This window comes from Podarcis melisellensis (genome assembly GCF_964234715.1).
Source record: "Podarcis melisellensis genome assembly, chromosome: 15".
NCBI classification, from domain to species: domain Eukaryota; kingdom Metazoa; phylum Chordata; class Lepidosauria; order Squamata; family Lacertidae; genus Podarcis; species Podarcis melisellensis.
Window position 1 is genome coordinate 20,701,598 of NC_138532.1, and position 141,981 is coordinate 20,843,578.

The 141,981-nt window shown below is 48.3% G+C and overlaps 4 protein-coding genes across 14 annotated transcripts in view; all 4 read right to left on the reverse strand.

Annotated features, from left to right (window-relative positions):
• Positions 1-656: 656 nt before the first annotated feature.
• On the reverse strand, positions 657-9,750 carry C1QTNF5 (C1q and TNF related 5). Of its 3 annotated transcripts, none has more exons than XM_081890040.1 (3): positions 9,639-9,750; positions 3,879-4,109; positions 657-2,425 (listed from the first exon to the last, which is right to left on the reverse strand). In XM_081890040.1, the coding sequence occupies exons 2-3, from the start codon at positions 4,096-4,098 to the stop codon at positions 1,908-1,910; spliced, it is 738 nt and encodes a 245-aa protein (XP_081746166.1). In that variant the 5' UTR covers positions 4,099-4,109; positions 9,639-9,750; the 3' UTR covers positions 657-1,907. The 3 variants fall into 3 exon arrangements, with proteins under 3 accessions (XP_081746166.1, XP_081746167.1, XP_081746168.1); XM_081890041.1 differs by having other exon boundaries at positions 9,630-9,750; XM_081890042.1 differs by lacking the exon at positions 9,639-9,750 and adding an exon at positions 6,158-6,176.
• Positions 9,751-13,767: 4,017 nt separating this feature from the next.
• On the reverse strand, positions 13,768-39,665 carry MFRP (membrane frizzled-related protein). Of its 3 annotated transcripts, XM_081889851.1 has the most exons (14): positions 39,647-39,665; positions 38,581-38,965; positions 31,724-31,874; positions 29,630-29,761; positions 28,290-28,454; positions 27,527-27,755; positions 27,201-27,331; positions 26,439-26,564; positions 24,810-24,886; positions 23,040-23,188; positions 21,523-21,653; positions 18,530-18,664; positions 17,192-17,319; positions 13,768-15,039 (listed from the first exon to the last, which is right to left on the reverse strand). In XM_081889851.1, the coding sequence occupies exons 2-14, from the start codon at positions 38,713-38,715 to the stop codon at positions 14,815-14,817; spliced, it is 1,914 nt and encodes a 637-aa protein (XP_081745977.1). In that variant the 5' UTR covers positions 38,716-38,965; positions 39,647-39,665; the 3' UTR covers positions 13,768-14,814. The 3 variants fall into 3 exon arrangements, with proteins under 3 accessions (XP_081745977.1, XP_081745976.1, XP_081745978.1); XM_081889850.1 differs by lacking the exon at positions 39,647-39,665 and having other exon boundaries at positions 38,581-39,164; XM_081889852.1 differs by lacking the exon at positions 39,647-39,665 and having other exon boundaries at positions 13,769-15,039; positions 28,290-28,451; positions 38,581-39,162.
• Positions 39,666-41,321: 1,656 nt separating this feature from the next.
• USP2 (ubiquitin specific peptidase 2) lies at positions 41,322-119,483 on the reverse strand. Of its 7 annotated transcripts, none has more exons than XM_081889869.1 (15): positions 119,338-119,482; positions 115,966-116,037; positions 107,790-107,873; positions 91,072-91,829; positions 57,595-57,645; positions 53,191-53,314; positions 51,812-51,923; positions 50,850-50,960; positions 49,938-50,002; positions 47,696-47,799; positions 47,487-47,567; positions 46,858-46,936; positions 45,940-46,047; positions 44,373-44,493; positions 41,322-43,686 (listed from the first exon to the last, which is right to left on the reverse strand). In XM_081889869.1, the coding sequence occupies exons 4-15, from the start codon at positions 91,786-91,788 to the stop codon at positions 43,599-43,601; spliced, it is 1,761 nt and encodes a 586-aa protein (XP_081745995.1). In that variant the 5' UTR covers positions 91,789-91,829; positions 107,790-107,873; positions 115,966-116,037; positions 119,338-119,482; the 3' UTR covers positions 41,322-43,598. The 7 variants fall into 7 exon arrangements, with proteins under 7 accessions (XP_081745995.1, XP_081745996.1, XP_081745994.1 ...); XM_081889870.1 differs by lacking the exon at positions 119,338-119,482 and adding an exon at positions 119,179-119,331; XM_081889868.1 differs by lacking the exon at positions 107,790-107,873 and having other exon boundaries at positions 119,338-119,483.
• Positions 119,484-136,103: 16,620 nt separating this feature from the next.
• THY1 (Thy-1 cell surface antigen) overlaps positions 136,104-141,981 on the reverse strand; it is a 12,813-nt gene continuing 6,935 nt past the window's right edge. Inside the window, exons 2-4 of the mRNA XM_081890069.1 lie at positions 139,247-139,320; positions 138,087-138,425; positions 136,104-136,247 (exon numbers count right to left, since the gene is read on the reverse strand). Coding sequence (XP_081746195.1) covers positions 136,135-136,247; positions 138,087-138,425; positions 139,247-139,283 — 489 coding nt within the window. The 5' untranslated portion in view covers positions 139,284-139,320 and the 3' untranslated portion in view covers positions 136,104-136,134. The remainder of the gene's footprint in view (positions 136,248-138,086; positions 138,426-139,246; positions 139,321-141,981) is intronic.

Genomic DNA, 141,981 nt, shown 5'->3' on the forward strand with positions numbered 1-141,981 from the left:
CCATAGCAAGAGAGGGCAGGAAGGCTTCTGTGCATGTGCTACCCTATTAAGAAGATAACGTGGGAAATGACACATTCACACTGTTACAGTGGTACCTCTGTTTACAGACTTAATTCGTTCTGGAGGTCTGTTCTTAAGCTGAAACCGTTCTTATCCTGAGGCGTGCTTTCACTAATGGGGCCTCCTGCTGTTCGTGTGCCTCTGGCGCGTGATTTCCATTCACATCCTGGGGCAAAGTTCGCAACCAGGAGCAGCTACTTCCAGGTTAACGGAGCTTGTAACCTGAAGTGTTCATAACCTGAAGCGCTCTTAACCAGAGGGACCACTGTACTTTTGTTTTTAAATAATTCCTTCTATGGCATTTTTCATTTGTGCGATTACTCTAATTTCTCTCTGCAGTGTCATTAGGGCTAGGTGATATCAATATATTGTTCAAAACCGGTTTGAAGTCCACTTTGCGACATTGGTTTCATCATTTTTGACCTGGGAATATATTGGGAATCAAAATGTGCGTGTGTATGTGTGCGCGCGCTATGCAAAAATCACAATGTGGGGGAAATCATGAAGCCAGCCAATGCTTCTCTTGATTCCTGCAGCCCCTGCTAACTCTGCCAGCTCCGCTGGTATATCATGAGGTTTAGCTGCGATTTTGAAAACCAGATACCACCCGCCCTAAATGCCATATACAAGTGAAGATTGATTTCATGGTTTAATAGGGGTTTGATCCTAGTGATCTTGCTCTGGACCCTCCTTCCCCTTTGACAGGGAGAGGAGGAGCTGCAGAAATACACCAGCCCCTACCAGTTGGACTGCTTCTGAGGAACTGTAGGGAAGGGTGGCCTGTCTCCCTATAAACAAACAAAAGGACTGGATGTCATGCTTTGCAGTTCACAGGACCGCCGACAGATGGCCACGTCAGCTGCAGCATGAGCAATGACAGGGTAGCCCAGGCAAGCTCTTGAATGGCTCCTGGCTGACCTCCGTCAAACATGCCTGCTGTGAGGTTTGACAGAGGAAAGAGAGGCGCTTCATAGAGCCGTTCAGTCAACTGTGCCTCCCTCCTCCTTTAAAAGGGTGTGGAGGTTCAGGCGAGCTGCGAGGGGAGTGTAAAGGGAGGGTGGTTGGTCAGATAATAATAACAACAATAATAATTTTATTACAGTAGTACCTCGGGTTACATACGCTTCAGGTTACAGACTCCGCTAACCCAGAAATATTACCTCAGGTAAAGAACTTTGCTTCAGGATGAGAACAGAAATCGTGCTCCAGCGGCATGGCAGCAGCAGGAGGCCCCATTAGCTAAAGTGGTGCTTCAGGTTAAGAACAGTTTCAGGTTAAGAACAGACCTCCGGAATGAATTAAGTTCTTAACCCGAGTTACCACTGTATTAACATGCCACCCTTCTGACTGGGTTTCCCCAGCCATTCTGGGCAGCTTCCAGCAAAATATAAAAACACAACAAAACATCAGACATTAAAAACTTCCCTCTACGGGGCTGCCTTCAGATGTCTTCTAAAGGTCATGTTGTCATTTGACATCTGATGTGGGGCAGGGTGGGTTACGAAAGGGGTCGGTCGGGCTGGCAAGCGAAGCAAGCAGGGCACAGCCCTAAGTATGTATGTGTATAGATATAGAAAGTAAATCTACTCCGCAAGGAGTACACTGTTTGCTAGTGCGCTACAAAGGTCACTTAACTTCTCTGCTGCACAGCTATCCTGACCCTGGGCTGAGGGTTGGTCAGACACCTTCTGGGAAGAACCTACAACCCTTTTACAGGCATTAGCTAAAGGGGCGCCGCACCCCTCGGGCTAAGAAGGGCCACAGGGATCCCCACGGACGACAGCTGTGGCAGAGCCAAGAAAGGGAGTCCTCCACAAATCGCGTGGTGGAGAGGGGTGAGTCGTCTCTCAGGCAAAGACGGGAGAGTTTTGCCAGTAGGAGTAGACCAGGAATCCTGTGAAAGTGCTATCTGTCTTGATGCTGGAGTAGAAGCCAAGGTAGTCCCCTACCCCTACCTGCACCCAGACTTCATCCTCTGGCTCCAGCCGCACCAGGGTGCCACCGGACAGCGATGTGGGCTTGGGCCAGTTGCCGTAGAACTGGAAGAAGGAGGCCACTGACTTGCCATTCTTCATAATGTCGAACTGGAGGCTCATGCGGTAGACGGTGGCATGGACGGCAAAGTAGTACAGTCCCGGAATCTCGCAGAGGAACTTCCCCGTGTTGCCGTCGTAATGTCCCTGCTCGTTGACCAGAACCACGTCGAAGACGATGGGCTGGTCGGCCAAGGGAGGGCTGCGAGACTCGGAGCGCTTGGCGCTGAAGGCTGAGCGGGGGGCCACTGCGCACTCCCCAGGCGCCCCTTTCTCTCCGGGAAACCCATTGAGGCCAGCACTGCCTCTTTCCCCTGTGGGGCCCACTGCTCCTTTATGGAATGAAAACAACAACCAAGGACAGTGTTAGGATATGTTTGAGAATGGAAGATGGATCTGATGTGTTTTCGCCACAGAGAAGCTTTAATGCGGATATGGGTGGAAGAATTTAATACCCTGCAATATAGAGTAATGGTGGCAGGAATTAGTAGAGGTGAAATTAAAAGAAACAGATGGCTAACATTTATTAATAAATATGGAACCTGTCTTGGACTTTTCGTAGGGAAAAGGAACAAATGATTCTGAGGCACCCTGACTTTAAAGAAATTGCTTAATATAAAGTGGAGAAGATGGATGTTTGCATGGACTGAAGGTTTTAAATATTATTATTTTTTGCATGGACTGAGGGTGATTTTACATACAGTGGTAGCTCAGTTTTCGAACATAATCCATTCCAGAAGACCGTTCATGTTCTGAAATGTTTGAAAACTGAAAAGTCACTATGGAAGCCTCAAAACAGAAAACTCAATATGGAAAATTCAATATGGAAGCCACATTTCCGGTTTCACTTCCAAGGCGCGTTCGAAAACCGAAGCATTTACTTCTGGGTTTACAGTGTTTGAAAACTTAAATGTTCGACAACAGAGATGTTCAAAAACAGAGGTACCACTGTATGTGTGTGTGTGTGTGTGTGTATGCACATATACACACATACACACATACATTTTCTGTTACTGGCAGATGGCAAATTGGAAGTTCTTCACTTGCATCTTTTGCTAACATTTTTTCTTTTTTTATCTTACTCTTGAAATGGAATTAGGAAATTATGTAACATTGAGCAGCGAGTAAGGAAGGGAAGAGAAACATCAAGATAGCGGGGTGGGAAGTCAACTTTCAAATTTGTATTAAATTTGAATTAATTTGATGTTAATTTGTTGATTTTTTTTGGAAAAGCAATAAAAATTAATTGACAGAAAAGAGAGAACTCAGTAGAAAGCAAGACACCAGCTATCCCCTTGTCTTGCTTGTGGCGACTACAATAGTTAGAAGTTTGGGTCTTAATTTAAATGACCTCATTTCCCTCAGAGGGGGTGAGGAACTTTCAGTCCACAGGCCTTATTACTTTCGCCCGGCCTCCCCATTTGTCTTGTGAGGCCATTTTAGCCGTGCCCAGCTGCTGATGGCTGGGGCTTGCATAGCTCTGAAAGCCAGCTGGCTGTCCACACAGACAAAAATGGGTCACCAGACAGGCTGGCCCTGCTCTATAGAGTTGATAACTCAACAGAGTGGACTCCTTCCCCCAATACACTGTGAGACAATAATGCTGGAATTACCCACTTCAGGGCTTCTGCAAAATTAGCTTGCTTAGCATGATAGAAATGGACCTGGAAATAACAGTGCTCTCACAGCCCCCCCAACCTGCCTTATCTGCATCTAAAGGCCAAACATTTTCCTTCAGGCACCAAGAAGGCCTTTGAGATCCTCCTAAGGCAGAGGTGCCCTTACCTGGTGGACCAACTTCACCCTTTTCTCCCGGCATCCCTGCCGCTCCGTCACGCCCGTCACGCCCATCTCTGCCTGGCAGGCCTTGGTTACCATGGATCCCGGGGGTGCCTGGAATTCCAGGGTGCCCAGCGCAAAGGCTGGGGATCTTATTGTCCTCAATCTGGACAGAGTCTGTGGTCAATGTAAGCAGGAAGAGGAAGAGGTAGACGGCGTGCTCCATTTCTGGGGGGTCTACAGAGAGAGGAGTTTGTCAGATTCCTCCAAAGGGTCTCAGAGAAGTGTTTTTTTGCAAATAGGTCCACAATTATTATTTTTTATAGCTTACCTAATCCAATGCGTTTATGCCTCCAAAGGACCAAGTTTAGTAAACCTTCCTTGAATGGTCACCTGCATGAAATTCCTACTCGCCCTAGGTAACTACAGGTGAAACTTGAAAAATTAGAATATTGTGGAAAAGTTCATTTATTTCAGTAATTCAGCTTAAAAGGTGAAACTAATATATGAGATAGACTCATGATATGCAAAGCGAGATATGTCAAGCCTTTATTTGTTATAATTGTGAATATTTAGAATATTAAATGAAATCAGCAAAACAAGGACTGCAAATAGAGCAATATTGGACCTCTGAGAAGTAGAAGCATGCAAATCTCTTTTCTGATGAGAGCAGCTTTTGCATCTCATTTGGAAACCAAGGACCCAGAGTCTGGGAGGAAGAATGGGGAGACACACAATGCCAGATGCTTGAAGTTCAGTGTGAAGTTTCCACAGTCTGTCTTGATTTGGGCAGCCATGTCATCAGCTGGTGTTGGTCCACAGGGCTTCATTAAGTCCAGGGTCAATCAATGCAGCCGTCTACCAGGAGATTTTGGAGCACTTCATGCTTCCTTCCGTAGACGAGCTTTATGGGGATGCTGACTTCATTTTCCAGCAGGACCTTGGCACCTGCCCACACTGCCAAAAGTACCAAAACCTGGTTCAGTGCCCATGGAATTACTGTGCTTGACTGGCCAGCAAACTCGCCTGACCTGAACCCCATAGAGAATCTATGGGGCATTGCCAAGAGAAAGATGAGAGACATGAGACTGAGCAATGCAAAAGAGCTGAAGGCTCCTTTTGAAGCATTCTGGTCTTCCATAACACCTCAGCAGTGCCACAGGCTGATAGCATCCATGCCATGCCACACTGAGGCAGTAATTGATGCAAAAGGGGCCCAAACCAAGTACTGAGTACATATGCATGCTTCTACTTCTCAGAGGTCCGATATTGCTCTACTTGCAGTCCTTGTTTTGCTGATTTCATTTAATATTCTAATTTTCTGAGATTGTTAATTTGGGGTTTTCATCAGCTGTACACCATGATCATCACAATTATAACAAATAAAGGCTTGCCATATCTCGCTTTGCATGTCATGAGTCTATCTCATATATTAGTTTCACCTTTTAAGTTGAATTACTGAAATAAATGAACTTTTCCACAATATTCTAATTTTTCGAGGTTCACCTGTAGGTCTATTAAATCTGGCCCTGGGATGCCTTAAGGACTGCTTTGCCCCATTAAACCTGCCTATCAGCTGAGACCATCTCTGCTTTCCCCAGCCTTCTGTAGTTTGCCAGCTAACATAGTTAAACTATTGTTTTTTCCCCTCTCTAGAAGAGGCAGTGATAGTTGCCAAGTGGATGGCTTTGAAAGACAAATTCAAGACTACCAGTAGCTACTAGTTGTGATGCCTATGTACTGTCTGCAGTATGACTGGTTTGGTATTCAGTAGCCTCTGAATAGCAATTCCTGGGAATCACAAGGGGGGGAGAGAGTGCTGTTCCCCTCGGGTCCTGCTTGTGGGCTTCCCACCGGCTTCTGATTAGTCTCTGTGAGGATGCTGGGCTATGTAGATGGACCTTTGGTCAGACCCAGTAGCTCGGCTCTTTTTATGTTCTCCCACACAGTTAAAACAAAAAAAATCACTGCAAATAGGAAGAAGTGCAACTGGAAAGAACTAAGCTAGAATGCTTGGCCTAGACTAGATTGAGCAGGCAAAGGGCTCCACCTTAGTGGGAGGGCACCTGCTCTGCATGCAGAAAGTCTGTGGGGTTCAATCCTTGCATTCCCAAGGTAGGGAAACCCTGGAGAACCACAGCCAATCTGTGTAGATAGTACAGAGCTTGATGGATCAAGGGTGTGACTCAGTCTAAGGCAGTTCCCTATGGTTTTATGTTGTTCCCTGGTGCATTAGATTTCCAGAGTTTTAGTCAGTCAGAGTATTTATTATATTGCTATCCCACCACCAAGAAACACAAGGTGGTGTACATGGTTCTTCTTTGTTTAATCCACACAACTTTCCGGCTGGTTTAATCTGAAAGATGGTGCCACTGAGCATGTGCAGAGTGCCTTTATCTCACCGCCCTCATCCCACAGACCTGCAGCTAAGATTCCAGGTCCAACTGGTTTTTATAAAGGTTCCACCTCTTCCCGCAGAAATTAATCGCAGGAACCATTTCGTCAAAAGTTAGAAGAACTCCAGCAAAACCAGAGCAGAATATTGCCTCTTAGACACCCACCCCCATGGTTGATCTCCCAAGGAGCCTCCACACCCTAATCCAACTGTAAGACTAGCAATTGTGCAACCTAAATCCATTAATGCATATGATTCCCTTGGAACAGTTGGGAGCTTCAGATGGCTCAGAATTCTCTGGCTTTCCTGAGCTGCATTTTGTGCATTTTGTGGTGAGCAATGGGGGCAGTGGGAAGAGAGACAGAGAGAGGAGGAAATGTCAACTGGCTCTTAAGCAACCGCCTGGGATGTCACGCTCCTTTCGCCCCCCCATGGAATCAGAGGAAATAAGCCAGAGACTCTCAAGAGGCTAGTCCTCTAGAAGCCCGACTGATGCCAGGAGCCAGCCGGGCACGCAATGCAGCCTTCAAACCACAGAATCAGCCTGTGAACTTTTATCCTGGTTTTGCCCTCCTTCTGCCTGCTAGCCAGCCTGGTCTGACAACTTGCTCGTCTATTTCTCCTTTCATTTCTCTTTTCTTCCCCTCTCCCTCCTGCCCCTGTCATCTTTTGCCACTTTTTACAAGAGTCCAGGTTGTCTTAAGAGCTCCTATAAGTTTCAGCTTGGGGATTTAGCCATAGCTAACAGGACTGGAATGCAGCGAACCCATCCAAAATCTCGATGCTTTACATTCTTTCAGCATTGCCTGAGCCTGGTGAGGATTGGGGGTGTAGTGGGGTGAGTGCTGAAGCAACGATTCTTCAGCATAAACTGGCTGAAGACTGGTCATATTGAATATTGTCTTCCAAAGCAACTACTCTATCCCGAACTTAAAAATTGAAAGCGTAATGCTGGTGGTCAACAAAAGAGGTTTAAAGGCTCTCTCAAAGCAAATCTTTAAAAATGTAGTATAAATGTAGTATAAACCCTGACAATTGGGAAACACTGGCCTGTGAGCGCTCCAATTGGAGAACAGCCTTTACCAAAGGTGCTGTGGACTTTGAACACGCTCATAATCAGGATGAAAGGGAGAAACATGTTAAGAGGAAGGCACGTTTGGCAAACCCTCACCATGACCAACTCCCATCCAGAAACCTACTCTATAAGACTCACTTTTCCCCTCCTAAAAAGTAAGGGGAAATGTTTGTGCGTCTTATGGAGGAAATGCAGGCTGCGCAGCTATCCCAGAAGCCAGAACAGAAAGAGGGATTGCTGCTTTCACTGTGCAGCAATCCCTCTAGCTGTTCTGGCTTCTGAGATTCAGAATATTTTTTTTCTTGTTTTCCTCCTCCAAAAACTTTGTGCGTCTTGTGGTCTGGTGCGTCCTATAGAGCGAAAAATACGGTATGTCCCCAGTGTGGAAGGACATCCAGAATTGGTCTCCACAGTCACTTACTGACTCACTGTTAAGACTGTGTTCATGGAAGACAATCTTACTCGGCTACAAGTGATCACCAAAGAAGAGGGATATTCTTTGGGGAGCCTAGTCCCTGTATTTCTTAAGCTCTGCTATGACTAGCCAGGGTGTGTGGGTGAAGTCAAACTGCTGCATTATCAGCACTATCAGTGACCTCCTTGGGGTGCAAGCCTGGGCAGTGTGTGCAGAGGTCTTGAACTGCCCAGACAACAAGACTCTTGGCATCGTTGGCGGGGTCCACAGGAAAGCAGAGCAAGACGTTTGGCACCAGCTTGGCTGCAGGAGTTGCCAGAAGGAGATGCACAAGGCAGCATCCAACTGGCTTAGGGTCTCCGGATTTGGGTAGGGTTCTTCTTCCAAATATATCTAGCAAGGCAGTGGAGGACCAGAGTTTTCCATCTGCTGGATGTGCTATGTTCCTGGGTTGACAAGCCCCATCTGCCCCTTCCCCCTAAAGCATGTGGAGAAACCACTTTCTTGACCATTGGTCAAGAGACTATTGGTCTTGTCTGCTCAATCTGCCAGAGCCTGTCTTTGCATGCAGGGGAAGTCCCTAACTCACAGAGGGTTTGAGACCCATCAGGTACCCTCACGTGGTTTAGCTAGCCAGCCACAGCCATTCCCAGGGTGTGGCTAATGTCGCATGCTCACAGCTTCTAGGAACCACAGGTGAGAGATGTCCCTGGAATCTCGCATAGCTCAGATTAGGGTGGCATGCAACCGTACTAATATAGGCAGAAAAATGAGCCATTGGCATATAGTTCTATCTTCACGGCTCTAGGATCTCTACTGGTCTGTCTGATCTACAACAGATTGCAAAATGGGGTTAATAAAACAGGCTAACTTAGCAGGACTGTTGCAATGATTACTGAGAATAAAGGGTACAAGACCCTTTTAAGCATTCAGCAAAAACCAAGTTTCACTACTGACTTTTAGTATTAGTCTCCTACCTGTGGATTGCAAGTAGCAATAATTTTTGCATATAATGTGCGTGAGATACAATAGTGAATATCAGTCCAGAACGGTTGACTTTCTTTCCAACCTGTGGGGCACTTGCAGCAATCAAAGCCCCTCATTCCCACACCTTCCCAAGAGTCAGAGTGACCTAGCAGATAGTGTTTGGTTAGGACCAGGAGACCCGAGTTCAAATTCTGTAATGTTCACCAGATGCTCCTCTGGGCGTATCCTGTATGTTATTTTGCAGGAAGGCTTCAAGAGCACCCCAGGAAATCTAGGTTTGCGCAATTCAAGTAGAATACAGCACTCTTTTCCCCTGGAGCAACAAATCCACTTAAAAAAAACAACCAATCCAGACTTTTGGTGGCTGAGAAAGTGATGGGAAAATGCATGGAAAAGTGTGGGATGAACGGCTAATTCACGGGAAGATGTATAAACACCCCACAAGCAAATTAGGCTCACCATTGTGGAACAAATCAGAATGAATACTCAAATTAAAAACCAGACTAACTCAAAATTGGAATCCAGAACCCCCCCCCGCCCCTTAGTGGTGTCCAGATCAGGCCATTCTTTTTTAAAAGCCACAAACATTGGCCAATTTTATTTCAATTTCCCCAAGAAAGCAGCTCTTTCTTCCAGTGCATTTTTTTGGGCAAGGCTTTTGGGTGGCTCGAATTAAAATCAATCCCAAAGAAAACTAATCTTCTCCCGCTAGGCATTTCCTTTAGAAGATCACTCCCGGGTGATCTTCTAAAGGGATCGCGTCGCTCCCAAAACAAAAGCAAGGTGGTGTCAGCAGAGTCGGGAGAAACGGCAGCTCCAAGCAGCCAAGTTGGGGACCCGTTGCCCAGCCTCCCTTGCCCACCAGCCCGCGTGGATCTGCTATACTCACGCGGCGGCGGCGGCGCTCTGGGGCTGGGCTGGCAAGCTGGCGCTCCGGACTGCTTGGGGAAGAAGGAGGACCGCTTACTCTGGCGAAGGAGGCCGCAAGCCAGCTCCGCCGGCCGGCCTTCTTTCCCCCCTCCCCACCCTCCTCTCTCCCTCCCCTCTCTCCCTCCTCCCCAACTCCGATGGAAACCGGAGAGTTGCAGAGCGGAGCCAAGAGCTACAGGCAAAGCGGGGAAGCGCGTCGGAGGCAGAGGCATCTCTGGGATGGGGCAGAGGGGAGAGGAAGGCGGGATGGGAGGGAGGAGGAAGAGTCAGGAGCCGGCAGGGCGGCGGAGAAGGGGTCAGAGTGGGGGGTGGGGTGGGGGTGAGACCGGGGGATCCTGGTTCAAATCCCCCACTCACCCCACTGGGTGAGCTTGGGCCAGTCCACGTTGCCTCTTAGCCTGGCCTACCTCGCAGGGTGGTTGTGCGGGGAGAATGAGAAGCAGGTGCGCCGCCTTGAGCTGCTTGCAGGTATGGCCAAACTTGGCCCTCCTGCTGTTTTGGGACGACAACTCCCATTATCCCTAGCTAACAGGACCAGCGGTCAGGGATGATGGGAATTGTAGTCCCAAAACAGCTGGAGGGCCAAGTTTGGCCATGCCTGCAAGGTGGGGTGTAAATAAATGTTCTCTATATTTCCAAGGAAGCACCTTCACCCTCATAAAAGCAATGACGGGATGAAAGGCAAGGAAACCCATTTCATCAAACGCGAAACAGCCAGGACTTTCACTGACGTGGGCTGTCACTTTTAAGAACTTGTGCCTGAGCTTGGTTTTTGCCTCCTCCCTCCTATTCCCATTTTCCTCTTGCGTCACATCTTTTCAGATTGTGAACCTAAGGTCAGGACCATATTATAACTGATTTTTGTAAGCTGCTCCGACACCCCTTTTGGCTAAAGGTTGAGACAGAAATGCTGTACACAATCCAAGAAGAAGTGGGTTTGTGGTTCCATTTCCACTCTGCCCATCATTTTGGTTTTTTTTTTTACCTTGAGCAGGCACTAGAGCTTATTTTCTGCCAGAGCTCACCACAGGAAAAGAAGTGTCTTTGAGCATGTACAGAGTGCCTGCTGCTCATCACTTAACAATAACTCTCTTCTCCATATGAATCTAACATTAGAGGAGAGAAGCATCCAGGTGTGGCTTTGAGCTCTGCTACTCTCCTCTTGAAGAAAAGAAGAAAGTAACATTAACAGACAGGATACGTAACATGTTTTAAAAGCTGGGAGTCAACAAAACATTACAGAATATTTTCCAACCAGGCAGAAGCATAGGAGTGAGTGTACAGTAGCTTCCCACAACCTGGTGCCAACCACATGTTCTGGACTACAACTGGTCCCAGCCAGGATATCTGCAACCCTTGGGGGGTTCCCTAAGCCTGCTCATGCAGTACTTCCTTCATGTGGGGTGTGTGGGTGTGGCTTTGGCTACCTAAAGGCTCCCCCTCCATTTGAGCTTGCTATTAGAATATAGGATAAGGATGCTGCGTGATAACGCATGTCGCTTGATCAATGTGCATTTTATACTGCTGTCTGGGTAAACCAAGCCCTTTGGGAAATGCTTATGCTGGGCACATCTTATAATCCATGTCTACCAGAGAAGGGGGACGCGGGTGGCGCTGTGGGTTAAACCACAGAGCCTAGGACTTGCCGGTCAGAAGGTCGGCAGTTTGAATCCCCGCGACGGGGTGAGCTCCCGTTGCTGGGTCCCTGCTCCTGCCAACCTAGCAGTTTGAAAGCACTCAAAGTACAAGTAGATAAATAGGTACCACTCTGGCGGGAAGGTAAACGGCGTTTCCGTGTGCTGCTCTGGTTCGCCAGAAGCAGCTTAGTCATCCTTGCCACATGACCCGGAAGCTGTATGCCGGCTCCCTCGGCCAATAAAGCGAGATGAGCGTGGCAACCCCAGAGTTGGCCACGACTGGACCTAATGGTCAGGGGTCCCTTTACCTTACCAGAGAAGGCATGCAGGAGGCACCTTGCAAACTTACTTACCCATGGCTGCATGCAAACCAGCATGGTTCAATCACTGAAATCCCCAGTCAGAGTTGGGCAAGGCTCTCTGCTTGAAACTCCAGAGAGCTGCTGCCAGTTTGCGTGATCAACACTGACCTAGATTAAACCAAGCATGGCTCCTGGTGAATCCGACCAGAGGCCCGTTTGGTCCAGCATCCTGCTCTGGCAGGATGCTTATGGGAAGCCTAAAAGCCAGGACCTGAGCACCGCAGCATCACACCACCACCCTTGTGATGCCTAGCAAACAGGTAGTTGGAGGATCACTGCCTCTGACCCTGAGAAGTCGCCATTGTGGCTATAAGCCCCCAGGTAAGCCTGAACTTCCATGAATTTGTCTCAACTTCTTTGGCTGGCCATCGCTGCCTCTTGGGATAGCAGATTCCTGTGTGACCAAATCCTTCCTCTCATCCATCTGGAACCTTGCGTTATTCAGCTTTCTTTCATTCTAGTATTATGATAGAGAGAAAGGGTGGGAACTGATTCTCTGCTCCCCATGCCCAAGTGTACATGCCCAAACACAGGCACGAATCCCACCCACAACTTGTTTGCAGAGTTTGATGGACGGGACTTGGCACCCAGATCCTGCTTAGAAGTCCCTGAGCATTTTTCTGCTTTGACAGCAGCAGCAGCAGCAGCAGCTGGATGGGCGTTGCTCCCAGATTGGTTTCACAGACGCTGCTGCCGCCAGCTCCCTTCCGTAGAAACTCCTCCCTTGTCTTGGGGTGATGCTTCCCAGATTTAAGCTGGGCTCCGATGATCTCAGAGGCTGCTGCGCAGGGATGGAATGGAAGGTGAAGTAATTCACACATGGGTGGTACAGAGCTCCTAGGACCATTTAGTTGCAGGTTGGACTTTTTAACAGGTTCAAATGCTCTTTCAAAACAATTGCACACAAGTGTGAAAAGTGAGGCTAGATCTCTTTGGCTGACGTGCCAGTTTTCTGTGGGTGGGGAATTCCTGATGACAGGAATCCAAGAACTTGTGTATCCTCTCAACTGAAGCCTGAAATGCTGCAGTACCAGGGACAGTGGTTTCTGCAGGGAGGGCTGAAGCTCAGTGGCAGGGCACCTGCTGTGCGTGTAGAAGGTCCTAAATTCAATCCCTAGCATTTCCAAGTAGGGCTGGAAGAGAATGCATGGTTCTCCCTCCTCCTCTCCATTTTTATAATCACAACAACCCTGTGAGGTAGGTTAGGCTGAGAGTCAGCAACTGACCTGAGGTCGTCCAGTGAGCTTCATGGCTGAGTGTGGATTTGAACCCTGGTCTCCCAGGTCCTTGTCTGGCATTCTCACCTCTACTCCACACTGTTGGCAGTGAGGTGGAAGAGAAATCAAGTGGTTAAATCTAACAATCCCACTTCAGAGTGCAGGTGGAGGGATAACAAATATGTAGGAAAGTCCTTGCATTATAAACTCCTTTTAACTGGAAAGCCAGCATAGGAAGACACGAAGCTCTTTCCCTTACACACTAGCTTTCTTGTGGGTTGTTTTCCACTCCTCTTTTGCTCGGGGATTATTTTTTTAAGGGGATCAGCCGCCACCTGCAGTCTGAAGTAGGGCAGTCTTTTCTACCACACTACCACTTCATTCCACCAAGATCTGTGTTGTTTCAATCACTCCTCAGCTGCTGTAATAGCTCAATCTCCAAATGAGGCAACTCTGAAGTCTTCATAATCTTTGCATAATCATTATTAAACCAGATGTATTCTGGAAAGAAATACTTTCAGCAGGGCTTTGCCGCAAGGGCTGGGCACATTTGACAATTACATGCAAGCACAGAAAACTCACAGGATGTGGTTTGGGATGGAGGGTTCAGCTTCCTGAGAATGGCAGCTTTCATTAAACAACAGCAACAAGCGCCTAGTCCTTAAGATGTATAAAAGCCCACTGAAATCTCATAAGTCACGTGGGTGGCTGAATAAGATTTGCAATGTTCCAGGAACAGGAATTCAGGGCTCTGCATGTCTCTGCCCACACCCGCTCATGATGAGCACAGACGGAATGCATTTTGCAAAATAAGGAAAAGGCTTGTTTGATTTGCATGGTTTATAGAGGATGCTAAATTCAGCTGTCTTTGACAAATAATTCTGAAGGGTTTTTTTTTTTTTAAAATGCATGCACAGTTAACTCATGAGCGCAGGGCAGAGCTGAAATGGGAGATTAATGTAAAATCACAATCCATTAAACTACTATGTATAGTGCAATCCGATGCTGCGTTAACTGGAACAAGAAGATGTCCTTCTTTGCTGGTTATAATCAAGAATTATTAGGGTTGTCACTCAGAGAAAGGAACTTTTTGTGGATGAATTGTATGACTTTTAATCAGCGAATCAATCAACTTCATTGCAGGGGGCTGGACTACATGACCCCTGGGATCCTTTCCAATCCTAAAGTTCTATGATCTGAAAGAATTTGCATTTTAACAACATAATACTGGTAGGCAAATCTTCCTTCCTTCCTTCCTTCCTTCCTTCCTTCCTTCCTTCCTTCCTTCCTTCCTTCCTTCCTTCCTTCCTTCCTAGCACATGTGCTGCTGTAGGCATAACCTCACAGGAGGCTTTTGCTCCCATGTAAGAGAGAAGAAAGAACCCCCCTTCTAAGAAAGGGCTCACAAGCCATGGACTTGTCAGTATGTACAGTAAAAACCATTTATATTAATCTTTTCTTTTTTTAAAAAAATGCCTTTTAAAACCAACCACAAAGACTTAAAAACAAACCAGCTAAATATTACAGCTCTAATTAGGATGGAAGCCCCCTGCAGCCTCTGATATATTATTATCCAAGTTATTTATATGGGCGCCATCAAGGCGCATAGAACTTTACGAAGGGTACGAGGACAGGCCTCTGACCCAAAGTGCTTACAATCTAAAAACTCAACCCCAAACTGCAAATTGTCCTCCTGTTGCTCAGATTCCACCGATTCCTTGGAGAGACGTTCATCAGTGGATGGCCTACAAAGCATTGCAGCTCAGATCGCAAGGCCTTCTGGTGGGGGATTTCGTCTGATGGGGAACTTCTGCTCGGGAACTGGCGGCCTCCAAAGGGTCTCCCGCCTAGCTGGGCAATGGGAGGAGCGTTCAGCTACACGGCATGTGAAGTAGAGGTTGCGGACGGAGCGGGGCAGCCCCTCTTATGGCAGGAAGCACTCCAAAGGGTTGTTGGAATCTAGCAGGACGTTGCAGTTCAGGGGCCATGGGAGACCCAGAAGGCTGAGGGATTGCTGGCAGCTCTGCTCGGCTGCCAGGCACACGGAGCGGCACGGCTGCAGGATACCCCCGTCTGGGGTGCACTTAGGTACGAAGAGGCTGCACAGGAGCAAGCGCAGAGATGGGTAGCAAGAGAAGTCCTTCAGCATCTGAAAAAAGAACGAGCAAGGGGCAGCAGGGAAAGGCGCTTGTTAGGTGTTCGATTAGCCCTTCTCTCACTACGCCTGGAAAAAAGTGAATGGTTTACTGCAGGCTTCCTCAACCTCGGCCCTCCAGATGTTTTGAGACTACAATTCCCATCATCCCTGACCACTGGTCCTGCTAGCTAGGGACCAGGGGAGTTGTAGGCCAGAAACATCTGGGGGGCCGAGGTTGAGGAAGCCTGGTTTACTGTATAAATACTGCATTTGATAGCCCATCCCTAGAAGTACCCCATGCAGAGATGGTGGTCTCTTGCTCTAGCTCAGTGGTTCCCAAAGGGGGCGCTGTGGGGCAGTGGAGCTGTACATGAGCACCATAACATAGAGTTATGGAATTTGAAGTGGTCCCAAGTATCATCTTGTCCAACTCCCTGCAATGCAGGAATCTCAATATCACAGGATCAAGTGGAATACTGTGTCCAGTTCTGGGCACCACTATTTAAGAAGGATGTTGGCAAGCTGGAACGTGTGCAGAGGAGGGCGGCCAAGATGATCAAGGGTCTGGAAACTAAGCCTTATGAGGGATGGTTAAAGGAGCTGGGTATGTTTAGCCTGGAAAAGAAGAGACTGAGAGGAGATCTGATAGCCACCTTTAAATATCTTAAGGGCTGTCACGTGGAGGAGGGAGCAATGGCTTCATGTTTCAAGAAAGGAGATTCCGACTAAACATTCGGTAAAACTTTCTGACAGTAAGAGCTGTTCAGCAGTGGAACAGACTCCCACGAGATGTGGTGGACTTTCTTGGAGGTTTTTAGACAGAGGTTGGAGGAGGAGGAGGAGTTTGGACTTGATATCCCACCTTTCACTCCCCTTAAGGAGTCTCAAAGCGGCTAACAATCTCCTTTCCCTTCCTCCCCCACAACAAACACTCTGTGAGGTGAGTGGGGCTAAGAGACTTCAGAGAAGTGTGACTGGCTCAAGGCAGTGGCATAGCGTGGGGGGTGCAGGGGGGGCCGGCCACACCGGGCGCAACATCTGGGGGTTAGGGTTAGGGGGCGCAAATCCATGGGTTAGGGGGCACAAATTACTTGCCTTGCCCCGGGTGCTGACAACCCACGCTACGCCACTGGCCCAAGGTCACCCAGCAGCTGCAAGTGGAGGAGTGGGGAAGTGAAACCAGTTCACCAGATTACAAGTCCACTGCTCTTAACCACTGCACCACACTGGCTGGCCATCTGTCATGGATGCTTTAGCTGAGATTCCTGCATTGCAGGGGGTTGGACTAGATAACTCTTGGGACCCCTTCCAGTGCATTAATTTTGCTGAATCAAGAAAACTGAATAGTTTTAATTGGGCTTTGAACAAATGTCTAATTAATTGCTACTGCTTTGAATTTTTATTGTGTTATCTTCCTTAGCGGATTGCGCAAACTGCTCTTCTGAACAATGTGTTATAGGGCAGGAGGCACTGAGAATGAGTTTATAGGGTGGGGGAAGTCTGGGAACTACTTGCCGTAGCTGAAAAACGTCTGCAAAGAAAAACGCCAATGACGGGCGGAAGCAGGAGGGACAAATCTGAAGATCTGTGGGACCCCTTGCCACGTGACTTGTCAGAGAGCTGCAATACAACCGCTGCTTCTCCAATAATTATTTCAGTTAGGTTTATTACTGAGACACCTCCTTGGCTAAGCACTCCTGAGGGTTGTTGTTAAGTGGGTGCATTTAGTGCATTTGCGAATTTTCTCTTTTAACACATAGAAAATGGCTGTGCACTGTGTGGATTATGGTTAAGTCAAACTTCTTTTCTAGAATTGTTGTATGATGTTGTGATGTCATTGATTTATAAATAATTTTTAAAAGAATGATCCAAGGGCAGAAAGGGAGTCATTTTCCTGGTTCTGGCTCCAGCTGACCTAGAACCAAGGATAGGCAGTGGCCAACAGGCTTGGTGGGGGGCATTTTTCAGGGCCCAGGAACCAATCTATCAATTTTTCTAAAGTGGTGGGAGGGGTGTTGTCCTGCTGGGCCAGATCTTTCTCTCCTGCTCCCCACTCCATGGCAAGGTGCTTTCTGTTGATGTTCCCTGCCTTCCTCCCAAGCCAAGGGTCCAGCCCCCCCCATCGCTCTCCCTCATCCCTTTCCCCACCTTCCTCCAGGCTCACCATATAGTCTTCGAGATGCTCTTCTGCCTCTTGCTGATCCATAATGGTCAGCCAGATGTTGGGGAATGAGGTGGTATTGTAACTGAGACCCAAACACATCTCCACCTCAATCGGCTCACAGGACGGCTCTGCAGGTAGAAGGAAAAGGTGCAGGTATATGTGTGTTTCTGTGGCAATGTTTCAGATTCAGCTCAGGAACATACAGAGCAGCTTGGCTGACCAGCTCAAAGTTACTTCTAGCCCAGCATGTGGTTACCCTCCAGGAAAATTATCGCTGGGCACCAGAGGTGAAAACCCCCCAGCAGCTCATATTTATCGTTAGATTATGCATAGTGGCGCTGTGGCTTAAACCACAGAGCCTAGGACTTGCCGATCAGAAGGTCGGCGGTTCAAATCCCTGCGACGGGGTGAGCTCCCGTAGTTCGGTCCCTGCTCCTGCCCACCTAGCAGTTTGAAAGCATGTCAAAGTGCAACTAGATAAATAGGTACCGCTCCAGCGAGAAGGTAAACGGTGTTTCCGTGCGCTGCTCTGGTTCGCCAGAAGCAGCTTAGTCATGCTGGCCACATGACCCGGAAGCTGTACACCGGCTCCCTCGGCCAATAAAGCGAGATGAGCGCCGCAACCCCAGAGTCGGTCACTACTGGACCTAATGGTCAGGGGTCCCTTTACATTTACCTTTATGTATTAAGGTAAAGGTATAGGTAAATGACCCCTGAATGGCATGACTAAACCACTTCTGGTGCAATGGAGAACCGTCACAGAAACCAGAGTCGGTCACGACTGGACCTAATGGTCAGTTAAATTCAGTTAAATGCAAAACTACCTAATTCACATTTCCCAAAACAACATGCGAACTGAAACACAGCTAATTTTGCACTTCTCTGAATTTTTTGATGCATTTTTCCAAAGAAAGAAAAAAAAGGGATTGCATACAAAAATGTGTATACTAGGGCAAAGCATGCATAAAAATGAATACATTTGTGACAAATAATGTATGGAAATGCAGCATATTAAGGGGAATTGCTTGCAAAAATGTACATATTAGACAAAATTGCATACAAAAAGAGGTATATTGGGATAAATGTGCAAGGCTATGCTAACAATTTAACGTAAGGCTGTTTGTTTGTTTTAAAATTGCAAACTAATGCAGAAATCTAAAGTGCTGAACTTTAGGTTAGGGGAAATGAGAAACCGGGGGGGGGGGGCACCACAATGGGCAAATTTGCCCATCCTTATTTATGACTCAGTCTCACGTGACCGGGCAGCCCTTTTTCAACAACTGGTGCAGGACCTCAACTTTAGGAATCTTGTTTCACGAGGAAAGAATTGCCGCTTACCAAAAGATGCATAGGTGAGGCTGGTGCAGTTGAATTCGTCGCTCCCATCCGGGCAGTTGTGCCAGCCATCGCACACCAACGCCTGAGACAGGCACTCGCCATTTCTGCAGGAGAAATCCAGGGGGCTGCATGTTTCTGGAGAGGGGTTGAGAAAGGCAAGAGAGAGGACAGCAGAAGTATTAGGTACCGTATTTTTTGCTCTATAAGACTCATTTTTTCCCTCCTAAAAAGTAAGGGGAAATGTGTGTGTGTCTTATGGAGCGAATGCAGTCTGCGCAGCTATCCCAGAAGCCAGAACAGCAAGAGGGATTGTTGCTTTCACTGCGCAGTGATCCCTCTTGCTGTTCCGGCTTCTGAGATTCAGAATATTTTTTTTTTCTTGTTTTCCTCCTCCAAAAACTAGGTGCGTCTTGTGGTCTGGTGCGTCTTATAGAGCGAAAAATACGGTAGACAACACCCTGCTAAATGGCAGCGTCAGCATTAAGGGATGGGGAACTTCTAAAGCAACATGCGACTGCTTTAACACAAACTTATTTTAATTCACCTCTGCAAGGCTTACTTTCCCCCCCTTAATCTACATGTCAACACAGATAGCATCATTATATAGTTTTGTCACAAAATGGCCACTAAATCTGGGTAGGGGAGCCTGGAATTCCCAGTTGCTTTTCTTCTTTCAGAGAAACTTGAAAATTCTTCCAAAGCGTAAAGGGAATAATTTGGCCCACGAGAAGCACTTGGATGGTACTCTGTCCTGGAACTCCTCATCATTTGATGAGGAAGCAAGGAACTTGGGGTGGGGGGTGGGATTAGATTTTGTTTGTCTCTTAATGAGAAACTACCTGATTTGCACTTCCTGAAGCAATGCACAAAATGAAACACAGCTGTCCTGTGAAATTCACCCTTCTCCAAATCTTGCGATGCAATATATTAAAGGAAAGTGTTCATAAAAGACACGCCTTTATGAAGACAATTAATTGTATTAGGAAAAATTGCTTGCAAAAAATGTGCACATTAGTCAAAACTGCATCCAAAAATGCATTTATTTGGGGAAATTTGCACTAAAATACTGATAAATTTTCATGAGCTTTTTGTTCTTTTAGTGCAAATTGCTGTGGAAATGTGTTGACCTTTGCATAAGATTATAAGAACAAGAAAGGGAGATAAAGTGAAATTGACAGATTCATCCATGCCTAGTGTGTGCAGTTGTACAGTTTAGCAGTTCACAAGTTTGGCCTGGAGTCAGATGTGAGTTTTCCTCTAATCACATGAGAACGAAAGCTTTGAGGTCAGTGGCATTCCCGCTTAGAGATTTCCCTCTCCCCTGGATGGAATTTTCGTGCTGTAAGGCTAAGTAGTAATTATGGAAAACAACAAACACACACAGAAAAACCCTAACTGCCAAAATGTATGTAATCCCAGGAGGACTAGAGTTTGAGAACAAACAAATGCAGTCCTTCCCAAGAGATGACCCCCCCCGCCCCCGCCCCCAGATCCAGCACCATCAGTGCCACCTCGAGGCTTTTATGAATGAGGCCCCTCCTCAAAGCTCCATGACTGACGTGGCAGAAAGCAGGAGTTTTTCTGCTATTAGGGAAGTAGCTTCTTATGGGTGGCAGCTGGCCCCCTTCATAACCCTCTGCCTGAATATTCCTTCTTTCATCCCCCCCCACCTTGTTTTCATTTTAAGAAAAAGCATGCTTCTAGGCAGAGGAGCATGCAGAGGCAGAAGAGAAAATGTGTGGATAGCAGTGCAGTGCAGACTGGTCCCATTAGGGCAAATGGGAGATGACCCTATCAGCCTCAATCTGACCTCAGCTAGCCCCTACCCTACGCTGGTGAGCCAGCGTGGTGTAGTGGTTCAGAGCGGTGGACTCGTAATCTGGTGAACCGGGTTCGCTTCCCCGCTCCTCCACATGCAGCTGCTGGGTGACCTTGGGCCAGTCACACTTCTCTGAAGTCTCTCAGCCCCACTCACCTCACAGAGTGATTGTTGTGGGGGAGGAAGGGAAAGGAGGATGTTAGCCGCTTTGAGACTCCTTAGGGTAGTGATAAAGCGGGATATCAAATCCAAACTCTTCTTCTTCTTCTACCTGCCTGCCTTCTTACTTATAAGCAGTCCTGTCAACCTCCTCCTCAGTCTCAGCGCTGCCCTTGTAGAACTCAGCAGAGAGGAGGATAGAGACAAGACCAGAATGAGCTGGATCTGCCTGACATGGGCTCTGTCTCTTATCCATCATTGGCTCTGGCACCACCAACTGTTGGCCTCCCGTATTGCAGCCCTACCAGTCACAGTGGAGACCAGACACTGTGACTTCTAACACTTCCTGTTAACAGAGACAGAAGGGAAGGCCAGCAGTCATTTGGGGAGCAGGGATGATGTCCCACCCTCACTTATTCAACAGCAAGGAAAACATTTCCCGACCCTCCGCATGGATTTTCTCAGAGAAAAAGCCCACCCAACATGCTGATAAGGAGAGGAAGAGCAGGAGGTTATGCCAGCATGCACATCTAAGGGTCAAGCTACCGTTCTTGATTTGAAAGATTCCAAAGTCCCTTTGCTGCAAACAACCGTAATGTTACGGAAGAGTGCGCAAGCTTCTGGGTGCACCAGAATGCTTCACCAGGCTGGATATCAAGGCTGGGACTGGTGGTGAGGTAGGGGGAAAAACATGGCCTAGTTTTAAAACCACAATGTCTTTATAGTTCAACCTCCCCCTCCCCCCCCCCAATTTAAGGAAGTTTGGCTGGAATCCCAGAGCTCTGGAAAAGTGTCTTCTCTTTATAATGGGAGGCAACAATTTTAAAAGGGGAGGGTGCCTCTGAGGATGGGCAGAGTGCTGCCCCTTTCTGAGGCCCACGTGGGGAGGGGGGAAGCTCCAGGAGCTAATGTGTAAGCAGGGGCTGGTGGTAAACAAATGTTGAAGAGAGAGCTGGCTGGCCCATTCTACCTCAGCTGGCGGTAGACAAAGGTGCCAGGAGCCACCATCACCTACTTTCCGTGGCGTTGTGGGCATGGTAAGTGGCAAAGAACCCGTTGTCAGCTATTCCTTCGTCCGCCACAAAGAGGACTGTCATGACGTGCTGTGAGGAGGTCAGGACAGGGGGCAAGTTAGAGCTGCAGAACCTGCAAAAAGAGGAAGGGGAAACTGACTTTTAACAAAACACCCAATTCTAAATATGGGGATACACACACACACACACACACACACACCTGCTGTTGTTTGGGGTTGGTTATCTGGAGGCAAAGCAAGCACTGACTGAGCAGACAGACTATGGATGCCCAGCCAGAGAGAGAAGTCTGGCTTTGCATGAGGTGATGAATCACTCTGATTAAGGACCAGATCAGGATCAGAGGCTTTACAACTGGGGTCTGTAGTAAAATGTTGCGGCGTGAAATGCTCCTGCTCAGGGTTCCAAACATAATATGTTCTAGGGTACTCTATTCCATTCCTCTTCTACCTGGTTTTCCATTCCTGTCCATATTAAGCATTCTGTTCCCACTGAGCATGCTCAGTATTCTACGGGCTTGAGTGTGTTTTATTTTGGAGGGGTTCTCCTTTAATTTCCTCTCACCCCTTTAAATAAATCACACCCTGCAAGTGCGCTGGAAAAACTGGGACATTCCCGTGAGAGCTTGGTGGCCATTTTGGATGCTGTGATATCACACAATTTCACGCACAGATATTGGCCAGAAAAAATGCTTTTATTGGGGCTATGGTCTCAATGTGGCATCTTTTAGTCTCTGTGATCTCGCACGGATCACATGACTTGGTGTGGAAGCACAGATGGGAAGATGTGCATCCCAGTTTGGGGACTCAAGATGCTGGAGGGATATATATGGCAATTCTGCACATATTGGGGTTTCCCCCGAAAGACCTGATCACCCGCTCTTGAGAGTGGATGGTGCCATTGGGACTACAAAAGGATCAACACTCAGAAAATGAGTTTGCTATTTGCATATAGGATAGAGCAAGGAAGACCTGATTGGTCCTTTTGTGTCACCTGAGTGCTGCCACACTGGTTACTGTGCTAGGGGTTTCTGGATTGCAGCATAGACCTAGGCCAGAGGCTCCCTCTTCTGGTGAAAACCTTCCATTGAAATGTGAATACAGGGAAAGGCATTGTGGGGGAAGCAGAGAGGAAAAAGGCATTTCTCCCTCAGTCAAAATGTTAGAACCTATGGAATTCTGATGAAGTCAAAGGTTGGAAGACTTAGGACAGGCAGATGGAAGGACTTCTTCACATGGTGCAGGGCTAAATCACAGAATTCACGGTGACAAGATGTAGTGATGGCCATCAATCTGGATGGCTTTAAAAGAGGACTTCTCATCTGGTTGACCATGGAAATAGGACACTGGATTGGACTGGCCCCCTTTGGCCCGATTCTGCAGTCAGGCTCTCCATATATTTTCATGAAACTTCTGGGAATTGTTGGGTTCTGACCATGGTAACAGTTTGAATTCGCTACCGTTACTGGGAGGTGAGTGGGTGGGATGAAAGACCACCATACCTGCCCATGACGCTGGTTGCTCCCATCCCAGCGCTGTCGTACACCTCCACAAAGTCATAGTTGCACTCCTCCTGGGACTCAAGGCTGAAGTTGTGGAAATGCAAGTCCACCACATGGCCCACAGGCACTGAGATATGCCAGAGGCAGAGCTGGAAGACAAAGGCAGGTCTGGGAGGTCTACTGTACATGATAGGGGAGCTCCTAGCGTGGCTCAGCCTGGCGGTATAAGAGCTGGACTATGGAGGGTTTCTTTCTACTCAGATTTCAGGTTCCTAGGAAGCCATCTTATTCTGAGTCGGACCATTGGACCATTTAGCTCAGTATTGTCTGCTCTGGCTGGCAGCAGCTCTCCTGGGACATCTCCTGCCTTCTCAGAGACATGCAGGAAACTGCCTTATCCCAAGCTCAGCGTTGTCTGCAATGATTGGAAGCTGCTCTCCAGGGTTTCAGGCAGGGAGTTCTCTCCCAGACCTTCCTGGGGATACTGGGGAGACCACCAATGGCTGGGGCTCATTGATTCTGGTGGGGCAGGTGGCAGAGTCTGTGAGAGGCACAGACAACTAGTCTCTAGTTCTGCCTCCATCCTCCCCGCTGCTGACTTTCAAAACTGAAGCCGTTGATCAGTGAGAAAGATGGGGAGCTCATCCCATCAACTTTGCCATAAGACCAGCTATATCAGGCTCCTCCTGCTGCTAAACTGTGACAGCAGGTCATTACAGAGCAACCAGAACCAGTGCTTGAGTTTTAGTTTTTCTTGTTCCTTTCTCTTGTGTGTCATGTTTTGTTTTGTTTTAAGATTGTAAGCTTGCAAGAAGACTGTCTTGCTTTAATAGGCTTTATGTAAGCCACTCTAGGTGTGCCTTTGGCTGAAGAATGGGGCACAAATGCTCTAAATAAAATAAAACAAAAAGTAAACAAACAGTGAGACCAAATAGGAGGAAGCTGATGGTCCGTGCTGTCCACTGGGCTGGAAGTAAGTAAGAAGACAGGCATATATATGGGGGTTCATAAGGAGCAGGCTGAGGTTGTTATGACAATGTCCCATTTGCCCCAATGGACAAACCTCCATTGCTGGGGGCTGAACCTACCGGGGAACTTCTACATGCAAGGCTGAAGCTCTGCTAATGAGCTACAGTCCTTTCCCCCAAGCACAAATTTAGGTTCTGGAACTTTGCTACATTTTGAACTTGTGTGCAAACGTCATTCCAGCCCAAGGGCTGGGCAGAGATTCTTTTACATGTGATTCTTCCCCTCTCAGCAATGCAATAAGCCTCTAACAATACAGAGGTGGAGAATCTTAACATTCCCATGCAAGCATTCATCCAGGAGCTACATTCTGCCACTAGGGTGGGCCAAAGCCTTTAATGTTTGATGCATTACGGTGTTTTGATATTTTGTTGGAAGTCGCCCAGAGTGGCTGGGGAAGCCCAGCCAGATGGGCGGGGTATAAATAATAAATTATTATTCTATTACTATTATAAAGCCACATTTACACATCCATCCCATTCACATGGCCACATTTATTATTAGAGGATTGCAGGGTCTGAACTACCATGTGTGCTCTACTGAAAATTTCTCAAAAGTCCCACAGTTGCAGTGGCTTTCCAAGAACTGACACTGGACTGCTTCAGATTCTGCCACTTATTAGGGCATTGCATTGCTGCAAGGTAAAAGCATCACTGCCCAGCTCTGTTGGGTGCATGCAAGGTAGTGTAGGGCAGGATGCGTCCCCCTGCTCTGGTCAACAATACATCTCAAGTCGCCACTCACCTGCAGATGTGGGTATGGCTGTGGGTAATTTGGGGAGAATAATTGCCCTTCCATGCTGGTGAGGGTACCCCCACATCCTGTAAGGAAACACAACATATTGTGGTGATGGATGGGCTTGCATTATTGGCACCAGAGAGAAGGATATCTCTCTCTCTCTCTCTCTCTCTCTCTCTCTCTCTCTCTCTCTCTCTCTCTCTCTCTCTCTCCTTTCTCTCCTTTCTCTTTTCCTATTGTACTTTCCTTCTTCTCACAATGAGAGGCAAATTCTTTGCAACTCCCATAGCTATTTCAGATGAAAAACAGGACAGCGGTCCTACACTCTTAATAGTTGTGCAGCGATACTGCTGAACTACTACTACTACTACTACTACTAATTTATTTATACCCCGCCCATCTGGCTGAGTCTCCCCAGCCACTCTGGGCGGCTCCCAATCAAATGTTAAAAACAATACAGCATTAAATATTAAAAACTTCCCTAAACAGGGCTGCCTTCAGATGTCTTTTAAAGATAGGATAGCTGCTTATTTCCTTCACATCTGAAGGGAGGGTGTTCCATAGGGTGGGCGCCACTACCGAGAAGGCCCTCTGTCTGGTTCCCTGTAACCTCACTTCTTGCAATGAGGGAACCGCCAGAAGGCCCTCGGCACTGGATCTCAGTGTCCGGGCTGAACGATGGAGGTGGAGACGCTCCTTCAGGTATACAGGACCGATGGTATACAGGGGGCTTTAAAGGTCAGCACCAACACTTTGAATTGTGCTCGGAAACGTACTGGGAGCCAATGCAGATCTCTCAGGACCGGTGTTATGTGGTCCCGGCAGCCGCTCTCAGTCACCAGTCTAGCTGCTGCATTCTGGATTAATTGCAGTTTCCAGGTCACCTTCAAAGGTAGCCCTACGTAGAGTGCATTGCAGTAGTCCAAGTGGGAGATAACTCCTCATTTCCAGCATGTTCACTCAGATTCCAGTAACAGATTTGGGAACCTGGCCAAACCACTTCACATAGAAGCCCCCTCCCCAAATCTATTTTGAAACAGACAGTGCTAAGCCCACCCCCCTCCTGTGTCTGAACTATTATTTTAGAGCAGTATCATATCACTTTAAACAGTATAGTATGGTAAGAGTGATGAGAGTTAAGCAACCACCTATTTCCCTCGCAGAGCAACAATTTCCAGAGTGGTTTAACAGTCAATCGCTTTTCTGAAGGAACTCTGGAAATGGTAGCTCTGAGAGGGTTAGAATTAGTTGGAATGCCTCCCTCTCAGCAATGTAAGTGGTGGAGTAGATAGAGCGCCACCTCTTATACTTCCGCTGCCTGAGGTGGCTGCTTCACCTTGTGTCATGGTTGGGCTGGCTCTGGTCGGAGATTAGCCCTGGGGACAATCCCATGCATTTGCCTGAGAGGTGCAAATTAGGTCAGGTCCAGTAAAAACATGGACCAGAATAAAGAGAAATTCTGGATATTCTTAACTGCTCCACCCATAGAAAGGGAAGCTCACAATTTGGTTTGGAGCTCATTTCTCCAGTATTTGCATTTGCCTCCCCTTTGCAATGCCTTCCCACCAATAATTCTTCTGCCACTGCCCCACAGCAACATTGGGGGTCAGCTGCGCTGGCTGTTGCAGACTGTACCTTTGTGCTTTGTGCTACAGTTGGCTTCATCTCTCTTGTCATGGCAGTCGTGATAACCGTCACACACGTAGGCCGAGTGGAGGCAGAGCCCCTGGTCACAGAGAAACTCATCCCAGGAACAGTTCTCTGGAAGAGACAAACACCCCTGGAGGACAAGAAGCTAAGGATTCCAACTGGCTTGAGACTTGTTTTGGAACTGGTCAAAAGCGCCATCTCATTGAAATGAATGAGCCTAACTTAGGTTAGGTTCATCACACTGAAATGAACAATCCTAATTTAGTCTTCTCCATTAGCTTCAATGGGTCTAGGTAAAGGTAAAGGGACCCCTGACCATTAGGTCCAGTTGTGGCCGACTCTGGGGTTGCGGCGCTCATCTCGCTTTACTGGCTGAGGGAGCCGGCGTACAGCTTCCGGGTCATGTGGCCAGCATGACTAGGCCACTTCTGGCGAACCAGAGCAGCGCACAGAAACGCCGTTTGCCTTCCCGCTGGAGTGGTACCTATTTATCTACTTGCATTTTGTCATGCTTTTGAACTGCTAGGAGCAGGGACCAAGCAACAGGAGCTCACCCCATCGCAGGGATTCGAACCGCCGACCTTCTGATTGGCAAGTCAATGGGTCTAGCAACCAAGTAATAATACATTCCCCAAATCACCAGCACTACCCAGGACTTGGAATAAAACATTTGGAAGGATCTCTTTCAACCCCCTAAGAGAATTGCTCTCTGCCCATGCCCCCTCCACACCACCTGGATTCACTTACTTTCACTGGGCAGAACGGCCCGATACCAGGCGGTGAAGCCTGAGGGAGCAATGTTGTCATCTGAGACAAAGATGACCTGAAGCTGGCTGGAGTTGGTGTTGATCGTTGCCGGTGCCACAGAGCCACAGTACCTGCAAAAGCCACCTGTTTAAAAAGGGAGCCAAGGGAAAAATAGCTAGTGCTTTCCCATGGCCCCCTGGGAGGGAAAAGGGGTGGGAATGGTCAGAGGATATATCCTGCCCTTCCTCCCAAAGGACAGAGCAGCAAAACAGTGCACTTAAAAATAAAGTCAATTCGAAATAAACCATAGGACGATGGCACTTTACCTGGTACTCCCATCCCACAATGAGGAAGCGTCCTGCTCCTTGAATATCTCCAGCCGGTCGTACAGGCATGAGGCAGAACTCTCAATGTCTAGCTCCTCCACCTTCAGCTGGATCGCCATCCCTGCCGTCACCCGGATGTGCCACTTGCACAAGATGTTTGGGGGGTAGGGAGCTGGGTAGTTGGGGGAGCTGAAGGTGCCCTTGGGGCCAAGCAGGATTCCTCCACATACTGTACGTGGGGAAAACAACAACAACAACAACGATAACACTGTTAAGTTGTGGGTGAACATATCAGGCGACACAGCGGTTCTTCAAACAGCTCTTGTTTATTCACAAACCCAGAACAGAACTGAACTGAAGGGTTCAGCCAACCTGCTTATATAGAGCTCCACTACAACGCAACAGTAACAACTTTCTGTATCTATCCAATCACTGAACGTCACTTTCAATTCCTTATTTGCATATGTGGACCTGAGTGAAAACTATCTACAGTATCCCCCTGTTGGCCCAGGGTGAGAACTTCAGTACACAACAGACACGTCGAGTGGATTTACAGCAGGAATGGGTAATCCTTTGCAGACTGAGGGCCACATTCCCTTCTGGGCAACTTTCCAGGGGCCACTTGTCAGGGGTGGGTAACAGAGTCTCAACTCTGTGACTGTTCATTGTACCAAATGGAAAGCAGCCCCCCCCCCACAATGGGTAGGGCTCATGCTTCTAAAGGCGGGCAGGGAAACAACTCTGACATCAGCTGTCTACTCACGAGGTGCTGGCGTTGTGGTGACAGGCGACTCTCCTCCCAGGGACAGCGTCCCTGTGGGCTGGGGGCTTGGTGAGGTCCTGGTGATGGGAGTTGAGGTAGCGGTGATGGTGTGGGCATGAGAAGCCCCGAGCGAGGGTTTGACAGGATGGTGGGACTTCAGCTCTGCTGCCATAGAAAGAGAATTTACAAGGGATGAGAAGAGCTGCAATGGGAAAGGAGGTTTGCCTCTCCACCCTCAAGCAGAGTTAGGAAGCTGCTTTATTCAGAACCAGACCTTTGGCCCATCTACAGTGGACCAAATGTACATTCAAAGCACATCCAACATGCATTTGAAGCACATTGCTTCCCCTCCAAAGAACCCAGGGAACCGTGGTTTGTTAAAGATGCTGAGAACTGCAGCTCTGTAAGGGGGGAAACTACACTTCACTGGGGGGCGGGGAGCAGTGTGAGTCATTAGATCCCTGTCCAATCACTGAGGACTTCATGAGAGCCACCATGGCCCAGCCTGTGCTATAAATTTAAAGTGGTATTATGCCACTTGGAACAACCATGGCGTCCCCTAGATAATCTTGGGAACTGTGGTTTGTTATGGGTGCTGAGAGTTGGACAAGAGACCCACAACGTGGCTCAGACACACAGCTCATATCCAATGTTGTGGGCCTACTTTTATGAACCTCCTTTCCAGCTGAGCTCAGAGAGGCCCCTCTCCCCGTTGAATCTACAGTGCTTACTGAAGACTTCCTTAAAAACCCCAGAAGGCATTTTAACTGAATTTCATAGTTGGTTTTTTTAAATTTTAAATTTTTATTGGAAATTTTACTTACAACATAACATAAACCCCCACCCCCAATACAGAAATCCACCCTCATAAAACATGAACGTAACATACAATAAACATAACATACAACAATACAAACAACCAAATAAAAGACTTCCTTTATCCTGTATCTGGCTATTTAAGTTATAATTAGTAAAATCTTAATAATTATTCATAAACAGCTTATAAGAAGTAAATAAGGAGGCCAGATACTGAATTTCATAGTTTTAACTGATTTTCATCTTGCACTGAGTCCTTGTACACGACTTTGAAACTATGGCAACTAAACAGGATGTAAATTGCCAAGACAAATGCAGTAAACAACTAAATAAATATAGAAAACATCTGGAGGGCACCATGTTGACTATCCCTGCTTCTATTAGATCTTCCAGCTCTGCCTTAAAAGGGGGGGGAGGGGGGTTGGTTGGTTGATGAGGGCAGAAAGAAGTACTTTTTGGGGAAAGCAGGAGGGGCCCACCCCCTCTGGAGGAATTCTGGACAGGTCTTGGTGCCTGGAACTTACGGGAGGCGATGATGATGCCCACTAATAAGGCCAGGAGGAGGAGAAGCACCGTGCTGAGAATGGCCACGCAGAGCCAGGAGAACTTGCAGTCTGGCTTGAACTTCCTGCTTGCCATGTCCCGGACCTGTTGGGCTGCAGGCACAGGAGTGGAGAGTCACAGTCATGGCACAGAAACCTCCCAGCATCCTCCCCTGTACCACCACCACCACCACACTACCCTGCAACAGGAACATAGGAAGTTGCCTCAGACAAGTGAAGTTATTTGGCCATCTAGCTAGCTAGCTAGCTAGCTTGCTTGCTTGTTTGTTTGTGTGTGTGTGTGTATATATATATATATATATTCATTGCATTGCATCCACCAGATGACATTGCATCCACCAGATGTCAAAGAGAAAAATAACTACCAAACTTTTAAAAGACATCTGAAGGCAGCCCTGTTTAGGGAAGCTTTTAATGTTTAATAGGTTATTGTATTTTAGTGTTTTGTTGGAAGCTGCCCAGAGTGGCTGGGGGGACCCAGCCAGATGGGCGGGGCATAAATAATAAATTATTATTATATTATTATTACTATTATATTATTATTACTATTATTAGCACCGAAGTCAGTTTGCAGTTTTAAAAAGTGGTAAGATGCTAAATGGTAGTGGTGGGTGAGGAGCAGGTAACAGTTCTGACTGGATCAGTCCCTGATGTTACCTATGACTGCATCCTGCAAATGCTTCTTCTGTAGCTTTGTGCTGCCATCTGCCTTATTGCAGGGCAGATTTGAGGCTAAACCATACGCGGAATGAGTCTGCCCCTGTGGCTTGATCGAGGTAGAAACTGTCTTCCATGCCTTGTTACGCTGCCGTTTCTATGAGGATAAACACTCGGTATATATTACCCCCGCTATGCAAAAATGTCCAAATGAATCTGAACTTCAATGACTAAAATCCCTGGTAGAGGACAAGGATCCTTAGATCGCATTACGGGTAGCCAAATTCTGTGTGTTTTCCATAAAACTTAGGGGACAAGCTGTACTATCATAATGATTAAAAATGATAATTTTAGGTTATATTTTAGTTATGAAGTTTTAATTTATATATTTTTTAACTGTTGCTATATCTGTATTGTCCCTGTTATACCGAATTGCAAATTCAAATGTATCCCTATCATGTTTTATGACATCCTTGATATTGTATGTGGGCTGGAACTGGTCTGTGACCGAAATAATAAATTCATTCTTCTGTAGCTTAGCAGCACTGCTTGCTACTCTTGGTTGGCAGTTTCTCCATCACTGACTGTCTCCTGGGAATCTCCCTTGTCCTCAGGCTACATCCTTCATTGTCCCTGCCTTGCACCCTCCTCAAGTGTTTCTGTCTGGCTGGAATGTGTCCTTGAACTCTGAAGGTGATTCTTGCTTGCTTTGATGCTGGAGGATGTAAAGGTAAAGGTAAAGGGAACCCTGACCATTAGGTCCAGTCGTGACCGACTCTGGGGTTGAGCGCTCATCTCGCTCTATAGGCCGAGGGAGCCAGCGTTCAGCTTCCGGGTCATGTGGCCAGCATGACTAAGCCGCTTCTGGCGAACCAGAGCAGCACACGGAAACGCTGTTTACCTTCCTGCCAGAGCGGTACTTATTTATCTACTTGCACATGACATGCTTTCGAACTGCTAGGTTGGCAGGAGCAGGGACCGAGCAACGGGAGCTCACCCCGCCACGGGGATTCGAACCGCTGACCTTCTGATCGGCAAGTCCTAGGCTCTGCGGTTTAACCCACAGCGCCACCCACGTCCCGTGTAGGATGTAGAGGATTGCTAATCTACAGCACAAAGGTAAAATTCACACCTGAGCCTCTAGCCCTTCCAGCTATTAGCATGTAGCCCCTGAAAGTTTGCCCAGAAGGGACTGTGCCCCCTCCCCCGGTTGAAAAAAATAATCCTCTACCCCTGGCCTATGGCTCAAAAGGCTCCCCAAACACCTTTGCCCTGAAAGGATTCCCCCACTGGACTACTTGTTCTTTTTCACTCATGCTAACACCCTCAAACACAAATCTGCCTAGTGGGGCCCTGCCAATGTCTTCACCCGGTCCCTCCTTCCCCAGTTGGTGATACCAAAGCCGTTGGCGGAAAGTTTGGTGCTGTTTCTGTTCTCAATGTCCGGCTGACTCTGGGCTGGTGCCTCGCCGTCCTCCTCAAACACGGGGTTGGAGAATTCTGTTAGCAAGAACCGCGGCAAAGGTGGAGCCAGGGGGCTGGCATTTTCCTGGGGGAAAGCAAGCACCAGTGAGATGTACATATATATTGCTGCAAGCCACACCCCAATCTGCAAGCGGAGGGAGAGAAAAGGATGACGTCCTTCCTTCTTGCCTTCTTCTAAGATCCCAATAATGATCAGATGCCCCCATCTAATTTTTAAAAAACAAACAAACACCTGCACAGTTAAAAGCAAAGACAAAGACATCATCTCCAACTTGGCCCTCAATTGCTTTTCTTCTACCTGCATTCACCTAAGACACCTCTAGTAGTGAGCGGTAGAGCAAAGAAGAACAATAAGATGATTTTGTGAGGCCTAGATTACACAGCGCCTTACTTAGGAACATAGAAAGATGCCTTTACTATTGAGTGAGACTACTGGCCCATTGAGTTCAGTCTACTGTGAGTGGCAGTGCCTCTCTGCTGTTTCATGCAGGTGTTTTTTCCAGTCCTACCTGGAGGCATTGAGGATGGCATCTAAGACCTTTTGCATGCTCTACCACTGAGCTGCCGCAGGGTATGGGGCCCCCTCATCTTCACTATGCCAGCTTCTTTAACTTGGTATAGAAGAAGAAGAGTTTGGATTTGATATCCTGCTTTATCACTACTCAAAGGAGTCTCAAAGCAGCTAACAATCTCCTTTCTCCTCCTCCCCCACAACAAACACTCTGTGAGGTGAGTGGGGCTGAGAGACTTCAGAGAAGTGTGACTGGCCCAAGGTGCATGTGGAGGAGCGGAGACGCGAACCCGGTTCACCAGATTACGAGTCCACCGCTCTTAACCACTACACCACACTGGCTCTCATAGCCCAAGGGTGAGCTGACTTATATGATCCAGGTGCTTCAAGGCTGTGTTTGTGGTGGGGCTTAATACTGTAAACCAGCCTTTCTCAACCTGTGGGTACCCAGATATTGTTGAACTACAACTCCCATCACCCCTAGTTAGCAGGGCCAGAGCTCAGGGATGATGGGAGTTGTAGTCCAACAACATCTGGGGACCCACAGGTTGAGAACCACTGCAACACAGTTCATGCAGGTATCACAAACAGGATGTTGACAACAGGTTTTTCCATTTATCAGATCTCACCCGGAGAGGGTAAATCTGGATTAAATTGGGGCCAGAATAGAGGCTGACATTTTGATGCCAAATGTGTTGTGCAGGTACTGCAAAAATAAAAATAAAATAAAAATGGCAGAGGTGAGGAGCATCTTTTCCATAATAAACACCTGTCTGAAAGGCCCTCTATACTGTTTTGGCTCTAGAATCCAGCTATATGTCTGCATACTTAAAACACACACTTCTCCCTTTCTCAATAATTTTGGGGAAAGCAGTTTTTAAGGCTATTGGGTGGCAGACAGATGAATATGCTCTGCCACTGTCATATTAGAATGCCTGTCTTAATTTCTGTTCAACCAGTTCAGATCCTCTGTTGCAACCCTCTGGTTGCATTATAAGTGGCCCCTCATTGGTAATAAAAGTCTTTGTCCTTCAACCCATCAATGTCTGTGGTGCTGGACTTCTATTCAAACCTTGTGAAGGTTATTTCCGGTGGTCCAGGATAGCTAGATTTGCATCAGCCCCTGCTTTTCTGGCTTTGGTCAAAATTATCTTAGCTATTTTGATGGCTGATTCAGCTTTCCCCTTGCTCTGGGCATAGGCAGGTGAAGATGTCAGATGATCAAATTCCTGCTGCTTTTGGAATGCCCTGAAATGTCCCAAGACAAACTGGGTTCCATTCCCAAAAATCTTTGGACTCAACACCCATAGGTCTTGGTATCATCCAGATTGCTTCTACTTTTGCTGGGTCCGCTTTCTGACCCTCTGCTGTCAACTGGTGGCCAATAAAAGGCTCTTCCTTTAGTCCTAACCTGACTTTATCAGGGTTTGGTTTCATATTTCTATCTCTGCACCTCTCCAAAAAACATGCTTAACTTTTTTGTCATGATTTTTTGTCGCCGCCTTTCCACTATCTCCTTATCCCACAATTAATATGTCATCAGCAATTATTTTCAGGCTCCTGATTCAGTCGACACAGAAAGAGTTCAGGGGCGAAGTTGATGCCCATTGGCATTCACAGCCAACGATATATGCCAAAAGGAGTTGCCAAAGTGGTCAGATAGCTTGACTCTGTGTCAAGCTCTACACGCCAGAATCCATTTTTTACATCAAACACCGATAAAACCTTGGCTCGGGATAGGTCACATACTGCAGCATCAATCGCTGGTGGCGGGTAATGGCTGTGATTTAGGGGTCTGTTCAAAGGTTTAGGATTGATACAAATGCACAGCTTTCTTGAGGGTTTCCAGATAATAACTAGGCTGCTGATCCATGCTTTATGTACATCAAATTGAGGCTGCTACTCCATGGTCACTATTTGGGTGGGGGCTATGGCTTAGGGTGGGTGGGGAAGCCAGGGTCTACTGAGGCTGGGTCCTGGGTGCAGCTGGCATTTACAGCCAGGGAATAGGCTAGAGGGAATAAGTTTTCCCTCTGGTCCACTCCACCATACCGTGCCCCCGGACTCACCTACGATTGGCTGCAACCGGGGGCGAGCCCCAGAAGCCAACACAGCCAGTGGAGGAGGAAATGATGTCCTCTCCTGGCCACGCTGAAGTCAGAAAAGACCACCAGACACTGACACGGCTGTGCTGGACTGCAGCCACTGCTCCTCTCCAGCTGTCATTAAGTGGTCCTTATGCTTGTCTTTCTCTCTCTCCAAGGCAAGATCCCGATAGAATTCAAACTGTTCCCTCCAGCACCTCCATGCCTGGGCTAGATTAAATGCAATGAAATTCAGTGGTGCTGGAGGTTTCAGGCTTCTCCCCATGATCTAAAAATCCTTCCTTTTTTCTGTTTAATTTCTTTGCTGCTTCAACTGGGTTCTGTTTCTAAACCGCTGCCATCATGTTTCAATTGGCGTTGATTATTGTTAAGGATCAGGCAGGAGTATTACAAAACAAAGAACTTTATTTAAATAAGCTTTCTTTAATTCCAAACTCTCTCTGAGCCTCCTGCTCAATGCTGAATCACTGTCTCACCGAGTTTCTCGCCCGACTGCTGTCCTAATCCTCTTAATTAGTTCCACGTACATTGATAATGACAGCAGTAGAAGACCCTGGTTGGATCACACCAAAGCCCAGCTAGTCCAAGGTCTTTGGTGAGAATCCTGGCATTAGGCAGTCATTGGCCACTGTCTGACTTCAGATGATGTAGTAGACAGAATGTCAAACTCAGATCAGGGCAGACCTGGGTTCGAATTCTTACTCAGCTATGTATCGTACTGGCAGCAGATCCTTGTTTATGTGTCCTTGGGGTTCAGGCCCACTGAGTTCAATGGGACTTACTCCCAGGAAATTTGCACTTGTACTTAGGCTTGCAACCTGGGTGACTTCGGGATGGTTATTCCTACTTCATAGAGTTGTTGTGCTGCTAAAACAGGGCAAAGGGAGAAACTAGACACCCTTGATCTCTATGGAGGAAGGGCAGAGCAATTTTGTTTTAAAAAAATTGTAACTAAGAGTAAAGCAGCTGTAAATACTTAAACAAAAATGCGGCTCTGAGCATTTTTCTGTGTCTGATGCAAAACCAAAGTATAGCTCAGAATTTCCCTCCCAAAGTTTGGAATCTCTGGTTACAAAGCAAGCCAGTCTGGCCTTGTGAATAGAATACAGTGGTACCTCGGGTTACATACGCTTCAGGTTACAGACTTTGCTAACCCAGAAATAGTACCTCGGGTTAAGAACTTTGCATCAGGATTAGAAATCGTGCTCCGGCGGCACGGCAGCAGCAGGAGGCCCCATTAGCTAAAGTGGTGCTTCAGTTAAGAACAGTTTCAAGTTAAGAACGGACCTCTGGAACGAATTAAGTACTTAACCTGAGGTACCACTGTACAGTTGGAGTGTGTTGATCATAAACTACACCTCCATCTCACTTGCTCTTCTTTGCTGGCAGATGTTCTTCAAACCGAGGGATTGTGGCTTTCATCAGGGAAGGAACGCACTGGATCCCTTCCTGCATACTTTCACAATGTGATAATTGGGTTTATTTTGGGGAATCGGAATGAGAGCAAGCGCTTTTACATAAGCCTAGCCCATAAGGAATAATAATGATGCTATATCAGCTATATCCACAGGCACAATCCCCTCCAACCAGTAACAGCACTTGTACGTCAGATTTCTGAGTTGTTCAAAGAACTAAGCCTCCATGATCTCAGTGGTCCTTACAACCGCTTTGCAAGGAGGGTCAGTATTGGCACAATCATGTCACAGGTCGGGGGGGGGGGACTGAGGCTGCGAAACCATGAACGGAGGTATAAACTAGGCTCTTTCCAGTCCACTTTTAGGAGCTATGCTAGTCTGGCATATGCTAGTGGGTACACCAGCCTACTTGTGTGCATAATAGGAATGGGTGAGTCTGTCAATTTAATCTTATCTTGGTTTCTCATTTATCCAATCTTAAATTCAGCTCTTCACATTTCCACATCAGTTGGCAATCTATCTATCTATCTATCTATCTATCTATCTATCTATCTATCTATCTTACACACACCGTATATATAGAAAAGACCTTATTAAAGTTAATCAGCATTTCAGTGCAATTTTCTTCTAATATATAAATTTTTGCATGCAATTTTGCTTAATATACACATTTATGCAGAACAATCTTAACACAATGCATTTTTGTATGTTAATTTCATAAATATATGCATTTCTATGCACACTTTACTCCAATATATGTCTTTTTGTATGCATTACTTGGCTGGAGAACTGCACTGCAAAATTCGGAGAAGTACAAATTTCAAAGGATGACTGTGTTTCAGTTGTGCATTAGGCAGGTTTGTTTTAAATGCAAACTGAATCAAATTTATCCCTATCCCTAAGTATAATGCAATGAGTAATGTCCTCGCTCCAATAAATTGTTATGATCCCACTGAATTCCAAAAGGCTTTAAACTCCCTTTAAATTGCCTACCCCGCAACTCCTGAGAATGCATAATTAGGAAATTTATTTGTTAATTAGTTCACAATATCTATATACTGCTTGATTGTAACCAATCCTCAAAACAGTTTATAAAAATACACTAAAATTATCAGAGAAAAGAAGTCAAAAACAACTACTTAAAATATCCAAACAATAATTAAAATCAAGTTATGAGCTACAAACCAGATTAAAGCATGTGCCAACATTCTATGCATCTGGACAGACTTGCTTAAACAAAAAATGGTTTTAGTAGGTTCCCAAAGGCATACAGTGAAGGCGCCTGCCTGATGTCAATAGGGAGGGAGTTCCAAAGTGTGGGCGCTGCCCCAATAGAAGACTGATTTCTTAACCAATGCAGAATGAGCATTACAAGGCACCTGTAACAGAACCAGTTATGCAGATCGAAGTGTTCAAGTAAACTGATTCCAAGCTGTTAAGGTGAGTCATATGAGCATAGGAGTCCCTGTTGGACCAGACCAACGGCCTGTCTAGTCCAAAATCCTGTTTTCTGGAGTGTCCAACCAGATATTTCTGGGAAGCCCAGTGTGGGAAGGCTGAGTGGGAAACCAGAGCCCGCTTCCTACTATTATTTCCCAGCAACTGGTGCACAGTCTTCCAAATATCTTTAACCTATTTCCTCTAATATTTCACAGACCTAAATAGGGATGTACTTGTTAACTTCCCAATTCACTTGCAGCTAGACCATTTTGTACCCTGGACTTACTGGTTTCATGCCCCTCACCCTTTAGATCAGAGTTCCCCAAACTTGGGTCTCCAGCTGTTTTTGGACTACAATTCCCATCATCCCCTGGTCACTGGTCCTGCTAGCTAGGGATGATGGGAGTTGTAGTCCAAAAACAGCTGGAGAACCAGGTTTGGGAAACCCTGCTTTAGATGGTCAGGTGTGTTACTTCAGTTGGAAAATACACATTTAACATGTATCTTTTCCCGCCACTTCCCACATTCATGTTTCACATCTGCAGGGTTAGCCAACGTGGTGCCCTCCAGATATTGTTGGACCTCCATTTACATCCGTACAGCCAGCAGGGCCATTGATCGGGGTAATGGGAGATGTCACGCAACAGTATCTGCAGCCATCGTGTTGGTTATCCCTGTGTTAGAGAAACACACACACCCCCTCCAACAAGCATGAGTTTGCCAACCCTGATACTGATAATTAAAAATACACTTGATTCATCTACATCTTGCACAGATTCAAAAGCACAAAGGGGATTTGCTTTTGATCTAAAGATCTAGAAAATAACAAGAACAAGTGAGAACAAGAACACAGAAAAATATAGTGGGTTTTTTTACTAGGCACAGAGACCAACTCTGTATACCTGAGGGAGCGTCTCTACCCCCATCATTCAGCCTGGACACTGAGATCCAGCTCCGAGGGCCTTTTGGTAGTTCCCATGTTGCGAAAAGTGAAGTTACAGGGAACCAGGTAGAGGGCCTTCTCGGTAGTGGCACCCACCCTGTGGAATGCCCTTGCATCAGATGTCAAGGAGATAAAGAACTATACAACTTTTAGAAGACCTCTAAAAGGGAGGTTTTTAATGTTTGAGAGTTTTTGTGTTTTAATATATTGCTGCCCAGAGCAGCTGGGGCACCCTAGTCGGCCACCCTAGTGGCAAAAAATTATATATATATGGGTGATGTCCTTGGTAAATAAGACCTATTGGTGTCATTGGCAGTTCCCATAACAGTGATGCCCTGACCTCCCTTTGTACATACCTTGCTCTGATCCAGAGCTTCCGGCTGGAAGATGGCCTCTGTGTAGTCCTTCATGGTTGTGGGAGAAGGCGTGGGGAACGTGGACAGGATCCCTGCCCGTCCTAGGCTGCTGCATCCCCCGACCTCTTGCGGCATCCGGTTCGTGGCTGCACACCAGCTCCCCTTATTTTGGCCTTCTGATATTCACCACATTGGCAAGGAGAAGACAGCAGTGAGGGCTCCCTTCCAGGACCACAGTGGGGACTGTCCCGAAGCCTTTATTTTTTCTAACACAGAGAGCCTGACTGGGCACTTGAACCAACGGCGCTTGTCGTAGCCTCCACCACCAGCAAAGACCATTGGCTTCCTGGCAGGCAGGCTCATGGGACAAGAGGCCTGCCAGCTCCTGGGAAGTGAAAGAATTTACAAGCATTAAAGTCACCAACCTCCCCCCCCCCGCCCCCCCACTTCTTAATCCAACTCAGCTGAGGAGGACGAGGTCAGAGGCCCTGGCATGGACAACTGCAGTTTTAAAGGCACAGGATTGCCAAACTCTTTCTCTCTGTCCAAGGCAGCCTGGAACTGAACAGCGAGAGTCTGAAAGGGTCACTACCCAAAAGCAGACTCTCTCGCTTTCCAAAACAGCAGCTGTGTTAAAAGTGGCAGCGGTTGTGCTCCGTTCCAGAAGCAGTTGCATCTTGCCATGTACGTTACGGGTGCAAGACACAAGCACAGTTATTGAAGCAGCTGTCTGCTGAGTGCCAGCAGAAAGGACTGAGCACTGGCATCTTTCTCCTGCTGTTCAGAGGTCTCCACTTTTATTTCCCCCACCGTCTTACGCCTTGGCATCCTGCCTTGCAGTGACCTCTGCAAAGTCTTTTCCAAAACAGCAAAGCCAGAGAGCAACCACTCTGAGCATGCAGTGCTCATTCCCAGCACACTTCCCCCTGGAGATGTCTATCCTCTATCACAGGAATAGACAGAAGATCAGGATCTGCTGGAAGATCTTTGGGTGACTTGTAGAAGATGGACTTCCAGTTCTTTAACAGCAATGACAACTTGATTTTTGCCACCTAAATTTGTCTACCGGAAGCAAGGAAGACGAAGAGTGGACTTGCAGATATCTCTCTCGCCTCTCCTATACTCTCCCCAATAACGGCATTACAGCCGGCTTTTGTGGAGTCTCTAGGCCCATTGCTAAGTCGTGTACATTCCAGGACACTCTTAGCGCAAAATCTCTTTACCCTGTTACTAAAGCAGAGGAGAAAGGGGGCATTGTTTGAGCGCCGGGTTGCTGGGGAGGCAAGGAGGGACTTGGGCCTCTCGTAGGCATTGGCAGCCAGAGAAGTGTGTTTTTTGAGGGATTACTCGGCAGCTTTTGTGGCACATTCCCCCCGCGGCCTTAAAAGCAGCCTTAGGGATCTTTCATAACATGGAAAGCGGCACAGTGCGCCACTGAAAGAGATCAGCTGCGCTGCAGGAAAGAGAAGCAGCTCATGGTGGCTTGTGGAAGTGAGCCAAGCTACATTTAGCAAACACTATACAATAGGGTGTCACCAATGTGGTGACTGTGGAGCCTGTGGCGCCCTCAACGTCTTCCCTTGGCACCCACACACCCTGCCCTCTGAGGTGTTGAGGGTAGTTAACTTTTTTCTCCACTAAAAAGGAGGAAGCTGGAAGCTCTTTCCCACTTGCCAATCTATGAGCTCTTCAAGGCTCAAGACTTATTTTGCTGGATCCAAGTTTTACCCAGACCCCCTGAAAAATCAAAATGTGTACATGCACATTTTCTCTTTTTGTCTGTTAGGAGAACAGGGACCTGACCAGGGGGAGGGAGAAGTGACCAGACGAGGGTGGCACCTAGGGCACTGCGTCTATGGGCCTTAAAATGTTGGCAGCCGCTTCAATACAGCCTCCAGCTGGGTCATTGCCACTAGGTCTGGCTCAAGGAAAGGCAAGACAGCCCACGTCGGAGGTCAGATTTCAGGCTAAACTTGGACCTCATTTATTTATTTTTGGCCTTTTCTGTGTGCAATAAACATGAGAGCCCAGGACCCTGTGGATGATTGTGCTAGCTCTGCACTCCAGAGTAGCATCCACATCTCCTTACACAAGTTCGATAGAGGCTCCCCTCGCACTGCCCCCCCCCACGTGTTTACCTTATAGTTAGGTGACATGTTTAGAGAGCTATTATAGTATTACAGTCACCTTACTATATTTTTTATCAACACTGGGGGTGGGTTGCAATTTAGATTCTCTGTCTCAGGCTTCCAAATGTCTTTTAGCCATGCGTTCTACCGTCCTTACTTGGAAAATGAGCCAAATTTGCTTGCGTATGAATTCCAAACCGCATTTAAAAATATATATACTGTGGTACCTCGGGTTACACACGCTTCAGGTTACAGACTCCGCCAACCCAGAAATAGTACCTCGGGTTAATAACTTTGCTTCAGGATAAGAACAGAAATCGTGCTCCAGCGGCACGGCAGCAGCAGGAGGCCCCATTAGCTAAAGTGGTGCTTCAGGTTAAGAACAGTTTCAGGTTAAGTACGGACCTCCGGAACGAATTAAGTACTTAACCCGAGGTACCACTGTATATGGAGAAATGTGCGCTTAAATGCTGATGGAGCTACATGTGGATTTCTTTTTAAAAAATCTGATGAAATGTAAAGAACTGAAGCTAAGGCAGAAAGAACAAGTATGCAAGATTCGTCCACCCCGAGTCACCCACGCGAACACAAACATAAAGAATCCACGGAAGCGTTCATCAAGCTACAATTTTTATTTCTGTACAAGTCTCCCTTATGAGTCACAGGAAGTCCCTCCCCTATCATTGCTTACACAGTAAACAAGCCATTAAGTCAAACTGGGGGGGAAAAAGCACACACAAAACAACAAGAAAGTCATCCTCACACGAACCATTTACATCTTGCATTGCCCATCCAGCCCCCTCTCCACTTTGGGGCCTTAGCGTCAGCCATCTTGAAATGGAGTGAAAATTGCTACAAGGTTGTTTTTTAAAGAAAAAAAATTAAAAAAGGAGCTTCCCTTTGAATGTTATGTGGGGTGTGACTGTGTGCGATCCTGAGGGAGGACTTCATAGGAAAAAGGAAGGGTAAAGGGATTTTCAATGCTACAAGCCATTTGTGGTTTGGCATGGCCAATAATTTCATTCGGTATGCCTGGTAAGGCATCTAATAGTCTGCCTGATTCAATATTGTGGGGTGGGGTGTTAGGTTTCCTCCTTACTTCCCTGACCAAGATTTGTTGCCTTTAAAGGCTCCATGATAGGAGAAACTAAAAATAAAGTGCAGGTCCAACACTCAGACACAACGAAGAGCACACCCCACTGGATTTCCGCCTGTCGTGAAGCTGTTAAAAAAGCCCCTTTGGGTTCCTCTCATGTACATCATATGGGTTGAAACACCTGTGCATGTGTGTGTGCATGTTAGAGAAAGAGTGTGTGAGGAGATAATAAATAAAAGTTTAAATAAGGTTATTGACATCTGTCGGCTGACCAAAGGCTGTTATCCAGTCCTTTGCCTCCTTGTGAGAAACACATTGCTGGCAGAAGCCACTGCCCTCACGCAGCCTGTGCCGGGGGCTTGTTACCTCAGAAAACCAAAAAAACTTAAGCAACCGCGTTCCTGGAAACTCTGCACTAACTTCCCAAAGCATTTCTGAACAGGCCTCACTCTGACCCAGGACAGGAGAGAGGAGAGGGATACGCGTGTGTGTTTGCACGTGGGCGTTTTGTGGAGGGGAACTGCAAAGAAAGCATTACACCTCACGCTCCTTCGAAAAGGGCGTTTGTTTGTTTTTTGTCCACATAAAAACACCTCACGTTTCACCCGGAAGGTTTTAAGGCACTGTTGTGAGAACAGATAGGTAGGAATCTACCACCCATCGCCCTTTGCTGGAGGCCGTCAAATCCAGCTGGAAGTGCCCCTGGGTTTTATTAGGAAGAAAAGAAAGCTCGTTTCAAAATAAAACAAAAAACCGAACCAAGAAGCATCCCTCCAAACGAGAGCCGGGAGTGAAGGAAAAGTCACTTGAGGTCCTTGGTTACAGCAGGAAACCAACTCCCGTGCTCTGTGTGGGCTTGCGATGAGCTGCAGAGCTGCCCTCTGTGGTGAGCTTGCGTGGCATGAGCGCACAGTCCTAGGCAGCAGGCATCTCAAGTGGTTAGCCAGTCATTTTGTTCACAGCTTTGGAAGAACGGCCTCCTTTGCCTCACACCTCCAACAGGGTAGACAATACGATGCCAGGAGGTGGGCGGGTGCAGAAACGCCAAGGCTGGGTTCCATAACCGTAGTGCAATTAAACAGTTCCCCGAGGTGCAATGCCCGTCTCCGGGTGGCGCCGTTCCACGGGGAGGAGAGGAAACAGGGCCGCCTCATTCCGTTGCCCAAGTCCAGAGCTCGAGATCCCTTCTCACCACACTTTTGAACCCGGCGAAGGAGGTGCAAGCCGTGGGGGTTGTGTGGATAAAACGGGACAGACAGATTCCTGCCCCATCAAGAGCTGCTGTTCACGGTTTATTATTAAAGCGGGGAAAGGTGGAAATGAAAGAGAGAATCACACACACGGGAAAGGGAGATAGAGAGGCAGGAAGAGAGGGGGAAAAGGAAAACGTTAAAAACCACCCCTGACAACACTAGGGGAGTGATGGAGCTGTGGGGTGCCCCTGGCCCTCCATTTCCGGCGTTCTCTCCCCGGCGTCCGTGAGGCTGAAGGGCACGCTACTCTTCGATGACAGCCCCGGAGCAGGAGAAAGGCCTTTCCGTAAAAGTCGGCAGCTTTAGTCAATGCTTTATTAGGACTTTCTTTCTCCCCCTTTTTGTTTGGTTTTGGGTTTTTTTTTTAAGAAAAAAACAACAAAAAAACACCCCGGCTTAAAAAAATCCCTGGAGTCACCATTGTCCTGGGTTCTGTCCCTCCCTCCTTTTTTCCTTTTCTTTTTTTGCATCAGAGAGCTGGTGCTCGGCTCTCTTCCTTTTTTCCTCAAGGGTTTGTGGTGGGGGGAGGGCATGTGGAAGCTACATGCGCGAAGACGGGCTGGCCAGCTCGTAGAAAAGCAGGTAGGCGTCGCTGCTCCGGACGTGGCTTGAGGAGAGCGGTGTCACGCTGCAGGGGGAAAGAGGAGAAAGCAGTTAGGGGGCTGAGGTCCGGCACTGGGGTGGGACCCCAGGGAATGTATATAATATAAGAACGTAAAGTAGGGATCTGCTAGACCAAGGAACATCGAGTCCAGCACCCTGCTTTCCAGTACGGGCAACTCCCCGTTTATGCGGGGATTACGTTCCGAGGCACCACACGCTTAAGCGAAATTGCAAAAATTGGAAACACCATTGAGAAAGCCTGCAAATGCCCTCTAAACCTCTGGAGACCCTTGGGAAACCCTTTTAAAAACAAAAACATCTGCCCACCAAACAATCTCATCTCCAGAGGCCTCAAAGGTTGGTGCAAAGACTCCTGGGATTGCGCTTGCAAAGGTTTGTAGGATTGCTAGATGCTACTTTTGCACCTTTTTTTGCCATTTTTGTGCCCCTTTTTATGCGACTTCTGGGTTTCTGGAGATTGTGCATGCGTGCATAAGAAGCATATGCTCTACCACTAAGCATGAATGTCCACTGGTGGTGGGAGCAAGGGAACCATAATGCTCTGATTCCCAGTTTTCATTTTTTTTTAAAAAAAGAGAATGTTTCTAGCATTTGTAGAACCTAAGATTTGAGATACAGGCGCTGCTAATCTCCTGTGGGCCCCCATGTGAAAGCTGCAGCCCCCTCCCAATATAGAAGTCCTAGATATACCGTGAGTCATTGAAGGCATGCCACTCTCCGGACACAGGGTTTTTGCAGTAGGCTGTGTAGTGACCTCCCATTGTGGTCCCACTGTGATTGGAGACGGCGTACAGGTTGTAAATAGCATGATCTGCAAGGTGAGAACAAAACAGGCACACACAGCGTCACTTTCATGTTCTGTGCTCTACTTATCAATGTGTAAAAAGGGGAAGAAACACAGGCATCAGGACTTCATGAATCACATAGGCAAACCCTGGTGAAATTTTACTATAGTCTTATTCAATCACCTCTTTTTTGCTACTCTCAAAATTCTTTTGGTGCTGGCTCGAAATTTCACTTTTGCAGAAGTTTGGTAGGGGGTTAGCTCTTCGCCACCCCTGCATTTTCAATTGGACATCCAGAACAGATGAGAGGTGGCTGCGGGGAGCCTACAGCATTGCTTGACAAACTAGCTGTGTTTGTGTTTCTGTGTGTTTGCATGAGATGTTGCCATTCTTATTGAAACCAGCGGCAAACCCGTTCAATCCTCGTGGCTTCAAGGGATTCTAGGCAGGGTTGTGGCACTGGGGCAGCTGAGCAAAATTTAAAAAAGGTCAACAGCATAATGGATTTATAATGCCCAGATGCTTTTGCGTGGCAGCAGGGAGCAGAAGTGGATGGTGTTATGGGGTGATGGCAATGACCTGACCTCCCTACAGGTGAGCTACTGCTGTTATTGGGAGGGAGAGGGGTCAGGTGGCAGGGAGGCCAGAGAATTGCAAATGCACCGGCAGGAGTACTGGACTGGCTCTTCCGAAGCATTTGCACCACGATGATCTTTCTGTTATCGTGCCCTTTATCCTCCCAATAAGCAACAACGGCCCAGCTGTCAGGAGGTTAAATGTTCACTGTCGGCCCATCATTTCATCTGCTGCCAGTGGGGAGCCAAGACTGTTAAACCAGTTTCAAACTAGCTTCATTTTACAGTGGTACCTCGGGTTAAGTACTTAATTCGTTCCGGAGGTCCGTTCTTAACCTGAAACTGTTCTTAACCTGAAGCACCACTTTAACTAATGGGGCCTCCTGCTGCCGCTGGAGCACAATTTCTCTTCTCATCCTGAAGCAAAGTTCTTAACCTGAAGCACTATTTCTGGGTTAGCGGAGTCTGTAACCTGAAGCGTATGTAACCTGAAGCGTATGTAACCTGTGGTACCACTGTATAGTGTACATAAAATGCTACTCACTTAGCGCAACAATAAAGATTTGATTTGTAGTGTATACAAGAGGACTAAGAACTGCTCTGCTAGAATGGACCAAAGTCTATCTAGTCCACACTTCTGCTTTGAACAGCTGCTGCCAAGCCTTTGGATGCTTTCACACAGGGCATGTTGGTGATGCCTATCTTGTTTGTTTGTCTCCAGCATCTGGCACTCGGAGATGGACTGCCCTTGTATATGGAGGTTCCATTTAGCTGCACTTGATAATGTGAAGTCCTATTGTTGACGCAACCTTCCCACCTGCAGTGCCCACCTTGCCCCTCTCAGGCTCCTCCCACCCATTCTGGTTCCTGCAAGGAAAAAAAACAAAAACCACTCACTGCAGTTTTGGGATGCAAATTCCCTCAGGTCCAAGTCCTTGAGTGGGAAATTAACGAACGTGGTGAGCTTGCTGGATCGCATCCTTGCTTCAGAGAAACGCTTCAGGTCTGGGATAGGAAGTTAAGGAAGAAGAGCAGACGGACTAACAGGACAAATATATTATGGGAAAGAAAGGAGGCTATTGGGCAACTTGTCTGACCTGTTTCTCATTGTTGGAGGGAAGGGTCTGGGCTCCCTGGAAGCTCTCTTCTGGAAGCAACCTGCTACCCGTGGAAAATTGGCTACTCTATCAAGCATAATCAGGGCTGTGTGTGTGCCTTACTGTATTTTAAATCAAAGTTCTAACAAAGCTAGATTCCGTGACCTATACGGCCTATTCCAACCAAGTGCATTTGCTTAGTTTTGAATTTATTCCAGTCCTGTTATTCTGAATGCTTAAAAACTTAATGACACATTTTTATCCTGCCCTTGTTCCAAGTTGCTCAGGGTGGTGTACAAGGTTCGCTTCCTCTCACAACAACCCTGAGAGGTAGGTTAAGGGGCTGGAGAGAGACTTGCAAAGGTCACACAAGAAGCCTCCCAGCCAACTGGACATTCGAACCCGGGTGCCCTCATTTGACACATCCAACAAACTGGATTTCGAGATACAGGAAGCAGCGCTGGAATGCCATCCCCCTTCACCACCCCAGCTCAAACTTCCTTGCTCATGGTTTGTGGCTAGCATGAGGGCTAGAATCTTGAACATTTAAAATCAAAACATTAAAAGCTGAGATCTTGAGATGCTGAATTCTATGCCCAATTCAAAACCCCTGTGTGATGTTATTGCAGAACAGCTGCCCCCACCCCTATCTGTGATTCAATTGCTGTCTATATGCTCTCTAGAATAAGGACACAGCCACAGGGAAGGCAAAGGATACGCAACACTAAAATCTTTGGGAACCTCTGGATGCTGAATTTTTTCATGCATTTTGTCCTGGCTTTGCAGCGGCAGCAGGTCTGGAAAATAAAGGGAATCCTGATTAGTGGGAAGATATCATTAAAGTGCTGTGTCACAGGGATAAGGCTGGGCTAGCTCCTCTTCCTCTCCCTTCTGGTGGCCAGGGCTCCTACCCCTTGAGGTGGCAGCTGCCTGCATTCCAGTCCACCTATGCCTATATGCGCACAGGAGTGCAGTAGCACCGCTAGGAAACATGATCAACAACTCTGGGGGCACCAACAGCCACCAAGAACTAGGGAGAAAGGGAGAGATAAAGAGCAGCAAATGCTGGCTGGATTTGCTTGGAGTAGGAAGTGGGTGGCAGGATTCATTCAGTTTGCCTTTTAAAGAAAACCTACCAAATTTGCACTTCCTTAGCCAGTAAATTAAAAACACAACCCCCCCCCAAAGTTGCTGCTCAAAATTCACCCCTCTGAATTTTTGTGATGCAGTTCTCCAACCAAAAATTGTGTACAAAGGTGCATATCATGTACAAACCCACGTAAACTGCTTGCGCAAATGCATATATTGGGAGAAATGCCAACAAAAAAGCACATGAATATCCCTTACTGGTTTCTCATCTCCGTCTAGGATGTCCTCCTTGGTGAAGAGATACATGCAGTCAATCAAGTTCACCTCCCCGTAGCTCTTCTGCAAAAAGAGGGAAGACACACCAAAGAGGTGGGAGTTAAGAGCGTTCCACCAGAGCTGGCATGGAAGGGTGTGGGAGACAAAACAGGACCAAGGTGGCCAGGAAGTAATGGAGAGCACATGGTTACCTTAGCAATGGGTAGTGACAGGTCCCAGAAGGGATCGAAGGCTGTTGAGCAGTAGCCACACTCACTGCACGTCAGAGAACTCTTGAGCTGCCCAACAAAGAGATCTGAAGAGGCAAAAAGTTGGGGAAAATGAAGAGCGGGGACATGCAAGGGAGGGATGGTTCACTGTTGTTGGCTGGACGAATCAGTGAAGGCTATCCAAACACTCAACCTCTTCCCCAAACAAGACTGGGCAACTGGGAGCCTGAATACTACACTTGTCCCAGAATCCCATTCTGCGTGGCACTTGGCATCTCTACCAACCCATCCGCCTTACTCACAGCAGAGGACTGGTATTCTGTGTTGGCCTCTGGGTTAGGGTTAGGGTTGCTAGTCATGTGACAGAGTGAGGCCATTGCCTCAGGTGGCAGATGCTAAGGGGTAGGGAGAGCTGTGTGTGTCACAGGGCCTGTTCTGCCCACCTGCCTGCCAAGCTAACCTGCTGCCTTCTGGGAGCGGTAGAGGTCCACGTCCTGTTGCCAGTTCCAAAGTAAGATTTAACTGCTAGCCTGGCAGAAGTACTATCTAGTCCTTCACCTCAGGCAGAAACATATCTTGGATCCACCTGGCAGCTAATCTGTGGCTTTCTAGGCAGGTGGAATCCAAATTTATGGGGTTCCATTTTGCACTTCAGATGCCATCCTGGGGAGAGGCTTCTCCCACCTGCCTCTTAATGGCTGAGGTTTTGATCCAGCCTCCCCAATTAGCTTTAATGACTCAGAAAGCCTTCTGGGCTCTATGATGGACCATCAAAGCCTTCTCAACTCCTGGGCCTGAATCAGGTCACCTTATCTTTCTATACAAGCTTTGAAATCCAAGGCCTTCTCAAGCTGCTCTGATAAAACAGCCCCACTAAGCCAAATCACTACGGATCAAGATGAAACCGTAAGCCAGCCTTTGTTCTCTGTGTGCAAATTTTAAATAACCACATCAAGGCACAATTTTGCGCAAAACTGTACTTGAAAGGGCCTCTTAAGGGACAAACTAGATGCTGAGTACAGTTAACCTATCTCACTTTTAGCATTTAAATAGCAAATGTGTGTGTGAGAGAGCAAGTGAGGGTGATAGTTGTGAGATCATTTTTTAAAAAATTGGCACAAATGAAGCTTTCCTCTTAGGCTAAGATCAGCTTCATTGGAATGGAAGAAGGGCAGGTAAATTTATCAACTGCAGTGAAGGTGAAAGGGTTAACTCCCCACCCCCTGCTACTTACATGCCATCTCCTATGGCCTGCTATCTAAGGCCACATCTGCACCAGACATTTAAAGCAGCACCATTCGTTAATGGTACCAAGAGTTGTTAGGAGACCAATTTCTGCCCCAGAGAGCTACAATTCCCAGAATTGTTTAACCATCGACCTCTCCCCCTGGGCAACTCTGAAATTATAGCTCTGCAAGCGGATTAGCAGCCTCCTAACAATGCTCAGAGGGACGTGGGTGGCGCTGTGGGTTAAACCACAGAGCCTAGGACTTGCCGATCAGAAGGTCGGCGGTTCAAATCCCCGCGACGGGGTGAGCTCCTGTTGCTCGGTCCCTGCTCCTGCCAACCTAGCAGTTCAAAAGCACGTGCAAGTAGATAAATAGGTACCGCTCTGGCGGGAAGGTAAACGGTGTTTCCGTGCGCTACTCTGGTTCACCAGAAGCGGCTTAGTCATGCTGGCCACATGACCCGGAAGCTGTACGCCGGCTCCCTCGGCCAATAAAGCAAGATGAGCGCCGCAACTCCAGAGTCGGTCATGACTGGACCTAATGGTCAGGGGTCCCTTTGCCTTTAACAATGCTCAGAACCCTAAAAAAACTACGGTTCCCAGGATTCTCTGGGGAAGCCAAGACTGCTTAAAGTGGTAGGATGCTGCTTTGAACACATGGTGCAGAGATGTGGCGTAAGATCTAAAAATAATTAAAAATGTTAACTGAAATCACACAGTTAGTGCAATGCTTGATGCTGTGGGGAATGTGCCGAGTCAGGAAATGCCAGGACAAGGCACCTGTCTCATTCAGAATTCTGAGCTGAAATCACCACCACCCATACCTGGGCTCCTGATGCCTTCTCCTAACTCCCAGTTCATCCTGTAATGGTTCTGGAGTCTCATGGGCTGCACTTTAAGTCACAGGTGGGGAAACTTTTGGCCCTTCAGATGCTGGGAGCTGCTGCTGGAGGGCCACAGGTTCCCCCCTGCCCTGCTCTCCTGGCAAAGACTTACCCCCAATCCGGCTGTCTTCTCTTGCCAGGTATTTCATCCACATCTGTCTGCCCTTTTCATCATCGCTGCAAAAAAGGAGACAGAAAAAGTCTATCCAAGGCTCTTCCAGGGTCAAAGGGAACTCACATGAGAGACTGCAGGGGTGTGTGGAGTGCTGGATTACAACTGGGCAAGCTTAAATCCCTAAAGCTCATGGGGCAACCTTGGGCTAGTCACTCTCACCCTACGCTACAGGACTGGTGTAAATATACATTTAGGAGGTGTGGGGGCAACTGTGTACAGTGGTACCTCTGGTTAAGAACTTAATTTGTTCCGGAGGTCTGTTCTTAACATGAAACTGTTCTTAACCTAAGGTACCACTTAATGGGGCCTCCTGCTGCCGCTGGAGCACAATTTCTGTTCTCATCCTGAAGCAAAGTTCTTAAGCCGAGGTACTATTTCTGGGTTAGTGGAGTCTGTAACCTGATGCGTCTGTAACCCGAGGTACCACCATATCTTAAAGTATAATTTTATCCTGCTCTTTGGCAAAAACAAACAAACAGCCAACTGCTCCCAGAGCACTTCACAAGTGTCCATCATAAGACATTCCCTGCCTTCAAGCTTACTATCTAAGAGACACGACACAAAATGAAAAAAGGGATTGCAATGGAGAAAAAGCAAAGCAAAGCCAGGTACCATATCCTAGTTACAATTTCTCATTTTTCCAATCTGAAGCCACATTTTCCACATCAGTTGGCAGCTTTTATTTTCTTTTAAAAGCCCCTTTCCATGCAGTTCTGATCAATATATACATTTCTGCAAGCAACTTTCCCTAATAATATAATTCATTTTAGGAGCCAGCGCCACCCGCAATCCAATGCCCACCCCCCTTCTCTGCCTGCTCTTCCCAGTTCACACTCTACTGCGACTCACGTGAGATGGTCTAGGTTGTCTTGGTTGCCTTTGGGCCGCACCAGCACTCGGTTCACCTCACTGTGGAGCCCATCAAGGAGAAACCGCAGGAACTCCTGTGCGTCTTGCTGGCTGCAAAGAAGAGAAAGGTAAGCGTTAACTAATCCCCATCAGAGCTGCCGGTAAGGTCTTCCAGATAGGATCATGAGAGCTGGAAGTCCCACTTGGCTAGTCAGCTTCCTAGCCAGCTTCTGAGACCAAATTCAGGGCAAACAGAGGCCTTTTGCAGGAAGAACTGGATGGTGCAGGCAGGGTTAAATGGCATGGTTCCTAAGCTTGTGATCCTACCTTGCAAACATCCACACACTGCCTTTCACATCAGCTGACACTGGCTATGCCTGCATTGAAGCAATTCCTACTACGGTAAATGAATCTCGCTCTAACTCTGCACCAGGTTATTTTGGGTGGGTGGGTATAAAGGAGCCCAAAGCTCGGTGCAAGCTAAAAGCATATTTGAGGCTGGGTTTTTTTTGCAGGTGTATTCTGCAACATGCCATTGACACATTAATACTGCATTAGCCGTCAATTTATACTGGAACGTCTGCACATCATTCCGCTTTATTATTTAATGGTTTCCCCAATGCTTGTGCGTTACTGCCACTTGAAAGGGCGGTCCTGCTCTACAGCACAATAAAAAGGAGGAACATTGGTGGTAGGTCCCAGGATTTCAGCCAGAAGTAACAGGACACGCACCAATTGGACATGTACCAGGATAGCCGCTCGAAAACCTTTTGCAGGGGCAGACAGTACTGAAAGTGGGATTACGTATAACTACCCTGATACCATCTCATGCACAAAGCATCACAAATGCACAACAAAAGGGACCGGAGGGGCTACATCTGGAGACCACTAATTAATCCACCCCCTGCAACCCAACAAATAATTTTGTCCATTGGAAAATTGCAGGTGGTAACATTTCTTACTTGTAACCAACAAAGCGGGGCGCGTATCTTTGAATCTGGGTCTTGAATTCAGAAGGACTCACGGATTCATTGGGGGATGACGTCCACAATGCCTGGATGAGCTTGGCAAACTCTGGACAGTGGAAGGGAGAAGGTGATTGGGGAGGTGGGGGGGGCAGAAAGAGAGAAAATACTTGAAGGTTAGGTTTGTCAGGGAAAGGCAATGGCTTTGCCATGGAATCTATTTCACAAAATGTATCTGAAAGACCCTAAAGTCTAGTCAGGGTTCAAATTCCCACTTGACCATGAACTTGATTGGGTGACCTTGGGCTGCCTCTCTCAGCCCAGCCTACCTCGCAGGATGGTTGTGGGGATTAAATGGAGAGCGAGGGAGCTCTTTGGAGAAAAGGCTGGGATATAAATGCAATATATTATAAATATTTAGGCTGCCTCCGGTCTATTTTGTGGAAGAGAATCACATGCATGCTGGAAATTTAGGTTTGCACAATTAAAGTGGATTAAAATGGCCTCTCTCTCTCTCTTGCTCAAGTATAACGAGTTCACTTTGCAAAAAAAGGATCAGACTGCTGTTTGGAAGGTGAGAGGGGAAAGTGTGAGATGAACAAATGACTCATGGGAAGATGTATAAAACCCTACAAACAAATCAGGATGGATGTGGGACAAAGGCTCATTGCAATATACTGCCCGCAATCCCGCAAACAAATTAGAGTGAATGCGTAATACATCAGGATATAGTCTAACCTCTGTGTAAGCTTTGTGCAAGCAAATCAAGATGACTGGCCAGTGAACAGGTTATCTGGGAGGAGCCCATAGATAAATAGAGGTCCAACTATTGGTCTACTGAGCTCACTACTGTCTACTCTGGTTGGCAGCAGCTCTCCTGGGTCTCAGATGGAGATCTCACATTAGCGAGAGATGCCCCCCCCCCCCGTCAGATGCCTGGCTGTCCACCCCCATTTTGGCACTCCTGGGAAGGCAGGAAATGCATTCAGGAGACTCATCAAGTCCACCACACATGACTGGAGTTTATCTCCTGCTGCAGAGGAGACAGAACAACAAAGAGGGTAAAACTGAAACCCAGAAAAGCCATTTAGTGTTTCATCAGAGTTCCTTATTGTTGTATTTCTGTATCGTTTCGAGGCTCGCTTCTCGTTTTGCTCAGCTGTGGAGGAAGCACTGAATTTCCTTCTGCCTCAAAAACCAACCTACCCTTCTCGGAGGGGCCTTAAAGTCATATCTGCCCCTGGCAAAGACCCTGGTCTGAAACCTCTGGGGAGAGAGCAGCTGCCAGTCAGTGTTGACAATATGGAGCCGAGCGGACCAAGGGCCTAATTGGTATAAGGCTGCTTGCCCTGTGTGTGAAATGTCACGGTCCTTACCAGCCATGAGGGCCATCTGCATGCGGCTTTTGTTGTTCAGGTCGTGGACGTACTGGTTCTGCAAGCAGTAATCTCGGAGCTCTTTGGTGTTGCTCAGACACTGCAGGATTGAGTTCATAAAACACTACAGGAGGCAAACAAATGAACATGCATGAAGTGTAAGGACAGACAAAATAGGTCAACTTCCTTTTCCTTTCCCCTTTTTCTAATTTCAAATTCAGCTGGCCACAGTTCTGCAACAGATCGTGACCCCCCATCCAAATATCATAAATATCTGTTCGCGTTTTAGTGCCCATTCGTCCTAATGTGCGCATTCTGGTATGCAATTTTGCCTACTATACACATATTTGCAAGCGATTTTTGGCACTAAGAACTTTATTTAGGTATGTAAAACATTTATACATCTTGCCGTTCATCACCAAGAGCTCTGTTAGGTGGCTAACAGAAACGAAACCATAAATTAAACCTTTTTAACGTATCGCTTGCAATTTTACAAGCCAAAGCACCAAAACAGAAGGCAGGAACTGGCATAATCCAGCAGCAGTAAGAACCGTAAGAAAATACAAGAGAATGTTAGAATCAGGTCAGTAAAGGAACCCCAGCCATTTGCAGTCTAAATGCCTTCCGAAAAGGGAAAGGATTCTTTTTAAAATATATATATATAAATATACAAAAAAGGCCATTAAAGAGATGGTGGGAGCGATGAGCTTGCTTCCCTCAAGAGAGAGTTCCCAAGCATAGACAATGTATGTTTTATTATTGCTAAAGCTCCCTTAGGGCCAGAGTCCTTTAATGGCTGAAAAGTATACTACAAATAATTTCATATAATTCTCTGGAGTCTTTTTTTTTTGCAATGTGTGTGTCTTTCAACCAAGATTCCTCCTTCTGGGGAAAGGCGATACAAATCTGCATTGCTTTTAAATGCAAATAGTGGGTGAAGCTGAGCTGGTCGTTAACTTAATTCTTCCTCCCTTCACCTGCTGTGATCCTGGCTAATAAAAACCCTCTTCTGCAGGTGCTGGGAAAGAACGCTATCATCTGTCCTAGTGGGTGGATTCTCTCTCCTGCTCCCAGTTTAGCAAACAGCAGCTTCAGAGGAGGTGTCCCCCTCCCCCAGGACTGCAGCAGGGGGGAAAGGGTTAAAACTCCCCTCCATGTCGGCTGTGATTCTGTTAGCAGTCAGCCTTGCCCCTCTGCCCCTGTCCTCTACCACCACCACCCTCCCTGAGTTTGAGGCCAGCACCAAAATCTGTATAAGTCCACCTGTACTAAGATATCTGTGATCACATCCACACCATACTGTACATTAAAAGCACATGGCTTCCCCCAAAGACTTCTGGGAACAATAGTTTCTTAAGGGTGCTATAACCTTCAGAGGGGTAAACTACAGATCCCAGCATTCTCTGTTCAAGTGTCATAAATGTTCTGTGTGCATAGGGTGTGGGTGTCTGAGATGGCGAGGCTGTGGAATAAAAAAAAATCCATGTAAGACAGACCCTTATATTTCCAAATGGGACTTAACAGTTATCACTTTACCTAAATGTGACTAGGGATCTGATAGTGAGACGGCTGCATTTTTAATGCCTTCCTCTTAGTTTTATCAACGGGGAACATTTTCAAAAACGCATTTATTGTCATTTGACGTTGCGCTTTCATACATCATGTGAACTGCCTTGAGAAAAGAATGTTCTTCCTGAAAGGCTCAGGTGTGGAAACCTACTGGATGGGCAAACCTCAGCTGTTCGGGCCCAAATTAGGCCTTGTGAGGTTAAATGCTCCTCCGAATTCAACATGTAGGTGTTTGCGCCTGCACTTAAAAACAACTCTAAACAAGCACTGCATGTTAAACCTAAAAGAGCATTAAATTTCATGAGTTTGGGCCTGAGCGGTTGAGGCTTGGTGGGGTGGGAGGGTGACAAACTTCCTGAGACGGTTGCAAAAAGGCCCTTCAGAAGGGCAGGGGATTCCCACCACAGCAAAGGGGAACTGAGGGACAAACAGCGGTGGAAAGAGCTGTCGAAATTTCCTGCGTTGGCGGGGTACCCACCCACCGGGCACAGAGAAGTGCCACACCACTAATTCAGCCGTGACTGGCTCAGCTGGCGTTGTGTGTGCACGACTTTCCCACATACTATGTTCTCATTACAGTGCCAGAGGCAATGTGGCCTCTGAACGCCCGTTGCTGGGGCTCACGTGTTGGGAACAGCGCTATTGCGCTCAGACGCTGCTTACAATATGATAATCTTTATTGTCATTATCCCATACAGAACAACGAAATTGGAAAAATCTACATCAGACATTCAAAAAACAACAAGCCTGCTATCCCAGCTATCCCAGCCTGGTTAGCCCCCTAAAAACTCTGATAAAAAGGTAAAGGGACCCCTGAACATTAGGTCCAGTCATGGCCCACTCTGGGGTTGCGGCGCTCATCTCGCTTTATTGGCCGAGGGAGCCGGCATACAGCTTCCGGGTCATGTGGCCAGCATGACCAAGCCACTTCTGGCGAACCAGAGCAGCGCACGGAAACACCGTTTACCTTCCTGCCGGAGTGGTACCTATTTATCTACTTGCACTTGACGTGCTTTCGAACTGCTAGGTTGGCAGGAGCTGAGACCGAGCAACGGGGGCTCACCCCGTTGCGGGGATTCGAACTGCCAACCTTTTGATCGGCAAGTCCTAGGGTCTGTGGTTTAACCCACAGCGAATCCCCGCGATGAGGTGAGCTCCTGTTGCTCGGTCCCTGCTCCTGCCAACCTAGCAGTTTGAAAGCACGTCAAAGCGCAAGTAGATAAATAGGTACCGTTCCGGCGGGAAGGTAAATGGCATTTCTGTGCGCTGCTCTGGTTCGCCAGAAGTGGCTTAGCCATGCTGGCCACATGACCTGGAAGTTGTACGCCATAAAGCGAGATGAGCACCACAACCCCAGAGTGGTCATGACTGGACCTAATGGTCAGGGGTCCCTTTACCCTTTATACACAAGGAAGCGGCATGCAAATCACAATGGCGGTAATTATGCCATACAAACTAGCGCATGCATGCTATCACCCTGGGGCTCCAGGAGCCTGATGTGCGAGGATCTGAGAGGTAGCTGCATGGTGGTGCGGTCATGCCACGCTCTCCCTGCAAGGCGAGCCAAGCAGTGTGAATTTGGCAAGGAGGTAGCAGCAGCAGCAGTGCCCAGCAATGAGACCACGGTGATCTCTGTGCTTGACCAGCCCAGAGACTGGGTTTAACCTTGCGCTGCTTTTTAAATTGTTCATTTCAGAGAGCTTTGGTTCGGACTTGCGATTCAGAGGCTCAGCTATATGAATCGGAGAGTTCTCCCTTTGAATCTTGCTTCCGCCACGATCTCACTACGAGGTGGGCTTCAACAAGCCACTCTAGCTCTGCCTCAGTCCTGCCATCTGCATTATGGGGCAATAGCTGAAATAAAGTGAGGAGGAAGAGGAGGAACAACAAAGTTTTCCCTTTGCTCTGCTCCTTTTCCAGCGTAAACCCGCTCTTTAGTGATAGATCAGAACAAATGGCAATCCGGGGAAGACCCAGATTATCATTTGCTCCAACTGAGCATTAAATAGCAGAGTTCCCAGGTGGGGGTAAGGAAGTGTGGGCAAACTAAAGGGGTGGTCTGGATCTATCACTGCAAGTGCAATGCAAACAATCCATATATCTGGTTTTTATTATGCTGAAATGCCACACAGCTCGCCAATAGGAACCAAGGGCAAACGAGTGACCTAACTGGGTATACATAAACTAAGAATTAAGGAACAGGGTGTGCCGCAAAGTGTAGGCTCAGCCCAGGAGTGTGTGATCGGCGCCACTATCAAAACTCACAAATCCTTTCATGTGAAAACCCACTTCTGGTTCACCCCATCCCAAGAGTCTTCCCCCCCCCCAGCAATTTGTAGTTTAAGCTTTCAGCATCTTGCTGTTCTTAGACACTAGGTGTCAGAAGCCCCTTTCTGGTCTACTCAAATCACCCAGAGGCCTAGCAGCAGATCTCAGGCTGCAATCATACCATACCCTTAGAGCAGAATCATACCACTTTAAACAGGTCCATGGCATTCCCCAAATAATTATTGGGAGCTGCAGTTTGTTACGGGTGTTGTGAATTGTTAGGAGACCTCCCTGTCCCACCCCCCACCCCCCGACAGAGCTACAATTACTAGTGTGGTTTAACAATCAGTTCCTGTTCCCAGGGAACTCAGGGAATTGTAGCTCTGTGAGGAGAATCTCAGGGCCCTTAACAAACTACAGCTCCCATAATTCTTTGCGGGGAACGCCACGGGACTTTTTGAACTGGTACCATTCACAGTGTGAATGTGGGCTCAGTTTTCCCGCCCCAGTGCAGATATACCCAAGTGGAGGGGGGACAGGGATGGAAAGAGAGAGGAGTGGACTCACAGTGTTGCCGAGGTTCCGGAGGCCGGTCAGGCCCTGCACAGTTTTGGAATTCTGTCAAAAGAGAAGAACATGCATTGGTTGTGAGAATGTGGTAACTCCGGGTCGGGTGGATATGCAAACACAGCCAAATCCAAGGGTGGGGTGGGGGAACAAACAAAGGCAAAAGAGAAAGGGGGTTCAAACTCCCCAAGATTTGGGATCACGGGCATAAAGATTTCAGGCCATTAAACCCACAGCTTGCAGGGAACTTCAAACCCCTGACACATCCCTTGTCAATACTTGCTGAGCAGGAGCAAGGCTTAAGGGGAAGGTTCCTTACTGGGGGGAAAGTGGTGGTGGTGGTGTGAATCAAGAAACAGCCTACAAAGCAAAGCCAGTGCCCTGCTTTTTCCTACTCTGAGAGCCAGAAATGAGTGCCAACTCTAGCAGTAGCTGACAAAGCCTGTGGGAAATTTCTGCTATCACAGAATCAAAGGCTCTGTAGCAGATGTGGGTATTAATATCTTGGGCTCCGCCAAGAGATTTCAAGCGTTCAGGCTCAGTCCTAGAATATGGAAGTAATGGTGAAAGGAGTGGGGAAGAGGCAGAGAAGGCGCTTCTGTGCATGTGCAAAGAGCTTTCCCTTTCCAAAAGTAAGTTCAGGCAATCAGACTCTGTCTCATCTAGAACAGAGGGCCCCTGGACTTCCAGCATGGCCCTGAGTTCCCCCTCACCTATTAAATGAATCCAAAAGGCTGAATGAATGAATGCAAACTTACTGTATTTATTTATTACCAGTGCTTTTTTTTCTAAAAAAAATTGTTTAGGGGTACTCTCATTTTGACTAGATAAAATCACCATTTTATAGTTCAAATCGGAAAAATAAATATAGTAAATGGACAAAAGTACAAAGATTCACAAAATGTTTAGGGGTATGTGTACCGCTGTGTACCCCCAGAAAAAAGCATTGCTTATTACTGCATATGTACCCCAACCTTTCTCCAATTATCTTAAAGTGGCATAATATGTTTCTCTCCCACACCCACATTTTATCCTCACAGCAACCCTGTGAGGTAGGTCAGGCTGAGAGGCAGTGACTGGCCGAAGGTCACCCAGTGAGTTTCATGGCTGAGTGTGGGATTGGAGCCCTGGTCCCCCAGGTCCTAGTCTGACACTCTAACCATTATACTACACCGGCTCTCCTACTTGGGAGAAAGGTGCGGCAGACAAATTAAATATTAAATAAGCAGGCAAACAAACAAATAAATTCAGGACTCTCTGATGGTGCGTATATGATCATAATGTCGTTTGTAAGAAGTACGGATGAGAGAACCTGTCAATCACAGTTTCTCACTTCTCTCGTCTTAAATTCAGTTCTCCACAGTAGTTTGCAAAAAATCCTCATAAAAATCCATGAGGCATTTTAGTGCAGATTTGTTAATTACATTTTTTCTGAGCATTTGCATCGCGCTATTCAGCCAAAAAATGGCTCCCAGAATGGCTTATGTACAATCCTAAAAAACAACAACAGCACACAAGGGGAAAAGCTAAGGAGAGAAGAAGGGAATGAATGAATGAATGAATAAAACTGTGTCACCAATTTACTCAAATACACACACAAACACACACACATTTCGGCATGAAACTTTGTCTAATACATGTACTGTATACATATTTTTTCAAAGCAATTTCCCCTAATATAAAGCATTTTTTTATGAATATATGCATCCTCGTGTGCATTTTACCTTAGCAGGTGGGTTTTTGTACACATTTGTTGGCTGGAGAACCGCTTTGCAAAAACCGCTTTAAGCAAACGGTAAGACAGGGAAGGCAAAGGGAGGCCTTTGGAAGAAGAAAAACAGGAGAGGAACATACAGCAGAGAGAGCCACCCAAAGTGTTGCATCAACTCCTTTCCCTCCCATGGAGGTGTCTGCAAAGCACTCAGTTGACCTTGTGTTCAGGAGGGCAAAATCCCGGGAAGCCAAAGTCCCATTTCCTGTACACGTGGTGCCCCACACATGGCAATGTAGCAGCCAGGGGAGTAACCGAGCTTGGCAAGTCCCCAGCAGAAGCAGCAGCAGCACCTTGGCAGTCTGTTGGGCCTGGAACACAGAATCCTGCCCAGAGGGCCTGGAATGGATCCAGCTGGCACCCAGCAGAGGGACAGAGGTCATGTGGGCATTGCTCAGGGGGTGGGGAAAGAGAGAATGGAAAAGCAGGGAGGACAAACTTCATCCCTGCATTTTGCACCTCTGACATAGGTAATGCAAGGAGTATCTGCTCTTCAATTTCCAGGTGGGCTGGGAATACATTCTAACCCCCAGCTGAAACCCTAGGAGAGCCACTGTCCATCAGTGCAGGCAATATTGAGCTAAATAGACCAGTGGTCAGACTCAATATAAGGCAATTTCCCATGCTCCCAACTTGGGAAAAGCAGAACTTGGTTGTTCTGGATAAAGGCTGCCTGCTGAAACTGCAGACAACCACTAAGAGCTCTCTGCTTGCTGCGTGGCTTCAGAGACCTGCCTGTAAGGAGGCGAGGCACAGGGAGAAAAGGTGGCTTGGAAGCATTGCGCTTGATGACAGCCTTCATTCCGCGCTCCTGGTAGAGCATGTGCTGTGGGTGCAGAAGGTCCAGGGTTCAATCTCAAGGATCAGGACATAGCATCTGAAGCATTTATCGCCTGCTCTCCGGCCAAGAAGGCTCTCAGAGTGGGCACAACACATGAGGAAAGAGGGATGGGGAGGGAGGAGGGGAAGATCAAGGTCGGGCGCCAGTTCTTATAGTTACAGGTTTAATAATGCGGCTATATAGTTCTATCGACGTACAGTGGAACTTCGAGTTGCGGACATAATCCGTGACGGAGGCACGTCCGCAACCCGCAGCGTTCGCATCCTGAAGCGGCGCGTCTGCGCAGGCACAATTTGGTTCTTCTGCGCATGTGCAAAGCGCGATTTAGTGCTTCTGCGTATGTGTGAGTGGCAAAACCCGGAAGCAACCTGTTCCGGTACTTCCGGGTTTCCCGCAGTCCGCAACCTGAAAACACGTAACCTGAAGCGTCCGTAACATGAGGTATGACTGTAGATTATGCCTGTCTTGGAAAGCAACTCTGCTCCAGAAAACTCCCCTCCCCACACCAGATCAGGCACAGAGGAGAGTGGCGGGAGGCCAGAAGACCCAGAATCGTATATCTAGTTCTATTCTCATATAGCTGACTAGAATCCTCACCAGAGGGAGCTTGTTGAAACTGCCCAGCAATGTCTGTGTCAGTTTTGGTTGTCTTGGATTGGACAAAGTCTTGGAGGCTGCCGCCTATTAATGGCTGTTGACCGTGATGGCAGAATAGAGGCTGCATGGGCAGAGGCAGCATAGCCCTGCGTAACAGAAATTAAGGCAAAAGAAGCAGGGCGATGAGGCCGTCTTCCTTCTAGTTCTACTGCAAACCTCTCCGATCGGATCGGTGCCCCTGTGGGGCATCCCTGCTGCAGACAGAGAGCGCTGGACTTGAAAGAACTTAAAGAGCTGGTGCCTGATCTTGCCTTTTCCCCTCTGCCCTCCGCTTCCTTCTTTCCTTTTGTCCCTTGTCTTTTAGAACATAGGCGTGAGAGGGGGCAGAGACTGCCTTGTTTCAACTGATTGTATGCAAGCTGTTCTGGGAGCCTTTTTTGGGCGAAGAGTTGGTGTGTGTTTGTGTGTTATAATGCACTACAGTGGTACCTCTGTCTGCAAACGGGATCCGTTCCGGAGCCCCGTTCACAACCTGATAGGAACGCAACCCACGTCTGCGCATGCGCGGGTTGCGATTCACCGTTCTGCGCATGTGCGTGACATCATTTTGCGCATCTGCGCATGCAGCGAAACCCGGAAGTAACCCTTTCCGATACTTCTGGGTTGCCACCTGAAAAGACATAACCTGAACCCAACGTAACAAGAGGTATGACTGTATATAAATTCATAAATTGGTTTAGGGCTGCAGGCTGAATGGAGGGATGCCCCTGTTCCCCACCCCACCCCCCAGGCTGGACTGGGTTTGGGGTTCAGTGGGTTAAAGCGTCAGCCCTTCTTCTTACCTCCTTACATTTCTGGCACCCCAGAAACTGAAGAGGAGGAGGAGGAGGAGGAGGTCCCTGCTGTTTCGCCAGCTCCAAAATAGCAGCACTTGGCATGTGTTTGTAGGAGGGAAAGCAGCCTCCTCTCCTGTTCCTGACAACAGCCCAAAATAGACCGGCTCAAACAGCACACGTTTCTGCTCTGGCAACACAGCCTCATGTCACATCGGGGGGGTGGGATGGGGACAAGTGGACCCCTATTCTCCATCTCTGAGGGTAGACAGAATGGCAGAGGAGGGGAGAGAGAAGGAAGGGGTTTGGGGTTCCTTAATGAAATAACAAGCCCTGATTAAGGATGGTGGGGAAATTCAATTCGGTTTGCATTGAAAGGCGATTCAGCCCAATTCGTGCATGAGAACCGAAACAAACATCCATCCTTTTGAAATTTGCACTTCTCTGAATTTTGCAGTGCAGTCCTCCGGTCAAGTAATGTGTACAAAAATGCATGAGCTAAGGTAAATACTGCATTTAAAAATGCATATACTGGTGAAAATAACAGGAAAAAACTCATTATCTCAGGGAAAATACAAATACAGTGGTATACTGGTTCTCGAACGTAATCCATTCTGGAAGTCCGTTTGAGTTAAACGTTAAAAAACCAAGGTGCAGGCGTCCTGGAAACAATAGCATTGGATGTTGGGCTTCCGAAAAATGTTCAAAAACTGGAACACTTACTTCCGGGTTTTCGGCGTTTGGAAGCCGAAATGTTCGAGTACTAGGGCGTTCGAGAACCAAGGTTCCATTATATTAGGAAAAATATACATTGCTAAAATGTGTTATTACACAAAATATATTTACATAGAATGGGAGCTGATGTGTTGTGGAGCAGTGGTTAAGGTGCTGGGTTCAAATCCCCACTTAGCTGTAAAGCTCATTGGGTGGCCTTGGGCAGTGACAGTCTCTTAGCCTAACCTACCTCACAGGGTTGTTGTGAGAACAAAATGGGGAGGGGGAGAATCACGTACACCACCTTGAGCTCCTTGGAGAAAAGGTGGGATATAGATGTAATAATAATAATAATAATAATAATAATAATAATAATAATAATAATACATAAAATTGTAAAAAAAAATACGTAGGAGTAATGTGCACTATATTGCTGCTGAATTTTCACGAGGACTTAAAAAAATCAAAAACTGATGAAAAAGCATGGAAAACTGAGCTTAAAATTGGGATTTTTTTTAAAAAAAGAGAAATTGAAATAGACAGATGCCTACATCCCTAGCCCTGATTCCCTAATTTCACAAATATTAGCTGAATCCCACCCACCTAATCTCTTATTATCATTATTATCAACAACATTTTTATTATTAACCATGCTATTAAAAATCGCTGACACAGCCAGTTTGGGTGCTGTAGTTGGAGCATTTGACTCAGCTGGGAGAAACCTAGGTTCAAACTCCTCCACTTGAAACATTCTGGGTGATCAAAGGTCAGTATATATTTCTCTTAGTCTAACTCAGCAGTTCTCAACCTGTGGGTCCCCAGATGTTGTTGGATTACAACTGCCATCATTCCTGAGCTCTGGCCTTGCTAGCTAGGGGTGATGGGAGTTGTAGTTCAACAACATCTGGGGACCCACGGTTGTTGTAAGGACAAAATGTGTGCAGAAAACACACACACTCACACATACCCAATGACCCAGCCCTTCGACTTTGAGGACAAGGTGGAATAAAGAGAAATTAAGATAGTAATTGAAGTCACTACATTTGCTTTGATGCAGAGGATTTTGGGTTTCTGTGGTGGAAAAGTAGCCACCTCACTATCCTTCTTCAGCTGTGATGCTTACCTGTGAGACAGGCGAAGAGTAGAAGTGATGGTAGGAACAGAACAGTCTCAAATTTAACCCCTCCAGCTAGTCTAGCACCCTGGTAGAGGAGAACATCTCCCTCCTCTCTACTTGTCAGATCAATGTGAGAGCGATGTTGTCCTCCAGAATGTTGCTGGACTCCAGTTCCCATCAGCCACAGGCAGCATGGCCTGTGGTCAGGAATGATGGGATCTGTAGTCCAAAATACCTATTGAGATAAAACATCTGAAGAACTGAGAGCAGGCAGTAACCCTCTCTCCTGATCTGGTCTGCCTTGATCAGCTATGGTTGTGGTATGTGTTGAACAGCCACACGCAACAGTGTAGTGTCCCTTCATGATCCAGCCACACCCTTTATAAGATTGTGCAGCTTTCCAAGTTTATACAGTAATCTTATAATTATGCAACAATAATAATTAGGGATGCATTGCATCGCTCAGTGCAGATCTCCATGTGTTCCACTTGAGCTAGATCTATTTTCTGTGCACGTACATTGGCAAATAATTTGGAATGCTCCAGTATCTTATTCTGGAGTGGCTTAGGCTGCACATTTCATTGTACACAACAGAACTTGTGCACCATTCCCTTGAAGCTGAAGCACCGGGAGTTTTCAGTGCTCCTAAACGCTTAGCTTTGGAGCAGATAGTGGCTAAAAAACCTTCTCTTTCATGCTGACTGGGTGGTTTTAGGTCGCTGGAGACAGGGACCTTGCTGCAGAAAGAGTAATGGGTCTTTGACACCGACCCACCCACCCTGCTATCTTGGACCACTAGATCACTGGTGAGATCCACTGCAAGCATGTAGCCAGAGGGTTGGCGGAAGCTGAATAATGGTTAGCCAACTCTACCCTGGTTGAATAACTAAACCTGAAGGCATATGCTAGCTGACAGGTGGTCAGAGAAAGAATACTAGCTTTGAGAACTGAGCTGTTCCCCCTTACCCATCCTTGCATCTTTTTTGTGCTGATACAGTGGGATGCATCCTGGCACCATAAACACAGTTTTGCAATGACCACATCTAGATCCTGAATGGCAAACAAGCCACTAAGCACCACTCAATTATTACACTGAAAGCAAGCTCTGAGTGAAGGATCCTGATAGCATCACCTTAGGGTTTGCATCCTAAAGGCATTTCCTTGGAAGTGTGTTTGGTGGCAACCTAAACAAATTTAGCTGGATCTGGCAATCACAGAAGGTCCAGAAGAACCATGTTCTCTTCTGAGCAGTGACAAGGACACGAGAGGTGCCTACGATGTGTGTCAAAGGGCAAGGAGGTTTGGAGAGGCTGTGACGGAGGTGACCTGATGCTCTGAGGTCTCTGGGGGTGGCCCAGCCCTGCTTAATCTACGTACATCCTTCCCGAAACACTTCCCAGCCCAAGGGAGTAGACAGAAAAATATCGGAGGAGAGAACAAGGAACCGAGAGTGTGCTGGGGAATGGCGCATCGCCAAAGCATGCGGGACCAGCCAGCCGGCATTCCTCCGCTATGGAGAGGAAGAGGCCGGCCCCAGATGAACAGCCAGCCCACGCGAATCCAGAGGAAGGAGGAGAGAGAGGGAAAGAGAGAGAGAGAGATGGGGAAAGCCACTGCTTGCCCTTGAGCACCAGAACCTTGTTCCAGGAAATTCCTCACAAGCAGCGCTCCCAGTCTGAAACAGGCACAGAAGGAACAGGTGTGCGTTATCTGGGACCTATCCGGATGCCTCCCATTCTGACCCAGAAACCCAGGTCTCCATGGGAGCACAGGCAGAATAAGCTTTATACAGAGTTAGGCCACTGGGTCCATCTAGGTCAGTGGTGTCTACACGGCAGTGCTCCTGGGAAAGGCGCTCTGTACATGTTCATCAAGCGGAACTCTCTTGTTTCAAAGGCCCCAGGATATGCCGGGGCATTGAAAACCGGTTTGGAAGCGAACAAAGCTTGGACAAATTAAACCCTGCAGCTACCCTTCCTGCAGCGCCACTGGGCTGGGAAAGGACTCATGATGCCCCAACTCCCTGCCCAAGTATGTAGGCAGTTCCTTGTATTGGGAATGGTTTTGATGCAGACTGCGGACCCCATAATCAAGATTTATAAAACTGTAGGATGCAGGGCAAGGGGCGCGGGTGGCGCTGTGGGTTAAACCACAGAGCCTAGGACTTGCCAATCAGAAGGTTGGCGGTTCGAATCCCTACGACGGGGTGAGCTCCCATTGCTCGGTCCCTGCTCCTGCCAACCTAGCAGTTCAAAAGCACGTCAAAGTGCAAGTAGATAAATAGGTACCGCTCCGGCGGGAAGGTAAACGGCGTTTCCGTGCGCTGCTCTGGTTCGCCAGAAGCGGCTTAGTCATGCTGGCCACATGGCCCGGAAGCTGTACGCCGGCTCCCTTGGCCTATAAAGGGAGATGAGCGCCGCAAACCCAGAGTCGGCCATGACTGGACCTAATGGTCAGGGATCCCTTTACCCCTTTACCTTTAGGATGCAGGGCATAATGTAAAACCAGCTTGAGTTACACTGTTAGGGGCTGGACAAGATGACCGCTTGTGTCCTCCTTCTGATTCCACTGTTCTATGATTCTATGACTATGGGGTAGCTCTGCAACTCGTGTTTTAAAAACCAAACACTGATTAATAATAATAGTAATAATAATAATAATAATAATAATAATAGTAGTAGTAGACATTCCCTAGCAAAACGAAACCCACTATGGCATCATCGAGGAGAGAAAAACTCTCTCTCCACACATGCCGCCAGCAGCAGCCACCTGGTTAGAAATGGCTCAGCCTCCGTCTCCCTCCCCTCCCCTGTCCTGACAACTGAACTCTCCTTTCCCTTCCCCGGCCAGCTTGGATCACAGCTCTCTAGCTGGCCTCAGCTGCTGGAGCTCAGCAAGCGGCGCCAAGGAGGTTTCAAGCTGCCTGTGGGGAGAGAGGCATGGACAACTCTTACATAACATGCCCAGCTCCATTCATTGACCGAACAAAGGGGCTGACCTGCCCTGAGCCACAGGTGCCACGGCGGAAGGGAGTCTGTTACGTAACGGCATGGAACAAAGGCGCTCCCCGAAGGGCACTGGCCCAACGAGGTCAAAACGGTCCAGGCTTTGCGGAGGGAGGAAAGGACACCCCAAACAGCCACGTGGAGAGGGAGAAAGACCCAGATGTCCTGGCGCCTGTCCGTCCCTCCCCCCAAACATCCCCTGAGATCCTTCCTGCATGCTCTGCTTTTATTCACTCTGAATAACTACCAACACTCTCCCAGCATTCGGAATGCACATTCTCTCTTTCTCGCTCACACACACTTTCACCCATAAATAAGCACTGAAAGGGTTTGAGCTTGGGAGGAAAGGTCAAAAGGTGAAAGGTTAACTGCTCAGTTATCTTGAGAGCATGCCCTTTAATTTACTGGGGCTTTCTGCCCGGGGGTGGGGGTGAGATGGGGGGCAAAAAAAAGAACGCTGTGATTTCCAGTCTCCTCTCTAACTGTGCCCCTCCTTAGAAATGAGCAACACCCAAAAGGTTGGTCTCGCAGTAGAAACTCTGGGGACCTAAGTACCAGGAGTTAACAGCTTATTGCTTCATATTGCAGGCTGCTCTTGCAAACTCCATCTTCTGTAGGAAAGCGGGGAGGGTCTCCTTGTCGCCTCTAGTTCTTGCAGACCTCCTGCTTTTTGACAGCGAGCGTCTGCACCCACACAACCGTCCTCTGCTCTAGCAGATAGTTAACTACCTCCCTACTTTTAGCTTCTCCCACCCACCCATCTTTAGAGGTGTGATAAGAACAGGAATGAGGCGATTTCTGGCTTTGCTATGGCAGCACCCACACTTTAACCCCCTCCCAGGCTGAAAGCAGGGTTCAGCCTCCACCCTGAGTCCACACAGTGAAGTCAGGAGCAGAGCAGAGACAAGGACCCAGGGCTCCTGCCAGGCAGCAACAGAGCAGACTGTTAAGATTGCTAAACTCATGCCCACCTAACACATACGGTGCAAGACCCACCTACCCACCCCGCAATTTGTGGCCGACCCACCTGGCAAGGCAGGGGAAACCCCTAGCCAAACCCAGCTTAGAAAATGCCATGAGGATGGTGTGTGTGTGTGTGGTGAAGCCGAGCTGTACCTTAGTTTTATTGAGCACCAGACCCACAAAGGCAGAGACCAGCAGCGATCCTGGCATGGGCGTCTTGGTCCGCAGCTCCTTTGGCATGCCAGAGAAAGGCGAGACGGGGGGCTCTTCGGGGAGGGTGACCGTGTAGGAATTCCGCATGCTGCGAGGAGGCACCCCTCGCCTCTCTCCCCCCACAGGCTTCCTTCAGTAGGAGATCCAGGTGTGGAGAAAGGTGAGACTCAGACAGGTCTGCTCCTCTCAACCCCTTGCTCCTCCTGCTCAGACAGCAAGGCAGCGTTCCTCTAAAGCAGAGATGGACCCAGTGGAATAAAAGAGGGAGAGGAGCTGCTGAGTTTGGCGTGCCTTCTGCCCCAAGCGGAACCACAAGTGCTTCTTCTCCAGCAGGGAGGAAAAGTTTGGCAGCTTCTTCTGGCTGGACGTGGAAGTGTGGCAGAGCGCGGGCGACCCTCCACACTGCGGCTCCGGCTCGCGTCTTTAAAATCCAGGGTCCGCCTCAAAGCTGTCACTCCAGGCAAAGCCGCTGCCGCTGCTGCTTTCGCCTTCCCCGCTGCTGACGGCACCTGAATCACTCTGACATCAAGCAGGGGAGGTGGAACAGACGCCCAGGCAAGGCTGCACAGAAGAGGGCTCCCTCCAGGGAGGTACCGACGGCCAAGGCTGTAGGCAACTTTCTGCGCCGGGTGGGGAAGCCAAGGGGAAGTGTGACGGGTGGCTCTGCCTGGTCCTGCTGGGCGCTCGAGCGTCGTAGCAACCTGGCTATGCAGGCCCAGCGATTTAAGGCACACACATACTCAGAGCAGGCACTGGGGGCGTGTAGAAGCCGATGAACTTTTCTTCCGGGTGGAACTATGACTCTCATCTCAGCCAGACAGAAATACTGTACTCGGTGCTATCCGTGATCTGTCTGTCTGTCTTTTTATTGGAGTCAGGGCAGGGAAAGGATGTCGGAAGAGCCCCACATTTAAACACGTTTTTTCCACACACCCCACAGCGAGGCGAAGTGACTCCTCTGAGTCCACATGGTGAGGCAATGATGAAGCTCAGAAGGAAAGTTGGTTGCCCTGCACAGAGTTGCTGCCAAAATGAGCCAACCGAGACCACGCAGTGCCTTTTCCCTGAAGTAATGCCCGCAGGTGGCATAGCTTCTCTCAGTGGCCCTCTCTTCCCCAGGCAGCATATGAAACTACCCACATCCCAGTAGCGGGGCAGAGAAAGAAGGGAGCTCTCTTGGTGCAATCTGGTTGTGCATTCTGCCGGTAGCTGAACTCCAATCCTGCCAAGGTGTCTAGTCTTTGAAGGGCAGAACAGTGGCACTGAGAAGGAGGACTCAAGACCACCCAGTCGAAACCATCTTGGACCCAAAGGCGTTCATTCACCAAGCCTGCCACAGATTAACTATCCGCACCACAGCACGAATACTGCAGACAAGAGCGCCGAGGCGGCTGCTTTGAGACTCTTTGGTGGCTAGTTCCTCCGAACTTGTGTTCCCCACCCACAACCCCCAAACCACTTTACTGATGTGGGTGGGAAAAGGGGGAGCAGAAAACTAAGGGGAAGAAAGTATAAGGTTGTATGTGGGGAAACTGGAAGGAGAGAGCCCTGCAAGCTCAAGGGAGAACCAGCGCCTTTGTGACATCGGCAGCCGGCATGCCAATCCCCACCCGCCTCTCAGACCTATTTGCATGCACAGCAACCAACGCACCTCACTTTTTTTCCATTGAAACTTTTCAATAAAATATCAACATCGAAAATAAAAGGAAAGGAGTGATAGCCACTGAAGTACAAAAGGACAAGAAGGAATGCAGGGTATCCCAAGGCAAGCTATGTATGGCCATTGGGTGGCATTTTACCTACTTTGTGTAACACTGGCTGACCTCCAGACAATTTGCTGGTGTCAGCACTCTGCAAGGGGCTTGAGGTCTGATGCCGAATCCAGCACTGGCTTGGATTTCAATGACAAATATCTCCTCTGCAATGAAGCACCCTTAATGGAGTATCCACTGCCTGACAAGCATCCTTCTTTACACACAGAGAGAAACTGAGGCACAGAAATAAAAGGGGAAGCTCTGTGCAGGAGCAGCAACTACGTTGCCCAGGATCCCAGACTCTCCTGCAAAACCACATATTCCCCACAGCCATCGCAAGAGACCCATTGTCTGGTGACCTCTTAAAATTTCCAGACGGGACTGACCAAGCGCCCAACACAAATCTATAAATCCCCCGGCGAACGGTCAGATTGTCCCGCGGTAACTTTCCATTGTTTACGCCAGATGCTTTCAAGAGTCAGGATGAAGTTTTGGAAAGTTGCACTCGAGGTTGTTATTGCCATGTATCTATGCAGCCATAAAACCAAAGCATACGACCATAAGAAGAGTCTGCGGGATGAGGCCAGTGGCCCGCCCAGTCTAGCATCCTGTTCTCACAGTGGCTGACCAGACGCTTGTGCGAAACCCGCAAGCAGGATCTGAGCACAAAAGGACTCTCCCCTCCTGAGGTTTCCAGCAACTGGTATTCAGAAGTGCTGCTGCCTCCAACCGTGAAGAAAAGAAAAGAATGAACAGCTTTCCTTTCCTCTTTAATAAATCCAGCACCGCTTGTTCCTTTTTGCACTGTTTCCAACCTTCTTCCACCCTCCAACCAGATCTCTTTGTGCAGACGCTGCAAGGGGACTAACTTTAGCTTGGATGAGGTAGGGCTATTTTTGGTAGCGTTAAAAATAAACCCAGGGAGACATACATACATACATATATTGCAGCATTATTTATCTACAAGATTTGTAAGCCTTTCATCAGCATGACACTGTCACTCCAGGGAACGCAATCTGCAAACGCAGAGATAAAAGCACACGGGAATAGTAAGGAATTGGAATTGCTGACGCACGAGGATGGGCAAACGCTCCCATGCGTGCCCGGGACAGAGGTGATAGGAACGGCGCATTGTTACACCGCACACAGACCCAGGCGACAGCAGAAAACGTAATTACGGTTCTATAACTGTACCCAAATTGCTCTGCGCTCAGCGTGTTTTTGCAATCATGAACACAGTTGGAACGCAGGCAGGCTGCACACCCACACAGAGTTGAGAGTCCAGAAGTACACGGTGCCAACCCAGCATTCAGATATCAGGAGACTGCGCAGGAAGACAGACAGAGGCAGCGGCATTGAAATAACAGGGTCCAATCACCTACGGAAGCCCTTTTCATATGCAAGAGTGAGCAGCGTTCAGCTAGAGCACCTTGGTTAGAGAGTTGACTTCACCTCTCGCAATCACAGACACAGAGAAGACGCTTGTAGGGAAGAAAAGAAGAAAGTTGTTTCCTATAGGAAACATCTAACGGGGGCGTCTAGGGGGGCCGTGGATGGCCCTGGGCGCACAATTTTTGAGGAGGTGCAAACCAGGAGCCCCCAGTGGGCTGGGGCTCTTCTCCACTCGACAAGGGCTGTATCAGCCACCCAGGCTCCCCCCTTCGTGAGCAGGCAGGCAGTCCAGCTTGGCCCCACTTTGGTGCTGCAGGGGTGGTGTTGCTCCGGTGGGAGGGGCTGGGCTGGCACCCCTGCCTGGCACCCACCTGCCCTTGGCTCCAGCAACTGGCACGATGCCACTGTGTCTAACGTGAATAGAACCGTTTCTCGCTCTGGTCTGATCAACTAGTCTAGAGGACAGCATGGCAGCCATGCTTGCTCCTTTCCTTTCTCAGAGGATAGCTACAGATGACCTCTCACCTTGAGGTCTGAGAGAGAAGAGTGAGGAGGAGGAAATGGCAAGCAGGATGCAGCCTAAGACTTATCAGTCCAATCAACAAGGTGATGGAGAAGTAAGGCACTAGGTTAAAGGTACAGAGAGAATCTGGGGACCTGCCTTAACCCTATGCAAACCCCTCTTCCGCAAGCTGAGTTGCACCCAAACTTCCAGCAGGAGGTTTCCAGGTTGTCACTGTTTCCAGATGGGATTCTGAGCTCTCCTGCAATTCCTCTTGTCCTGGGCCCTAGAGATCGCAGATCCAAGTGTATTTTGTTCTCCCCCTGCTTTCTGGGCATGGCTCTGAGTGGTTTTGCCTTTGCTCCCTGGAAAACCCGCTCCTTAGCGCTCCATGAGAACTAACAGCTGCAATCTGCAGAAAACCAGATTGTTGTTTCGTTCCGGATTCGGTCCAAACTGTGGGTTTTCCCAGGGTGGGGGAAAGAGGTGAGGCAAATAGAGGTGTGGATAAGCCCTCAGTCCTATATTGGGCAAACCCTGCTTCTGAAATTTTAGATGACTGGGAGGTTTTGCGCAACAAACTCGCTTTCCTCGGGAGATTGGGCTTCTTGCAATAAGGGAAGTGACGTGGAAATATACTGGAAGGCACAGGTAACACTTGCTTTGACGTAATGCCATCTAATTTCTCACCACCGACAAATCAACAAAGAATGTTCATTAAATAGTCAACATCATCTCATTTCTCATCTCATCTCCCTCTCATCAGAATGAGTTCCCTGGGAAGAGGGACTGCTTGTTAAATCATGCTGGAAACTTTAGATGGGAATAGGCCCCTTCAAACAACTCTCAGCACCCTTTACAAACTACAGTTCCCAGGATTCTTTTTTTCTTGGGGGGGGGGGAATAATCTATGACTGTTTAAAGCGGTATAATACCACTTTAAATGTATAGTGCAGATGCGGCCTGAACTGATTTTATAAATGTGCCACTGTTGCAGCTTTACTCATTCATGAGAAAGGCTTCGGGTATAAACCACAAGGTAAAATCCATACCTGCTGCCTTGCAGGAACATCTTCGGGAGAAGAAAAGGCTAAGGAGTAAACCCTACACAAATCAGAACAGACCCATGGAAGTCAATAGGCACGACTAACTTAGGTACATTCATTTCAATGGGTCTACTCTGTGCAGAACTCAGTTTAATGCAACCCATTGCTTATATATATGTAAATGTTTCATTAGTGTTTTCAAAATGAACACAATTATTTTGTGTGTGTTTTTTCTGTACTGTAAATTGCTTCCATGAAGCCTCATGGGAAACCTATCCAATCAATCAATCAATCAATCAATCAATTGTTGCATTTATGCCCACTAAGAGTATACCCACTGAAATGAAGAGACCTAAGTTAGCCATGTCTATTAATTTCAGTGAGTCTGACAAGCACCGGAAAAAACCCCGGTGTCAAAAGACTCTTCTCTATCCGTTTGTCTGATTTTTCTTTTCTTTTTAAAAGGGCATTGAAGAGTCCTGTGTGATATGAAAGCTGCCACAGTTGGAGCTATGGGGGAAGGGGAGAGGGAAATATTTACTTTACTGGGTTTGTGGCTTCTTTAAGCAGCTGCTGGGAAGCTCTCTGACCACCAGGGAAGGAGGAGGAGGAGGCCTCCTTCAAGTGTCGGATAGCCAAGAATTCCTAGAAGCCAGTTATGGATGGAGCACGAGGACAGCTGAATGCCTCCCTGCGGGCAGCAGCGGCCAAGGCAAGCGAGGGTTAGCGCAGACCTCAAATGGCCCCAGAGAGCCTGCGTGGCACGCTGCATGCCAAAGGTGCAGCCCCAGTTGTGCAGAAGAGGGAGTTTCAGCAGGGAGAGAAGTTCCAGCTGCTCTCAAATGACAGTTCCGAGGTTAGATTGCTGCAATATGCTCGGTGTGGAGGTACCCTTGGTGGTAATTTGGAAACTGCAATGGGTTTGGAATGCAGTGGCCAGGGCGACCGAGTGGAGCCAGCAGTTCGGATCACATTGTCCTGAACTTGAGCTGGGTTGTAGGTCAGCGGCAGAGCATCTGCTAGGCAAGCAGAAGGTCCCAGGTTCAGTTCCTGGCATCGTTCAGCCCGGACACGGAGATCCAGTGCCAAGGGCCTTCTGGTGGTTCCCTCATTGCGAGAAGTGAGGTTACAGGGAACCAGACAGAGGGCCTTCTCAGTAGTGGCACCCACCCAGTGGAACAATAACAGCTAAACTGATGGTCTCCAGGGGGTAAGAAGACCAAGAACACTCCAAGGTCAACTGGTGGGATTTTATTTCTCATGCTTTTGACTTGGTTGACCAACATTCACTGTCCATGCCAGAACAGGAAATAGAGATATTTTGAGTTATATTGGTGTGTTACCATTCCTCCTCCTCCTCAGTATGATGGATGCTACTGTTCTTTTGGATTGTTAGTAATGGTCATTATGCCTCAATTTAATCATCATCATCATCATCATCATCATCATCACATTCTCCAATATCAGCACATTGTGCACTGATTATCTATTTTCTTGTTACCAGGTCTGTGGCTGTATAATAGCATTGGCTCTTCTGGCTTGTTTGTTTAATTATTTTCTGACATTCCTGCCTTTTTTCTACAGTGGTACCTCAGGTTAAGTACTTAATTCATTCTGGAGATCCGTTCTTAACCTGAAACTGTTCTTAATCTGAAGTACCACTTTAGGTAATGGGGCCTCCTGCTGCCGCCGTGCTGCCGGAGCACAATTTCTGTTCTCATCCTGAAGCAAAGTTCTTAACCCGAGGTAATATTTCTGGGTTAGCGGAGTCTGTAACCTGAAGCGTCTGTAACCTGAAGCGTATATAACCCAAGGTACCACTGTACGATGGTTCCCAAAGGGTCACCTATCCAGGCACTGAGCAAGCCCCAGGCTGATACACAGCTGCAGGCGAGCACGACACATACAAAGCCCTCTTGGTGGTGGCTCCCAGAATTTGGTGTGGTCCCCCAAGAGAGGGTCTGCCCAACTGCACTGCTACAATGAGAAGACGGCTTTATTTCAGTAATGCATTTTTTTTGGAGGGGGGGACTGGCGGAGGAAGAGGAGTGTGGGGGGAGCGCACCGCCCCCAGCAGCGTGATCCTGGTGGGGTGCCATCACGGCTGCCCCCACCCACACTGGGCGCCATGCCCCCGCAGGCGATGTGCCACGGCCCCAGGATGCACGCCAGCCCCGCCCCCACCTACTCTCCGCACCCGGTGCCAGAGCATGAAGCTCCGCCACTGGGGGGGGGGGTAACCATTTTAAATACGCTGTTGCAGCTGCCCTCATAAGCACTGTTGTAATTTTCTTGCTGTTTGCTGGATGACTTCTCTTGTTATTTGTTGGTAAGGATAGGGATGGGAATCCAATCGAAACAAATTTATATCTACGTGCGAAAATCAAACGGAACAAAAATTGCTTATATTATGCGCATGAAAGAATCAAGTCCTGCGCATTCTTGCATTTCTACAGCATAACTGAATATGCATTTTTCATACAACTACATGCATCTCTTTATGTGCTGTTTACTTGAGGAAACCTGGAGTGCATGTATGTACAATAATGTACATTTATTTACATATATTATTTCTTAACTGTTCTTCACCATACTGTCCCAGGACACAGTACAACAATATAAAACAGTGGTACCTCGGGTTAAGAACTTAATTCATTCTGAAGGTCCGTTCTCAACCTGAAACTGTTCTTAACCTGAGGTATCACTTTAGCTAATGGGGCCTCCCACTGCCGCCGCCACACGATTTCTGTTCTCATCTTGAAGCCAAGTTCTTAACCTCAGGTACTATTTCTGGGTTAGCGGAGCCTGTAACCTGAAGCATCTGTAACCCGAGGTACCACTGTACACAGATACAAATACTATCTCTGTTCCAACTAGAGCAGAATATTATAATGCATACAATCATGCGAGAATTATTTGCATTTTTAGCAGAACCCACCAAAACCAAAACAAAACATCAAAACCACCCAGCCTTGATCCTTGTTGAGATCAAGATGGGAATGAGAAAAGAGGCAGTGCAGTCAAGCTCAACACAGAGGTTTTCAGAAAATTCTATCCTGACTTCCAATTATTTTATTGAAGCTGCCTTGGTCATTTTATAGAACGAGAGGGTGGAAAATGTTAAAATTAAAAGTAAATGATTAATCAATGCAAGCTGGCCGCCATACAACTCCTGGGCAGCCCCAGTGCGGAAACTCTCAAAGCAGGGGGCTTTGTGGTGGGGCACACCCCTCGAGTGGTGGTGGGGCGGATGCAGCAGTGACCAGCTGGCCTTAGGTTGCCCCAAAGAACAGGCTGTGATCTTCCTACTTGGCAACGGCCACCGGGTTCACCATCCTGGGACGATGCAGATGGGTGATTAATGGGGCGAGAAATTTCCGGAAATTCTGCCGCAGACGTCAGGAGGCAACGTGTGGAGAATTACAAACATGGGCAGTGAGGTGAAGAGCTATTGGTGGATCCCAATGGGGGCTTGGCCCAAAGGCCAGAGAGATAGAGAGACCCCAGGGAAATATCAGAGAGCTACCCTGTGAAGGGGCTGAGAAGCCATCCAAAGGAAAGAGAAACCTGAAGGCTGCTTTGCTTAACCCGTTTTTTTCTTCCTAAGTTACCTGTCTCCTTTCTGTGTGTTCTCTGTTCCCACATTCCCAGCGTGTTCGCACTCCTGTCTCAGCGACTTCTACGCTGGCTTGTTTGTGACCACAGGATGCAAGAGGGAAGGATACCCCAAAGGTGTGCTCCGTGGAGAGCTGGTGTCCGGCACCAGGCCCGTTGGTGGAGCAACTCTGCGTTACAAAGATGTTTGCAAACGTGGCACTAAGGCTGGCACCGTCAACCCTGCCTTGTGGGAATCTGTTACAGGCGACTGCAGTGCCGGGAGGCAGGCAGTCAAGTTGTGCATCTGAAGTGAGAGCTGGACCATAAAGAAGGCTGATCGCCGGAGAATTGATGCTTTTGGATTATGGTGCTGGAGGAGACTCTTGAGAGTCCCATGGACTGCAAGAAGATCAAACGCATCCATTCTGAAGGAAATCAGCCCTGAGTGCTCACTGGAAGGACAGATCATGAAGCTGAGGCTACAATACTTTGGCCACCTCATGAGAAGAGAAGACTCCCTGGAAAAGACCCTGATGTTGGGAAAGATGGAGGGCACAAGGAGAAGGGGACGACAGAGGACGAGATGGTTGGACAGTGTTCTCAAAGCTACCAGCATGAGTTTGACCAAACTGCGGGAGGCAGTGGAAGACAGGAGTGCCTGGCGTGCTCTGGTCCATGGGGTCACAAAGAGTCGGACATGACTAAACAACAACAAGCAACAAGCAGTGACCGGTGGAGAAATGGCGCCTGGGAGGAGGACAGAGAGAAGAAATGCCATGGTGCATCTGCAGCGGCACAGCCGGACGCCCTTATCTGCCCCAGCTGCTACAAAACATGTCTCTCCTATATCGGTCTCTACAGCCACAGCAGGCGCTGCAACTGTCCAACAGCTTGACCTCACCCCCAAAGGCGCACTACTCTACTATCGTCTCCCGAGACTGACGGATGTTAGCAAAAAAACAAGGATCTCCTCCCCTCTCACTTAGGAATGCAATTCTAATGTTATTTGCATCAAGATTATTGTATAAACCCACCTACTCCAGCACTGTGCTCCCATAATAGCCACTTGCCTCTCGGAATCCTGCAAGGGGGAACTGAGATCTTTCCCAACTTGTCATTCCCAGATATTGGCATTCAGAGCCATGATTCCTCTGACAGCATCTATTTTCATTGTTTTTTCTAAGCTGCCCAGAGGACTTTGGTCCACAGGCAGTCCAGAAATTAAACGAAATAAATAAATAGGAAGGAAGGAAGGAAAAAAACCACTACAAGTTATGTAGCTGCATGCTACAACTTCAGCAAACATCTAGTTTGGCCCTGAATGCGCTCTACGTGGGGCTACCTTTGAAGGTGACCTGGAAACTACAACTAATCCAGAATGCGGCAGCTAGACTGGTGACTGGGAGCGGCCGCCGAGACCATGTAACACCGGTCTTGAAAAACCTACATTGGCTCTCAGTACGTTTCTGAGCACAATTCAGTGTTGGTGCTGACCTTTAAAGCCCTAAACGGCCTTGGTCCAGTATACCTGAAGGAGCGTCTCCACCCCCATCGTTCTACCCGGACACTGAGGTCCAGCACCGAGGGCCTTCTGGCGGTTCCATCACTGCGAGAAGCCAAGTTACAGGGAACCAGGCAGAGGGCCTTCTCGGTAGTGACGCCCGCCCTGTGGAACACCCTCCCACCAGATGTCAAACAGAACAACAACTACCAGACTTTTAGAAGACATCTGAAGGCAGCCCTGTTTAGGGAAGCTTTTAATGTTTAATGTATCACAGTATTTTAATATTCTTTTGGAAGCCGCCCAGAGTGGCTGGGGAAACCCAGCCAGATGGGCGGGGTATAAATAATAAATTATTATTATTATTATTATTATGAACCAAAATGAGGTAGAAATGGTGGTGTAGGACCTGTGATGGATCTTGTGCTCATATGCAGGTCAGCACTTGATGTTGCAAGTCAGGGTGGAGTTATCTAATTCATACTTTCTGACACCATACGTGAAGTGAGACAGAGGCAGCCTTAGAAATTCACACTTTCCTAAATTTCACAGTGCTTGCTCTCCAGCCAAGTAACGTATACAAAAAAATAAATAAATGTGTACGTTAGGATAAAGTGTGCTTATGTTAGTGAAAACGGCGTACAAAAATGCACTCTTATCAGAAGACACTGCTTTGCACAGATGCGTGCAAAAGGCGAAAATAGTGCCCCAGCATGTGTACGTTAGGAGAAATGGGCACTGCTAGCAAGTTTTCATGGGGATTAAAAAAATAAATAAAATTGCAAACTGATGTGGAAACATGGAGAACGGAACTTAAGGTTGGAACTTAAGTCTGGAACGTGAAATTGGCAAATTTGCCAGTGACCAAAAAGATGAACACACCCTGCACACATCGGCCCGACTTGGTGACAGAGAAGAAAGAGGGCAGGGATGAGAGGAGATGAGGTCTTGGAGGTGCAGCAGAGGAATAGTGGGTTGAAGAGAAGCTTTGGAGACAAGACTGTGTGGCAAGCTAAGCCCTACTTATTTACCAAGGCCTTTAAACTCAATTTGGGCCCCATTTGGATCTATCCGTTTTTTATGGTCGGCAGGCTTACTGATTTTAGTCTTCTGCTTGTGCTGTCAGTTTTAACTTTTCCAGTGGTTTTATCTATTTTTTGTTAAGAGTGTTGTTTCAATTATCTACTGTACACTAGCTTTTGGACTACAACTCCCATCAGCCACAGGCCCGAAGCTGATGGGAACTGTTGTCTAAAAAAATCTGGAGAAGCCTGATCTGCAGAGTGGTATTATTGGAATAGCTGACCTGTCAACGGGCTCGGTGACCTTGTCGAATGAAGAAAGGACCTTGCCATATGGTTAAACCCAGCTCTCTTTTCAACAGGGGTGGGGACCTTTTTCCAACCTGAGGGCCACATTCCCATCTGAGCAACCTTTCAGGGCCACTTGCCCCTGGGTCTGAGGCTGCCCGCCCCTGCCTTAGGAGAACAGTGGCAACCCATGGGTGCTGGGCTGGGAGAGCAAAATGGCAACATTCCCCCCTAGCTCAGATCAGATGCAAGAAAGAAGCCTAGGCTGACACTGGAAAGGTTTGCTCCTCTTCAAAAGTGGTCCTGTTTTCAGCTGCGGAGCCTCATGCCGACAAGTGCCTCTCGTTCTGCCCCACCCCAAGATGGCAAAGTCCCAGCCTCCCTCCCTCCCTGGGGAGGCTTAATATAGGAGTAGCTCTGCAAGGCAATTCTTCTGGGTCACTTGGGGTTATGGCAGCCCAGTCCAAATGCCCTCTGCATGCTTCTTGGTTGAGCTATTTGGTAACTGGATACAGGCATGCCCTGGGGTTAAAGAGAGGGGAACTTAATGATCCCTGCTGCTATTTGCTGGTCTTTTTTTAGGGGGGGGGTTTCAGAGTCAGGCAGCAAAATAAGAACCGTTATAGAAATGGATTGGTTAAGTTACAATGCAAATTCCCAAAGAGCGTGTGTGTGTGTGTTTTATGAGTGTGTGTGGCCGGGACTGTGTTCCGTGCCATTAAACTGACAGCGCTGTGGGGTCATACCAGTCACGTGGGATTTGGAGTGCGATCACACTGCCAGGTTACTACAACCACCGGATGTGGCACATGACTGGCTAAAAATTATTCCTTTTCCCCCAAGGATACTGGAAAGAGATGATGCAAGAGCTTAAGGAGAACACTATCTGGCTCTGACTTCCATCTCCCACAAAAACCCAGGTAGTATGGCCAGTGGATAGGGGATGATGGGAGTTGTAGTCCAATAACACCTGCAGGACAGCAGGGTGGGGAAGACTGTCATAAACTCACTCTGCACCATATGAAGAAGGAATTTACAGGATGTGTGTAGAGATGGGTGCGACTGCTTCTGGGGTGAAAAGTGAAGGAAGAGGGTCCTTTTTATAACAACAGCATCCTCCAAAGGCAGCATCTGTTCTTGAACCTCGTGTCCCACAAAGGCACAAACCCAGGGCCGGGCCTGTTCGTGAGGCAGACTGAGGCAGCTGCCTCATGTGGTGGAATCCAAGGATCATCTCTGCTGGTGCCCGGCTGCTGCTGCTGCCGAGGAAGCGAGGAGATGTGGCTGTGTCGGCTTCTGGGTTCCAGCGAGATCGCACAGAGGCCTTGCGAAATCTCACCGGAACCCAGAAGCTGCAGCTATGCGACCCTAGAAAGTGGTTTCAGTGACAGCTGCAAGGGGTGGTACACACACAAGGCAGCAATTTCCTGTTTTGCCTCAGGTGGCAAAATGGGACATGCTACCCCTGAACACACCCTGTATCTATTAGGGCAGGGGGAAGGAACATGTGGCCCTCTACTTGTTGGGAGCTGGACTCCAACTCCCCCAGCCAGCATGGCCAGTGGTCAGAGCAACATGTACATAGCTGTCAACTTTCAGATTTGAAAATAAGGGATCGGCAGCCTTGAAAATAAGGGGTCAGCAGCCTCACCTGTCCCGGGGACAGTCTACGGGATATCTAACAATCCGGGATAGCAGCAGGAAACGGCGCTGGAATAAGGAGATTTCCCGCAAAAAAAGGAAAGGTTGACTGCTATGCCCATGTATCCCAGCACGTTTCAAAAACCAGGCTTCTTCAAGACAATGCATGTCGTCCTCCAACTTATCCGCCTCTAAATCTATGGCTATATTTGCATGAAGCCCATCATGCTAGGGAAGAATGCATTGGGTTTTCCTCCTATCATCTGGGACTCTGCTCTGCTGATTGTTATGTTGCATGCCAGGCACGCATATAGGTAGGAAGGGATGACAGAGAATTCCAACAAGAACAGAAATGTTGAGTGGAAACGGCCGATGTTTGCTTATTCATCCCGTGTCCACAATGGAAATCAACCCGGAGAACATGACTAATATTCGATGCTAGCTTGGGTCGCTTTCAGTTCTCAAACAACACGTAACGGATTGCCTCCAATCCTAGTGAACAGGCATACAAAGTCAGAGGGATATCGGGATAGACAAAATCCCCCGTTATCCACGCTGCCTCATACTCTTGCGCCTGCTTCTGTCTTGAGGCTGTGCATGGGTGAAAGGAACAACCGCTTGCCCGGGGACCCTCAGGAACACCCCAGCTGCTTTGCTGGCCTTCTCGGTGTCTGTCCCAGACGGAGCCAGATGGTGCGCCGCGTGCCCATGTGAAGGAGGCGTGTGCAATGCCAGCTGGGAGGCCGACAGCCCCTCCCACCCAGCAGCCAAGCCCAGTGTTTGGTCAGGGCCAGCTGACGCCGGGCCAGCGGAAGGAGGAGTAGAGAGGGAGGCAGAGGCAAGAATTTCTGAGTGAAGGAGAGAGGGGGGATTTAGGGAGGGGAGAGGGGAGAGGAACCGCCTGCCCCCCTAAAGTATAGCTGCCTCCTTAAAGAAGATATGTCTGCAAAAACTGACCGATTTGGAGGATTAGACCCCAAACTGGCATTTATTAAAACGGTAATATTCAAAAGCCAATGGAGGGAACGTTTCACCTTCCCAGGACATTCTGGGTCCTTTTTATTTGTGATTATTTGTGCTTTCAGTACTGCTTGCAGCTGCAAAAGTTCCAGGGCAGGCATCCTGCTTTGCTTGCAATTGGTCTATCTCCTGCAGCTCCCAGCTGATATTCCGTGACATTTCATGCCACCAACTGTTACAGTGCTGGCTGGGGCTGGTGTGAGCTGTGGTCCAAAACTCTAGGTTTAGGAAGGCTGGAATAAGCGGTGAGCTTCAAAATCCTACACCCCCCCCCCAAATTAAATAATAATAATTTTGGGTTGTTCTCAGAGTGCTGGCATGGGGTGTGAAGAAGAGGAACAGCGCTGGCATTTGGTGGGTGGTTAGCAACAGTGATTTTGCCAGGGTTCAGGTTTGGCTTAAGAGTCCTGACACCAGTCCCTGGAGAGACGACCTGCTCCTTAATTTTATGTGACGAGGGCCAGGTTGCATTTTTCCCCAGTAGTGAGAGGAAAGGCACTCTGCACATGCTCAGAGGTACTTTCACCTTTGCTATTACTTCATACCTGCATCTTCAATGGTGGGGAGGGGCATGGCTGCAGATTGGGATGTGGGCAGGGAGGCGTTAAGTTGGCAGAACTAGAGGGCCCACCCGAACCAGGAGCAATGGCTGCTTCTGGACTAGAGACTACAAGCTCTAGGCTTCAGATACACATTGCTTGAGAAGTGCTGCAATCTCTGCCCATGCAGGACTAACAATGGAAGAAGATTCCTGCATTGCAGGGGGGTGGACTACATTGACTCTTGGGGTTCCCCTTCCAACTCTATGATTCTATAATTCTAAGTATCGCTCCCTGTTCTGCCCTGCCTTTGCCGCATGCGACACGAGTTCACCTACCAAACAAAAGCTACGTTATTCGTCTCACGGTCTGCTGTGGCGAAACGTGATTAATTAGCATAAACGTTTACGTGATTAATTAGCATAAACAATGTTATTCTACCTCATTCATTTTACCCAATCTGTGCACCAAAGTAGTGGAGCCCTAAAATGGGGGGGGGGGGGGAAGAACTGTACCACTTCAGACTGTGTGCATGGAATGGGGGCAGAGGAGGAAGTTCCTTTTTCACTTAAAAACAAAGTTATTGCAAGTTAGAAAACAAGTACTACTCACACTAATGTATTAGGGGGGTGAGGTTCTAGTCCAGTTCATTCCCTGCTCTGCTAGTTTTCTGTTGGCAGGGACCTATGTTTGTTTTAAATGACGGAGGATTGAGAAAATGGTACCCTCCGCTGGCCTGACACCTCTACCATGAAGTGGTACAGTCCACTATGCCATCTTACCTCTGGATTCCACCAACTCAGTGTGCCCAGCCGGGAAGCACTGGGTCTAACCAGCAGTAAATCGCCATGCAGCCCACCTGCCCACCTGCTTTGCTCAGGCTGGAGTGGAAAGTTACCGGCTGTGGTGTGAGAGAGTTCAAGAAGGCCATGCATGCATGCAAGGGCACGTGAACCTTTGCAAAGCAGGCGTCTCCCAGAATGTTAAGTGCTCTCTGCCACCCGTTTCTAGTCTAGCTGAGTTTACTGCAAACATGGAAAACTTCCCTGAGTTATGGAAGTGACCGGCAACAGCCAAGCAAACAAACAAGCCCTCCTTACAACGCGGTCTACTGAAGGGCTTAATCTGAATAAATAGATCCCTAGGGCTTAGCTCTCAAGACATTTCTGTATACGCTGAATCCACCTGCATTGCAACAGAGCCCCTGAGCATGTCCTGAGTGGCTTTCCCCACCAAAACCGGCGGCACTGAAGGGCTACTGAGATTGCACCTAGCCTGGCCCACACAGTTCCAAGCGTGCATTTTCCTTCTTGAGGACCAGAAGGTTGCTTTTTACTACACTGCGGTTTTCTCGATTACTTGATGCCAGTTTCTGTGTCTGCGCAGAACCACAGCACACACTCGGGTCCTGGTTATGCCCTCTCACTTACATTCCCTTCACCCCAAATAAGTGGCAGCTGGTTGCTGCCCAGCGGCGAGGGAGTGGCACTTTGCACGTGCTCAGAAATACGCCCACTGACTCGTATGATAACCTCAACACTGGAGTAAACAGGTTTCGGAGGGCAAACTCTGGTTTGTCTTACAATGAAGCAGGCATCCCCTCACCCCCCCATGAGTGTCTATGCTGCCTTTTAGAATGGCAACCTTCAGTCACTCTGTGGAGACAGGAACAAGGGGCTGGGCCATGGAGGAGGGACCAAAGCAAGTGCTGCAAGACTGGAAGGGCACCTCTGTTGCTTCCAGCGAGTGGCACGCCAGCTGGATCTGGCATCCTTGGCATTGCCCATCCCTGGTTATGTCATCTCTGCTGTGTTCACAAACAGTTGGTGGCGGCGGAGCACTGAATGTACCAGCGTGCCAGCCGTGGCAAGCGAGCTCTTGCAGCCGACTCTTCCTGCTTCCACCCAGCCAGGTTCCTCCTTCTTCCTTTAAGCTGCCAGCTCAGGGTGCTAGTCAAACACAGCTGAATCCTGAATCACAAAAGCAGTGGTGATGGAGGAGGAGGAGGAGGAGCAGAAACCTCTTTCTGTTCCCAAGCCATGGTGTGTTTTTTTCAGTTCTGGCCCCTCTCAGGCGGGCGCCATTGCCATTATAAGAGAACAAGGGTGAGTCCCAGCACCTGGTTTTTCTAGAAAAACAACACTGCCCCAAGCACTCCTTCCAACGCCAATCTGGGCATCACTGCTGTGCCTCCTTAGCTCTGAATCTGCCAGGGTTGGCAGCAAAGATCCATCTTTGCCCAACCTCCTGCTTCCCACAGTGACCAAACTGATGCCCCTAAAAAGCTCACAAAAAGGGCATGCGCTGCCACGCCCCTCCACAAGTATTACTCTGATAGACTGTCTCTGTCCACAGAGATTCCAAACCATAGAAAACAACATTATTTAGGGGCTTTGTTTTCTCACACAAAACTGCATCGCACAAATAGAAGGATGAAGGCTTCGACGAAATGCTTTTGCTCGTCTTACTTCACTTGGGAACGTAACCAGGAAACAGGCTTAGGAAATATGTTTTTAAATCTCTCCATGGAGATTCCAAACCACAGAAACAACATTCTTTCTGGAGGGTTTGCTTACAGACTCTGCTAACCTGGAAGCAGTAGCTCGGGTTAAGAACTTTGCCCCAGGATGAGAACAGAAATTATGTGGCAGCGGCGCGGCAGGCCCAATTAGCTAAAGTGGTACCTCTGGTTAAGAGTGGTTTCAGGTTAAGAACGGACCTACGTAATGAATTAAGTTCGTAACCCGAAGTACCACTGTACTTAGATTAGCTGGACTGTCCCACTGATATTATTTATTATTATTATTATTATTATTATTATTATTATTATTATTATTATTATTAGACCCCCTCATTTTTCTCAACAGTCCTTCCCTATCAATAATATTTATATGTGAAAAGGGGGTGAGCACATGACAGGCTCTCGAAAGCACGATGTGGAAGTCCTGCCCTCCAATCTTAAACATGTGGAGACCAGTTGCAGTTACTTAGGCGAGAAGGAATTCACTCTGTGCATGCTCAGCAGCACCCTCAGCCATCACTCTCGCACGACTGGGGTATGCCATTCAAAACTGAAAATGTGGGCCTGAAACTGGTGAGGCTCTGCTTCAAAGGGGTCCTTGCCTGACACCAATCTAAGGACAATGACTTTATAGATTTACGGACAGGGAAATAAATTGGCAACCTTACGGCGTCACTATTTGGAATCCCCTGTTGAGGGCTGGCTGTGGATTCAGTAGGAAGCCATGACTATTTAAAAGCGACACAAAAGCGCTCTGGCGGTGTGCTGCGGGTGTGAGCTCATGCGCCAAACATCCCGCGCACGTCGCATCCCTAAAGGCGAACTAATTGCACATTGATCTATCATGCGCAGAGGAAGGACCAGGGAAGCACGCCCTTGAGGTGCCTGTGTGCATATACACATGTGTGCACACACCTCCATGTGCTGAGACAGCTGTCTCGGTCCGTGACACACTCTGGGGAGCACCTGCAGGCAGGCCCCACCCCAGACCTTCTCTAATCTGCTCCACGGGGGCCTATTGACATAGCAAGAGTTTGTGTGTGTTCTTAAGCGAGCATTAAACAATTATACCTGTTACATAAACTCAGGGGACTAGTGCCAGGCAGGGAGGGAGAGACTGACAGGGAGACTTAATTACACAGGCTCTGAGCTCTGCTGCCAGATCACCCGTTCGCTGCCAGGACTGGGAGGAAGTGGTCCTTCCTGGGAGACTCAGTCCCAAGGGCAAGAAGGCCTGAGAATCTTTGCATTGAGGGGTCTAATCTGAGGCAGGGCTCCATGCCTAGAGCTTGTGCCCCAGGATGTGTTTCTTAGGCAGGACACCTCACCTTTCTCTCCGCTTTTAGGAAGCTCTCACACACGGCACATTAGATGGGACAAACGGAGCGACCCCCAGAACCGGCCTCCTAGGCGTAACAGGTGTATTATCCATTTATAGTTAATAACTAACCGCGGTAACTATGTCAATATCATCAAGCGCTGTAGTATCTCGTTGCACTTAGCTACCTTGGGAGTATTGTGCTCTAGAATACATGTTTGCGTGTGTTGCGCGATACACACAGATACGTTTATTTAGCTTTCACAGTGCAAGTCACTGTAGGATAGGAGGAATGAAGCAAAATAATACTCTCCGTCTGTGGCATGCTCTCCCCAGGGAAGTTCACCTGGCGCCTTCATTATTTACCTTTAGGCACCAGGCAAAAATGTTCCTTTTTTAACCAGGCCTTTGGTTGACCTGATGGACATCCTATACTCTTTTAAAATGTGGCTCTTTTTGAGGAGGGGGGGGAGTTGTTATTGGGTTATTGTTCTTGTTTCGATTTTATCTATTGTGATCTTTTCTGTGAACTGCCCTGAGACCTCCGGGTATAGGTGAGTACAGTGGTACCTCGGGTTACAGAAACTTCAGGTTACATATGCTTCAGGTTACAGACTCCGCTAACCCAGAAATAGTACCTCGGGTTAAGAACTTTGCTTCAGGATGAGAACAGAAATCATGCTCCGGCGGCCCTGCGGCAGCAGGAGGCCCCATTAGCTAAAGTGGTGTCTCAGGTTAAGAACAGTTTCAGGTTAAGAATGGGACCTCCGGAACGAATTAAGTACTTAACCCGAGATACCACTGTATATAAATCCAATAAATAAAATAAAAACTGCACTTTAACATTCCTGCAACAGAGATTAGTCTGCGTGTTGGGCAGGAATGCCAGTGCAGGCTGCTAGTTCAATCCCCGATGGCATCTCCAGTTAAGAAGGAAGACAGCCTGTCTTAAAGTCTGGAGAATCACACCAAGTCATAGTAATCCAAACCATGCTGAACGAGATTATCTCGCGGCAGATTCTTATGTTTCATTTGCTCCCAGCAGCCACAACCAGCAAGATGGCAGCTGTAGTCCAGCAAGAGCCACAGGTTCTCCATCCTCACATGGGAAGCTTGTTTTACCTTGGAACCAGCGTTTGAAATTTGTCAGCTGCATTTTGCACCTGGCTATCGGCCACTTGCGACCGAGTGAAGATGCCCGGGAGCCAGGATGGCGCCTGATGTCTCCGCCATCTGTAGGGGCATGTCTGGGGATCCTTGGATGGATCTTGACTTTTTTTTTTAATGCACCAGCAGCACATCCTGTAGAATTCTACCCATTACATTTTACCTGAACTATCAGAATGAATTTCAGGAACCCAAAAGTCATATTGAAAAAAATTGACTTTCGAGCAGTCTGCCTCCAAAATAGCAACTAGGTATTCTGTTCTGGTGGCCATAACCCTCTTTTTAAGGAGCGATTTGGTGCTTAGCTTACATATCTGAGTTTCTAACACAGCTTGGAGCCCACCTCCCGTGACTTCTGCCTGTCAAGGTGAACAAGAAGTGTGAAGTAAAGGCATTTGTCATGCAAATGAACATTCTGGCCAATGCACATTATATGAGAGAGAGAGAGAGAGAGAGAGAGAGAGAGAGAGAGAGAGAGAGAGAGAGAGAGAGAGAGTGTTTTTTGGACTTGATACCCCGCCTTTCACTCCCCTTAAGGAGTCTCAAAGCGGCTAACATTCTCCTTTCCCTTCCTCCCCCACAACAAACACTCTGTGAGATGAGTGAGGCTGAGAGACTTCAGAGAAGTGTGACTAGCCCAAGGTCACCCAGCAGCTGCATGTGGAGGAGCGGAGACCTGAACCTGGTTCACCAGATTACGAGTTGACTGCTCTTAACCACTACACCACACTGGCTCTCAATATAATAATATGGCTCTCAATAATATGTCGCGTTACAAGAACCAAACCTGAACAGCCTTTGCTTAAGCCGGCCGTTTTGAGAGGAGAAACCAGAGAGAGTTAAATCCATGCCCGGCAGAACTTTCCATTCGCTCCAGACAGTTGTTGGTTTCTCCTTGGCCCTGCATCCATGAGGGCACGTCGGTGACCGACACTGCTCTTTGCAGAAATATTTCTCATGCGGCTGCTCAGGTATTCCTGATACAGGAACACAGAGAGCCTGGGGCAAAGGCTGGTTGTGGGAACAAGTGACTCAAGTTTGGCCACGTTTGACCTGACCCTTGCATGACAAAATCAGGTCGCCGTGACATGACCACATTTCCCGGTGGCCTCCCAGGTGCAGAAAAGACCCAGAAGAGCATGGGAAGTTGGGGCCAACATGGACCCAGAGCTGAACACAAGCCAAGATTTACCTAGTGCTCTGAGTGAGTTTCAAAATGACCAAAACCTGCGTGCCCCCACCCTGCCCAGCAATAATTCTGAAGTAGGGGAACAGGGCTGTGGGTACCTGGAACTAACCTCCATCCTTTCCCTGCAGAAAAATATCACACAGTATGCTAAGCCAGTGAAACCTGTTATTCCACACACAGACAGCCTGGAAAGGAAAGCAAACAAAAAGAACCAGATCTCCTCCACTTGACAAAAACTCCTGCTTGGTGTGTTTACTCGCTGAAGCCACGGGGCAACTTCTGTGCCCGAAAAGCAAAGCAAATCCAGCAACCGTTAAAGCAAACTTAAGCCTGCAAAACGGAGCAAACTGGTGCTGAATTTGGAAGAGCAACACGGGATGCCCTGAAGGATGGGGCACCAGATTAAAGGAACCTTAGGCGATCGATTGAATCTGCTGTGCCACAGCAAAGCGCCATCACCTTATGAACATAAGAACTTAAGAAAAGTCCTGCTGGATCAGGCCAGGGGCCAATCCAGTGCAGCATCCTTTTTTCACAGTGAACAGCCAGAGATGTCCGTGCGAAGCCCTCAAACAGAACCTGAACACAAGAGTCCTCTCCCTCTCCTGTGGTTTCCAACAGCTGGCGTTCAGAAACATTACTGCCTCCGACTGCAAAGGCAGAGCGTAGTCATCGTGGCTACTAGCCATCAATAACCCTCTTCTCCATGAATTCGTCTCATCCTCTTTTAAAGCTGTCTAGGTTTAGCTATGTGCTGCGTGAAGAAGTCACTTGCTTTTGCTTGTTGTCAACCTTCCAACATTCAGCTTCTTGGGGATGTCCTTAAGTTCCGAGAGTTAACAGCTTTCCCCAACCCAGTGCCCTCTGGAGATTGCTGAGCTCCCAACTCCCATCAGCCCCAGTCAGCACAGCCAAAAATCAGGAATAATGAGAGCTGGAGTCCAATAACTACACCTTAAGAGGATGCCTTTAGAACAGGTGTGGGGAAGCCTTCTGCCCTCCAGAGGTTGCTGAACTACAGATCCCATCATCCCTGGCTGCTGGCGATGCCAGCAGGGGCTGATGGGAGTTGTGGTTCCCACACACCTGCCTCACAAGCAGCATTCTCACCCCGGAGGGAATGCTTCTTCTAAGATGTCACTAGCCGCTTGCCGTTTGAAGAGGAGCTGTAGAATAGTTATTAGTTTAAAGCCCACAGCTTGATGAATCAGGGCATCTTTTTAGCCTACTGTAAAGGAGGTTTTTAAGTTTGTTTTTAATGAAATATCTTACCAGTGGATCAATTAAATGGCTATTTGTGCTCTTTAAGCCCTGGTGGTACATGCATTTTTCAAACTGGAGGTTTCCCTATTGGAGAAAGGCTGTAGCTCAGTCGTAGATCATCTGCTGTGCAGGGAGAGGGGCCCAACTTCAATCTCTGGCATCTCCAGGCAGAGCTGAGAATGTCCCCTGACTGAAATCCCAGAGACCCCCCAGCCACCCAGGGCTAATCCACACATCCGTTTCTCTGCAAGCTTTTCCCTGGGACCCCAATCTCTAGTGCAGAATCAGAACAAACAGCAGCTGGGTTTTAAGTGGATTGCTGTTAGTAATAGTAATAATAATAATAATAATAATAATAATAATAATAATAACAACAACAACAATAATAATAATTTATTACTTATACCCGGCCCATCTGACTGGGTTGCCCCAACCGCTCTGTGAGGCTTCCAACAGAATACAAAAATACACACACTACACCAGACATTAAAAACTTCCTGCCTTCAGATATCTACGGAAGGCCATAGAATTGTTTATCTCTTTGACATCTGATGGGAGAGTGTTCCACAAGGTGGGCACTACTAGTGAGAAGGCCCACTGCCTGGTTCCCTGTAATTTCTCCCAGGTAGTGAACTTCCAGATGGTCCTTGGAGCTTGATCTCACTGTCCAGGCTGAATGATGGGGGTGCAGATGCTCCCTCAGTTATCTGGGCTGAAGCAGCTTCAGGTTTTAAAGCTCGGCACCAGCACTTTGAATTGTGCTCGGAAATGTACTGGGAGCCAGTGAAGATCCTTTAGGACCGGTGTTATATGGTCCTGGCGGACACTCCCAGTCACTAGTCTGGCAGCCACATTCTGGATTAAGTTTCTGAGTCACTTTCAAAGGTAGACCCACGCAGAGCACACTGCAGTAGTCCAAGCGGGATAGATAACCGGAGCGTTTGCCACCCTGGTGAGACAGTGGGCAGGCAGGCAGGGTCTCAGCCAGCATACCAGATGGAGCTGGTAGGCAGCTGTTCTGGGCACAGAATTAACCCGCACAGTTCTCATTTAGCACTAAAGAGAAGGTTTGCCAGAGGAGAAAGGCAGGGGAAGGCAAAATTGCTCAAACCCGTGCCTAGAAAGCACCGTGGAAAACTGCTCAGACCCGCGCTTTCTAGGCACAGGGTGAGCAGAAGTGTGGACAACACGTCCCCGTCCCCCCCATGTAGACACAATACAGTCGTACCTTGGTTCTCAAACGCCTTGTGACTTGAACGTTTTGGCTCCCGAACGCCGCAAACCCGGAGGTGGGTGTTCCAGTTTGCAAATGTTTTTCAGAAGCCGAACGTCCGACGCGGCTTTAGATTGAGTGCAGGAAGCTCCTGCAGCCAATTGGAAACTGTGCCTTGGTTTTTGAACATTTTCGGGAGTCAGACGGACTTCCGGAATGGATTATGTTCGAGAACCAAGGTACGACTGCACTGAGCTAAAAAGGACCAATGGCCTGGCTCAGAACGAGGCTGCTTCCTATCTTCCTAACTAACCCCTTTCACAGGCCTTGTTCTGGTTGGGGCTGTGCCCTGCGACACACGCAGCAAAAACGCCAACTCCCTTTTCCCCGGCCCCGCAATGCAAGGCCTCCTGCCCCACTTCCATCCCCGAAGCCAGAGCAGAGCCCTACCTGGGCCTCCTTGGCCAAGATGTCCGTCCGACTGTCTGTCCGCTCCCATGGTTGAGTCGAGGAGCAGCTGGTGGGGCGCAGGGTGGGCGTGATGACCTCTGGGGTGGAGCCGTGGAGGCCGGAGCCTGGGGACCGCCCCCCTTTGCGCCTGCTGGACTCCAGGTAGTCCTTGACGTAATCCGACTGGTAGTACCCCTGCAGCGGGCACAGGTCCTGGCGGCTGCGGGCGATGTAGGAGGCACGGGCAGGGGGCGGGTCGGCGCGGTAGGAGTCCGACAGGTGCATGGAGGTGATGTCTCGCGCCAGGTCCGAGTGGCTGCTGGATTTCTTGCGGCCCAGCGTGGCGCCGTAGCTGGTGGAAGGGCTGTTGCCGTAGGAGTAGCTGGGAGCCCCTCCGCTCAGCCCCCCGCTGCCCGGGGTTCTCACCGGGACCCGTCCATAACTGGGGCTGAGCCTGGTGCTGGAGTCCGGGCGTTGGAGCAGCCGCCTGTCGTAGGTCAAGGAGGAGGAGGACGTGGTGGTGCCCGATGTCCGGAGGTAGCTGGAGGGCGCGGTGGGCTTGAGGCCGATCTTCTCCTTGTCCGGGTAGGAGGAGGACAGGTTGGAGGAGTAGGAAGAATAGTTCCCATAGCTGGTGGAGGCCTTGCTGTACGACGAGGTGTCCGAGTAGCGGGGAGCGTCGACATAGCGTTTCAAGGTGGAAGACAGCTGGGACATCCTGCGGGATGGGGCACTGGGGGCGGCGCTGGTGGCATTGGCTGGAAAAAAAGGGGGACACGATGGCAGCCGTTAAGCTAAGGATGGCCCACTACTATTATCAGGGTTGGGCCCAGGTTTCCTGAAAGAGCGTCTCTCTCCCTATATGAACCTGCCCAGGTATGAAGATCCTCAGGTGAAGGCCTTCTCTCTCTCCCCCCCCCCAATCCTTTATTATTTTATTCACATAATATACCTACTCTACAACAAACAACTCCAAAATAAACAGACAACTCCAAAATAAAATCGCATGTAACAAAACCGTAAGTCTCATGTTTTCATTTACACTGATCGCCTTCTCTCGGTCTCATCAACACTAGAAGCATGGTTGGTGTGACATGAGAGAGCCTTTTCTGCGGCTGCCCCCAGATCATGGAAGTCCCTCCCAAGAAAAGCTAGACTGGCTCCCTCTTTGCCCTCCGGGTATAGGGCGGTATATAAATTCAATAAATAATAATAATATCCTTCCACTGGCAGGCTAAGACCTTCATGAGACATGCTTTTTTGAAAAATAAGGTGCAGAAGATGTTGGCCACTGCACTGCTGTCAGGACAAACTGTGCTTTAATGCTGGTTTGAAATGTGTTTTGAGGAACTTGAGCTGTTGTTTTCACATATTACGGGGGAATGTCAGAAGATAACATTATCTTTAATTATATACCTAATATATGGAGATTGATTATTGGCCAATGTGCCCTTACACCTACAAAAGATTGATATTGATACATTGGAAGGACAAAAATACGATTGCTTTTGATCAATGGATAGATGACATGGCAACTCTTGCAACCCCTGAATGGATCGTTTCCAGACGAAGATTATGTATGGATAAATTTAATGATATTTGCAACACATTTACTGAAACCATAGTGACCCATGAATCAGTGTATATTTGAGGGAAACAATAAGTTCATCCATCTACATGTTTTACAGTGGTACCTCGGGTTAAGAACTTAATTTGTTCTAGAGGTCTGTTCTTAACCTGAAACTGTTCTTAACCTGAAGCACCACTTTAGCTAATGGGGCCTCCCGCTGCTGCCGTGCTGCCGGAGCACAATTTCTGTTCTCATCCTGAAGCAAAGTTCTTAACCCGAGGTACTATTTATGGGTTAGCGGAGTCTGTAACCTGAAGCGTCTGTAACCTGAGGTACCACTGTATATAGTTCTTTAATCTTAATTACTGGTATATTCCACTGTCATGTTGTTATCGTTGTTTTCCTCTATCTTTTTCTTTCCTTTTCTTTTAACTCATTCTAATATTGTTAATAAATTAAACAAAGTGGTACCTCAGGTTAAGTACTTAATTCGTTCTGGAGGTCCGTTCTTAACCTGAAACAGCTCTGAAGCTAAAGCACCACTTTAGCTAATGGGGCCTCCTGCTGCTGCCGCGCAGCCAGAGCACGATTTCTGTTCTTATCCTGAAGCAAAGTTTTTAACCCAAGGTACTATTTCTGGGTTAGCGGAGTCTGTAACCTGAAGCGTATATAACCTGAAGCGTATGTAACCCGAGGTACCACTGTATTTTTTTAAAAGGAATTAGTAATGTTGTGTGTGTGTGTGTGTGTGTGTGTGTGTGTGTACAGATTCAAAAAATGCAACCACACAGGTGCCCGTGGGAAACTATAATGACATCAAACGGGGCAGTGGGTGGGAATCAACCAGCCCTGAAGGCAGGTGTTGCAGAGTCAGGACACCAAGGAGCCAGCTCCAAAACAGGAACAGCAGGTGGCATAAACAGAAACTCAACCCTTGATTCCTTCCCCAAGGTGTGTTTACATTTGCAAACCTTGCAGCCATACATAAAGGCCACCGGCGCCCTCTTCTGACCAAGACTATCTTTGCAACAGAACAGCAATCTGATCATATCACGGAGGAGCTCTCTTTTAAACTAGAATTTCTGGCAGATCAACACCATCAGTGTTTTTTTTTTTTTACAGGGTGATACCCAAGGGCACATAGTAGCGGCACCTTTTTTTCTTAAAAAAAGAAGCAGCAGCAAGCACTGCACACCATTATACATTTAAAGCACATTCAATGAACATTTAAATCAAATTACTTTCTCTCAAAGAATCCTGGGTGCTGTAGTTTGTTAAGGGGGCTGGGAACTGTAGTTCTGTGCTCTATCTCAGATAATACAGAGTTGTCTGGCCCAGATCTTCAGAGCGCTCTCTCTCTGTATGTACAACCTTTATCTTCCAAGGATCTCCCCACAACAACCCTGTGAGGTAGGCTAGACTAAGAGATGGTCACCCAGTGGGCTTCACGGCCGAGTGGGGATTCAAACCCAGCACTCCCAGGTCCTAGTCCAACACTCTAACCATTACGCCACACTGGCACTGTTGTGCCTTTAACACAGCTGAATTAGTGGGGCAGTTCTACGAGGAATTCTCCCATCCCTTAGAAACCTCAACAGGGAAAAAGTACAGCTTGCACAATTCAGTCCCTAATAACATCTCCAGATGGGTTTGGGAATGTCCCCCATCTGAAATTCTGGAGAGCCCCTGCCAGCCGGTGTAGACCAGTGTTCTTCAGTCTTGGGGCCCCAAATGTTGTTGGACTATAACTCCCATCATCCCACACCATTAGCAAAGCTGGCTGGAGATGATGGGTTTTGTAATCCAGCAACACCCGAGAACCCACGTCTAAAAAAACACACCCGTGTAGATAATAATAATAATAATAATAATAATAATAATAATAATAATAATAATAATAAATTTTATTTATACCCCACCCTCCCCAGCCAAGACCGGGCTCAGGGCAGCTAACAACCAATAATAAAAACAAGTTGATTGAAATATAACTTAAAAACAAGATTAAAATACAACATTAAAACATTAAAATGCAGCCTCGTCACAGGAGGAGAAAGGAAAAAATAAAGAGGGGGAGGGAGTCAAACTGATTCTAAGCCAAAGGCCAGGCAGAACAACTCTGTCTTACAGGCCCTGCAGAAAGAAATTAGATAATAAGATACTAGATGAGTCCACTTTTTTGCCAGGCTGGCCACATACTATGACTGCATGAAGATGGCGGGGGGCTTCACCTGTGGGATTTCTGCCTGCCACCCAGCTATTCAAGGCACAACCGTTCCTATCTCAGGAAATAATAAAAGCGTGGCCATTTGCCAAGGGAACTGCTTCCAAAACACAGCTCCCTGGGAACGACATGTTCTTTCATGAACCTCTACACTTGCAGCACACCTGCAGACGCCTTCAGGTAAGTTTCCCTGGCAGCCCTAGTCCTCATGCCCGCCTGCCTTAGCCTCTTCCCAAGCGACTCATCGCCCAGGGTGACCCGCAGCTGCCCGCTCTGGACCCGTCATGCGCAACCGTGAGATGCGCCGTGCAGGTTGCGCTGTGCCGCCACTACCTCCCAGGGCCAACCAGACTGCTTTGCTCATGCAGAAGCACGACCCCTGGTGTCGCTTCTAGGAAACGCAATGCTGGGCTGTTGCTTTTCCTAGCGTGCTGCCTAAGATTAAATCTCCAGGTTTGCTAATAACAGTCCTCCGACAGCCCTGTTTTCCACTTCTGTTCTCTACCTCGCGAGCACCATCTGCCCACCCCGTGCCTTGCAGGCAGATCCCGGTGCCTGCTGGCTTTTAGGCTGCCCAGAAAAAGCTACACTTGCTCTTCTTGCTTCCTTGTTCCAGCAGCCTCTTGCTGAAACCTGAACTCTCCCTGGCACCTGGCACAACCTGATCACAGCCCTTTCAAAGCCTAGCACCTGCCAGCGCCTTTGGGCCACAGCTCCCTTCGTCCCCGACCACTGGTCCAGGCAGTTGGAACTGGTGGGTCGAGCACAAGGGAAGCCCCACGTAGAGTGCATTGCAGTAATCTAACCTTGGAAGTACCTGGTGCACAAACTGCTGCCGCCATCTCCCTCTGTGAGGGATTGTTGATGCTGTGCTTGCTCTTATTCAACCATCTCAAACTCCACTTTGCTCTATTTAACCCAAACAATAAAGGTTATAGTTACTAGCAAGTCTTATGTAATCCCTCCATTCCAGCGGGATGATTGTTGGGACTGACTCTCCACTACCATTTTCTTTGGGGAGTGACTCAGTGACTGCCCTGCTCGTGGCCTGACCAATTGTCACGTCTAGGGCAATTATTTCCCCCCCCCCCCAGGTCAAACTGGCTAATGACTCCGTGGGATTTTATTAATCCTGTCGGCGTGTGGCCTAGACTCACTTGCCTGAGTCATTCAGAGCTATTTTGCTCTGCATGTATTTCCCCCCCGCAACAGCACTTGCTGGCAATGCGTCTGAATCACAAAGGCTGTTCCTGGCAGCCTCTCTCAGGCTAAGGTGACTAGAAGACACTGGACTACAACTCCCATCATTCCTAGCTAGCATGCCCAGTGGAAGAGGATGATGGGAGTTGTAGTTCAAGAACATCTTGTGCCCAGTTCTGGGCATCACATTTTAAAATGGACATTGACAGGCAGGGACGCGTCAAAAGGAGAAAGGCAAGTGCGATAATAATGTGTCTGTATACCCAGGCCACATCTTCACCATACATTTAAAGCACTATTATAATAAAGTCATGGCTTCTCCCAAAGAATTCTGGGAAATGTGGTTTGCTAAGGGTGTAGCTCACAGAGCTACAATTCTCACAGTTCCCTAGTAAGAGAATTGATTGCTAAACCACTCTGAGAATTGTTAAGTCTGTGAGGAGTCTATGGGAGTCTCCTAACAATTCTCAGCACCCTTAACAAACTACAGCTCCCAGAAATATTTGAGGGAAGCCATGACTGTTCAAGAGTGTTTTAAATGTGCAGTGCAAATGGGGCCCAGCTGTGAGTAAATTTGCTTCTAGGTAGATGCTCCAAGTTTGCCGTTTAAAAAATAAAATAAAATAAATTATTCAATTTCAAGCATTTTTTAATTCAAGAGTGTTTTAAACGTATGGTTCGGATGTGTGGCCCAAGTCCTATAAAGAGATGGGTAAATTTAATCTGAAGAGAAGATTAAGAGGAGATACGATAGCAGCACCCAAGATATCTGAAGGGCTGTCATGAAGAAGGTAGAGCAGGCGAGGGCTGCATATACAGCTATGTCTTCAAAGCACATTCAAAGCACATTTCCTCGCTCAAAGAATTATGGGCCCTGTAGTTTGGGAAGGGTTGCTGTGAACTGTAACTCTGTGAGGGCTAGACTACAGTTCTCAGAATCCTTTGAGGGAAAGAATGTGCCTCAGGTGTGCTTTAAAGGTATAGAGTTCTCTCTGGGGACTTGCAGACTGAAAAAGGCTTCGGGGTCGGGAAAAGTTGGCTTCGTGTTTAGCAAAAGCTCTTGAGCGAGCAGTGGCGCCACCTGCGAGTTCAGGAGCTCTGTGCCACGTTCTTGATCTGTGCCCGTACCTTGATTTAAAAGCACAGACAAAACCGCTCAATCTTTTCAAAATCTCGAAGCGGTGTTTGGAAGGTGGGGTTGTGGGGCTGCTGGAACAGAGGGAGACACCGTCTCCTACACCGCCAGGTCACTAAGTCTGCCTAGCTAGTATTGCATGCTCTGACTGGCAGCAGCAGGCCTTCCCCAACACTTGATCCATTTTTTTTTTTAAGTGGATGATTGAACCTGGGACTTTCTGCAAGGAAAGTGCTTGCCGCAGCCTGGCCTTGCCTTTCAGCTGCGGGGTGGGGGTTAGAGGAGCTTTGCAAGCAGCCCAGCCCCCTCTACTCCATTCAGCTCAGCACAAGCAGCTTCTCCATCAATAATTCAGGCGCACAGATCAACTCCAGTTTGATGCAAATGGGGAAGGGAAAAGCCTTCCTTGATCTAGCCAAGGAGCTGTTTTTCCACTGGGCCTGCTGTTCGTGTCAAACTCGCGCCTCTCCTCCTACCTCACCTGCAAAGCGGGCAGGGGATTGGTATTTTAGGGGCATAGGCTGTTGGAACCCAAGGGCGAGGCAAGCCTGGCTGGTATCTCAATAAATGAAGGCTTTGATTGGTGCAGGAGGGAGAATACTGGACCGGCTACACCTCTGGGGTCCTGTGGCTGGTAAGGTGCCCCGTAATTTCCAGATGAAATGCTCCTATTTCCACATGAATCATTAGATCAACCTGTTGATTTGTGGCAAATTGCTTCTACAGTTTCCTTTTCTGCGTTGTTTGTTGCACAAATTACTAACTCTGGCAACTGCTCACTGAGAGGCCTTGGGAAAATCAATCACCCACCAGTATCTTCAAGAACACCTGCAGCCAATTCCCTACACCAGTGGTTCCCAGTAACACCCTGGGGTGCCTTGAATGATGGTCAGGGGTGCCGCGGGCAACACTGGCCTCTGTCCCTCTTTCCTTCCCACCCTCCTCCGATGCCCTCATGTCTCTGCCTCCCAAAGGCTTGCACAGCTGTTTGTTGCAACAGCCCCTGCTACGAGCTCCCCAGGTGAATGGTGCCTCTGGAGCTGGCCAGGGGGTGCTGGTTGCCAGGAGCTGAAGTGGCCTTGGAGTAAGCAAGCAAGCAGGCGAAGGAGCCCAGCCAGCCAGTCCTTGCTGTTGGGAATGGACAGGCAAGTCCCAGGCCCCTGTGGGGCAGTGTGAGGAGGCACCTCTCTCTGGGGCGGGGGGGGGGGAGGCACAGCTCAGAGACCAGGGGTGGCAGCTGTGGCTGCCTGGAGGACTCCCAAGGAGAGAGGAGAGGAGGGTGAGGGAACGCTCCACAAGGAAGGGTGTTCAAAAAAGGACGAGAGGCTGCCAGCTCTGCAGGCAAGGGGTGACATAATCCTGAGTCCTACAGGGGTGCCGCAGAAAGAATGCAGCTGGTTAAGGGAGCCGTGGACTCAAAAAGGTTGAAAATCTCTGCCCTACCCAGAGGGAACTATCGTGCAAACTATGTCTAAATTATTGTGGTAGCAATTGCAGATGCAGGTATTTCATGCTGTGTTCATGTGTACAAGCTGAGGAGTTGCCAGGAGCTGCAGGCCTGCATTGTGTATGCCTGAAATTTCTCACATGCATGATTATCCGCCCTGAGATAAAAGGCAGTAAATAAATTTAAATAAATAAAACAAATAATACCCAAAGCGTACGCATGCCCTGCAATAAAACAAATTAGCCATTAACAAGTTAGTGGCTCAGCCTCAGTTTCCCATGTGTAAAATGGGAAGAAAACACAACCTTTAGAAATTAGGAATAAGGCTTTGGGCACAGGGGAACACAGCTGTGTTTGCAAACTTTTTTTTTTTTTTTAAAGAAATTGATATAAGCTACAGCAGAATAAAGTGGAAGAGTAGGGAGATGATTAGGTTGCACAAAACCCCACAGCTTTCCACAATACTACTTGGTTTTAGGCAGATGACCTAACAGATTTCAATAACAACAATAACAATAACAATAGTTTGACTCAGCTTTGGTTTGGGACATGGCTTTTAACTGAAGCACTGCAAGAGGCAAAGTTATCCCAGAGCATGTGCAGAGTGCCTTTCCCTCATCATTCAGAAAGTGAAACCAAAAGCCTCCTCTGAGCCCTGCCCTGCAAAAGACGTCACAAACACCTCAGCAGCAGCAGCAGCAGCAGTGCAATTAGGTAATTTTAGATCCTGGACTTAATGAGTTGCATTCAACATTAATCATACTCAGAGTAGAACTACTAAAGTTAAATGACTTAAATTAGTCATGTCCATTAATACATGACAAATGCTGAATACAACCCAAAGGGGTTTTGTTAAGATGATAATTGGCAAAAGCTGGCTTTCCACACTTTGACATGAGTGAATTAATCAACACAGGCTATGTACATACCATAAACATACTTATAGCACATTCCTATCCCTCAACTCCCCGGGAACCGTAGTGAGTGCTGGGAACTGTAGTTCTGTGACAGGGAAACTTAAGTCGCCAGAATTCATTTTTATTTTGTTTAGGTAGAGAGGGTTAATGCGCTTTCAATATACACAGCCAATGCTGATTACTTCACTCATTTCAAAGCGTGGCAAAGCCAGCCTGGCTCAGTTTTGGGGGGTGTTGGGTTGGGTTGGGGGGAGCTCTCCTGTTCATTCCTTTCAGCGGGGTCCTGTCCTTATGCCCCAAAGTCTTGCCCTAACGGTGCAGCTGCCTCTAGGGTTACAACCGAAGCTCTCTTGAGCTGAAGGGAATGAAGTCCAAGCAGACAGGAGCCCTTTCCTTCGGCAGCTAAAGGGATAAAAGCGGCAAGTGTACAAAAAATAAAAACATTGGTCCGCAACGGGTCAAGTGCGCAAGTGCTCAAGCGGGGCTTTAAATGGTGGCTTCATCGGATCCCCACCACTAAGAGCCACAAGTGGGAGCCATGGCCCAGAACTTGCAGCTGAACAGAGGAGAAAGACTTCCCAGGTCTTACATACCTTGGTGAGGCTTGGCTCTCCAATCAGGAGAAAGACGCTGTTGTCGTCCCAAACAGACGCGCTGAGAGGTTTTTTTCGGGGGGGGGGGAAATAGTCTAGTCAACTTGAGGGGCAGGTGCTGTTCTGCTACACACCTTGAGTCCAGAAACGCCAACCGCCCCCTCCAGGGGGAAGCAGGAAACTTTGGGGAGGCCAGAGGGGGTGTCCTTACGGTTTGCCCTGGCCTTTCTCCAAGGCTAGCCGCCTGTTGGTGTCTCCCTCCCAACTTCTCCTTCCTTTTTTACTTTCGAGTTGGACAGCTCTCGCAGGGCTGAGAGTCGCTGGTTGCTGGGGAAACAGCCCTCTTTTTCAAAGGCCTTTCAAGATGCCCAGCGTAAACTCTGGGCTTGGCCGCCCGCCCATGGCTAGGAGCCAGGCAGGAGGCAAACAGGCGGCCGAGGGAAATGTGCTCTGGGGAGAGGAACCAGCTGCATGGCTTTGGGGCTTGCAAACTCCCTTCCAGAGAGTACTGCTGGGCAGTGGAGGCCGGCCCCTTAGAGGAAATGGGGCAGTGCCCCACCAACTGGCCTTGGCTGATCCCCAATCCGCCTGCTTCTTTACTTACAACCCATGCAGGCGTTGGTACTGCCTGCCACCTTCCTCCTCTCCCTCCTGAATCTCAGGGTTTCCCCTTGCAGAACTCGGCAGAGAGGAAGATGGGGACAAAACTAGGATTTGTCGGCTCTGTCTTCACCTAGGCCTCACCTGCAGCCTCATGCCCCTTTAAACAGCCATAGTGCAACTCATTAAACACGCTGGCGATTAACATACACAGAATAATAAATTAAACTTTCTTTATCAACCTTCTGAGAAAAACACAAAACATTAAACAAAGCCACAGAGACTTGAGAACTACCCAACCTAAGATGAACTTATAATGTCTGGTTTCAGTAGATTTTTCAAATGCTCAACTCAGTCTTTTAGATAAGTTCATGAAGATACCATCAAAAGGTAAGTTCGGTGTTATTCACAATACCGAGAGATGCTAGTGGAGTTGGAGATGGATGTTAATGAAGTTGTAGACGACAGGGTGCCGGTGTTTTGCACCTGTTTTGCCCTGGCACTCCAAGTAATCAAGGGGCCGCTGTTCGCCCCCGATGGGGCCCTTTTGCTGGGGCTTGCAGGTAGCCCACTCCCAAGATAGTTTTCTGGGCTTCTTCAGTGGTCTAATCTCAAAGTCTTGATATGTATATTGATATTCAATCTTAAAGAGAATACTCTTTCTCGTAGCTGTCAACTTACAGATTTGAAAATAAGGGACCAGCAGCCTCAAAAATAAGGGATCAGCAGCCAAAATAAGGGATTTTCCGGGCACAGGTATGTTCAACTTCTGAGCCCCTCCGAGTCAAAGGCAGAAAGCCCAGCCAGCAGCCAAACGAAGCCTCAAGCGGTGGTTCCCACAGCGCAGCAACCCGGCAAAGGGGATGCACCAAGGAAAACCACCGTCACCTCTCCGCTGGGAAGCGCTGAGCAAAGGTGAGTCCCCAGGCAACACGGCCGATTTGATCGGCACAAGGCATGCAAGCTCCACCCCCAGTTGTTCTTAGACACCTTATTGGGTGAGCAACGCAGCCAAGCAACACAGTTGGAGTCTCCCTCCTCCCTGGCCGCCAGGGAAGGAGGGAGAGGAGCTGCTTCCTTTGAAACCCCCTGGAAATTTAAGGGACATCATCAATAAGGGACAGCAGTGGGACACGGCGCTGGGATAAGGAAGTTTCCCGCCAAATAAGGGGCGGTTGACAGCTATGCTCTTTCTTGGCTTAAGCTTAAGAGACTGGTTTGCTTAGCATTTGTCTACCTTTAAACAGCCATGGCTTCCCCTAAAGAATCCTGGGAACTTTATGGCGAGAGTTGTTAAGATGCCCCTATTCTCCTCACAGAGCTACAGCTCCCAGAATTCCATGGGAAGGGGGATTGATTGCTAAACCACTCCGGGAACAGTAGCTCTGTGGGCGGGGGGGGGGGGATAGGGGCATTTTAACAACTCTCAGCACCCTTAACAAACCTTTTCCAGCTCTTTCCACCCCACTTTTCTGCAGAATCCCCTCTTCTACACAACTATCTTTAAACAGAAGGTACAGAAGTCCCATTCACTCCTCCTTTACAGGCCCTCTCTTCTGAAAACACCTTAAAACGGGGAATCTGTTTGCTGTCTCTAATTTCTTAGACCTTATGTGTGTATTTTAAGGCATTTATATACCGCTCAGTATTTCAATAATATCTAAGTGGGTTGCTTGCCACCTGAGTGAAAGTATGCGGAACACCACAGACTGGAAAGAACCTGGGAAACTCCATGCAGAGAGAAATCAGGAGCAAAGGCACCACAGCCTCCCAGGCTCACCTAAGGCCTAATGCGCTCTATACATTTAAACCAGCACCATGGCACTTTAAACAGTCATGGCTTCCCCCTAAAAGTCCTGGGGACTGCAGTTTGCTAAGGGCCCTGAGAGTTCTTAGAGGAGTCCTCAATTCTCACAGAGCTACAATTCCTGGAGCATTTTAACGGTCAATCCCTCTTACTCTGGGAACTATAGTTCTGCGATGAGAGAAGGGGGGTCTCCCAACAACTCTCAGCACCCGAGGCAAACTGCAGTTCCCAGGATTCTTTGCCTGTGTCAAGTGGCATGATACTGCTTTGAACGTACAACACAGATGGGGCCTAAATTATCTCCTCTCCAAGTGCATCAAAGTTGGATTCCCATGTTCACTTGCCACGCTGAAGCTTCGTAACGAGTTTTAGCACGGCAGCGTATCTACACAAGACCTTGGCCAATGGAGTTAGTTCTGGATTGTTCCAGAAACTCTGTGGGCCACTGGAAAACCACCATAGGAACAAACCGCAACGCCGTGGCTAGAACACTACAGATGCCACAGAACACAACCATCACTTCATCCTGCAGAGTCATCTCCAGGCTACCAATCACTGTTCACTCCAAGCAGGCCCCATTTGGCCATAGAGGACCAACCTGAAAAAAGTCTCGTGCTACCTCGAGTCCTGCAACTCCACCTGAGGACTGCACGGCCCTGCCAGTGCACAGAGTTTTGACTGAACAACTCAAGTCTGAAACGGCATCATGCAACCCACCTGTGGGTGCTGCAGTGATGCAGGCAAGTGCCCTCAGCCATCATCAAAAGAAGGAGGGAGGGAGCTCTTCCAACAGGACAGAAATCCTTTGTGGGTCCAAACATTGCTCAGCACATCTATCCTGCCAAAATCCAAGGTCTCTTTGAGAACTTTTACCTCTGCAACATTTTGGACCTCTCGCTCTGGAACATCGCCCGCTCGACTCTCAAAGAGATAAATTTGTCTTAACCACAGACAGACATCCACACCCTCGCCTGCCACTGCCCGCCTCCAGTCAACAGGTTGGTCCTGGCAAGGGGGAAAAAAAAGGGCCTGCAAGGATATAAATTACCGTTTGTGTCGCTGGGGGTCATGTCTTCTTTCCTAGCTCTGAAAGGCAGCTGCTTCTGGGGTGGAACACGCTCTAACCGATCGTTAGCAGTAGAATGAGAACAGGTTTTGCCAGGAGAATCGCCAAGGCAGGATATAATTAAGTGGGATGGAATTTGGCACGCGCAGCCCAGCCGACACCTCAGAGCTCAACGCCGGCGCGTCACTATCTTAAGTGATTCCAGTGAAATCATATGCTTAGTTTTGTGCAACGAGAAAGCCCAGAGCTCTTTCGTGTGGCTGTGCGTGCGCGCACATGACCGCACGTGGCCAGAAAAGCACCCCTGTGGCTCTTTCTTACAGGGTTGAATAAACAAACAAACAAACAAACGAATAAATAAATAAATAAATAAATGGAAAAGAAAGGCAGGTGCTCAAAAATAAAAAGGCACAGGTGTCCCAAGGAAGAGCTGGAGCTCAGGGATACATGCAAGTTCTGCTTGCAAAAAGTCCTGGATTGACACTCTGGCATATCCTAGCTATGACCCCAGTTTCAAACGACAGAAGGTCACCGGTGGTCAGCATGGAGCAGCCTTTGCCTATGCAGAGGGCAAACATAGGCAAAGGCTGGTGCAGACAGGACTGAGTTGGGATGCACCCCCACCAAACATTTAAAGCATACAGTGGAACCTCGGAAGCCGAATGCCTTTGAACTTGAATGTTTCGGCTCCCGAATGATAAAAAACCGGAAGCGATTGTTCTGGTTTTTGAAACATTTTCGGAAGCCAAACATCTGGCGCAGCTTCCGATTGGCTGCAGGATGCTTAAGCTGCGCCTTGGTTTTCGAACTGTTCCGGGAGTTGAACGGACTCCTGGAATGGATTAAGTTCAAAAACCAAGGTAGGCTGTATTTAAAGTTGTGGTTCCTGGATTGCAGGGAGCTGGACTGGATGTCCCTTGGCATCCCTTCCGACTCTACCGTTCTATGACTCTACAAAAGCATGGTCTCCACAAGAACCCTGAAGAAAGGTCTGGAAACCAAGCCTTATGAGGAACGGTTGAGAGAGTTGAGTATGTTTAGCCTTGGAAAAGAGGAGACTGAGAGGAGATATGATAGCTCTCTTCAAATATCTAAAGGGCTGTCACATGGAAGATGGAACAAGCTTGTTTCCTCCTGCTCAGAAGGGTAGGACCTGAACCAATGCTTCAAGTTACAAAAAAGGAGATTCCAGCTGAACATCAAGAAGAACTTTCTGGTGGTACAGTGGAACAGACTCCCTTGGGAGGTTGTGGACTCTCCTTCCTGGAAGGTTTTTAAGCAGAGGTTGGATGGTCTTTGGCCATGGATGCTTTAGTTGAGATTCCTGCACTGGAAAGGGGTTGGACTGGATGACACTCAGGGTCCCTTCCAACTCTATAAATCTGTAACTTTAGTTTAGCAACCACAAAGCTAGAATTCCAAAAACCTACAGTTCCCAGGGTTCTTGGGGTGGAGGAGGTGGTGTTTATGCAGCCCTAGGTGGTCTGAATGCATGACTTCAGATTTGCTATGTTCCACGATGGCCCCTATGTGACCCATTTATTGGACCCAGCAGAGAGATTAGGTGACGTCAGTTATTTAACCAGCACTCGTTTTGTAGGGAGATCAGATGATGCTGCATCAAATCAACAGGCCCCTCACTTTCTAGTGCATCTCACCACTACTTTCTAAATTTCAAAAAGGCCCAATCTTTTGGGAAAGCAGCTGTGCAGGCAGCTAAAACTGCACAACTATGCCTAGGATACATTATCTTGATTTAGTGTTGTCAGGGGTTCAGGAGCAGAGGCACAGGAAAGGGAGGAAACGGAGAGCGAGGGGGAGGAATCCGAAGGAAACGTAAGCGATGACAGTGGTCCGAGGTCTCTGAGTCTTTCCAGCGAATCGGAAGACTCACAGAAAGGGGCTCCCAGGGTCAGAGCAAGGGGGACACCCCAGGAAGAAGGGGCCAGAGGGGACTCAGAGAGCAGCAGCTGGAAATCGGGACCAGCTTCCCCACCAAAGAGCAGTAGGGGGGAGGAGTCCCAGGTATCGGGATCAGGCTGCTCACCGCCAGCGGGAGGAGATGAGTCAGGATTGGCCACGCCTCCATCGGAGAGCGAGGAAACGGTCGAGAGCAAAGTTGGAAGCTGGGCGCGCGCGCCAAGTTCAAATGTACAGGCGAGCGGCACAGTGGGTAGCCCGGATAGGGAGCCAGGTCCTAAAGCCCGCCGAAAGGAGGGACAGGAGTCAGGGGGGTCAGCGTCAGAAGAGTCCAGGAAGGAGGAGACACCGGGGGGCAGAAGGACCCAGAGGAGAAAGGAGCAACGGAAAAGGTGGAGTAAGGCTAGGGTCTTAAACTGGTGTACAGGGGGTGGAGACTCAGACAGGGCTTCGCCGATCTAGTGTCCAGACGTAGGGCTGCACGCTGCGGCTTGGAAATGGAAACTGAACCTCAATAAAGACTTTTGTACATTACTACCGGCTAGCGTTGGTCCTCTGTGAGCTGGGACCTGGAGGCAGCTCTGACAAGTGTGATTTAGTTTGCATTGTATTTGTTTTTGTTTCCTTTTTGGAATTTTTAAATTAATTTAATAATAATAATAATAATAATAATAATAATAATAATAATACAGGAAGCCTGCAGCTTATGTGGGGGTAACATTCCAGGGATCACACCTAAAGCCAAAATCGTGTATAGTCAAAATACATTACGTGCAATGGCAGGTGGGGTTGCCGAAGACTTTATCCTCAGAACCCTGCCCCTTTAATTTTTTATAATACTTTGCCCCATACATAGAGCTGAAAGTGCGCAAATTAAATTTGCGTAGGCTGTGGGCTTACTGTATAGCTGTGAAACGTCAGTTTGCCAGTATGTGATTAAATCCCACCTCCCAAAAAAAGTGACGGTCCGGAAGCACCTCAAATTCCTCAGTACATGCCATACTTTTAAAGCAGCTTCCAAAGAATCCTGGGAACTGTAGTTTTCACCTCACAGAGCTTTGATTCCCAGCACCCTTAATAAACTGCAGTTCCCAGGATTCTCTGAGGGGAAAGAATGTGCTTTAATATATACGCAGACTCAGTCTATGTCAGGCATAGGCAAACTCGGCCCTCCAGATGTTTTGGGACTACAACTCCCATCATCCCTAGCTAACAGGACCAGTGGTCAGGGATTATGGGAGCTGTAGTCCCAAAACATCTGCAGGGCTGAGTTTGCCTATGCCTGGTCTATGTGTTCCCTATGACACCCTCACAGCAGTCAATGGCTGTATATCCAGTATACAGTGGTACATCGGGTTACATACGCTTCAGGTTACAGACTCCGCCAACCCAGAAATAGTACCTCAGGTTAAGAACTTTGGTTCAGGATGAGAACAAAAATCGTGCTCCAGTGGCGCGGCAGCAGCAGGAGGCCCCATTAGCTAAAGTGGTGCTTCAGGTTAAGAACAGTTTCAGGTTAGGAACAGACCTCCAGAACGAATTAAGTACTTAACCCGAGGTACCACTGTATTTAAAGCACACGCCCCCGTCAAAGAATTCTGGGCCCTTGTAGTTCCCTTCACAGAGTTCCGATTCCCAGCTGCCCTTAACGAACCACAGTGCCTGGAATTATTTGACAGAAGCAATGCACTTCGAATGCGCTTTAAAGGTGCACGAAACTCAGCAAGAATACTAATGGCCCAAAAATGGAAACAAGAGGAACTACCGACACTTGAAGAGTGGAGAATGAAACTTATGGACTACGCAGAACTGGACAAAATGACTGGGAAAATTAGATATCAAAAGGATCACAAATTCATCGAGGACTGGGGAAAGTTTACGGATTATCTGAAAAACATATGTGATGTACAGAAAACGTTAGTCGGTTTAAAGAGGCTTTGTGATTGCTAAAGATGTATTGTAAAAAAAAATAGAGACGATAAGTTAGTATTAATTGGCAATAAAAGACATGGAAAATGCGTAATGAATAGAAAATATGGATGATTGGTGGAGGAGCTGGTGGAAGTACAAAAAACTGGAAATTTGAGAAAAGGATTGTGTTGATTAATTTGTAAAAGAAAATTTAATAAAAATTTATTAAAATAAAATAAAATAAAGGTGCACGAAACCTTCACAAGAGCAGAGAAAGGCCATCCTAAAAAGCCCAGCACCCGGCCCCAAACCCTTCCCGTGGGATGCTTACCGTCTGTGACTGCCACGTCTATGAGAGCTTCGTTCCCTGTGATGTTAGAAGCAACTTAGCATCATACCATTGTGGCTGCTCCGGCTGCAGGGAGGAGGGAAGGAGATAGCAGGTGAGACACACACACACACACACACCTGCATCCCGTGGGAACTGCAACTGGCAGGAGGGAGAACGTGGCAATACTGAGAAAGTCCCTGAGGGTGGAAGAGGGAACTTGGGCCATTTCCTGGACTTGGCGTGGCTTCTTCTCTCTCCCTTCCTCTCTCTCTCCCAGGCGTCACCAGGATCAAGGATGCCTGCCACATTTTTGGAGTGCCTCCTCACCTAATGGCTTCAAAGGGCTTGGGAGGTGTTGCGGTTCACCCAGGCCAGGTATGCAATCATCATTCCCACACTGCAGAGGCGAGGATTCGGGAGGCGCTCAAAGGGGAGTGGCCGGCTTGCAACTCCCACAGCCCATTAGGAGGGAGGGGAAGCCAAGAGCGACTCAACAGGTATAGAGTCCACTGCCTTCCACCATTGGAGGCAATGTGATTCTGAAGACCAGTTGCTGGAAACCAAAGGAGTGCTTAGGGGGCATCTGCCTGCCCACTGTAAGAACAGGGAGCTGGACCAGACTGGCCCCCTTTGGCCTGACCCAGCAGGGCTCGTCTTAGAATCAAAGAATTGTAGAGTTCGGAAGGGATCTTGACAATCATTTAGTCCAACCCCCTGCAATGCAGCTGTCCAATACGGGAACCGAACCTGTGACCTTAGTGTTATCAGCACCATGCTTATGTAACTGTCGGGGAAGTGCTGTAGCTCAGTGGTACAACACAAGGTTCAATTTCTGGAATCTCCAGGCATGGGTAGGAAAACAACAGCCCTGCTTTAAACTCTGGGCAGCTACTGCCAGTTGCTGTAGACAATACTGAGCTAGATAGACTTGGCCCATGGCAGCTTCTTACATTCCTTATTGAATCAATCACTACAATGAGAACTAGAAACTTAAAAAGGCCTTTTCCTCAGCACTGGGGAAAACAGGGTGCTGGATTTGATGGCTACCCTTACGTTCGTGTTCTTATGAAAGCCCATGTGGTGTAGTGGTTAAAATGTCGGACTGGAACCTGGGGGTAAAGGTAAAGGGACCCCTGACCATTAGGTCCAGTCGTGGCCAACTCTGGGGTTGCGGCGTTCATCTCGTTTTATTGGCCGAGGGAACCAGTGTATAGCTTCTGGGTCATGTGGCCAGCATGACTAAGCCGCTTCTGGTGAACCAGAGCAGCGCACGGAAATGCCGTTTACCTCCCCGCCGGAGCGGTACCTATTTATCTACTTGCACTTTGACATGCTTTTGAACTGCTAGGTTGGCAGGAGCAGGGACCGAGCAACGGGAGCTCACCCCGTCGCGGGGATTCGAACTGCCGACCTCCTGATCGGCAAGTCCTAGGCTCTGTGGTTTAACCCACAGCGCCACCCATGTCCCTTGGAACCTGGGGGACCAGGGTTCAAATCCCTACACAGCCATTAAGCTTAAGGGGGTGACCTTAATGTTGGGATACTGCCAGGGAGACATAGGCCATCATGCCTCCACATCATCTCCCGGTCTCCCGTGGCTGCCTCCCAGCCTAACCTACCTCACAGGGCTGTTGTTGGGGTTAAGTAAGGAGTGGTAGAACCATGCACACCACCCCAAGCTCTTTGGAGAATGCAATGAATAAAAGCGTTCTTTGTCGTACAAGGTTCTCAGCAATGCCTCTGAACAACTCACTCAGGGTTTCAAGACTAAGCCGTTGGTTTTAAGCTTAACCCAGACTTGAATAGGCCCACTTGGTCGCCTCTCCCAGTTGTGTAATGGTGCATTTTGCTGTGCAGACGTTCTTACTGACAACCCCAAACAACTGCCCACCTTCTAAGATTATGCAGGAAGAAGAGGCAGGTGCAGACACCAGCGCTTCAATATGGTCAGCATGTTTTCTCTGCCACTGGACCCCTGGTCCCAACCTTGTTTAACAGCCTGATGAAGAGTTCTGGTGGACTCAGAAGCTTGCTTGCTATATTCTGACATTTTGATTGGTAATAATAAGAGGACCTGGGGAGCTTTTGTGTTTCTTCTTTAAGGGAAGTGGTACTTGAACCCCTCAGCCATGCGTGCTAATATAGCCCCCTGTCCCTCTGCTTAACAACCTGTTTGATGGGTGTATCTCTGAGAAAGGCTTTTTTTTCCATGCAGAGGAGTGGCAAACAGCGACATGGAAGATTGCATCACTGGCCCTGCTATGAAATAAGTAATAATAGTGTTTCAGCATCGCTGCATTACACCATTAGCCTCTGCTAAGTAACTATCATCTTCAGCTACCAGGCTTTCTAGAAAAAAAAGTATGTGGGGGGGGGAGGGATCTATTTTGTTGGAAACACTGCTGTGAACAGGAAGAGGGTGATCTTTTGAATGCATCAACACAGACTCTTGACTTAAACAGGTACTTGTGGGCAGGTTAACCCTTGAGGACTAGTAACTTCCTTTGCTTTATTTGAGAGGGAGGCATAACCACCATGGAAACCATCATGAACGGCAGCTATTTATTATTGTACTTAAATGTCGCTTGACTACAATTCCCATCATCTTTGACTATTTGGCCATGCTGATTGAGACCAATGGGCTACCAGTTCACAACTACAGGTTTAAAGCAACTCTAAACTATTGCTTATTATTGAACAGAATCCCGCCTTTCCTACGGCTCCCAAGTAAAAGGACCAGAAACGTGATATGGGTGTGCATTTGTTTTTGTTTTTAACTCATTGTTTTCCCCTACAACTGTTACTACTGAATATGTAGACTGATAACATGAAAGCTTGGTTGCTCTCAAGAACTTCTGGCATGGATGCTAGCCGCAGCTAGGATTTCAGTACCCCAGCAATGGAAAACCTTGAAAAATCCGCATTTGTCTTTGTGTTATAAGAACTTGTGGACTCTGGCTATTGTGGAGGAAAATAACACATAAATTGCAGGTCTCCAGAGGGATGAAGAACCCAGAATGCTTCTAAGTCACCTGGTGGGATTTTATTTCTTATGCTTCGGACTTAAGATGCCCAGCATTCACCAGGTAAAGTACACCTGATGGGGAATATGGATGTCTTGAATTATAATGGAGTGTTACTACTCCTTCCTCTTATTATTTTTGGCTTGCTTTGTATAGGTTAGGGTGTAATGAATGCCCTGCTACTGCACCTTTGGGTTGTTAGTAAGTTGTCATTATGCTACCACAAATAAAAAGAAAGAAAAAGAAGAAATAATCTAGCCAGTTGCTGAAAATGCAAAGCTAGCCACTTTCGGGCTCTTTCAACTCTTCCTGATTCCTCTGGATGGGAGTTTTCGCCTCAGCTGTGACTCAAGCGTCACAGAACACGCCTTGGTGGCTGTCCCCTATAATTAAGTGTCCCAGCAAAGGGGTCAATAGTCGAAAAGGCCACTGAGGGTGAGGGAGAAGGATGAAGAGAGAAAGAAAACCTTCAAGATGTTTTCCGTCCTCTGTGATCAGAGAATAGGCTGTTTTCTTCCCCTTTTCTCTTTTCCATAACAGCCTGGAGGGTTTTCTCAGAGGCCCTCCAGTCAGGAGCACTGTTGTTGTACTGGCGTGGCTGTTTTGCAACAACAACAACCCTTGCAACGTTTTGACCCGTTGCTGTTTTGAACCAGATATTTAGGGCCGAACTCCACAAGAAGCAGGAGATCCACTATCGGATCTCCCTGAGTGGCTATTTTTAGTGAAAAACAGCTGCGGAGGCAGGCCCCGATTTGGATGGGGCAGAAATAGGGGCTGGAGGAAGTTTATTCCTTTTCCCCTAGTGCAGTTTCCCTAATCTAAACATTTACACCCCTAACCTTGAAGCTGCTATTTACCCCATGGGGGGGGGGGGGAGAAGGCTGGACAGGGTAAGAGTTAACTCGCCCTATGCCATTTCACCTGTCTACATTGGCTTACACTCAGGTAACAGGGACACAGGGCTCCCTGAGGTACACGAGAGACAATCAGGGCCAACCCAAGACATTTTGTTGCTTGAGGACCAAAGGATGATTCCTTCCCCAATTCCGTGTACAAAAGCCCACAAGGCTGGCAATTGAGGCCTCACCAGCACTATAGTAGGATCATACCACTTTAAACAGCCGTGGCTTCCCGCAAAGGGCACTGGAAACTGTTTAAGGGTGTTTAGAGTTGTCAGGATTCTTCTATTTCCCTCGTAGAGCTATAGTTGCCAGAGTTCCTTGGGAAGAGGGACTGGGTTGTTCAATTGCTCTGCAAACTGTAGCGCCCAGGCGAATCTGATTCTGGCTTTAATTTCACGTCTACTCAGTCCTATTGAATTCAACGAGGCTTACTCTCAGGTAAGTGGGGTTAAAACAGGTGTAGGGGGCCTTTGGTCCTCCAGCTGTTGTTGCTGGACTACAACTCCCATCAGCCTTCCCAGAGATGATGGGAATTGTAGTGCAGCACAATCTGGAGAGTCAAATGTTCCCCACATCTGGGTTTGAAGTTCAACTGGACTCTCTTGCAGATAAAAGTCATTACAGACTTTAGAAGCCTGCAGGATAGAAAATGGATGAGGTGAGGGGAGGTGAAGGACTGGGAAGACTCTCAAACAAACCCTGCTTTTGCTGCTGTTTACCATTTGTGCTGTTGCAGCGGGAATGATGTTGATTTATTTGTTTAATATTGTTCACTGCCATCGTGATATTGACTCTTAGCTGCACTGAGAACCTCGCTTCGGAGGATGATGAAGGAATATATACTCCAGAAGATGTTATGACTCCCAACCGACAAATGTCTGTGCCGGCTGGGGCTCGTGGGAGTTGTAGTCCAAAAAACAAAACAAAACCTCCAGCCTGTGTGCGAGTTTGTGGAGCAAAGGATTGCTAATAGAATTCTCAGTGCCCTCAGCAAACTGCAGTTCCCAGGATCCTCTGGGAGACGCCATGACAGTTGAACTGCTATAGAACTGACTCAAATATCTGGCCTAGCTCTTTGCAAAGGACGGCGATGAAACCCCAGCAATGGAAAACCTTGCCGCCAAGCTCAAGACAACTTGGGCCAGCACACAGCACTCTGCACATGCCTAGAGTACACTCCAAGGAGAGCATGCTACAGACCTTCATTGTCATGGCATACACCCTAGGGCTGGCATTAAAAACCGGTTTCTGTGAACTAGGAGAGGGGCCTAAGGCCAAGTGGCTAAGACTGGAGCTGGGATCAACTGAAGGCAGAAGGACAAAGAGATGGTTTGCCCAACATGAGATGGATAGCTGGGATAGGAAAATGCCTTATACTGCATTTGCCCAACTGCTGCCATCTACCAGCATTCTTGGCTGGTCCATTAGGGTAAATGGGGCACTTGCCCTATTTGCCCTTAGCTGCTTCCTCACAGCCAATCTGGCTGTCACCTTCCTCCACCTGAGCCTTAATGTTCTCCTAGCGAGGAGGAGGATGGGCACAAAACTAGGCTGTGTTTCACTTTGCATTTGTAGATCACTGTACACACTGGGGGCGGGGGTGTCTTCACTCAAAGCACATGACCCAATTCGTTTCCTGTGAAACACCCCACACCCCACCTGAACTCCGATTCAGTGAAGCTGCCTGTTGCTCATGTGCAATAGCTGTTTCACCTGCGCATGCTTTTTCTCAACCGCAGCTTACCGTATTTTTCGCTCTATAAGACACACTTTTCCCCTCCTAAAAAGTAAGGGGAAATGTGTGTGCGTCTTATGGAGCGAATGCAGGCTGCGCAGCTATCGCTGAAGCCAGAAGAGCAAGAGGGATCCGTGCGCACCGATCCCTCTTGCTCTCCTGGCTTCAGCGATAGCCACACAAAGCCTCTTGAGTGCAGCCGGAGCGCTCCTGCCTCTTTGCTTAAGAGGCTTTGCGTTGCTTTCTTGTTTCTTGTTTTCCTCCTCTAAAATCTAGGTGAGTCTTATGCTCGGGTGCGTCTTATAGAGCGAAAAATACGGTATGTTTTCAGATTGGATGGAAGCTGGTTTGAGGGACAACACATCAATCAGCAGCCTTTCTCAAGAAACTACAGGATGAGGCGGATTGTGGCCAAAGTTATGCGTACACAGCTTCAAACACAAGTGGCAAGAGCTTACTGGAGTCAGAGTAAATGGTAATATTGGCTCTGGCTTCACCTTGTCTTGGCCTTATTGCCTTCTGCCATAGTGATCCTGATAGGCACCAGCAACCATCATCCAGTGACCTTCAACCCCGGATCCCCAGATATTGTTGGACTACAACTCCCATCATCCCTCACCACTAACTAAACTGGCTGGGGATGATTGGAGATGTAGTCCCAACAGTGTGTGAGGCCTAGGGCTGGGCGATATATTGTCCAAAACCGGTTTGAAGCCCATATCATGATATCGGTTTCATGACTGTTGACCTGGCAATACATTGCAAATCATGACGTGTGTTTGTGTGCTATGCAAAAATCACAATGTTGGAAAAACCATGCCTCTACATACATCCTTATTTCAGACATATATCAGTATATATCCAATATATACACCAGATATCGCCCAGCCCTATTTGGGACCCAAAATAGAAGAATGATAGCCTACTCTGACTGGCAGAGCTTCACTTGGGTCTCAAGCAGAGAGAGAAATCTCTCCCATCACGTGATCCCTTTTAAATGAGAGACTGATCCCGGGACATTCTATGTGCTGAATTATGGCCCCTCCCCTATCCTATCCATCTGGTCCAATACAGTCTACTCTGACTGGCAGCACCATCTTTTGTCTTTTCATTAAACTGCTGCCTGATCCTTTTTTAAAACTGGAGATGCCAGGGACTGGATCTGGCAACACCAAGCGGGCACTCTCCCTACAGAACAATGGCCTCTACGCAAAAATGTAAAGCCATAGCCGCTCCTCCCAACCACCACCTCCAAAGCACAAGAGCCCCTCACTTTCTCTGCACAACTACTGGCTCCCACTGACCAGAAGGACACCAAGGAAATTTGCAGCTGGGCTCATTAAGGTTGTGGGGGCCTCGGCCATCTAAGGTCAGAGAGCAGCACCAGCTTCTGAGCTTTCTGCCGGCGGCGGGCATTTTCTTTTTGCCAAGCGTACACCAGGGCACGCCGTGACCCTTCTCTGCATTGCAGCAAATTTTAGCAACAGCCCCAAGCAGACTGGATTTCCATCAAACACCCCACTGCTTCCTGGGTGTGCTGACTTAAAGGAGTGAGCCTCACAAACTTAACTTTGCAATAACAGGGGAACCGACAGCCTCGGGAAGTGGTGGACTCGCCTTCCGTGGAGGCTGGATGGCCACCAATCAGGAGTTCTTAATCTGTGATTCTTGCAATGCAAGGGGTTGGATTAGATGGCCCCGGGGTCCCTTCCAGCTCTACAATTCGATGAATTCCATGCCACCAATTCCTGCACAGCATACACCCTCCTGAACAAGTGGAGTGTTTTGTTTTGTTTAAGTTACGACTTCAGCCCAGGTTGAAAGCATGGACATTATAAAGGCAGCGGAAACAGGCAGGAAGGGGGAAATGGACTCTGCAACCAGTGGTTCAGAACAGAGGCTGACCAGGCCATGCAGTCTGCTGAGACCCTACTATGCCTTGATCTCCCGTCAAGCAACAACCAACTGCTAGCCCAACCAGCTTGCTGCGGACCAGTGTTTCCCAAACCTAGGTCTCCAGCTCACCAGACTTGGTGAGCAATATAGTCCCACAACATCTGGAGGGCACCACGTTGGCGATCGCTGCTCTTGACACAGCTGGCTGCCTACTACTGTTCTGCTCTGCCTGAGACAAAGCATTTTGCACATGCTAATAATAATAATAATTTATTTATACCTCACCCATCTGGATGGGTTTCCACTCTGGGCAGCTCCCAACAGAATATTAAAAACACGATAAAACATCAAACATTAAAAACTTCCCTAAAGTTTGCCGATTCCTACAAACACCTATAACTGGTCTGAAATAAAGAGGTTTATTAAAGTTTTATTTAATAATAATAATAAACCCCACACATTGGATTGCTTAACAACTGCATTAAGCACACTGGCAGCTCCCATCCCCACAAAACATCTCAGCCTAGGAAGAAACAGAGTTGTTTTGGTCTTGGTCGAGCTATTTAAGTGTCCCTCTTTAAAAAGCCCTCCAGCCTTCTGCCCCGGATTGTACCCACCTGTGCGCATGGAACAACGGGCCTGAGGAGTAGTGGCATGGGGCTCAGTTCTGTCTCCGCAAGGTGCTTTTTCTGCGGCAGGATCGGGTGGAGAGAAAAAAAGGTAGGTTACAGAGCCAGTAGGTACTAACCTGTTTGTGAAAGTCAGATTTGTGGGGGATTTCTAGTTGTGTTTTTTAGAAGTTAAAGAGAGGTGGGGGGGGGGGAGGAGATCTCAACAAGCAGCTCAACTTCTCCGGCACAGAATGAACTCGAATGCCTTTCAGTAGTGGTGTAGTCCACAGCAGAAATTCACAGCTCAGGTTACCAGCCAGATAAATATAGTGTCTTATCTGACCTCACAGGATGGCTGGAGCACTCTCACATTCCAGCGTGGGGAGACTTAAAGGGGAAGCGCAGGAGGGGCCCAGCCAGGCAGGGAGGGGGGCTCGTCTCTGATAGAAAGGTGGGGGGCAGGCGGGCCAACAGGACTAGATTCCTGGTGAGAGGAAGGAAGAGGGCACTGGGAATAGGAAGTGAATAAGATGTTACAAGAAAGAGAACTAAGGTGAACAGAAGGATATGATTGGAGAGGAATGGCTGAGAAACAGGAATCTTCCCAGTCTGGTCAAGCTAATTTATAAGGACAAGAAGCTCGTCCCCCTTTTTAAAAAAAACCAAACAAACAGTTATTCACTGAGTGCTGCAAACTGCCCTCAATATCAGTTTTTGGAGCGGCTCGTGCTGTTCATTTTAAGCTTTATTTTGGTACGCACACAGCCTCTTGCTGTTTTGTTTTTGTTAAAAGCACTTGTAAAACAATCATTGAAATTATTATTGTAATAACTCCACGTTCATATGAGGAAGTGAGCAGCACACGCACAAGAGCCTTAATGAACCGGCGTGACCCCCTTAGGCGCAGATAGTATCTCTCAGCCTCAGTTTGTCATCTGTGAAATGGGAACATTAGCACAACCTGCCTAGCAGCGTGACAGGCATTGAAGCAATGACAGATGGGGAGATGGAAACGGGCGTTACAATGTCCTGAACTCTGGGAGCAGAAATCTAGGGCAATCAACCAACACGCGTCCCATTGGGTAAAGGAGCTGCAGGGTGTCACAGGTTAAAGGAAGGAAAAAAGGGGGGATGCTTTTAACTCACTTGGAACCATTTTTCAGAGGGATGAGAGGCTCCCCCTGGGAAAGTCTTTAGAAAAGGACTTAGGGCAGGCTGGGCCAGCCAGGGACACCTCCAGATTCTGCTGTACTACAATTCCCATCAGCCCCAGCTGATGTAGCGCAGCAGCATTATTTGGCGCACCCAGGTTGGAGGACGCTCTAAGATGCAAACAAATCCACATAGCAACACAACACAAGAGAGTCACACTCTGGGAGGCGGAGCCACGGCTTGGGCCGGCTGCCCCGGGGCTTATTCCAGGCACTGACTCAGCCTGCAATAACAGGGAGAGATTCCTCAACGCCAGCTTCATCATTCCTGGTGTTAACAACAGCTCCGGCTTCTCGGTCACATGCACTGCAGAGCAGACAGAGAGCACGGGCAGGGCTCAAAAGGGCTTGAGGCTGCTGCTGAATTTCCTTAGGGGAAACCAAATTTTTGCCCCAAGAGCTCCAGCAAGCAGCTAATAGAGAACGCTGCCTTGCCCAGTGAGGATCCGCAATAGATGTTTCCTGACATCCCAGAGCTGGAGTCTGGCGATGGAGGTTAAGCCAAACTGTCTTCCACCATCTGGCTGACTATGCGCAGCTCTCCGGAGTACAGGGAGCAATCGGGTGAGCCACCACCAACAATAAGGGTAAAGGGACCCCTGGCCATTAGGTCCAGTCATGACCAACTCTGAGGTTGCGGCGCTCATCTCGCTTTATTGGCTGAGGGAGCTGGCATACAGCTTCTGGGTCATGTGGCCAGCATGACTAAGCCGCTTCTGGCAAACCAGAGCAGCGCACGGAAACGCCGTTTACTTCCCGCCAGAGCGGTACCTATTTATCTACTTGCACTTTGACATGCTTTTGAACTGCTAGGTTGGCAGGAGCAGGGACCAAGCAACGGGAGCTCACCCCGTTGTGGGGATTCGAGCCGCCGACCTTCTGATCGGCAAGTCCTAGGCTCTGTGGTTTAACCCACAGCGCCACCCACGTCCCACCACCAACAACACCTTTCTTCAAAAAAGACAAAACTGAGTTCAATTTAAACTCCTAGGATGCATCAAAGACAACTTCTAGAACTTGCAGCATGCAAGGAGTTGGGGGAAGAGTATACACACTGGATGGAAGGGGACAAACTCGTTCCTTCTCCTGATGCACTTGTTTTATTATTACATTTATATTCCACTTTTTGTCCAGGATGGTTATTCTCTCTGTTATCTCCCTGTCATCCTCACAAACATGAAAGGTAGGCAAGGCTAGGAGTTGATGGTGGGCATCACAGCCCAGTGGGGATTTGAAGCCCCGTCTCCCCCAAGTCTTGGCCTGACATTCTGTTAAGTGACTCCCTGCAGCTCTTTAATCTCAAGGTTGTGGGTTCAAGTCCCACGCTGGGCAAAAGATTCCTGCATTGAAGAGGGGCTGGACTAAATGGTGCTCATGGTCCCTCTTCCAGCTCTACAATTCTATGCAACGAATCTGAAAGGCAGCTGGATAAATAGACAATTACCGGTAAGTTTCAACTCTCCACAGAAATTACGCAAAAGCAAATCAAAATGAAGGCTCAATTAAAAAAAAAAAATGCCTGGAAGTGACTAGCAAGAGAGAAATGAAAAGTAGTGTTCTGTGATGCTTCTGAGCATGTGCAGAGAGCCTTTTCCAGACCACCTCGGTGGGTGCAGTCTGTCGCCATACACAATCAAGAGTCCTTATCCTGGAGAAGGGCCTTTCACATATGGGTCTGGACCCCACCACACGCTATCTTACTTAGACCCTAAACTTGATACTATTATTAATAAAAATGATGGTGATAGCGGCTTCTAATCTCTATGCCGGTTGCCTGCCGTTAGCTACCTCCCCTCCCCACGTACTTTCATTTAATCCGCCAGAGCGTAACCTGGGATAGCTTAGTTGGTCTTTAAGGTGCTACTGGAAGGAATTTTTTTTGTTTTGACTGGGATAGCTCTGTATTCCTGGGTGAGATGGGAGCTAGTAACTTGGGAAAAGGCGAACGCGCGTCGGGGAAGGCTACCGTAACGGCGCAAGAGTTTCTCCAAGCCACGGATATACACACCGGGCCCCGATGCTTCGCCACGCCTTCAATAGCGAGGAGGGGCCCAACTCCGGAGTTGCCGCGGGCGGCGGGCGTCTCTAACCCGGGCGAAGGGAAGCGCCTCCCCCGCCCCGCCTGCCCGTGGTTAGGGGTGGGGATCGGGGCGCGCCCCGCACTCACCTGGCTCTCTCCTGGGGGGACGAGCCGAACCCGGCCGGCTCCATGGAGCCGCTTTCCCAGCCGCCAGCTCCTGATGTCACAATCCGGGCGCAGCTGACGCACCGCGGGGCCAGAAGCGACACCCGCGTCCCGGAGAGCGCCGCGGGGCGGCGCGCGCGGAGAAGGGAGAAGGCAGGACCCGGGAGCGGGAGAGAGGGAAGGAACGGAGCAGGGGGACCCAAGCTTAGGGCTTTTCCGGAGCTGGCTGCAGTAGCTGCACGCGAGCTAGAAATGCACTCTGCACGCGCTCAGAAAACGCGCAACTCCTTATTGCTTTAATAGCACGCCTTTCTCCCAGTGCAGGACCCCTAGCGGCTCACGGCGTAAATAAACTAAAAAAAACACACAGAACATATATATTGAAAATGTAGGTCACCCTGTTTAAGAGCAGCACCCCCTTGAAAGCACAAAAAAGTGTTTTGCTGTTTGATTTCGAAACGAGTAATCTCTTAAGCTTTTCGTGGTTTTTTGTTTTCTTTTGCAATGGCATAGCAAGCGACCCGCCTCCTTCTGAATAAAGCTGCAGTCCCATTGGTTTTTTATGGATCGGGTGCGCTGCTGGCCATTTATGCACACGCGTAGTGGCAACGACTCGCAACCTGATGGCGCGAACACTTTCCTGGGGGAGTAAATAAACCCGCATTAAACTAAGCCGGGATACCGCCTGGCCACGTGGGCGAGCTCGCCACGCGTATATAAAGCTTCCTTGGCCTTTGGCGAAGTTGGCGGTTCTGTGGAAATAAGCCACAGAAGGAAGGGCCGGGGGCGGATCGTGAGCGGAGGAAAGCGTCCTTACCGCTCCATCCTATACGTGCGTTTCCTCGGAAGTAAAGGCCGCTGTGTTCAACTTTGGATCGGTGTATCAGCTTTGGAAGATAGAACTACTCCGCAGCAGATTGTTGGAGTGAACTTTGTCGACAGAGATGTTCTGGAGTTCAGGCCCGGACTGGAAAGCAGCCTCTCGCATCTGCTGCTTGTTTAAAAGGAGATCTTGAAATGCAATCCCTTACAAAAGCAACACCCCGCTAAAAGTGCCAGATTTATTATTGCAGTTTTTATAGGGTTGGCATTCATTTTTCACAGTGGCCTAGCATGCAAAAACGAATTAAGTGGGTGCAGGTGTTTATATCTTCCGGCAGGACATGAAATGGCGGGAGAAGCTATAGCTTCCTGTTAACAATGCATGATATGCAGAGATAAATTGGGGTTGGTAGAAAGGTTTGCCAAGCTGCCTTCTGCTCACCCTCGAAAGACAATAGCAGCTCGACCTCATTCAAGGCATCTGAAAGCCAAACACTGATCTAATAATCGGACTCCATACCAGATGCGGAATTCAACAACCTAAGGATTTATTGTGTGCAGACAGAACATCCAAGGGATGTGCAAATAACAACAAGCAGCAATCTACTTTTTCATTTGAAGCAGCATAACAAAAATTTAACACATTAACAACTTATTTTGCATTTTCAGTTGCTGGCGGTGTAAATATTGGAACCTTCCTTTAAAAAAATAAATGGTGCTATGTATTAAGTTGTGGGTTGACATAGCAGCCGGCACAGCGATTTCTTCAAGTAGCTCTTTATTTTGTAAGCTGGAATGGAACTGACTGCAAACAGCTCAGCCGGCCTGCTTATATAGGCAGCCGGCTGTCAACATTGTAACAACCACAGCCCAGAGTTCCCGCCTAAAATAACTGCTGCGGACCTGAGTGAAAACTATCTACAGACCTGAGTGAAAACTATATACAGTATCCCCCTGTTGGCCCAGGGTGAAACTACACTACATAACACCCCTCCCCACCGAGATAAGGTGTTAGTTACAATCATAATGGTTTCCTTATATACAGCACTACGCGTAATGGTTCAATTAGGCACAAAAGCATATCGGTTACATTTCCCATACTTAGACCAACAGTGATACATGTCCAACAACATAGTCCTTTAAATAAGTTGGGCGCTTGGAAACTCTGCCAGACCGCCGGGGACTGGTAGCCAAGTCCGGAGGGCCACACAGTTCTCGCTGAGGCTGTGGTGCGACCCTAGGTGGCGTTGGAACCAACTCCCCTGGATCCGCTGCTGTGGGTGGAGCCTCCGCAAGTGGAGTGGTCTGAGTCTGTTCTGAAGCGGCTTGGTTCGGCTCCACGCTGGCAGTTTGCGAGGGAGGTGTAGGTGGGGCCTCGCCATCTGTACGTGTCTCTTCTGGAGCTGCAAGCGCAGTTGGGGGCACCTCGGTAGTGTCCAAGTTCCCAACCCTGCGCCTAAGCTGGTCTATGTGCCGTCGCCACAAGCGTCCATCTTCGAGTGCCACCTGGTACGAGCGAGGTCCAGTGACTCCCACTACTGTGGCTGGCACCCAAGGAATGTCCCCCACATAGTTCCGGGCAAAGACCTGGTTTCCTGGGACAAATGACCGTGGCACGTTGGCACAGCCTGGGGGTTCAGCCACGGCAAAGTCCGGGTGTAGCCGGTCGAGCGGTGACCTGAGGCGGCGGCCCATAAGCAGTTCAGCAGGACTCCTCCCTGTGGCCGCATGAGGGGTGATGTGTTGCACGAACAAGTATTCGGCGACCCGCTCATGCCAGTCTCCCCGGTCCAGGCGCGCCAGTGCCTCTTTTGCCGAGCGCACCATTCTTTCCGCTTGCCCGTTGCTGGATGGATGAAAGGGTGCCGTTAGGGCATGGCGGATGCCCAGTCCCAAAAGATCCCGCTCAAAGGTGCCTGACGTGAACTGCGGTCCGTTGTCAGAGACAAGGACATCAGGACACCCATGCGTTGCAAACAGGCCTCGCAGCACCCGGATGACAGCTTCGGTAGTGGTGGAGGGCATCAGGGCGACCTCCAGCCATTTGGAATAGGCGTCCACCACTACCATAAAGGTCCGGCCGTGAAAGGGGCCAGCCAGATCGATGTGCACCCTCGACCAGGGTGTCTTTGGCGTCTCCCAGGTGTGTCCCTTAGCTGCCGGTGGTGCAGGCCTCGACTCTTGGCACGCTTGACAGGCGGACACCCAGGCAGTGATGGCATCGTCCATATTAGGCCACCAGACGTAACACCGAGCCAATGCCTTCATTTTGACAATTCCCGGGTGGCCAACGTGCAGAGCCTCCAGGACGCGCTGACGGAGTCCCTGGGGAATCACGACGCGGTCTCCCCACAGCAGACAGCCGCGATGAGCTGAGAGTTCATGTTGTCTGGTTGCGAAGGGCTGGAACTCCGATGCAAAAGGCCCTTGTGGCCACCCCCTCCACACCCAGTTGAGCACCCGGCTGATGGTGCGATCCTGGGCAGACGCGGAGGCCACAGTGGTAGCTGATACAGGCGCTGCCGGAAGATCCTCAATCAGAAGGAGCGATGAAGCTGGAGCCGGGTCTTCCACAAATGCTGGAAGAGGGCAACGGCTGAGGGCGTCGGCATGGCCCATTGATTTCCCCGGGCGATGGATGAGCCGGTAGTGGTAGGCAGCCAGGAAAACAGTCCATTGCAGCATGCGTGGCGAGAGGACCGGTGGAGTTGGACGATCACCGGCGAGGAGGCCCAGGAGTGGCTTGTGGTCAGTGATGAGGTCAAAAGTCCTGCCATAGAGGTATTCATGGAACCTCTTCACTCCAGCCACAAGTGCCAATGCCTCCTTGTCGAGCTGGCTGTAATTCCGTTCCGTCGGAGATAGTGTCCTGGAAAAGTAGGCGAGCGGTGCTTCTCTTCCATCTGGAAAACGGTGACTAAGGACAGCACCGATGCCAAAAGGTGAGGCGTCGCAGGCAAGGACCAGCGGCCTGGATTCACTGTACTGTACCAGCACACTGTCTGAAGAAAGGAGAGCCTTGACCGCGTTGAAGGCCGCCGTCTCCCGATGACCCCAGGCCCAAGGCGTCTTAGTGCTAAGGAGTCGGTGAAGGGGCTCAGCCACTGTGGCTTTGTGGGGCAGGAACATGTTATAAAAGTTCAGCAGCCCCAGGAATGCCTGCAACTCCGTTTTGTTCTTTGGGGTGGGGGCCTGTTGGATAGCGCGGATCTTGGATGTGGTTGGGTGAAGGCCGGAGGCATTGATAAGATAGCCCAGGAACTCTACCTGTGGAACGGCGATCTGGCACTTCTCCCTCTTTACCTTGAGCCCGGCCTCTTGGAACCTGGTCAGCACGGCACGGAGGCGCTCAAACAGCTGCTGGTGTGAGTCTGCAGACACCAAGACGTCATCAAAATATGGTACCACGCCCGGAAGCCCTTGCAGGAGACGCTCCATAAGGCTTTGGAAGATTCCAGGAGCCACACTCACCCCGAACTGCAACCGGCGGCAACGGAATGCCCCCCGGTGGGTGACGATCGTCTGGGCTTCAGCAGTGGCATCATCAACTGGCAGTTGTTGACATGCTTGGGCAAGGTCCAGCTTAGCGAAGACCTTACCCTCACCCAGGGAATGCAGCAGGTGTTGGACAACAGGAACCGGATAAGCGTGCTGCTGAAGTGCCTTGTTGATCGTGCACTTGTAGTCAGCGCAGATTCTCACCGACCCATCTGGCTTGACAGGCGTGACGATGGGGGTTTCCCACTTGGCGTGGTCAACCGGCTCCAAAACTCCTTGGGCAATCAGTTTGTCCAGTTGTTCGTCCACCTTAGCCTTGAGAGCAAAGGGAACCCGGCGTGGCTTTAGCTTGATGGGGGCGACTTGTGGATCAAGGCTAAAGGAGATGGGCGTACCTGTATATTGCCCCAAGGTGCCGTCAAAAACCTCGGCAAAGTCTTTGACCAGACCCTCAGTCTCTGCGTTAGAGATGCAGTTGATGCCGGTGACTTCCAGGCCGAGGGCATCAAACCAGTCTAGCCCTAGGAGGCTTGGCCGCTGACCTTCGACCACCACCAACCGGAGCAGGCCCGAAAAATCCTTGAAGGCGATCCGGAACCGGCCAACGCCTACCACGGGAATGTCGTTTCCCTGGTAGTCTCTCAGGTGTACGCGGTGGGAGTTGAGTTGCCTCTTGGACACTCTGGGTACCAGTCTTTTGATGGTGCTCCATGACACGATGGACAGGGCAGACCCGGTGTCGATCTCCATGTCACATGGAGCTCCTTCAATGAGCACCGTGACGTTCAGCTTGCGTCGCGTAGGCGAGTCGGTTTGGCCAATTGTGGTTCCAGACGGGCAGCGGCAGTTGGTGAGAGCGAAACAACTTTCCTTGGCAGACTGGAGTGAAGACTTGGACTTGCGAGTCGATGAAGGGGGGGTGTCAGACGGAGCCGATCGGCAGACCTTAGCGATGTGGCCCCTTCTGGAACACTTCCTACAGATGGCGTCTCTGAATCGACACTTGGCACGGGAATGGTTGCCTCCGCAGCCGGCACATTCCGGTTGGCCCTTGGACTTCTGTTGGAACTTCCTGCGCTCCCGCTTTGTCTGGTGCACGTCATCGTCTTCACTGGAGGATGCCTCATCACTGCTGGCCTCTTCATGATGCACCGGAACTGGCTCCCTAGCAAGACGCGGGCTGCTGGACTTGCGGATCTCCTGGGCGGAGCGTTCAGCAGCTTCTGAGGCCACAGCCTCCTCAATGGCTTTCTGTAGCGTGAGGTCTGGCTTGGCTAGGAGACACCGTTGCAGATGGATGTCCCGGACCCCGCAGACGATTCGATCCATCAGGGCATCGTCTAAGTCTCGGAACTCACAGTGCATTGCAGCCTGTCGCAGGGTGGTGGTGTAGTTGTTGATTGACTCCCCCTCTGCCTGGTTCCGGTGGTAGAACGCATGGCGGGCAGCAATCTTGGACGGCTTTGGTGCATAGTGGTTGCGGAGCTTCTCTTGGATCGTGTCCCATGGTGTTGCCTGGACTGCTTCAGGCGCAACCAATGCTCGGGCCGTCTCAAACACCTCAGGCCCACAGAGGCTGAGGAATAGGCCCCGCTTCCGATCCTTTGATACTGCTGTCAGCTCGTTGGCTTGGAGGTAGCAGTCGAACCGAGCGAGGTAGGAGTCCCATGATTCAGAGGCTGGCGCAAACGGCAGTAGAGGCACAAGTGAAGCCATGATTCCGATGCCGGCGTGAAGGGCGATGGATAGAACACAGTGCTCTAGCCAGAACAGTCAGCTCTGAATTGGTTCTGCCCAGTGATTTCGCTCAGTGATTTCGCTCTGTGATTCAGCTCAGTGATTCAGCTCAGTTCAGAGGCTGGCCGCATCTGGCTGTGCTCTGATGTCCATCCATCCCATCCTCGTCGCCAGTATTAAGTTGTGGGTTGACATAGCAGCCGGCACAGCGATTTCTTCAAGTAGCTCTTTATTTTGTAAGCTGGAATGGAACTGACTGCAAACAGCTCAGCCGGCCTGCTTATATAGGCAGCCGGCTGTCAACATTGTAACAACCACAGCCCAGAGTTCCCGCCTAAAATAACTGCTGCGGACCTGAGTGAAAACTATCTACAGACCTGAGTGAAAACTATATACAGTATCCCCCTGTTGGCCCAGGGTGAAACTACACTACATAACACCATGTATGGGGTGTTAGAAAACTCATCTCCTAGCAAGAGCAGTGTCTACATTAAAGTGCTGTTCAAGGTCTATGGGATGTAGGGGCATTTTGTGTGCCCGTAGCCTGGGATGGGAAAGAAATTTGACTGATTGCATTTAAAGACAAATCTGTCAAATTCACACTTTCTGAAACAGCCTTAGTAAAACTGAAGCACAGCCATTGAGATTGGCTCTTCTCTGATCTATTGCAGTGCAGTTTTCCAGCCAAACCATGTTTATGAAAATGCCTACGTTAGTGAAAAAAGCCATACATAAAATGCATTGTTTTAGGGTAAGTTGCTTGCAAGAATGTGTACGTTAGTCAACACTGCATGCAAAAAACCAAGCTGTTTAAGGAGAAATTCATGCTAGAAATGGTGAAGGGTTTCCAGAAGGATTTTTGCTTTCTGAAATTGCTGCAAAATGTAGACAGATTCAGGCTGGTAAAATGGTAATTTGGTTTGGCCCAGATGATTGCCTTCTCAGACCACTAGATGGCAATGCAAGGCAGCCCTTTGCAGTAATGTTTTCTATCTGTTGGGAGGACTTAAGTGCTAAAGGCGGATCTCATCATCTTCTCTGGTGAAATCTAGGAATTGGAAAGGCACCTGGTCATCTGGAGAGGGCACTGGAGGTGAAAGGCAAACTCCCACCCCCACTTCTGGTACTCCATTCTAAATCATAGTTGTGGCATCCCCTATGGCACTCCGAGTCTTGGCGCCCAGCGCAACTGAACGGGTTGTGCGCCCATCTCTGCCCCCCCCCAAATCCTGGCTTGCTTACCAGTAGTTTGATTTGCAGACGTCAGCAGGCGAAACTGTACATTCTAATCCATTATCAGTAAGGCCAGCTTCAGGTATGCAAGGGTGTGGCCTAAATGGCCATTGCAAAATGTGATTTTTTTGCTGCAAAATTATTGCAAAACTTTGGCACTGGTTGGGATGAAATTGGACCATGTTGGATTTTTGGGTGTTACCTACAGACACCTGTTCGATGCATCAATGACTGTTGGGTAAGGGACCAAAAAAATGCAGGTTTTGTATTGCAAAATGCTGCAAAGCAACTGCGAAACATTGGCACCGGTTTGAAGGGGATCCAGAATTGTGGGATTCGTAGATAATGAAGCTCACAAAGTGTCGCAAGTCTGCTCCATCCTTGGAAACACCAGTGCAGAAAATGCAAATGGCTGTTGATTAAATACTAAAGGGACAGTGCCTATTGGTTTTTCTTGTCATCAGGGCTACCTGTCAGGTTGGCATGGGGAAACTTTGGCCCTCCAGATGTTGCTGAACTACAACTCCCATTGGCCAGAGGCAGCATGGCCAATGGTTGAGGCTGATGGGAGTTGTAGTTCAGCAATCTCTGGAGGCCCACAAGTTCTCCACACCTTCATTAGAGCAAAGGTGGCTGAAATCTTGGCAATTAATTTGCCCAGTGCCCACCCCTCCCTGCACATTTTTCTGGACCCCAGGACCTCACCAATTTGGAGGCAGCATATGTTTGCAGACGGCCACCACGCCCACTGGTGACTGGGAGCGGCTGGTGAGACCATATAACAACCGTCTTGAAAGACCTACACTGGCTCCCAGTACGTTTCCAAGCACAATTCAAAGTATTGGTGCTGACCTTTAAAGCCCTAAACGGCCTCGGTCCAGTATACCTGAAGGAGCGTCTCCACCTCCATCGTTCTGCCCGGACACTGAGGTCCAGCGCCGAGGGCCTTCTGGTGGTTCCCTCGCTGCGAGAAACAAAGCTACAGGGAACCAGGCAGAGGGCCTTCTCGGTAGTGGCACCCGCCCTGTGGAACGCCCTGCCACCAGATGTCAAAGAGAAAAATAACTACCAAACTTTTAGAAGACATCTAAAGGCAGCCCTGTTTAGGGAAGCTTAATAGGTTATTGTATTTTAGTGTTTTGTTGGAAGCTGCCCAGAGTGGCTGGGGAAACCCAGTCAGATGGGCGGGATTATTATTATTATTATTATTATTATTATTATTATTATTATTATTGCTATTGTGGGGTCCCTTAGGTCAATCCTACTTGCAACAGAGGCTGGCAGATAGTTAGGAGATATTATATCCCATGCAGACAAGTAACTTGTATCTGATGAAGGCAACCAGGCAATGCCAAGGTCTGTTGGCCCCAGACCAAGAAAAGACTCGCATCAGATGAGAAATTCAACAATCTAAGGTTTTATTGTGTGCAGACAGATTTTTTTTCCTTTGACATAATTTTCTTTGACAATAAGCTGTGGAAAACACGCTACAAATGTTCACAAAACAAGACTAGGACAATGAGCAGTGTTGGGCTCTGCCTCCCCGCTTCCCCCCGCCAGATTTCCAATCCTCAGCTGATGAATTGCAGTTAAAAATCAAGTCTGGCTGGGCAAAAGATGGTTCTGGAGAAGCTACCTGAGCAGTAAAATCGGGGGAGACAAGCTAAAGGCGTCAGCTTGGAAGGGTCAAGGAGCAGGCCTTAGCCTAGCACAATGGCAGGGGCTGATGAGAGGTTGGGCACTGGCTGGGTCTGGTAAGTGCTGAACGAGGCAGGATAGGGCACCAGGTTGGTGTGGGCAGGACAGAAGCAAGGAAAGGGGCCAGCTCATAACCACCCATGGAATCTGTATTTGCAGAGATCCACCTAACCAAACATCTCACCAATAAATCTCAGCTTCCTGTTACGTTTCAGGCAATGGATCACAATGGATCTACAGTATCTAGATGCAAGTTCCCTACCACTCTTTCCCACTTTCTTATCCAGCAAAGAATTGCAACAGCTGTAAGCGCATTGCTCTGTTTTCAGTTGTAATCCCACTCACTCTCTGTGTTTACAAAGCCTGGTTAAAAAAAAGGGGGTCCGCCCTCTCCCCTTTTTAAAAAGCACACATTTTACTTGAAATCCCACAAAACGTGCATGTGACATGCAGATATCCACGCCCATTTCAAATGGCATAACAAAAAATACAGCACATGAACAGCTTATATTTTGCACCCTCAGTTCTGGGCACATAAATACTGGATAAATACGTGTGTTTGTTGTTTTTTTAAATAGTGCCACTATGAGTTGGTGAATGGGGTGGTGGTGGGAGAAAATTGCAAGTGCACAGTGTTTTGCAAAGTCAGCCAAAGGTTCTAGAGCACAGTTTTCTAGTAGGCTAGTAAAGCAAATCGACTTTGGTCATTTGCAGTTCAAAGAAAACTTTTCCATTCCTTCATGCTACTCAGAAAGCAGCTTAGAAAGAAATAGTTGCTGATATGGCTAAGCAAGGGGTGGTACTGCTGTGGGAGAACCCACAGGATATAGCACCTTGCAAAATCTACTCAAGCTACTAGTCCACAATTTTCTACCAGTTCTGGTAAAATAATCTTATTTTCTATCATTTGCAATTGGCAGAGTTGGTTGGGTACGTTTGCTTTCCCTCTAATATCTCCTGGAAGCAACCTTCTGCTGCCAAGAAGTGACCAGGGAAAGTGGCTCGCTCCGAACGTGCTCCAGGAATCCAGACTAGAATTGCTTTGAAGGCATAATGAAAAGCACTTTATATTAAGCAGATTTTGCTGGAACGACAGAAATGAGGAGGGCCTGCTTTGCTCAGCTGCGATGCAGCAAGAGATTGTAAATACTAGACCTTTTGAGAGTCGGGTAACGATACCATTAGTCAAACAAGCCCTGTTTCTGGGTAACACAGCCTGTAGACTCATACCACTTAACGTTTGGAGGTGGACTCTGCATCAACCTGTCCAAATCTTTGAGAAATGGGAAACGGAACTGTTTTAAGCTTATTTATCAATGCAGGTTGGGAGGATTCTGAATGCAACTATGAGGCAATTTAGACCTAAGCAATAGAGAGGAAAACCCTGCAGATTTAATTCCCATGGTGATTTTCATGGAGTTGAGGATCAAGAGGTCCTCTCCTTATGCTCTATTACTCCAAGATAATTTCTCCCCAGCCTGCTGCAATCCAAGGTATTTCCCCCCACTCCCAGCTAGCTCTGACTGAATAAGTCCACACAGTTCCCCCATCACCTACTTTTGGCCCTTAATTCCAGTGGCACTGAGAATCCAAGACAGCCTCTCCACTTAGGACTGAGCCAACTCTAGAGCTTTCTAGCCGCAGGTGGGCAACTGGCGGCCAAGGAAAACATTTCACACTCTTTACAGCTGAACACTTTGCTTGCTTCCTCATTCGTAAGACTCTGTGGTCAATGATGACACTCGCAGATTAAGGGTTGCTTCCACTTCTATTAAGAGTAAACCCAGTGAAATGAATGAAACTAACTTGGGCATGCCCATTAAACTTCAGTGGGTCTACTCCAAGCAGGACTAGCATTGGTAAAGCCCTGCGGGACTGCAGCCATCTTCCCTGCACCCAAAGAATTGAGCAATGAGAGGAATATCTACAGTAAGGCTGATTGATACCCAGCCAGATCATGGGCTCATCTCTCAGTCTTGCCCTTTTCTATCTGGACTGGGAGGGCGGGGCCCTGGTTGGCTCCGCCTACAAAGGCTGTTCAAGGTTCCAAGAGACCACCAGGGTGCGGATTGGCTAGGGGTTGTTGCTGGTGGTGAAAATTTAGGTTTGGAGATGCATGGATTTGGTCACAGCACTACATGGCAAGAAAGTGGCAATTTCCAGAGCAGAGGGGAGCAGGGAGCAGCTGATTTAGCAGTTCCTTACACACACACACATACCCCGTTACTGCCTTCATACCCCTATTCCTTCCAGTAGCACCTTAAAGACCAACTAAGTTAGTTCTTGGTATGAGCTTTCGTGTGCATGCACACTTCTTCAGATAGTTAGTTTCATTCAGTGTATCTGAAGAAGTGTGCATGCACACGAAAGCTCATACCAAGAACTAACTTAGTTGGTCTTTAAGGTGCTACTGGAAGGAATTTTTTTTGTTTTGACTATGGCAGACCAACACGGCTACCTATCTGTAACTTCATACCCCTATGTTAGACATCTGCAGCTGCAAACTGGAGAGTTGGGGTAGACAACCACACTTAATGGTGCTTTCTAGCCTGGTTGCCCACGGGTCATTTCTCCTGGCCACTGCCCCTTGTAAGACAGTGCTCCCTTTCCTTCCTCCACCTGAGGGCTGGGGGAAGAGTACAGAATCACAGAAGAGATGGAAGGGACCACAAGGTCCAAGCCTCTGCAATGCAGGAATCGTTTGCCCAGCATGAGGTTCGAACCCACAACCCTCAGATTAAGAGCCTCATTCTCTACCGACTGAGCTATCCCATGCAAGCAAGCTGCTCAGCTATGCTTCCCAGCTGAAAGATGGAGGGCTATGGCTTAGTGGAAGAACATCTTGCTGTGCATGGAAAGGTCCCAGGTTCAATCCTTGTTACCTCCTTGAACTGTTGCCTGAAACCACAGAGAGCTGCTGCCAGTCAGTGCCCATAATACTAGGCGAGGTGGGCCAATGGTACAAGGTGGCTTCTTTTACACACTAGGCTTTTCTTCAAAGAAAAAACCAAGATCTGTTTTGCTGACAGACTAAAAACTGGTCACCTTGGGCTGGGTTAACCGGAAAGCTTTGCCCTGATACTTGATAATGTTATGAGTTATGGGTGCCAGACCTCTCTATTCCCTGAATCCAGTAAGTGTTAGAATGTAATCAAGGTTTGGAGTATTAAACTGAGTACTAGACGCTTCTAATCCCTGGATTCAGCAAGTGTTAAAAGCTAATCGAGATACGTTAGGCTGCTGGGTGATGGGCCGTTAAGAAAACAAAGGACCAAAGGGCTTGTCCTAGATGAAATATGGGTGGGGGGCCTTTTTCAATGGATAAAGCCAGGGGTTAGAGTAGAGAGGTGAGAAGGAATGTGCACTAGAAGCAAAGCAGCAAGCTAGAGAGAGAGAGAGAGAGAGAGAGAGCGCGAGAGAGAGAGCAAGCAACATTAGAAAGCCATGTTTGATGTCTGTTTGAATCCAAGGCTGTAGGTATGGAAGAAACAAGACCCTTTTGGGGTGCTGATGCTGTGAACCCCTCCATCGTAGTTTAATAAATAAAGAATATATCATTGATAAATAAACCATATATATTAAAGGCAACACAGTCTCTGCCAGGCCTCATTTCCTAAAGGAAACACAAACCCTGGGTAAGCTCCTGGAACCCCAGATTCTTGAATTGCTCAGATATTGGCTTGGTGTGCAACACTGGTGTCAGAAGTTGGGATTCGGGTTTCCTGGAGGAGGACCTATGAGAGATGTGTGCCTGAATCGGGGGGAACAACAGCAACCCTCCTTGAGTTGCTTAAGAGAGTGAAGCAGCAACAAAGCAGGCGGTTGGATAAAATGGATCAGCTGCTGGCAGAGTGGCCCCAAATTCCCCGTGGAGATGAAAGCATGACTAGGTGCGAGGTGAGAGCCCTGCCTCATGAGATGCTACAGGGGTTTGGAAGTGACCCAGGAGCTCAGCTACAAGATGCTTAGATGGAAGGGTGGCCAAACAGATCCACTGTGTGGATGGGCAGCTGAGGGGCTTGGACCGCAAAGTTAGTAGCTGAAGGCAAGGGGAAAGACAACGCCTCCAGCTGGCTGGAGCTGAGCAGCTGCTGCTGCTGACTGATTTCTCCACTCCCTCGGAGCCTGCTGTGGAAAAAGGAGAGTGCAGGTGGAAGGTGCCCCAGCAAAGGGCACACTGCAGGATGGAAGTGAAGAGCTGCTGCCTAGAGCAGTCCATGTGCGCCAGTGGTGCAGGGGGAGAGACACAAGGTGTGCGTGGGTGAGCAAGGGGAATCGGCGCTTGCGGAGGGGCCAGAAAAAGAGAGGTGTGAATATTCATGCGCAAGTAGAGCAGCAGTATTTTTCTCGGTGGGGGAAAAGACACCGGAAAAGCTAGAGGCAAAAGTGTGCATAAGTGGCTTGCAGAGGTGCCAAAAAGAGAAGAGATGCAGCGGGAGAAATTGGAGGTGTGAGAGAGCATGCAAGAAGAGCAGCTGGTGTCTGAGGAAATGGATGAGATAACCGCCCACAATGATTTTGCCCCTTGGGTGCCCCGATATGGACTTGCATGGTCCATATACATCCCTATACAGTGGTACCTCTGGTTGCAAATGGGATCTGTTCCGGACCCCCGTTTGCAACCTGAGAGGAATGCTACCTGCGTCTGCGCACGCGTGGGTCACGATTGGCCGCTTCTGTGCATGCGCATGATGTCATTTTGCGCATCTGCACATGCGTGAGCGGCGAAACCTGGAAGTAACCCTTTCCAATACTTCCAGGTTGCTGCGGGATGCAACCTGAAAAGACGTAACCTGAACCGTACGTAACAAGAGGTATGACTGTACTGGGTGCAGCCCAGCACCCACACTCACCCAGGATCCCATGGGTGTTGGAGGAAAGAGCCACTGGGAGGATTACCTGCCTTTGTTTTGGCCCATGAAGCATTCAGGAGATGTTGGGAGTAAGCAGAGAGGGGGATTCCTGGCTGTTGGGGGGAAACAAAGGGCAATTTCTGGCCACCAACTTAGGGGGTCTGATCCTCATGAAGGTATCCCCAGGTAAAGACTTTGATTTGTAGTTTGGGGGCAGGGGATGAAGTGGCCCAGGGTTAGCAAGAGGAAAAAAGATGAAGGGGACCATCAGTGTGCCAGTGCAGAAACAGATGTGTTCCTGGGAAACCCAGCCAGATGGGCGCGGTACAAATAATAAATTATTATTATTGTTTCTTGAAGTCCTGCATGCCGCTTCAGAGACTGTTTGGGGACTGGAGTTTGGAGCCTCCGATCCACAACCAGAGGGGAGGGGAAAGAGAAATTTGAAAAACAAACCCTGAATGTGTGATTTGAGCCCCAAAGTAACTGTTGATCTACTTGGAACTGAGAACTCTGTGAAATCCCAAGACAAACAGACAAAACATGGCAGCGGCAGCAGGTGTGTGTGAGCTTTTTGGGACTGTTTAATTATTTGTTGCCAGGGACCATTCTGGAAGTTTTGGCAAGTTTTATTTATTTTCTGAATGCTGTTGATTTGTGTTTTTTGCATGTTTGGGGCTGTTGAATGATTTGTAGGAAGTGTTCAGCTAACTGTATGTTTGAAAGCTGCCTTGTGAAGCTTTGAAAGGAATAAGCTGTTACTGTACTCCGTATTGGGTTCGGTTAAAAGTGTCATTGTGTATTATTATCATCGGGTTTTAGTGATGTGTGTTCTAATGCCTTGGCTTACTTGTCTGTGAATTTTCTGCAGGGGAGAGATATTTTTCTGTTTGTTGAAAATGTGTGGACAGGTGTCTGATTTTTGGGGGGTGGGTGGGGAGGTAGTGTTATGAGTTTGTGGGTGCCAGATCACTCTAATCCCTGGATCCAGTAAGTGTTTAACCAAGGCTTGGGGTGTTATATGGAATGCTAGAAGTGTCATTTCTGGTTTCAGCAAGTGTTCAAAAGCCAATCAAGTCAGGCTAGCCTCCTGGGTGATGGGCCATTAAGAGAACAAAAGACCTAAGGGCTTGTGCTAGATTGCGAATGGGTGGGTCGCCCTCCCTCAACAGATAAAGCCAGAGTTTAGGGTTGAGACGTGAGGAGAGATGTGTCCTAGAAGGAAAGCAAGTTGAAGAAAGAGAGGGAGAGCAATGTTAGAAAGCAATATTCGATGTCTGTTTGAACCCAAGGCTGTGACTATGGGAGAAACATAACCCTTTTCGGGTGCTGAAGCTGTGGCCTCCTCCTTCATAGGCTCAGGTTGTATATATGTGTAAATAAATCATATATATTAAAGACAACACAGTCTCTGCCATGCCTCATTTCCACGAACCCTGGGTAAGCAGCTGGAACCACCGGAATCTCACATCACTTGGAGACTGGGGTGCCGTGCAACAACAATAATTTTAAAATCTTCCTTAAAAAACCAACCAACCAGGGTTAGCATAACAGTTGCTTGGGCTAGGGCTGATTTTAATTCTCCTTCACGGAACCCAGCCAATTCAAGGATCCTGTTATGCAGAGCAAATGATGGGCAAATTTGAAGCTCACCCACCCACTGCTCTCCCAAATGTAAGAAGAGCACTGCTGGGTCAGTTGCACCTGAGCTCAGCACCCAACTTTCTGCACTTGCCCACACTAGGAAGCCCACAAGCCGTGCATGAAAACAAACAAATGAAAGTCACAGCATACAACTCTCTCCCTCACTGCTGCTCCCTGGCAAACAGCTTTCAGTGACAGGTTGGCAGGGATTGAATCTGGAACCTTTTGCATGCAAACATATGACTTCTATGCCACTAAAGCTATGACTCCTTCATTCAGCAGCCAGCGCCCACCCCCGGTAGTGAATTTGCAAGCTTCTGCTATTCCTTTTGCAACCTAACCCTGGGTGCAAGAGATTCCCCATTCTCTTGTGGAGGGTTCCCAGCAGATAAGAAGGCCACGCGGCAATAAAGACCGCTGTGGACTTCAGAGGGAAAAGGGCACTCTGTGTCAGGGGTAGGCAGAGTGGCTGTCCTCCAAAAGTAAATTTATTTCATTTAACGAAATGTTTACACTGATTGTACTTAAACCTATAAGTGGTTTGCAAGAAATATGCAGGCTCTCAATTCATGCTGTCTCCCTCACAACTCCCATGATGACTGGTCAACAGCCAAGCAGGCTGGGTGCTGATGGGAGTTGGAGTCTAAGATCTTGTTGGCTACCCCTGCTCCATGCCCACATGGGGCTGAACCCCGCCTGCCTGACCCCTCTACGTTTTGCTGGGCACCTCTTTGGTTTAAAATTTAAAAAGCATGCTGAGGCTCGCTGGCATTGCCTTCTTCCCTCGAGTCTCTAAGACAAAGCTGCAGAAGACCAGCAGTGCCCCCCAAAAGCAGGGCACATTTGGGGGAGGTGGGCAAAAAAAGAGAGGAACTGGAATAGTCAAAATTGGCATGGGGTGGGACAAAACAAAAGAAAGGGCAGTGGACATAAATTCTGCTATGCTTGATTTCCGGATGAGGCGCTGAGGATCCCCCCCCTCCTTTTCCTGTCCGTCCCCACCGGTGACCCATTGATTGAATGTAGCGGCATGATACTGGCTTTTAGCGCAAATCAGTCATTTTCATCAGCTATGCGGCTATATAGAGATATAGAGAGATAATATTAAGAGATACAATCGGGGTTTGGCGTCAAACCGTCCTCCTTATCGGCTGCCTCTTTCTGGAACAAGAACAACAATGAAAAAAGGAAAGGGCCACGATGCTCTGTTGGGTTTAAGTCCGCTCTGAGCCGGCTCTCCCCATCCTCCCTCCCCACCTCCCTCCCTCTCCCCACTTTGCTTGTTTCTCCTTCTTTACAGGGACACAAAATCCACAGCTTGCAGGAGAGGCAACGAGAGCAGCAGCAGCAGCAGCCAGGAGGTGTTTTGGATCAAGAGGCTGATTCCTGCGCATTTCTCCAGCCGGTCTGTAAGAAACAAAGGGAGCATTCAGACGTGGGGAAAGGTTGCATTCGTTTTCCTGATGAAAACACTGGGCCTGGTGATTCCCACCTTCCCTTTTATGTCGTCTACTTGTTTAAGCATTTTTTTTAAAAAAAGGGAAATCACCTTGGAAAAGGCAATCCGTCTATCAGAATCATTCAATAAAGTCATAGATAGATATGACAACTCTTGCAACCCACAAATGGATCGCTTTCGGTCGAAGATGATGCATGGACAAATCTAATGATATTTGGAAAGTATGTATCAAAAGCATAGTGACCCATGAGTCAACATAGACTTGAGGGAAACCATAAGTTTATCCATTTACATACAGTGGTGCCCCGCAAGACGAATGCTTCGCAAGACGGAAAACCCGCAAGACGAAAGGGTTTTCCGTTTGCGAGTTGCTTTGCAAGACGAATTTCCCTATGGGCTTGCTTCGCAAGAAGAAAGCCCATAGGGAAATCTCTGGGGACCTCTTTTAAATGCTGGCGGTGGGGAGCAAAGCCTTTCCCCCCCCCCCCGGCCTTCAGAAGAGGTCCAGGAAGGCCGGCGGGGGCCGAAAGGCTTTGCTCCCCACCGCCAGCATTTTAAAAGCGGTCCGGGATAGCAGGGAAGCGCTTCCCGCTATCCCGGACGGCTTTTAAGGCACGCGGGAGGGAGCAAAGACTTTCGCCCCCCGCCGGCCTTCAGAAGAGGTCCTGGACCTCTTCTGAAGGCTGGCGGGGGGCGAAAGTCTTTGCTCCCCCCACCTGCCTTCCCGGGGGCTTTAAAATCGCCCCGGGACAGCGGAGAAGTCCTCTGCTGTCCCGGGGTTTTTTAAAATGCTGGGGGTGGGAAGAAAAGCCCTTGTCCCCCCCCCAGCCTTCAGAAGAGGTCGGGGGACAGACTGTCCCCGGACCTGGTCTGAAGGCGGTTTCCGTAGGAATGCATTGATTGATTTTCAATGCATTCCTATGGGAAACCGTGCTTCGCAAGACGAAAAACTCGCAAGACAAAAAAACTTGCGGAACGAATTAATTTTGTCTTGCGAGGCACCACTGTACATATTATATAGTTCTGTAACCATAATTATATTTCATTGCCATATTGCTGCTGCTGTTTTCCTCTGCCTTTTAAAATGTTTTTTTATGTATTCTTTTTATTTTTTTCTATTTACTTGAACTCATTGTACCATTCTTAATAAGGATGATAATAAAATAAAGCCATGAACCCAAAATAAATCACCAAAAATGTGCCTACCTGATTTCTACCTTCCCCTCCACCTCCTGTGAATTCAAGATGGTCACTTAAATCTAACCAAATAAACATCTTTGCCTGCATTCACAGTTCACCACCCTTATGGATGAACAAACCCATCTATTTTTGGTTCTGCAAATTTCTCATTCTTATCCAGCCTTAACACCAGTTCTCCACAATTCTGCAGCAATTCTTGCTTAAAAAAGAAAAGTCCGTCAAAGTTTGACAGCAGTTTAGTGTGAATTTCTCCTGCTACAGCATTTTGACAAATATACACATTTTCGCCAGCAACTTCCCACAATACAATAACTTTGGTCTCGTTTTCACTAAAATAGGTGCCTTTTTTTGCACGTTATCCCCTGGATTTCCATTTCTGTGCACATTATTTGGCTAAAGAACTGCACTGCAAAATTTGGAGAAGTGTGAATTTTGAAGGATAGCTGTGTTCTGGTCTAATTGTGAATTGGGAAGTTTCTTGTTAAGGTGCAAACGAGATTGAATTTCTCTCCCTCCCACCCAATTTCAGGACCAAGACCAGCTCCTCTTAATTCTTTTCCTGCCTCGCATCCAGGCCTCCTGCTCACCTTTGAAAACTGAGATGTTCTTCATCTGGTTATCCTCATAATCGTTGGTGATCTTCAGCCTGCACACATAGGTCCCCTCATCGGCGGTGGTGAAGCCCGCGAGGTGAAGGCACACCAGGTTGTTGGACACAGTGACGTTGGCCCGGTTCTTGTACATGGCGTTGGGGACGTTCTGGTTGCTGGCAACAACAACCCCCACGCCGGCATCCCTGCTCAGGCGGAAGTCGTAGCTCAGGGCATTCGCGGTCTTCTTTTCGTACGCACAGTCCAAGCGCAGGCTTTGGTCACTCATGCAAGCGGTCAGGCTTCTAATCCTCTGGCAGCGAGCAACTTGGAGCACTGAGGAAGGCAAGAGGTTTTCACCAACACAGGGAGAAACAATGATCTGCAGAGCTGAGCTGCAATCTCTGCAGCCTCATCAGTTAGGAGGTGAAATTAATACAACAAGAGCATTTTTAATCCATCAAGTTTGGTTAATTAACTCATCAAAGGGGAGCATCCCTTTCGGGTCTCTCTTTCTGGGTCACTGCAAGGACACCCCCTCCTTGGGGGGGGATGTTTTCTATTGTTTTGATTCATTTACAGTGGTACCTTGGTTCTCAAACGTAATCTGTTCCAGAGGTCTGTTCCAAAACCAAAGCGTTCCAAAACCAAGGCACTCTTTCCCATAGGAAGTAATGCAAAACGGATGAATCTGTTCCAGACTTTTAAAAACAATCCCTAAAGCAGCAATTTAACATGAATTTTACTGTCTAACGAGACCACTGATCCATCAAATGAAAGCAATAAACAATGTACTGCAGTCGCACAATCAACTGATCGATCGGTAGCTGAACTGGGTTGCACACAGTCACAAAAACAAAACAAAAAAGAGCTGCAAAATCGCAAAATAAACAGCAAAAACAGGCAGACCTCAGCGTAAAACTCGAAACAGAAGTGTGGCACTCAGAATGGAAGCGTAACACTCAAAACGGAGCATGTTTGGCTTCCGAAGAAAGTTCACAAACCGGAACACTTACTTCCGGGTTTGCAGTGTTTGGGTTCCAAGTTGTTTGAGTACCAAGGCGTTTGAGAACCAAGGCATTATTATTATTTTTTAAAAATACTTTTCATGTAAGGAAGTGGCACCCTTGACATCAGCACAAGGCAAGGAGTTTTACCTGTCACAAGGACTGCAATACCAATGGTGGACTTCATCTTCTTTTCGGTCTACGATGTGGAGCGTTGGAGGAATCTAGGAGTAGAAAAGGCACCCGATCATATAGAGATGGGACTGGGAGGGCAAAAGGGGAATTGTCAAAAATTATTCTGGCTGAACACAGTCGGTCTCGTGGTCTGAAGCTTATTAGAAAGCAGGAGCTAGATTTGGGGGAGAGGCCCTGCAGTTCCCTAGCGCGCACAGTCAGACAACACATGCCATACATCCCTTGCTTCCCGCCTCAGGCCCTTGATTCCCCTCCACCTGGCCCTTCTCCCCCTGCAGCGGAAACCATGACTCAGCGCTGGGTGAGCTAAGTTGGGGATGAGTCACTCTAAGACTCCTGCAGTGGGGAAAGACGCCAAGGAGACGGGTGATGAAGCAGAGAGCGAGGCAGGCAGATGGAGAGAGTGTGCCTTTTTGGCAAAAGAGGTGCTGATAGATAGATAGATAGATAGATAGCCTCTTCTAGACACTTCTGGGGTACATGGGAACAAGGAACTTATTAATCACTTTAGCAGAAACCTCCACCTTGCTTTTCTCTGTCCCTACTCCCATCAGCATCTTCAGCTAGGCTCCAGCAGATAGCACGATGCCTTAGAAGCAGCACAAACTCTCTCACGGCCTCTAAGTAATAAACCACATGAGCAAAGCAGTGCCATCTCAGGTGTATCTGCTCAGAAGCAAACCCTGCTGTGTTCACCGAGTAAAATTTGCATTCATTGCCCCATCTGCTTTTGCCTCTGGCCCTGCCCACCCATGTTATGTGGCCTCAGAGGTCAAAACGGTTTCCTGCTCCTGCTATAGGGAATGGCTGCTGTGCATGTTCTGCCTCCCAGCAGCCTTTGGTTCCATGTGGTTGGCTTTGCGAAAACCCTGCATCCTCCTCAAGTCTTTTCCACCTTTCCTCCCAAGTCTCCAACACAACACAGTTTGGAACCAGGAAAACCCCAGACTGGGCTGCTCCACACTTGCCTCTGGCCCACAGAGGGAAGGAGACTGACTTATTTCTCTCTCTGCCAACCCAGACCCAATGTTCCTAGAGGTTACTCTAGAACCTCCAGAAGAAGGAAGCCTCTAGTCGTGGGGCAGCCATCAAAAGTGTCTCTCAGTGGGATATTATTGCCCCTTCTGGAATGGCTGAAGGACGGTGTAGAGGAGGGAGTGGAACCTCAGACCTAGGGGCTGAATGAGGCCCTCCAGGATGTCTATCAGGCCTTGGGGTTCTCTTCAGAGTGGCTCAGTCACTAGAGCATGAGACTCTTAATCTCAGGGTCAAGGGTTTGAATCCCATGCTGGGCAAAAGATTCCTGAACTTCAAAGGGTTAGACTAGATGAGTCTCCAACTCTACAATTCTTTGATTCTATGATTCAAGCTCTGTCTCTTCACTAGCCACTCCTCTCTCCAGGCCACACCCCTTGCCGGCCTTGTTCCACATAATCTGTGAAAGCTTTTGCCTGGCTGGAATTTGTCCTTGAACTCTGAGCACGCCTCTTGCTTGTCTGGATGCAGGTTAGAGAGGGGCGTGCAGCCTGCTGTACAAACACAAAACTTAGATTTCATTGCATCAGTATTGGCAGATCCATCAAGGGTTTCGCAGCTGCTAGCAGTTGGCTTACTCCTTTGGCAAGGAGAATGATTTCAACTCCAGTCTTTCATCTGGCTTTGAAAAACCTATTGTCACTTGGCTCCTAGCCACTGCCTGTTCTTCTCGTTTCAGGAAGATGGCAAAAAAGATGGGTTCTTCCCCCACCCCAACTCGCTTTCTTCATCATCATCATCATCATCATCATCTTATTTGTATGCTATCTTTCCAGTGGCGTAGCGTGGGTTGTCAGAACCCGGGGCAAGGCAAGTAATTTGCGCCCCCTAACCCGTGGATTTGCGCCCCCTAACCCTAACCCCCAGATGTTGCACCCGGTGCAGCCGGCCCCCCCTGCACCCCCCACGCTACGCCACTGTATCTTTCCATAGTTAAAACTATGCTCAAGGTGGCTCACAAAGTGATTTACATAATTACGAACATAACAAAAGCACTCATAAACAATAAACAAAACACACCCAAAAGTAGACAACCAAATTTCCATACAAATCGTAAGATCTAAAAATCAAGATACTGAAAGATTGAGATCAAAAACAGTAACAAAAAGCTCTAAACGATACCCCAGCCCATGAGTCTTTTCAGCAGCTTCAGCTTTTGTAGCTGGAGTCAGTCTGAGCCTCAAAACACCCCGCCCCTGCTCAGCTTTGTCTTCAGAAAGACTCTCTGGAGACTCCAGCCTTTCTTAGAAAGTTGCACAGTCTGAAAGACAGTTCCTCATAATCCCAAATACATCAGGACTGGAGTAAGCAAGGAGCGGCACTCTGCACATGCACAAGGGCTCTCTGCTTTATGCTGTCCCCTCCCTGCAGCGCTGAAAGCAGGATGCCTGAACAAACCTCCCTGAGCTTTACAACTCGGTTGGTTTAGAAGGCACAGGTCTGACAGGTCCCTGAACCCAAGAGGCTTACAATAAGACACAGGGGCAAACAACAGCGGCGGGAGGGAAATAGAGGCAGGGCAAAGAAGCAGAAAGCTATGCAATTATTTTAAGCCTGTGCCCCTTTGCTGTGGCAATCAAAGGGTTTTGGGTCTTTTGCCGCCTCCTATACCTTTCTTGCTGGTCTCTGCTGCAAGGGGAGGGAAGGAGGTCTCG

Excerpts from the sequence above, each read along its gene's own strand:
- MFRP (XM_081889851.1), bottom strand. The coding sequence starts at position 38,715 with ATGCCGCAAGAGGTCGGGGGATGCAGCAGCCTAGGACGGGCAGGGATC. Across the intron at positions 28,455-29,629 it reads GGGCATCATCATCGCCTCCC|CAGAGCTGAAGTCCCACCAT; the intron begins GTAAGTTCCAGG and ends TTTCTATGGCAG. Across the intron at positions 23,189-24,809 it reads AGCCATACCCACATCTGCAG|CTCTGCCTCTGGCATATCTC; the intron begins GTGAGTGGCGAC and ends TTTGTCTTCCAG.
- USP2 (XM_081889868.1), bottom strand. Across the intron at positions 51,924-53,190 it reads GCAGATGGCCCTCATGGCTG|AGTTTGCCAAGCTCATCCAG; the intron begins GTAAGGACCGTG and ends TCCACTGTCCAG. Across the intron at positions 43,687-44,372 it reads CATGCCTTCAATGACTCACG|CGTGACACCGCTCTCCTCAA; the intron begins GTATATCTAGGA and ends TTCCCCCTGCAG.
- C1QTNF5 (XM_081890040.1), bottom strand. The coding sequence starts at position 4,098 with ATGGAGCACGCCGTCTACCTCTTCCTCTTCCTGCTTACATTGACCACA. Across the intron at positions 2,426-3,878 it reads GGGTGAAGTTGGTCCACCAG|GAGCAGTGGGCCCCACAGGG; the intron begins GTAAGGGCACCT and ends CATTCCATAAAG.